This window comes from Castor canadensis, chromosome 12 (assembly GCF_047511655.1).
Source record: "Castor canadensis chromosome 12, mCasCan1.hap1v2, whole genome shotgun sequence".
Taxonomy (NCBI): Eukaryota; Metazoa; Chordata; class Mammalia; order Rodentia; family Castoridae; genus Castor; species Castor canadensis.
Genome location: NC_133397.1, coordinates 82501094 through 82622989, shown reverse-complemented (window position 1 = coordinate 82622989; position 121896 = coordinate 82501094). Strand labels below are relative to the sequence as shown.

Below are 121896 nucleotides of genomic sequence, written 5' to 3'. Positions count from 1 at the left end.
GTCACGTGCTGGATTCTGTACGGTTGAACTCACAGACAGACAGGGAAGCATCAAGCTGGGGTTCTTTCATAAATTTTTTTTTTGGGGGGGGCGTTGAGCTCAGGGCCTCATGCTTGCTAGGCAAGAACTCTACCACTAGAGCCACTCCGCCAGCCCAAGTTGGGATTCTTAACTCGGGTTTATAAACCGCCTGGGAGTGTTCGTGAACAGGGGAAAGGTGCACACGTCCACACCTGTTAACTTTTCGGAGTCCGAACTCCACAGGGTTATGGTGCACCGGCAGAGAGAGAACAATCTGCAACCTCCTTTTGCCGTCCTACCCCTCAGTCTGGAGGCACGTTCCTTCATCCGGGGTCAGTAGGCGGAAGCGAACACCGCCAAAAAGGCATCTAAATCAGAGTTAGAGAGCAGTTCGGACTCCTAGTGACAAGATCTGAATAGGATGCGAATGCCAGTAGGGTTCCATCCCTGTATGGACTCTAGCAGGCACCTACGTGGCGGCTTCCAGCATCTAGGGAGTTTGGAAGTACCCAGCAAGTTCCGGTCCGATCCGCCTTTCTACAACTGCGCAGGCGCTAAGGCCGCTGGGCCGTCGCCGGCTTCCACCACGCCCGGCCTGGCGCAAAGCAGGACGGGAAAACCAAGATGGACGCGTCCATTTGAACGTTTCGCATGCCTGCCTCTGGTTAGCAGTCCGCTGCTGCTGCCGCCGCTGCCCATTCTTCCTCCGGCATAAGGGAGGGAGAGGGGATGAGAAGCTGCAGTGACCCAGGACTCTTTGTGACCGACCTGCCGCTGCTCTCGGGCCTCCTCGGCCCCTGCGCCTCCGGGGAGCAGCCGGGGCTCGCAGCGCCTGACGCGTCCCGAGTCATCCAGGTGCGGGCCCGGGCCCGTAGCGCCGGTGGTCTGTCGCGCGCCTCTTGACGTTTGCAGTTGTCGCGAGGCGGGCTCGTGCCTGGTGACCTGGAGGGCTGAGGACCCCAGGGCAGGCCCTAAGTGCGCGCAGGGGCGAGCGAGTTTGTGGCCTGCGGGCTGGCCTCTGTCCGAGGCGCCTTCCCTCGAGCTCGCTGAGCCAAACCCTTTCCTTGGCAGCTTCAGCTTAACCCCTTGGTTTCAACGACCCCCTAAAAGAGCTTGGGGGAAGTTCTGCCTTTTTGTGGAGACTCAACTGAAGGCCCCTTCTGTATGCATTTTGAGTTTCCTCTTTTTTCGAAGAGTAGTTTTCGTTCCTGCCCACCAATGCTGACATTTTGACTTAACAGCATATCATTTTATTGCTTTTAGGTGTAGCTCTTCATGTTGCCCTTAATTAACACGTTTGCAAAAGTTTGAGGAACTGTAAAAGTGTTAATGATGGTGCCTTAGTACAAAATGGTACCTGCCGTACTGTAAAAATAATACTAAAGAAACTGCATCGTTTTTGCTCGGGTTATAAGAGAATAACATTAAAAAAAATTGCACACTGAAGTCTTTGTAAAGTCGCAAGTTCTTTAATGTTGGTATCTTGTTGAATATGGCCAGCTGAGTTTTGAATTTCTTTTAAGTTTTAGAAGGCATTTTGCTGTATTTCAAGTTCAGGTGTTCTCGATACAATAATGATTTATTTCTGGCAGGTCGAAAAACTTGGGGTCATTTTGTGATAAATTATTATGTTAGGGCTAACATTTAATTCACAGCAAAATAGCTATCGCTATAGGGGGGCAGTGTAGGAATTACAGAGGCTTCTTGAGGTGTTTGTGAAGCAAACTGATGTCAGAAGACTTCAGATGAGAAATCTAAGTCAAATTCAGTTTAAATCCTCTTAATCTTGAGTGTTGTTTCTCTCTAAGGTTGTCTGTAGTTCTGAAGTCAGATGTTTATCTTCAGGATTATATCTTAAATGTAATGCCAAGAAAACTTTTTTATTGTAGATGTAGTCTCAGAGACAGAAGTGGAAACCCATGGCATATGTCATACAGTGTCAGAATTTTACCAGCTGTCATTTACTGAATGTAGAAATGGTTGGGAGATAGAGTTGCATGTTTCTATCACAACCCATCTACATCTTACGTGGTAGTAAACTGGTTTTGACTATAGAGGCTGACCTGAGTGTGTTTGAATTTATGCAGAAATAATGTTGATATTTGGAACCCATGTCGAACTTCTATGAAGAAAGGGCAACGATGATTGCAGCCGGGGATTTGCAGGAATTTGTTCCTTTTGGTCGAGACCACTGCAAGCACCACCCTAATGCTTTGAATCTTCAGCTTCGACAGCTGCAGCCAGCTTCTGAATTATGGTCTTCTGATGGTGCTGCTGGCTTGGTGGGATCTCTTCAGGAGGTTACAATCCATGAAAAACAGAAGGTTCTATTGTTTTCCATTATATATTTGAAGTGTAGAGTGATGAAGTGTGATTGTAATTTAAGACTACCCAGATACATCTGAGAAATAAGTATGGTTCTACATCTAGGGTAAAGGTTAAAGCTTAGTAATTTCAGTCAATGTTAAAATATTGATTATTGTATTATAGTGTCTTAGCTGCCAATTTAGACATACTATAGAACTTGTGACTTTATAATGAGAGTCAAGTTCAGTACTATGATTATGGTTCATTTTATTTTATTAAAAAAATTTTTTTTTTGGCATTATTGGGGTTTGAATTCCAGGCTTTGAGCTTATTAGGCAGGCACTCTCCTGCTTGAGCCATGCTGCCAACCCTTTTTTTTGCTCTGGTTATTTTTGAGATAGGGTTTTGCTTTTTGGCCTGGACCTTGATCTTCCTATTTTATGCTTCCTCTCATAGCTGGATGATAGGCGTGCCCTGGCTGGCCTGGAACCTTGGTCTTCTCATTCTCAGCCTCCCAGGTAGCTAGGATTACAGGTTTGAGCCACTGTGTCCAGCTGATTATGGTTCATTTTAAACCTCTTCACTTCTTATGTGGAGATCAGATTTCATGTTCTTTGGTGTTTGATCAGTGAGTGGTAGAGATTAGAAATGGTCCCTGCTGCAACTCATTTCTAGAGGAAGGAAGTAAGATAGAATAGTAGTTCTTTTTTTCTTTTTCTTTTGTGAGACTGGGGATTGAAGTCAGGGCTTTGTGCTTGCAAAGCAGGCTCTCTAATGCTTGAACCACACTTTTAGTCCATTTTGCTCTGGTTATTTTGAAGATGGCATCTCACGATCTGTTTGCCTGGATTAGCCTCTAACTGTGATCCTTCTGATCTCTGTCTCCTGAGTACGTAGGATTATAGGCGTGAGCTACCGATGCCTGGCTGGTAGTTTCAGCTCAGGCTGTCCTACAACTTGCTCTGTAGCCCAGGCTGGCTTCAAACTCATGATCCTCCTGCTTTGGCATCCTGAGTGCAGGGTTTACAGGCGGTCAGTTTAGGATAGTATGTTGGAAAATTCAATTCCTCATGCCTCTTTTTTCCTCTAGTGCTGGTGATTGAACATAGGGTCTTGCTCATGGTAGACAAGCATTATAATACTGAGCTGAACCCCAGCCCCCTTCTGCCTTATCAGTTTTTATATCCCTTTATGATATCAAAATTTCATGGATGGGATGTATATAGTGAGAAATCATAACTTTTCTCTCTTCGATTCATTTTTTTTATGGATGGGAAGAAGGTCAATGTATATGCAGCTGTAAAGCAGGAAAGTCTGCATTGTGCATACATTCCCCCAGTGATTCCCATGTGTACTTCACTGTTGAGTAATATAGGAGTGTAATATAAAATATTTAATATATAGAATTCTTGTTTCTGAAACTTCTGTAAGATATGATATGTCCACATACTCTGTTAATCAGCACACCAGACCTAGGAATTGGACTTGTATTGAATCTTATTTCACGGGTAAATAAATCTTGTTCCAAACTATTGAAAAAGAAAGAAAAAGTGCTTGAATATGTCTTACACGTGTTAATTTTTAAGGAAAGCTGGCAGTTAAGGAAAGGCGTAAGTGACATTGGAGAAGAAGTGGACTATGATGAGGAACTCTATGTGGCTGGAAATATGGTGATCTGGAGCAAAGGAAGTAAAAGCCAGGCATTGGCAGTCTACAAAGCGTTTACAGTTGACAGTCCTGTTCAACAGGCAAGTTAATTTGAATTTGTTTTGTGTGGGGAGATGGTACTGGGGGTTAAACTCGGGGTCTTGTGCTTGCTAGGTAGGTCCTCTACCATGCCTTCAGCCTAGAAATTTTTTGAATAGGTCTCATGTTTATGCCTGGGCAGTCTGAGTCATGATTCTCTTGTTTATGCTTGTTGCATAGCTGGGATAACAGGGTGTGCACAAGTCTTGTTAACTTTTTGCCCAGACTGGTCTTGAATTGCAATCTTCCAAATTAGCGCCTCATGAGTAGCTGGGATTACAGCATGAGCCACTGTTCCCAGCCTATAGTTAATTTGATTTTTTATATTTGATTGACTATTTAACACATCTTTTCTGAAAAGTTTTTGTTTTAAAATTTAACAAATTATAAAAGCAGTAAAAAGATCCCAGCAACTGGTTGTACACTTTAACATGTAGTGAAGATAAGATAGGAAAATAAGATGTTCATTTTATGTATCATCATGTTCTTTACACTACCTTTGCCAGGGATCATCTTTAAACACTACCATTGGGTACTTCAATTTGTTATTGTCAGGAAAAAATTTTAAGATGTTAAGGATACAAAAATATTTTAAGGATTATTAATTGCCAGATATTGAATAAATTGTTGGACTTATTGTGACAGAAAGAAAAAGAAAAAAAACAGCTGCTAACTCATTTTAAAAATTGGTAATTAAAGGGAAGGAATTAAGCAGTTGTTGTTTTCAGTAAGACATGCAGTTCATCTAATGAAGGAAAACTTACTAATAGAAGAATGCCAGCTAATATATGTAGAAGGAATGGGATGGTAGAATTAGAAAATTACCATTTGTGACCTCCTCCATGTTACTTAAGGCAAGATTGTAAATTGTTGCTGGCACTATTGTGTGTTACTAACTTTCTCATAAAAATTAGACAAATCCAGAATTTGGGAGAATCTGCATTCTGGTCTCTAAAAATGGCAGTCATGGAGGAAGAAAAAAGGGTGAGGATTTTTAGATGAAAAGAGATTGAAGTGGTATCACCAAATAGAGTTTTTTTCAAGACTGGCCTGGAACTTGGGATCCTCCTTCCTCATCAGCCTCCCAAGTGCTGAGGTTATAGTTGTGTAGCACTATGCCCTGTCAAATGCAATATTTTTGAGTCTTGTTAAGTGAACTTTTGTTGAATCCTGGTTCTAGAAAGTTAGCTAAAAAAGACATTTTTTTGGGAAAAGTTGGAAAAGTAAAAAACAACTGGATCTTAGGTGATATTAGAAACATTATTTTCTTAGAAGGGTGATAGTTTTGAGGTTTTTGTAGAAGATCATCTTTTTTTCTTTTTTAGGAAACGTACCATGAAGTATTTAGGGATGAAGTGTCCAATTTATTTTCAATAATCAGCAGCTTCTACCCCAACCCCACAAGGACATAAAGAAGATGCTATTTGAATTGAAAATTGATGAAAGACATAAGTTCTAGGCAGAGGAATTGCAGCAAAAAGAATTAAGGAGAAACATGACTTTTGTGAAGGTTGAAATGGATACATACAAGTTAAGGGTGTAGAGATGCAGGTAGGGGTCCAGATTAAGGGCCTTGTATGTAAATCAAAGAATTTGGGGTTTAGACTGTGCAGAAGGGAGCCTACCATAGATTTAAAAATGGAGTGTAGAGAGTTTTGTAGTTTAAGAAGCAATGACTTTGGTGGCAATATTTGGGGTTGACTAAAGAGCAGGGAGACTTGTTAGGGATACTTACTTGTGGTTCCATTGAAAGAGATTGGTTCCTTGTAGAAAGAGAAGACAGGTGACAAACAAAGGCAAGGGAGGTATGAAAGGGACTGATGATCTCTTAAACATCAGGAATAAAAGAGGTGTTAAAATATTTAGTTTGAAGAGACTGAGAAGCTGGGAATGAAAGGAAGTTGAGACTGTAATTGATGTAGTATAAATTTTGGACATTCAAAATTGAAGCACAAGAGATTTTTTTTTCATGCATTCTTATTAGTAAAAATGCCATTAAAATATAATTAAACAGCAATAATGAACACCAACAACAAAAAGCCCAATTAAAAATGAGAGAAAAGATTGGAGGTGTGGCTCAAGTAGTAGAGCGCCTACTTTGCACGCATGAAGTCCTGAGCAAACAAACAGAAAACAAACCCAGAAAAATAACAAGTTTTAGTGGTATTATCCAGAAACTGGAACCTTCTGCATTACTATTAGAAATATAAAAATGCTGCTGTTGAAAATAGCTTGCAGTTTCCTTTTTCAAAAGGTTTTACATTTTGTAAAATCGTTTTACAAAAAAAAGGATTACTTTATGAACCAGCAATTCCACTTGTATGTATATATGCAAAGGAAGGCAGGGACTCAAACACATATGCGTACACAAGTGTTCAGAGAAGCGTTACTCACAGTAACCAAAAGGTAGTGTTAATGTATGCAACCCATTGACAGATGATTGGTAAGTAAAACGTGGTGTATTGCAAACAGTAGACTACTACTCAGTTTTAAAAAGGAATGAAATACTGATATATGCTGCAACATGTTAAGTAACGTAAACTAGATGCCAAAGTTCAAATGTTACACGGTTCCCCTTAGACGAGGTATCCACCACAGGCAAATTCATAGGGAGCTCCGAATAGGCCGAATAGAAGGGCTTTAGTTGAGGGCGAAATTGTCGATAATGGGGAGAGTTTCTGTTTGGGATGAGGAAAAAGTTAGGGAAATGTGTGGTTGTGAGGTTGTATAGCATTGTGATTATTTAATGCCACTGAATTGTTAAAATATTAAAAATTGTAAAAATGGTAAATTTTATGTTTATGTTTTGCCACAACCAAAAAAATATGTAAAATGCCATTAAATAATTTCAATAAAGTGATTGTAAAAAAAGGCAGTTAAAATTAAATGGCTTTTCCTACTTTGTATTTTGCATGGTGGGGTTTTAAGAAAGAAAGATGTTAGTTTTTTTAAATATTTGTCCTAAAGTGAGTCTTGAAAGAGTTTAATAAGGTCAGTTGGTGGGTAGGTCTGGAGATTATAAAATAGTTTAACAGTGTTAAACTCTTCAGACAATCTAGCTTTGTGTAGGATAATGGGGTTTAATATAGGTTGAGCCACTATTTGAATTTTTGCTGCAAGGCTTTTTTATTTTATATTCTTTTCATAAAATTTAATTGTAAATAAGTTATCTTTTCTTATGGTATTTAGTATTATTCTACTTTTTGTTATTCTTGTTTGTTCCAATGGTGTATGTGCATATGAGCTGAGGAGGAGGGAAGGTATTTTCAAGATGTCACAGTTTTATTTAGAGACCATTAGTTAATAGTTTATTATTTAGGTTCAATTTTCTTTTGATTTTAGGCATTGTGGTGTGACTTCATTATATCACAGGATAAGTCTGAAAAGACCTACAGTAAGTTTGAAATTTTATCCCCCTCCTCTTTTTTTTTGTGCTACTGGGGTTTGAACTCAGGGCTGCAGGGCTTCACGCTTGTTAGGCAGGTGCTCTATAGCTTGAGCCATGCCTCCAGCCCTTTTATGGTTCCAAATGTTTATGTCATTTTCTTCATAGTAAATAGCCACTAGCAATAGTGTTTAACCTAAGTACTTTTATATTGTACATTAAAGAATTTGTGACCTTAGTATTGAACTCTATGGAACACCCCCCCCATAAATCTCTTGTGCCTTTCCTTTCAGGTAGCCATGAAGTAGAAAAATGCATATGTATATTACAGAGCTCATGTATTAATATGCATAGCATAGAAGGAAAGGATTATATAGCTTCTTTACCATTTCAGGTAAACTTGAGCATTTTCATTTTTTTGTGTGTTTTGTTAGACAGCATTCTTAAATTGGTTTCAGGTGTATTTCTTGTTTATGTCTCTTATGTATTACAGTCAAGAATGTTTTTACTCAGGTATAATAACTAATTTTAGTAGCTTTTGTGGCCTACCATTTTTCTGTCCCTTGCACAGTTACTTAATGAAGTGAGTTATAATGTCTGAGAGGTTTTTTGTTTGTTTAAATGCTTTATAAGAAATCATTTTGGTTCCATTAAATAAGGCTTATGAACAATATTGCTCTTTTTTCAGCTGCTCAAGTTCTATTTAATGCTTACCTTTTTTTGTTTGCACTGGGGTTTGAACTCAGGGCCTCAAGCTTGCTAGGCAGGTGCTTTTACCGCTTGCTTATTGTTACTAATTTTTAAATTTTTTAATGTTAATTAATTGTTTAGCTTTTTTTTGAGATAAGGTCTTACTGTGTAGCCCAGACTGACCTTGAATTCCCAATCCTCCTGTTTTAGTCTCCTGAGAGCTGAGATTATAGTTATGCAGTACCATGCTGCATTTTTATCAGGTTGTCATTTTGATACCAGTGTTAGCCACTAGCAGGAATTTCACATTGAATGCCTCTCCTGAGAGCTGCTTATGTAAATTGTGTATATCTAAGTATTATAGTTAGTGATCATGTTACTTTGTAAAGCTCTTATTAAATTGGAAGAAAATCTAGTGTTTCATCATGTTTTCTAAAAGCATTTTACCAAGAAAGGGAAAGTTCTCTTACTCCTGTCTTTTCACACTCTTTTACTTGATAGGTTGCAAATGTTTGGGCCACTAAATATGGATTGTTGTTTGAACGAAGCAGTTCTTCACATGAGGTACCTCCAGGTCCACCCAGGTATTTATTTTGTTCAGTTCACGATATTATTTCTTAGACTTCATTAGTGGTCTGAGGTAGAATTTTTAACCTAAAAGTTAGGGATAGCAATAATTTCCATGCTACCAGGACAGAGTATGCCATTTTCTTTCATGTTAGTATTGGACACTTGTGAGGTGTATTTACTTGGCCCTTAATTATCTGTAGCTCTTCCCTGCCCCCAGGAAGTAAAATTAAATAAGCAAATAGCTTAATGATAACAAGAGTCATTCTTTACTGTGCTGTTTTCATTGTGCTCCTTTGGGCTAATCTTAGCTTTAGTTTCCTTGTATGATAGGAATGCTGTTATTTACCTCTTAGGATCTATGCAAAGATTAAACAAGCTCAATGTATATGAGCTTTGACACTGGGCATGATACATATAGGTACATAATAAATAGTAGGTGCTCATTGGCGAAGTATTTATCTTGTCTCCCTATAACTTAATTGTGAGCTCATTGAAGGGCAGGAGCTTTTAGCACCTGTTACAGTGTGGTGTAAATGGTAGTCGCTTGCCAAGTTTTAAGGAAATTGCTTAAAGATTTTAATTTCTTTCTGCTTTGATAGAAAGTGTGTTTTCCCCTCTTAAAAAAAGATTCCTTAAAAAAATGAAGACTTTTATTTACTTGAAGTATTTCTTTTTTTTAAGTACACTCCTTTATAAGCAGGTGTAGGTGCCTAAATTTCCTTTTTGGCTGTCATAGACACATTACTACTAAGAGAGGCAAATAAAAGAGACTGCCCTGTGCCCATTACTCTGTGGCTGCTGTTTGCAGGTGTTCTTGAACTATTTATCTTTCTTCTGTGTATGTGTGTATAGAATTTTTATAAGAAGAGAAGTTTCTAGGAATAAAATAGACGATGCTGTGAAAAAGAGTTATGCAAAATATTTAGAATTTGCTTTTGAGCCGGTAGGTTTCTAGTCGCTGGTTAATATAGAGAAAATTCCTTTGCAAAGAAAGTGCACGATTCATGCCCAAACATAGTCATTTTGTGTTGGTGATTGATCAATTATGTGTTTGTTTATTGCTAGAGAACCTTTGCCCACTATGTTCAGCATGCTGCACCCACTAGATGAAATAACCCCACTTGTTTGTAAATCTGGAAGTAAGTGTATTTTTATATTCTTTTACATAGCTCTTTTTTTCCCTTTGGGAGGAGGGAGGGAAATAAAAAAGGAGCTTATGAAAACTGATTTGTTTTATGAAAATAATTTAAGCATGTTACAAAAATAGCTTTCATAATGAAAGCTATTTTATTTCATATTTATTTCAAAGCAAGAACTTTTGTTTTTTGTTTTTGATGAGACTAGGGTTTGAACTCAGGTTCTCACACTTGCTAGGCAGACACTTAAGCAACTCCGCCAGTTCTCAAAGCAAGAACTTTGTAAATACCATGTTCTTAGTAAAAATAAGACATATAGATCTGTGAGAAGTACTGATGTATTTATTGACTTATCCATTTCTTTAATAATTAGTAAGTGAATGAATGATACTTGTGTGAACTTTTTTTTTTGGAGAGAAAAATGTAGGGCCTTGTTCCTTTCTGTGTAGATTTTGGTATTTCACTTGCCCTGTTTATACCATATACTGGCGCTTAGAGCTTTTAGTGTTTCCTGCAAGTCTTTATATTTGCTTATCTTTAAATTTTAAGTTTTACCAAACATGATAGGTAATTATAAATAATGAAGACCGAAAAAATATTTATATTCTTTGATATTTTTGTTTGTAGACTTTTATCCTAAGTACCTGTTCTGAAATCCACTGAGGTTTTTAATCTCTTGTGTCATGAGTTGTCAAACTAGTAGCCATGGACTAAATCTAGCTTCTACCTTGTTTTTGTAAAGCTTATGAATTAGGAATAGTTTTTTTACCTTTGTGAGGGTTGTAGAAAACAACAAAAAAGATTACATGATAGTGTCAGTGTATGGACCACAAAGTCTAATGGTTTATTCATTGACTTTTTATAGAAAAAGTTTGTTAAAAATTGGTAACATTTGCCATTATTAGTAACCTAAATAAGCATTTAGAGCCTATGATTAAATGATACGTAGCCCTTATTGATAATGTTTTTGAAAAATATTTAATGACCTTAGGAGTTGCTTATTTATACTGTGGAATATTATAAATAGTAGGATATGAAATTAAAAGTACAGTATGATTCTAATTTTGTAAGAGCTTGGGTATAGTGGCTTGTACCTGTTGTCTCAGCTACGTGGGAGGCTAAGGTAGGAGAATCATTTGAGCCCAGGAGTTTGAGGCTGGCTTGAGCAATACAGTGAGACCCTGTCTCTTAAGCAAAAAAAACCCAAAAACCTCCCTAATGTATTAGTAGGATGGTGGCATTTATGAGATATTTTTGTTTGTTTATAAAGTAATTTATATTTCTATAAAATAATCGTGTCCTTTTGTTTTGTAATATTTTGACTGAGAAGGAGGAATTTAGGAAGCTGTCAGAATATGGAAACTACTGGGAATTTAGCTTAGTAGTAGAGTACTTGTCTACCATGCACAAGGCCCTAGGGTGCATCCCCAGCACTGCAGAAATAACACAAACAAAAAACATTCCATTGTGTTTTAGAAGTAGAAGATGTACTTAGCTGGAAAAAAATTATTTTACATGTATAACCAGTAAAGTACAAATAGTATTGTTCAGCACTATTTGGTTAATTATTATAGAGTACAGATTTATACTGAAGAAAAGAACTTTTAGAAATCAAACTTTGCAAGTAGTTGATTGCAATTTATAAATAAGTTCATTAAAGGAGTCTTCGCTTCTTTACCTCTGGCTAATGCATTGACTGGAGAATCAGCTCAAATCTTTACTTCAGTGCTTTCATCTTTAGTATATTTTAAGAAAGTTCATGCTCAAAGTAAATTTAAAATTCAGGGAGAATTACATAATATTTAATTGATTTTTTGTTTTAATTGACTTGACTTTACTTGTAGGAATGTTAATTTATGAAGGTCAGTCTTGTAAATCCCGTTATTCTCTATCTGGCTGTTTATATTTCACTTTTAAGGTCTTTTTGGTTCAGCACGGGTGCAATATGTTGTAGATCAAGCAATGAAAATTGTGTTCCTTAACATCAACCCCTCCATTGTGATGACCTATGATGCTGTTCAAAATGTGCATTCTGTGTGGACTCTTAGGAGAGTCAAATCAGAGGTAAGGATAAAATCACTTCTCAGAATGAAAGATAAAGTTAATCCTGAACACTTTGACATGTTTGTGGATAAATCATTTGTGAAATGATTCAGTTTCTTAAGTAAAATCAAACATTATGTTTTTAGTAACTATATCTATCTTGTATTCTCATGAGGAAATTGCCATTTTATTCTAACTCCTGTCTTTTATTTTTCCTCTTCATTTTCACTTAAGGAAGAGAATGCTGTTTTAAAGTTCTCTGAACAGGGGGCAACCCCGCAGAACGCAGTCACGAGCAGCTCCCTCACTGCACATCTCAGAAGCCTCTCTAAGGGCGATTCCCCCGTGGCTTCCCCTTTCCAGAATTACTCCTCCATTCACAGCCAGAGTCGCTCAGCCTCATCACCCAGTCTGCACTCTCGTTCACCTTCCATTTCCAACATGGCAGCTCTAAGGTGGACGTGTCTCCTCCTTTAAAACACGATATCCCAAGCAGTGGATATTTGCTTTTCTAGCTTTCTCTTATGTGTTGAAGGATTTAAAATTTCTTTTGATACCTGTTGGGTACTTTTTAGTAGAAATAGCCATAGTCCTATTTATGCTTTTACTAAGACTTCTAAGCCTGCTCTGTCACGTTTCTTCAGTGAATCATATTTAGAAACTGTTTATGCTATTACAAGATTGCTTTATTTCTACCACTATGTGGCAGCAGTTTGAATATTAATTCTAAAACTATTTTTGTAGTTTTCTTTTGCCTTAATTTACATATTTATTATTATTACTGTATTATTATTACTGTATTACTGGGGGTACATTGTGATATTTATAAAAGTTCTTACACTGTATCTTAGTAAAATTCACTCCCTCCATCATTCTCCTTTGTCTCTCCCTTTATATTCATTTTTTGTTTTTCTTTTGTTTTTGGTAATTGATATTTTCTAACTATCTGATATATAGGTATCTGTTTTTATTGATATACATATATATGATGCTATAAGGACTTAGTTTTGCTGGTTTGTGTATGTCTGACTGTACAATAAATTAGTTTAAATAGACTTTTCTGAATAAGATAAACAGTTCATGTTTCTGAAGAAGAATATGAACTAATTTTTAGTTTTAAAAATTTGTGTTGTGGCCTGGAGGCATAGCTCAAGTGATAAAGTACCTGCTTAGCAAGCACAAGGCCCTGAGTTCAAACATCTGTTTCTTCAAAACCAAAAAAGAGTGTATTGGTTTAGTGAGAATTCTGACGTCTCAGACTTTAGTGAAGCACATGGGCATGAACCATTTAAATAGCCATTCCTTAAAAAAAAAAAAAAAAAATTCTGATTGGGCTTATGCCATGAAAGTGTTTCTGTCTATAGAATTTTGGGAATTGTATGTATTGGAACGTGTGTTGTATGAGCCTCAATTGCTAATTGTGACACCTTCCCTTCTCTGGTTATTTTGCAGTCGTGCTCACTCTCCTGCCTTGGGTGTGCACTCTTTTTCTGGGGTGCAAAGGTTCAACCTTTCAAGCCATAATCAATCTCCAAAGAGACACAGTATTTCTCATTCTCCAAATAGTAATTCTAATGGCTCCTTTCTTGCACCAGAAACAGAGCCAATTGTTCCTGAATTGTGCATTGATCACTTGTGGACTGAAACAGTTACTAACATAAGGTTTGGAGTACATAATTTTATATTTAAAGAAAAACATTGCTAAAAGTCTTAGAAAATGCTTGGTATTAAGTCTAAGGGTGCCGCTGATGGTACAGTGCTTGCCTAGTATGCATGAGGGCCTAGATTCAAGTCCCAGCATGGGGAAAAACAAAAACAAAGTAAGTTTTAACTTAGTAAAATCTCTGAGGTATGAGGTGTTTAATGTTTTAGGGAGAAACACCTAATTTCTGTAGATTAAAACTCAACTAATTTGAGTTTTAAAGCTTTTTTTTTTTTTTTTTAAAGCTTTATCTTCATGTTAGTTGAGTGTCAGCTCTACTTTTTGGGAAACATGGCTTAGAACTCTTCTGTGTGACCCTTCACTTTTTATATTTTCTTTAATAATTCATTCAGGACTGGAGTTGTGGCTCAAGTAGTAGAGCATCTTCCTGGCAAGCTCAAAGCCCTGAGTTCAAACACCAGTACATTCCTCACCCCAACCACCCCCCAAAAAAAAACAAACCTGCAAATCACTAATTCAGTCATATGGCCATATGCCAGTGTGTGTGCTCACTAACAGGCTAACACGTTGCTGTCCCTGTCCTGAAAAGAGAGATAGCTACAGTATGGTGACATAGAAGAGCCCAGTATTCTGCTGGTTAGGGCTCTGGAAAGATGAATAGGTTTTTGCTGGCTAGGAGAGTGAGGAAGGCCACAGTAGACAACTAGATTCAGAAGAAAGGTTCAGAAGTATAAGTGTGTGGCATATTCAGGGAATTACAAATATTCTCAGTTTGGTTTGTGAGGGGAAGTGAAAGAGCTGAGAAAGAACTGGCTTGAAATAGGGATTGCCCGTTAGGACTCTTCTGTTTGATAAGAGCAGTAAGGTGGCACTTACATTTGTGTTTTGTGAATGCAGAGGATAGAGCAGAGCGATGAACAGTGAAGCCACAGGGTGATAAAATGGTGGCTAGAAGCAAGAGAGGTGTATTAGGATTTAAGGAGTGTGTAGAAGTAGACTTCTGAGGCTCCTGGAGAGCCTGTGATGTGTATATTAAGAGTAAGAACATTTTATCACCTAACCACACTACTATTTTTATTTATATCCAACCAAATTAAGCCCTTTTCTTATCATCAAATATTTGGCCCATATTCTTATTTCAAGATTATTAGTATGAAAAAAAATAGGCTACTAGAACTAAATGCAGGGAAAGCATTAAAAATACGGAGAGAGGAAATGATTGATGGAACAGTAAACCTGAAAGGAGCCCAATGTGAGGGATTATCCTTGGGAAGAAAAGGATGGTTGATTAGATACACCGATCATGAAGTTCAATTCGTAGAAGTATTTTTGTGTCTTCAAAGTTATTTCTTGATCCAAGTAGTTTTTAGATTTCTTACAGAATGTTTTCAGAGATTTTCAATAGTTAATGATACAGATTTTTGGATCAATCTGACAGTTTCTTTATTATATATTCTTAATTAATTAATTAATTAATATATTCTTTATTAATATATCTATTTCAGAGAGAAAAATTCACAGGCCTCAAAGGTGTTTATTACATCTGATCTATGTGGACAAAAATTCTTGTGCTTTTTAGTTGAATCCCAGTTCCAGTTACGGTAAGTGCTTATAGTTCCCAGTATTTGTGTATAAATTCCTTTGTTTTGTTTTTTTTTCTTTAGCTTTATTGAGAAGTAATTTATATATCATTTAATTGACATACTTTAAGTGTACAATTGCATGATTTTTTAGTAAATTTACTGAGTTATGCAGCTTTTACCATAATCCACCATAATCTACTACCCAAAAACATTCTTTTGTGCCCATTTACAATCCGTCTTGCTCCTTTTGTTAATGTAAATACCCACTTTATGGACTTTCTGTCTCTCTGAATTAGTCTTTTCTGGACATGTTATATAAATAGAATTATACAGCCATATATGTAGCTTTTTGTGATCAGCCTTTTCAACTTCATATGATGGTTTTAGGATCCACCATATTTTAACATGGATGAGTACCTCATTCATATTGCTGCTAGTAGTCTATTATAGATATGCCACATTTTGCTTACCTTTTTTATTGTTAATTATGGAACTCTGAACCTTTGAGCAAAAATCTAGTCTTCTGTGAATATATATTTCATCTGTCTTGGTAGATTCCTAAGAGAGGAATTGTTGGGTTGATTGGTTTAACTTTATGAGAAATTTCCAAGTTGATTCCCAAATAGGCTGTACTATTTTATATCCCCACCACAAAGTACAAAGGTTTATTTCTTTTTATCCTGAACACTGTATATTGTTGGTATCTTTGTAGCTGTTCTAGTGGATGTGAAGTGGTTTCAGTTTGAATTTCCCTAATGATTTTTGACGTTGACCACTTCTCCTGTGGTGCCACTCATTTACCTTTTTAGGTGAAATGTCTTGCTTTGCCCATTTATTTACTTTTTCATTTTGAAATAACTATAGCTCATAGGAGGTTTCCAAATAGTTGAGAAGTCCTTTATACTCTGCAGACTTTTTCTCCCTAATGGTAACATCTTATATAATGATCGTACATTATAAAAATCAGGAAATTAATATCAGTATGATCCACACATCATCTTTCAGATTTCATAAGTTTTACATGTACTCATTTGTGTGTGCATATGTTTGTGGTTCCATGCCATTTTCTCATGTGTAAATTTGAGTAAATTCCCTCATAGTCAAGATACAAAATACCTTAATCACCTTAAAGATTGCCCTTGTGCCACTCTCATATGACTGCCTTTGTGACAGTCATATCATAGTCCCTTCTGCAACCCCTCCTACTCTCAACCCAGTGACCACAAACTTGTTCTCTATCTCTATTATTATTATTATTTTTTTGGCAGTACTGGGGTTTGAACTCAGGTCTTCATGCTTGCTATGCTTGCTAGGAAGGTGCTCTCCCAGTTGAGCCACTCTGCCAGCCCTGTTTTTGTGATAAGTTTTTTTGAGATAGGGGCTCATGAACTGTTTCCCCAGGCTGACTTTGAACTGTGATCCTCTTGATCTCTGCCTCCTGAGTAGCTAGGATTACAGGTGTGAGCCACTGGTATCTGGCTTCTGTCTCTTTAATTTTGCCTTTTGAGAATTTATGTAAATGGAATCATTTAACGATATGTAACCTTTTAAGATTGTATTCTTCCATTCAGTCTTATACACTTAAGATTTGTACAGGTTGTTCTATGTATGAATAGATAATTTCTTTTTTATTTTAATGTTTAGCTGTGTAAAGTTTCAAGAAAGTAATGACAAAACCCAGCTCATCTTTGGTTCTGTCACCAGCATACATGCAAAGGACGCAGCACCAGTGGAGGTAAATTCAGGCACATTTCTTGAGAAATTGAAAATTACTATGCTTCATCAGATTTTTCAGCTGAAAATTATGTTAATTTGCTTAGGTTGGAAAATAAATTTTTTGTCTTTTTTTTTTTAGAAGATTGACACCATGCTAGTGCTGGAAGGCAGTGGAAACCTGGTACTATACACAGGAGTGGTTCGGGTAAGTATAAAGTAGCACATCATGTTTTTAATGGGCTACAGACATTATTTAAAGTTTGTTATCCTGCCTGAACAATTTAGCAGAAGATTCTTGTTAAGTGGAAAGTGAAGTTTCCAGTGTAGGCTGCTCATAATTTGGGGTGCTGGGGCTCATTGGCATTAAATGCATTGCACGGTGAACCTGGCATAGATGGGGAACCTTAAATGAGTATAGGTAGATTATTATTAAAAAAAATTAAGTTAGTTAATTAAACTAGTTTTGAAGTTAATACATGCGCAGCTTTGGCAAGGACCGTGTTGGTGATGTTTCCTTATGTTAAAACTAGTATGTGTTTGTTGCATCTCACTTTTTCAACATTTGTAAAATTTGTATTAGAATAATATCAATTTGTAAAGTTTATATTATAAGACTTAAATATATAGACATACAGGTCCTTGTAATTATGTTCCAATCTATATTTTTCCTGGTATGGTTCCTGGTTATTACAGGGTAAGGATGAAAGCAAGGCTTCTCTCTACTTCACAGTTGCTGCATAGGATAGGAGGTAGAGAGTTGCTGTCTCCCGACAGTGAAAGTCAGTGATCTGTCCACAGTCTCTCCAATTCAGTGCCTGATGAGTATGGGACAGATGCCATTGCAGAGCAGGGATGTATGCCTGCCCAGCCCTTAGTCTCTGTGCTAGGGGTGGGACACCACCTATTCCTTGCACAGTGGGAATGAAGGACAGGGCCTCTTCAGGCCATAATTCTTGATGAGGGGTCTTTGTGTGTATTGGGGTAGTACTGTGTTGGTTGGGTAGTGCAGCTGTTTTGTAGTGGTTGCTTCAAGTAGACCAGATGTGTTGAAAGTGTTTTTGTCTTGGTTACTCTTTTGCCAACACTTTCAGTAGAAAAAGTAAGGTTTCTTGGGACTTTTTTTGTGTATGCCTAGGGCATGTTTGGGTTGCAGAATACAGGCCTGGTTATGTAAGGTGTTAAGTTAATTTAAAAAAAGCACTGGGCACCAGTGGCTTAACCTGTAATCCTAGCTGTTCAGGATGCAGAAATCAGGAGGATCGCAGTTTGAAGCCAGCGAGACCCTATCCTGAAAAAACTCGTCATGTAAAAGGACTGTGGAATGACTTAAGGTGTAGGCCCTGAGTTCACACCCCAGTACTGAAAAACAAAACAAAACAAAACTGCCAAATTTATCATTAGGTCGCTTGCATTCTTTTCTCTACCTTTTCAAAGTCTTCTGTTAGTTGTATTATAAATTTTGAGCAGTTCGTTTGTTTGTTTTTGTGTGCATGGTAAGTAGTGGGAGGAATAATGTAGAATCATTCTGAGAACTGAGGGCAGGGCTCATACAGCATTTAAAAATTTACATATGCATAGTAGTTCTCACAGCTCTTTTTGTTTTTAAGCCTAAGGATTTTATTTGGGCAACTTCTGTTATTTTATTAGCTTTTAAATGATGTATTTATGGTGGAAGACAGAGATTGTGAGCTGGAGAGCACAGTTTGAATTAGGGCAGATTTAATTTATTGAGGATCTCTCAGCATCATTTATTTAGTTCTTGGGTATTAATTGGTGTTCTTTCTTTCTGCCTTAAGACTTAGTTAAGAAGATTAATGCTGATAGTCTCTGAAAGCTTAGAGTTCCTGCTGTTTTTACCACCTTATAAAGCAGAGAAAGGTGTAGAGTATATAGAATTTTGTATAATGTCTTGACTATGTTAACATTTTTCCCTTTCCTGCAAAATAAATAAATAGATAAATAAATAAATAAAGTCCTTAATAATGAAAGGGAAATTGTACCAGCATTTTCCAGTTGAGTGGTAGAATTTGGAAGACTGTTAAAATGTTAATTGTGTTTGGGTTTTAGCTGTGTTTGGTGAGCATAAATTTTGACATATCTAAAAAACTTTGTGCTTACATGTCTTGATATTTTGTTTATGATGCTTTCATCAAAGCCATTATTTCTTTCCCCACATTTTTTTTTTGTTGTTGTTGCTCAAAGGTGGGAAAGGTTTTTATCCCTGGACTGCCAGCTCCTTCCCTGACAATGTCCAACACAATGCCTCGGCCCAGTACACCCCTTGATGGTGTTAATACTCCTAAGCCTCTTAGCAAACTACTTGGATCATTGGATGAGGTAAGAAATGGATTGGATCCTGTCAGACATTGATTAGTTCTTTCAGTGGTTCACTTAATTTTAGAAAGTATGTACTGAATAATTATTTTCTAACACAAATAAGAGTTACCATACATTGACTAGTTTTGTGTGTGGTAATCTTCAGACCTGTGGAGGGATGAATAGGACACATTGTTTTCTATCTGAGGATCTCACAATTTACTTGGGTGGCACAGGTGTGCTATCTGCATAAGAAGCTATAATTTAAGGTAGACTGTTAAAGACTTCAGAATGAGGAACAAAACGTACTATAGTAGTTTCACTGAGGGGAAGGTACATCCTGATGAAATGGCATGGCAAACCCGAACCTCATCTCTGAGAGACAATCAGACCTGGCCTAGACCTTGGGAATAAGGAAGACATTTGTAAATGTGAGAGGGAATTCTGGACAGAGAGGACTCATCCATGGAGGCAGGAGAGTGCAGAACACTTCATATGCATCTTTGTACATCCATCTCCTAACACAAGCTAAGGAGTCAACAGATCTGTGGAATGGATACTTAAAAAATATAAGTAGTATACAAAATCCATTTACAAAAGTTGGTAGCCTTTCTATATGCCAACAATAAACAGACTGAGAAAGAATGTAGGAGGTAATTATTTACTTACGATAGCTTCAAAAAATAAAATACCTGAGAATAAACAACAACGGAAGTGAAAGACCTCTACAATGAAAACTGTAAACTGTTGAAGAAAGAAAGTTTGCCTGTGTCAATGTGTAAGTGATGCAAAGGGACTCTGGGGTAGGGTTGTATGGTAGAAAGAAGGGAAGTGACTGAAAAGGTGTAAATGTCCTGTTGTCAGCTGACTGCTTTTGTGATTCTGGCTGGGAAGAGGTGCTGGAAAACAAGGCTCAGTTCTCTGAGCAACCTGGTAGCATCTGTGTTTACCAGAATAGGAAGGCTAGAGAAAAGTGTTCTGTATTTGAGTGACATTTAAGTGCAGATGTTTGGGGGCAGTTCAAGGGAAGGTTAATGCTGGCAATTGAATTGGGTAATGTCTAGGCTGTAATTTTATTTTTAAACATGTACAACATTGACCTTTTTCCTTTCAAGTCAGCACATTTGCAGAACTTCCAGAAGGGGAGCTGGAGAACTTTGAGGGTTTTGTACAGTTTGGAAGAATTCCTTTTGGGATGAAAATGGTTTACTACTTCTGTAAATAAATCCAGGAATGATTAGTGTCTTTGCTAGCTGTGAGGTTACAGGAAACCATAATCTAACATATCAGCGGACAATGTTCCCATTGTTTTGGAAGACTATGCTACTAGGCACATAGAGTTAGGACCAATGGGACTGGATTTTTCCTGGTAACTGTTGATAGAAGCTGGATTGTAGTAACTGCATTGTAGTCTTTATTAGCTCTCAGTGTTGATAAGGTTATACATTTAGAGATGTCCTATAAGTTGAATCATAGGGATACAAAAAGGGTCAGTGATCATGACTAGAAATTTAAGTTTAGAAGCACATCCAGTTAGTGACAAAATTCATTTAAATTTTTTGTTTGCATATCTGTAGTTAAGAAAATAATTTTTATTCTTTATTTTCAAATAAATATTTGTCTATAGGGGAAATGCCAGTGGTCTCATTTCTTTGCTTTTTCATTGTTCTCACTTCTCGTTAGATTCTTAGTTCCAGAAGCCGTCTGTCTGTCTGTCTGTCTGTTTTGTCTGCCTCAAATTATGGTCACTGTCTCCAAAGTGCTGCTCTCTTCCTGTTAGCCATAGTGTTTCTTGCATTGTCAGCCTATTCATATGCACCCCACCCTCCCCAGTAAAGGCAAATGTCTGGAGCTGAAAAAGCAGTTCGGGAAGGTCTGCCCCTCCCTATGGCCCCCTTTTTTTTTTTTTCTTTTTTTTGGTGCTGGGGTTTGAACTCAGGGCCTACATCTTGAGCCACTCCACCAGCCCTTTTTTGTGAAGGGTGCTTTGAGATAGGGTTTGAAGAACTATTTGCCTGGGCTGGCTTTGATCTGTGATCCTCCTGATCTCTGCCTCCTGAGTAGCTAGGATTACAGGCATGAGTGACTGGTGCCTGGCCCTGTGGTCCCTTCTCACCTGTATCTCCGTCTGTCAAGTCCCGGTTGCCTTTGGCATTCTAGGCCATTAGTGAGGTGCTTTGTTGTTTCATCCACCTTTCTTAGTTGTTTTCTGTGAAGACCTTGGTCTGCTGCAAGGTAGCTCATCATAGCTGGAGCAGAATGAGTTACATTGTCACATAGAATTTCTTAGACCATAAAAGAAATAGTTAAGTTTTTATCCTTAATTTCTCAAAAAGTACCTCATTTGTATTGTATCTATGACTTTTTATAGGTTGTTCTTTTGTCCCCGGTTCCGGAACTGAGGGATTCCTCAAAACTTCATGATTCTCTCTATAATGAGGATTGTACTTTCCAGCAGCTTGGAACTTACATTCATTCTATCAGAGATCCGGTCCATAATAGAGTAACTCTAGTAAGTATATCTGTAAATAATTAGGTAGCTTTCCAAAACTTGGGGCTCATATTTCAAATTTGTCAGGGTGCACAATTTTGTTTGAAAAATGATTTTTAGAATATGCCATAACTTTTTGCATTGTTTAATTTTTAATACTCAAGTTTTCTAATTTCACTATTAAAAATTTATTGAAAATAAGTGTCTTTTATCAGTTGAATTGCATATTGACATGATCTTTGTCTTCACTGAAAATGATTCACCTGCTTTTGATGATGGTGACTCTTAGTTTTGGTAGAAATTAAACACTTTTTTAATTAAAATAGCAATTTTTGGAATTGCTTTACAAATAAGCACATTTAGTTGGAAGTATTCATTTCTCTTTTAAAAATACCATTTTTAATTTTATCAATTATTTTGTCTCGTAAAACACCATCTTTTTTTTTTTTTTTAAAACATTAGAGACTTAGAATGCTCAAATTCTCTTCATCTTTTCTTGTTTTTTTCCACTCTTTTCTGTAGGAACTGAGCAATGGCTCCATGGTTCGGATCACTATTCCTGAAATTGCCACCTCAGAATTAGGTACAATTGAGAGTCGGATCACACTTTCATGTGTTTGCAGTTTGATTTGTAAGATTTGGAGCGGTTGCTGATTTACACCAGTAATTGGGGTTTAAAAAATTATTTTGTTCTTGAAGCCACTGGATCAGGTTTTTCACTTTGCAGAGAAGCTAAATAACTGGGGAATGGTTCCCATGACTACTTCGTGTGTGCTCCGAGGCTGCAGTACAGTTGAATATGCTAATTCTGTTTGTGTGATATTCCTTATTCTTTTTAAATTTTATTTTGGCAGAACTGGGGTTTGAAATGAGGGCCATGCACTTAGCTAGGCAAGTATTCTACAATTGGAGCCATGCCCCTAGCCCTTTTATGCTTTGGTTATTTTTCAGATCGTGTCTTGTGTTTTTGCCTAGAGCTGGTCTCAGACCAGAATTCTACCTTCACCTCCCATGTAGCTGGGACCATAGGTGTGCACCACCATGTTGAAATGGAGTCTTACTAACTTTTTGCACTGGCTGGCATGAACCATGATCCTCACAATGTTTTCCTCCTGAGTAGCTGGGATTATTATTCCCAGCAATATTCTTTTTTGTTGGAGGGGGGGGAATAATATGGAGTCTCACTATGTTGCTGAGGCTGCTGTTGGACTCAAGTTGATCCTCCTCATTCATCTTATTGAGTAGCTGGAACTACAGGTGTGTGCTACTATACATGGATTCTGTGAGAAGCATCATGTGGTAAGATCACCATATAGAGACATGCTTCTTGCAAGAAAATCTGAGAACTAGGGAGCCTAAGCAACTAAAATATTTGTTGGCATATTTAATATTTTTATTTTTATTTTTTAGTGTGACTGGGTTTGAGCTCTTAGAGTTCCTTGCTACTGCTTGAGCCACACTTGCAGTCCATTTTGCTCTGTTTATTTTGGAGATAGGGTCTCTTGAACCATTTGCCTGGGCTGTCCTCAAGCCATGATCCTTGGGCTGTCAGCCTCCCAAGCAGCTAGGATTACAGGCATGAGTCACTAGCACCTGGCTATATTTAATATTTTTAATTCTAAAGTAATTTTCTCAATATTTAAATAAATTGTGCAATTAACATAATTGCCTTGATTGGGTAAAAGTTAGTATTAGAATCAAAATATAATCAGAAGTGTTTTAATCAATGTTGGAATTTGCTTGAATTGCTAATGAAATGCAGTTTGTAAAATACTAACAGAACATTTCTGAACACAGAACATTTCTGAACACAGAATTGTAAAATGTTAAAATTGAGTTTGCTAACAAATGTAAGAAGAGAATGTCTATGATATAAGAAAGTTCATGATAGATGTTAGTTTCAAAATTTAACTGCCAAAACAAGGCATTGGTAGATTGTAGACTTAGATTTTTTTATTTTAGGAATTTTTTTTGTGGATGTGGTAAATTATACTCCAAATTTATATAGAGATTCCTTGCTTTTCTAAAAGACCCTTAGCCAATAATTGAAAGACCAAGTATCTAAAAAATAATAAGCCAAAGCAAAACAAATAAAAGCAAATAATAAGGGAGGAATAAAATAAAATAAAATTGTATACCTTTACAGCCAAATAATGCCACGTTTTCATGCACTTAAGTTTATGTACTTATAAATGGCTCCTCAGACACTCTTGCAACATCTGGTTTATACTTATTTTGGATCAACTATGACATACTTGGTCATTTAGGTTTTTTTTAAACATTATTGCCATTTGTTTCCAAGGTTTGCTGTGTATGTGTTCACATAATAAATTGATGTAGAGAATATGTTACTGAGTCTGGACTCAGTAACAGTGATCGTAGAAAAGGAAAGAAAGACTGCTGTAAAGAGAGGAAATGAGAATGCACAAATGTTAGTTTAGAGCCATTTATTACTAAAAGATCCAAGCCCTTCACAGCAGGCTGTAGCCCGCACTACTCTCATCATCTGTAACTAATGTTCATGCTAATGTCATTAAGAATGGTATAGGGTAGAGGCATGGCTCAAGCAATAGAGTGCCCTGAGTTCAAACCCCAGAACTGCCAAAAAAAAGAGGAAAAAAAAAAAGGTATAAATTATGTAGCATTTACCCTGACCCATTGATGGCAGAGTGGGTGAAGACATTTTAGAAACTGAATGAATGTTGTTAGAAATAATGAGCAGTTATAAAACTTTCATAAACAGGGTTTTCACTCTTAATAGACTTCTAATAATGCAAAACAAATCCCCCCCCCAAAAAAACCAAAGAACAAAAAGAACTGGTTGAGTGGCTCAAGTGGTAGAGTGCCTATTTAGCAAGCGTGAGGCCCTGAATTCAAACCCCATACCACCACCAAAAAAAAACTAAGCCAAACAAAACCCAAAAGACAAGTAGTAATGATATCTAATCATTGCTGTTTATGGATTCCGATGTTGAATATTATATCTTCTGAAATATGTAGGCAGTTATTTAGTGTAAATTTATTAATGTAGAAATTGTATGTTTTTCATAGTGTGACCTGTAATTGCCCAAAGTAGGATGTTTTTTGAGAGGGAAAAGGGGAGCAATTTTTGGGCATTAGATGTAAGTCAAGATTGTCTCAGATGAACTGGGCTATTTGCTCACCTTATTTCTGACCCAAAATTAATGATAAAACAGCTGCCCTCAGAGGGTTCTTGTGAGCCCTCTTGGATTTCAATAGTTGGTTTAAGTTTCAGGTGATTGGTGAGGTAATATTTGCATCTCATTGACTCTTTAATGACAGTTCTCTTAGTAGTTGACCTTTACATAGTAGTAATTTTAAAACTTCCTATTTGAAAGGAGGGAAGAAATGCATGCGTAAGTTCATGTTTAACTTAGTCTTTGCTTTTGATAGTACAAACATGTCTACAAGCAATTAAGTTTATCCTGCCAAAAGAAATAGCAGTTCAGATGCTTGTCAAGTGGTACAATGTCCACAGTGCTCCCGGAGGACCCAGTTATCACTCAGAGTGGAATTTATTTGTGATTTGTCTTCTGAACATGATGGGCTATAACACAGACCGCTTAGCATGGACCAGAAATGTAAGTAAACACATTGTCTTCTTCGTGAATTATTCTCTTACAATAATTCATGTTATGTTACTTTTGCATAATTGATAGTGTAACATTCAGAGTATAGCATAATTGGTAAGTTTAATGTAGATATACCAAAGCTTATTGTATTTATATGTTGTAAATCAAATAGTTAGTACTTAATAACATTTTGTTGGTAATTATAATTACTGAGTCTACATGTGTTAAAGCACATTTGACTTTTTTTCACTTCATCTTTGTAAAATGACTGTGACTTATGCTAGGATTGGTAATAGTCATCATTTTGTTAATAAAAAAACAATCACAGAGCACAGACTTGTGATTTGCTTACAACTGGTTCTGAAACCAGAGTTTTAGACCTCTTCTAAACTCCTGGGCTTCCAGTTAGGTCTGACTCATCCCTATACATCAAATGCAGAGACATGGTGAATGGCAGAGAAAGGAGGTTTATTAACATGGTATGGTAAACTTCAGTTCATCTTCAGCTATCCTCCCCAGCAGATATTGGCCTTAGTTTAAGTAGGAGGAGGATTTGGGGGCAGGGGAAGAGGCATGCATAATTATTAAACAGTGTTGTCATAGGTGTAGTCTTTAGGTGGATTATTATCTTAGTCCTTGTTTTGGGAGGGGTTCCAGAGAAAGTATATTTGAGGGTTCTTGTTGCTTGGCAGGTGGTCTATCCTGAGGAATCTCTATTGTTTCTTAGGGGTAGTTTTTGTTCCTTGTTAGAAAGATGTTATTAGTCCTGTCCTTCCTGGAATCCAAGATGATTGCAAAGTTAATGGCTTAGAACAAAGACAGATACAAAATGAAGGCAGGGATGCCAGGCTTTTCTCCAGTTTTTAGCTAATTCGTGGGCCCAAGTCAGTGCTTTTCGGCAAAAGCAGTTTAAGTATCTAGTACAATTACTAGACTTGTGTCTTCTGACTCATGACTCAATATTGGTTTGATCTCAGCCTCCCAGGTAGCTAGGATTACAGGTATGAGCTGCTGGTTCCTGGCTCATGGCTTAATATTCTTTTCTGAAGACAGTCTGTCTTTTTATAGGACAATTCTGGAGACATGACTGTATTGCTTGATTTGATTTGAGGGGAATATAAAGCACTTTAACTTGAGTATCTGCCCTGTTAGTGATACAAAGCTGTACCCCCTCACCCTCTTTTGCAGGCCTTTCATAGAATATTTACAAAATCTCTGTACAGTCCTTTCAGTGTTGTTGGTTTCATTTTGCTCTGGAGATCACTCCCATGATAGCCTTGCCTGGATCACTCTGAAGAAGGCACTCAAGAACACACTTACCTTTGTCCTGGTAACCCAGCTAAGCCTCTCTATGCATTTTAGCATAGTGCTAGTGAATCCATTCGAAAAAATCATTTTCTTCTTCATTTTGTTAGTATATATGCTTGCTGAGGAAGACTGGAAAATGGAAGAATAAGAAGAAAATTATTATACTGTAGTACTCAGAGATAATCTCGCCAAAACTTTTTTGGGGGAGGAGTGCTGGGAGTCAAACCCAGGGCCTTGCACATGTAAGGCAAGAGCTGTACCACTGAACTACATCCCCAGCCCTAAACATTTTTGATGTTGCCTTTTAGATGAAAATGGTATCAGTGGAAATTTCCCATATCATTAAAAGTTCTCTACAAAACCCCTTTCATTTTTATTATGATGTGTGGTTTTATCATAACTAACTAATAGCTAATAATTGGGCCTTTTTGAATTTTTAATCCTTTTTTTTGGGGGTGGGTGGTATTTGGGTTTGAACTCAGGACCTCACACTCGTAGGTACACAGTCTACCACTTTCAGCCATGCTGCCAGCCTCATTTGACTTTTGTTACTTTTCCGATAGGGTTTCATGTTTTTGTTTAGGGCTGGCCTCAGACCTTCATCCTCCTACATATGCCTACTGCATAGCTGAGATAAGAGGCATGCATCACCACTCCAGCTTATTGGTTGAGATAGGTCTTTAACTTTTTGCCTGGGTTTGGTCTTGAACTGCAGTCTTTCCAATCTCTGCCACCTGAGTAGCTGGGATTACAGGAATATACTACCATGCTGGGTCCCCCATTTTCCTTATTGTGAGTAATTTTTGAATATCCTTTTTCACATAAATCTTTAACCACCCAATAATCATTTCTCATGAAATGACTCTTAGATAGACTACCACATCAAATAACTTTTGAAAGGGTATCCAGTTGATATTCTTACTAGTATTGTTTAAAAGTACTTGTTTTACCATGTTGATTGTTTGTGGTGTAGTGAACCTTTGCCAGCTTCCTGAGAAGTTTTCTTTTTGTGTAAATAAATGGGAATTTTTTCCAGTTTCTCACTGATCATTATAGTTTGCAGTTCTTATTTGCAGTTTCTCAGCAGCCATCATCCTGTTGTATCAGTCACTGCTCTGCTTGGGGTCTTCCTGAAGCACCCCTCTCACTCAGAGTGAAAGCCGTAGGCCTGCAGCATGCTGTGTAACCCAGGCCTCTCACGCCTCTCTGCTGTCTTTCCTTGGTTGCTCCAGCTCTGTTCCATGAGCACTTGAGCACATTCCTGCCTCAAGCTTTTGCACATGCTGTTACCTGTACCAAAATATCTTACCCCAGACATGGGCATATGTGCTTAGGTCTTTGTGCAGCTGCCATCTCAGCACAGCCAGCATCGCACCCCCTTCATCTGCCTGGTTTGTTTTCTCTTTGCACTTATTTAAGTATGCTACATATTTTACCCATTAATTTTGGTTGTCTGTTTTCCTCCCTCCTCCCCACCACTGCTAGAATATAAATTCTAGAAAGATAGGATTTTTTGTTTAATTTTGTTCAGTACTCTCTCCCAGGATGTTTGGTAGTGCCTAATTTAGATGGATGCTCAGTGAACATTTGTTGAATGGATGCGTTAGATACTCTTTTTTTTTTTTGGTCCTGGGGTTTGCACCCACTAGGCAGGTGCTCTGTGACTTGAACCCCTCTGCCAGTTCCTATGTGTAAAAGCTTATGTCTGTTGTAGTATATGAAAGAATTGAAGAATTGTCCTCTGCAATTTACTTCACAAAATCTTACTGTATGAATAGGGATGATTTTATTTAAACAGTTGTAGTGAAGTTACATACCTCCTTAATTTCTCCATACTTTATTACACATGAAACGATTAAGCCTTACATAGAGGGGATTTCTACATTATGGATAAATGCACTTCAGCATTTTGTAGTTTTATGTGCTACTGACTTGTGGAACTTATTGATAAAGATAGACCATTGTACCCCAGTGTCTTTCAGAGAACGAGGCAACTAGTTCTGCCCACGTTTCCGTGTTGCAGGAAGGAATGAGCACCCTACCTTTGTTCTTTTGGAAAGAAGGACATGATTTGCTTATTGTGTGATAGTCTAAAGGAAGGAAGAAGAAACAAAAATTTTTTTTCATCTTATTATGTTCCCACATTGGTCTTAAACTTGTGAGCCTAAATGTTTCTTCTGGTTCAGCCTTCCAAGTAGTCGGGGCTATATTCTCACATCACTGCATTAGCTTTAAAAGTCAGTTTTTGACGTTGAGTTGCTTTGACACTTATTTATAGGAGTGCATAGTTGAATCCTTGCCATCTTTTTTCTTCAAAATCAAAGCTTGGGATGAAATTGTCCTCATTGGCAAATAGATTTCATTTTGCTTTGTCCAGATTTACCCTCTTTTTGTTTTCATTTACGTAATGCAGTAGAGATTGCAACATTTCTGCCGGTGACTCCTTACATGATTTTTGTATTTCTTATGGATATTCCTAAATGTTCTTATTCTGCTAAGTTCACAGAAGTGGGAGAGGGAAGGAGCTGACCATTGTAGTACCTGTGGTGAGTCCAGGCACTGTACTAGATGCTTGACATACATGATTTAATTTCATCTTCACAATGACCTAGAAGAAAAATACTTGTACCATAATTTTCCAGGTGGAAAAATGAGTTTTGATGGCTTTCCTCAGCAAAACTGATTCCTGAATCCTTTTAAGTTAATTAGTGGACAGTAATAAATTTATGATTTTGTCTTCTATTTGGGGGTTATTTTCCAGTTCGACTTTGAAGGATCACTTTCCCCAGTCATTGCACCCAAAAAAGCAAGGCCTTCTGAGACTGGATCTGATGATGTAAGCATTACTATTTCTTGCTCATAAAGTTTGTGGATACTTGTACTGTCCTCACATGCCTATGGTATTCCTATCAATTTGTCTGTAGTTCCAGTACCTTTTGCTTTATTTTTTTAAACCAAGTAAGTTATTTTGAACAACAGGATTTGTTATGTTTTCTGTGGTCATTTACTCACTGTTGTCTTTAATCATTTAAAAATTACTATGAAAGTATGTATTGCTGCATAATCTCATTGTGGGCTTATAGATTATTGATACCTAAAGTGACAACATTTACTTTTTTAATGTAATGTTTCTCTAACTTAGTCTCCTATATCATATTCTGTAGGTTTATTCTTAAGTGATCCAAATTTTTTTTTAATTGAGGCATAATATTTGTGAATGAAATCCTCATCTTAAGTTTATTTTGATCAGTTTTTTTTCTTTCTTTTGGTAATACTGGGATTTGAACTCAGGGCATCATGCTTGCTTGCTAGGCAGGTGCTCTACCACTTGAGCCATTCTGCCAGCCCTAACTATTCTTTTAGTTTGATTTTTAAAAAATATTTACTGAGCTATAGAAGTTCTTTCCATATTCTGAATATGAGTTCTTATACTATGTGTGTTGAGAGTATTTTTTAAATTTGTTTTTCTTTTCAGATACTCATACAACATTTACAATGTTATTGTTATTTTAATTGTACATTATTTGTGGGATACAGTATGATGTATAATTACATTGTGTATGAATTTGCTGCATGTATAGCTGTGATGATCAAATTAGGGTAGTTAACATTTCCTTCTCTTTAAACAATTCTGTTTAAATCTTTGGTTAATGTAGTAATGGTGCATATTTGTGAAGTATACAGTGTGATACTTCAGTACATGTATACTACGTGTACCATTCAGTGTTTTCTCTTAGTATGTGGCTTACCAGTGCGTTTGATAAGTACAGTTTTTTGTTTTGGAAACCAGTTTATCAGTTGTTTGTTTTTTTTGAGCTAGATTCTCACTCTGTTGCCTAGGCTGACTTTCAACTCACCATCTTCCTGGTGAGTGCTGAGATTATAGGTATGCACTACCATGCCTGGCAGTTTTTTAATTTTATGGTTCTTTCTATTTCTGGTCTAAAAGTTACTTTTAAGTTAGAAGAGCACACTGTCAAGCATTATAAAAACTCATAAATTCTGAGATCTGGAAATAGCATACTATACTCTGTGAACACAAGTGGGAATCAAAGTAAACCCAAGACTTGGGAAATATATTAGAATGAGTCTGAGTGTAACATTCAGTTGGTTATTGGATTATTTTACCTGCCTGGGCAGTTTATAAACCTGGAAAGATTAGTGTATCTACTGAATACACGTAGACATTCCTTCTTAGCAAAATTCAAGTTATTGAGTGTAGTGGTCGTTAAATCTGCCTGTTTAACTTTGTTTTGGCTTCATATTTTGAGATGATCTCAAAATATATTTGAACAATTAGTATGCACTAACAGAAAATGAAAAAAAAATTACAGCTTAAATAGTAGGATTCCTCTCCCTTGTTCTTTACAAGAACGTGATGGGGATTTTTTTCACATGGGTTTAAAGGTGGCTGTCTCATTATCACTAGCATCTGGAAATAGTTTGGCAATTTGGTAGTTTTGTTTGCTTTTTTTTCAACATTGTGATTTTTTTTTTTCATATTATTAGATCAATTTAAGGTGAAATGAAATTTGTATTTTTTTTTCTTTTTTAATCATGACATTTCAAGGAGATAGTACATAAATAATTAATATCCTCTTTTTTATTCTCAGGACTGGGAATATTTATTAAATTCTGACTATCACCAGAATGTTGAGTCTCATCTCTTGAACAGATCTTTATGTTTGAGTTCTTTGGAAATTTCCAAGGGGAAGGATAAAGAATTTCCACACAATCTCAGTCTAGATTCTTCTACTCTTCTTTTTACTCACATACCTGCAATTTTTTTTGTTCTTCACCTTGTCTATGAGGAGCTTAAGTTGAATACTCTCATGGGAGAAGGAATTGGTTCACTTGTTGACCTTCTTGTTCAGCTGGCAAGGTCAGTATTGTTTGTATTTTGGAAATTGCCAAGAAATTCTTAGATGAGTTATTTCCATGATATCATATAGGAACCTTGTAAATAAGCTTCTGAAATCTACTTTCTCAAATAAGCAGAGCATTTTTGGTAAATCAAAGAACTGTTTGAATATATAGCTTATGTAAGGACCTGTCAGCTGTGCTGGGGTTTTTAGTCTTTGTTCCAAGATTAGTGGAAAGTCAAGAAAAGGGGGATGACCTGCTAAGCTGAGCTTTTCATTTTGACAAGATGATTGACAACACTGTGGGGGAAGTTTTGTAATAACATCTGCTGTTTTATGGTAATACATTCATATAGTGCTTTTTGGATTACATATAAAATGTCAAACAAACTAGGTTTTAGCCCTGTTCTAGTGATGAAGAAACTGGCTTACATTTGTTTCTGAGAACATGAGTGGTGTTTGTTAGCTGTGGGCTCCTTTTGCTGTGCTTTCCTTGTTGCGTTCTGTGATCCTCCATGTCTTTCCAACACACATAGTAGAGCCACTGTACCACTCAAGACACACCCCCAGTGCTTTTGCTTTTAGTTTATTTTTCAGGTAGGATATTGAGCTTTTGCCTGGACTGGCCTCAGAGCATGATCTTAGTCCTATCTCCTCTGCCTTCTGAGTAGTTGAAATTCCAGCTATGTACCACACCTGATCCAATGTGGCAGTTATAATTGGTGTTCAAGTTTACTTATGACAAATTGTTATGAAGCTCCTTTTGTAATTAAATAATCCACACGTTAATCATGGCTTTCTAAAATAACTAACATTTGTATAATGGTTTGTATTTTAGAGTAGCTGGGTGTGGTGATACATGTCTGTAATCAAAGGTCTTTGCAACTGGGGAGGGGGGAACAGAGAGTTTGAGGCCAGCCCGAGCTACATAGTAAGACACTGTCTCTCAAACTACTCTCCCCTAGCCCCTGTAAAAACACCTACAAAAAAAATTTAAAAACTCAATACAAAACAAAAATCTTTCAGTTTGTTAGCTAATATGTCCCTATTTTCTTGAAGAAAATACTGAGGCTCATAGAGATTGCTTGCTGGAGATAACACAGTTAATAAATAGCTGAGGAAGAATGAGACCATAGTGCTCTTTCTCTAGTTTTACCATCATTTGTCTAGCAAAATGAGATTGGGTTGCATTTGTCATGCTAGACACTGTAAAATCCAGAAACACAATAAAGAAACTAGATTTGATTGTCTCTTCTTTCTCATAAGCATATTTTTTAAATTGAAAAGTACAACTGATAACTATATGAGGAGAAATGCTGTAATATCTTCTTTTTTCTATGTTCTTAATGTTTTAGGGACTTACAGTTGGGGCCTTATGTAGATCATTACTATAGAGATTACCCATCACTTGTCAGGGCTACTGGACAGATGTGCACAATTGATCAAGGTAAGAGTCTATGCCATTATAGATTTTCTGAACAGTGTAGTGACATTTGCTTATCTTTCTCAATGAGTAGCAGACGGCATCATTCTCACCATTAGGTGAGGTGTCTTTTCACCAGGTACATTTAATATTTGATCCCTAAGTTTTAGTAAACCATTACTTCAGTGTGTGGGAAAACTTTACCTGTCCCTAAGGTTCAGACTTGTAACAGCTTAGAAGGATGCTTTAATGTAGACCTGGGCTGCTCAATTTGTAGCCATTAGTCATATGTTACTTGAATTTAATTAAAATTAAAAATTTAGTTCCTCAGTGCTCTAGCCATGTTTCAGACACTCAGTTGCCACATGGGGTTCATGGTTACCATGGGGGAGAGTACAGATACAGGACATTTCTCCACCATTCTACTATTCTAGACTTTGAGCTGAAGTTGGGACCCAGTTCTTATAACAGAACTGAACTCCTGAATTCTGTGTGTCCCCTCTGGTTTTTCACTTTTAAGATTGGGTCAAAAATTTTTGGTTAGATTTTTTATATGCATGAGAATTTTCTAAATTTACATTCAGGATGGGATAAAATAGAAGTCACTTAAATTTACATTTAGTAATATGATCAGCCACTTACTATGGCAGAAAACATGAAGCATTTTGGAGAATATGGAAAAATGTTATTCTGGTTGTTTTGAAATGACCGGTACTGTTGCTCATCTTTCCTTTATAATAAAATAGTATTGTCTCATATATTTTTGTATCTGTACAAACATTTATCTAATTTTAAAGGTCAAACAGGATTTATGCATCATCCATCATTTTTTACTGCTGAGCCGCCGAGTATTTATCATTGGGTGAGCTCTTGTCTGCAGGGCGAAGGAATGCCACCCTATCCTTATCTCCCTGGGATCTGTGAAAGAAGCCGACTAGTAGTCTTGGTATGTATTCAGAGTGGTCTTGGTTAGTGTTTTTTTCTTACAAAATTTGGTAATAAAAATTAACTTTTTTTCTCTCTCCGTACAGTTCCGTGAATTTCAGCAAACATACAGATTCATAAATTGCCATGATAATAGATTAAATAGTTGCACCAACACAATCTCCCCACCCCTCTACTGATTCTTATGATTTTGAGATTCATCCAAGTTTTCACTGTATCAACAGCTTCTGGCATTCTGTTGCTGGTTTGTGATCCAGTGTATAGTGTACCATAGTTGGTTATCTGTTCAGAATGGTTATATTGGTTCCATTTGTTAGCAGTTATAAATACAGATGCTGTAGGCATTAATGTACAGGCTTTGGTGTCAAGATCAATTTACATTTCTTTAAGGGGTATCTAGGAATGGGATTGACAGGTCATTCAGTAAGTGTATAAAGAAACTCAGCTGTTTTCCAGAGTGGCTATTCATTTTACATTCCAACCAACAATATTTAAGAGAATGTTTCCTTTATTCCTTTCAGCATTTGGTATTGTTCATCTTTTTATTTGTGTCATTCTGATAGATGTGTAGTGATAGCTTATTGTGGTTTTAATTTGCATTTTCCTTAGTGATGTGTTGAGAGTTGTCAGCTGTATGGTTTGCACATATTTTCTCCTGGCTTGTAGCTGAACTTGTCTCATCATTCCCATAAGGTTTCACTGAGTGATAGTGTTTAATTAATTAATTAAACATTTTAAGTCTTTTGTCTTTTTGGTTTATTTATTTATTTATTTATTTTAAAAATTATTTTTGGTTTTTTAATGCCAAGTCTCACTACATAGCCCAGGCTGGCCTTGAATTCTCTATCCTGCTTCAACCTCCAAGTGGTGGGGTTGTAGACGTGCACCACCATGCCTGGTTAAAAGTGTTTACTATTGATGAAGCCAGTGTGTCAACTGTTGTCTTTTATGGATATTATTTTTACTGTTATGTGTAAGAATTCTTCATTTAACTTTAGGTCATGACGATTTTCTCCTTAGTTTTCTTTTTTTGGCAGTACTGGGTTTTAACTGAGGGCTTTTTTTTTTTGCTAGGTCGTCACTACACAACTTGAGTTACATTCCTAGCCTCTTTCGTGTGTTTTCTTTTGGTTGTTTTGTAGTTTCATATTTGCATTTAGATCTCTGATCCATTGTGTTAATTTTTTTTTCCTTGAAACAGTGTCATGTTATTTAGTTCAGGCTGGCCTCAAACTTACACTATCCTCCTGCTTCAGCCTCCCTTGTGCTATGACTATAGGTGTGCACCACTATACCTATAATTATGGTACTATTTTATAAGGTGTGAGATTTAAGTTGAGGTTTTTATTATTCTTTTTGGGTATCTGGTTATTCATCAACATTTGTTGAAGACTGTCCTTTGTTGTATTTGTACTTTTGTCAAAGATCATTTGTCTATTTTCATGTGGATTTGGACTTCCTCTGGCCTTTTTTTTTAGGGCTTATTCATCTGTGTGCCTATCTACATTGTCTTGATTATTGTAGTTGTATGGTAAGCCTTGTAATCGCTATTACTTTTCCCTCCATTACTCTTCTTTTTAAAATTTAGCTATTACAGTTTTTTTACCTTGCATATTAATTTTATAATCAGTTTGTTTATGGTTACAAAAATCTTGCTAAAATTTTTAAAAAAAATATCTTTATTTTTAGAACTTGGTCCATTTTGAATAGTTAATGTAAATGTCAAACTGACCAGAACAGAGGGCATTAGTGGACTTAAGTGGTAACCTGCTCACCTAGCATGTGCAAGGCCCTGGGTGAAATCCCACAAAAAAAGGAGCAAATGAACCGGTGGTAAAGTTGAGTTCCTTGCTGCACCCTCTGTTTCTTGACCCTAGAGCAGCATGCTTATGGGCCCTTCTAGACCTTTCCACAAAGGGAATCCTCCCTGTCTTACAGGAAAACCATTCTTCCAAAAGTTAGCAGACTATAAATGTTCTTGTACTTTGTTCTTTTCTTTTACTCTAATTCTGCTCTGTTTCATGTTGTTCATGTTGAGGAGGGCTTTCCCGAGTGCACCATGGGTCCAAAAAGGCATAAAGAATAGTGATTCTGCTTTTTTTTTTCCTTTTAAACCAATGGCTAAATACATGTAACATCTTTTTAACCAGTTTTGAATGTACAATTCAGTGGCATTAAATGCATTTGTATTGTTAAGTACCAACTACCATGTCTTTACCCAAAACTTTTTCATCACCCCAATGTAAATTTTGTAATTAATGAGCAATAACTTCCCATTCCCCTTTGTCTCAGTACCTGATAACCTCTTCTGTTTTCTACGAATTTGCCTATTACAGATAGGTAACTTGTATTATTGGAATCACTCAATATTTGTCTATTTTAAATATTGTCATTCAATATTTGGCTTATTTCATTTAGATAATACTTTCGAGGTTCATTCATGTTGTAGTATCTATCAAAATCACATTCCTTTTTAGGAATATTCCTAAAAAGGAATATTCCACTGTGTAGATAAGCCACATCCTGTCTTTTCCTCTGTCGATGGGTAATTGGATTGTTTCCACCTCTTGGCTGTGGATAATGCTGCACACTGGAAGTGTAGATGCATGTTTAAGTCTGCTTTCAGTTCTTTTGGCTGAATGGAATTGGAAATGGAATTGCTGAGTCATGGTAGTTTGATGTTTAACTTTTTTAGGAAAATTTTTTTACTAAACTTTTTTATACTATTAAGTTAATATTATACTATTTTAAATTCCCATCAACAGTGCAGGAGAGAGGGTTCCAATTGCTCCACATCCTTGTTGACACTTGTAACTTTGCATCTGTTTTTTTTTAAATTATACTGGTTTTAATTTGCATCTGAGTAGAGAAATTGAGCAAATTTTCATATGCTTATTGGCTATTTATATTCTCTGAAGAAACATCTATTCATGTCCTTTGTTTTTTAATTGTGCTGTTCTTTTTAAATTGTAGGGAGTTTATGTACTCCAGATACTAATCCCTTCTCATACATGTGATTTGCAGCTATTTCTCCCATTCTGTAGGTCATCTTTTCACAATGATCTCAGTGACACTGGCTCCTGTACTCTCCCAGGCTTTCTTCTTTATTTTGTTTTTATGCTCTCAGTATTGCTTTATACTTGCTAGCTAATGGATGTATTTATTAAAAAAATGTATCAACAGAGACTTTTGTGTTTTGTCATGAGTTTTTATTTGTATTTAACTTTTTTATAATTTTTTTTTTTTGGGTGGTACTGGGGTTTGAACTCAGAGCCTCACACACCTGCTAGGGAGAAGCTCTTGAGTCATTCTGCCAGCCCTGGATTTAACTTTTAAATTTGATATTTAGCTAATGAGACTCAAAGCTGTGGTGGCTCTTTCTTGTTGAGTGTTCTTTGTATACATGGAGATGGTGTTGTCTGTTTACTGTTTGTTGAAATGAGGGAAGGGAAAGTAAAGAAGTGAGCTAACGTTTATTGGCCTGTTGTGTTCAAGGAACTTATGTTTATCACTTAACAGAGAGACCTCATTTATCTCTCCTTCTTATTGTGGTATTATTAAATAATACGATTTACATCTAAAACACTGAGATTAAAAATAGACACTTTTGAGGCTTAAGGTGAGAGCACCTGCTACCAAACTGGAGGTCCCGAGTTCAAACCCCAGTACTACCAAAAAGATAACAATTAAAAAAAAAACATGGACTTTTGTATCTGTTATATGATAATTTTGAACTTTTTAGAAAGGTTTTTCTTTTGTCTTACAGATCAAAGGAAGTGTTTTTTTTTTTTTTTTAATTCCTTAAAGCAAATACCGCTACAGCTCTGTGGGATTTAGGGTGATTGCTTGGAAATGTTTTAGCTTGGTAGTTAATCCCCCCCCAACTTTCAAAATGTATTGGAGGCATTTAACATTTTAAATGTATGTATGTGGTAATGTGTAATGACTTGGCAGTGCAGTAGAACCTTTTTTTTTTTTTTTTTTTTTTTTTGGTGAGCAGAGATTTGCTATTGGAAATAATTGCCTTTCTTCTATTTTAAATAATTGTTCTGGGGCATGACTAAAGTGGTAGAGTACCTGTCTAGCAGTGCCAAACCCTGAATTCAAACCCCAGTACTACCAAGAAGTAAGTGAAGACAACAACAGGAAAATAAAACCCAATAAACAAATACCCAAACCAAATAATTACTTCCCTTTAATCTAATTAAGATATATTATAAACATACATGTAACTGTCACAATGAAATAGCCCCCCCCCATGACTAATATATGCTAATAAAAATGTAAAAGAAATTACTTCCCTCTAGTGGACGACTTTAAGTCATTTAAATTGTTTTGCAGTTTTTTTCATATCATTTATAAGTAAAAATGTTTTAAAACAAAGCCTAAATGAGATACTTCTAAGTAGTTGTTAGATACCACTAGGATTGTACTAGATACTTGTTAGGAAGACTAAAAGCAAGTTTTGGTGAGGATATGGAGCAACTGACTGAAACTCTCATACTTTGCTGGTGGGGCTGCAAAAATGATATAGAATTTTAGAAAGCTGTCAGTTTCTTATAAAGTTTGCCCTAAGGCAAAGCAATCCTACTTTTGAGTATTTACCTAACAGAAATGAAAACATATGCCTGCACAAAGATCCAAATGTGAAAGCTTTCTCATAATTGCCATAAACTAGAAACAACCCAAATGTCCATAGTTTTTGAGTATATATACTTTAGTACATTTGCATAATGGATTATGGTTTGGCCATAAGTAGGAGCAGACATCTAACATAAGCAGTAAAGTAGAGGAATCATGAAGGCATTATGTTACATTATAGAAGTAGAACATGAAAGACTATGTGTGTGATTCCATGTACACAATGTTATAGGACAGATGAAACTACAGCTCAAGAAAACAGAGGACTTTTTTCCAATGATGGTGTAGGAGAATAAGGAGCTGTATTGGTTACATGATTGTATAATGTTTGTCCAAATTCTTAGTTGCATATCTTAAATGAACAAATCTTCCTACATTACAATTTTTTCCTGATTATACTTCAGTGTAGGTTTAGTCTGGACATGGTGGCTCATGCCTATAATCCCAACACTGAGGAGACAGAGGCTGGAGGATCCCAAGTTCTAGGACAGCCTGGATCCATAGTGAGACTCTGTCTCAAAAAAATTTAAAAACAAAGTAAAAGTAATAATAAGGTCATTTTCTTCTTTTTCAGAGTATTGCCCTCTACATCCTTGGTGATGAGAGCTCTGTTTCTGATGAAGCGTCACAGTATTTATCCAAAATAACTATAAGTAAGTTGTTATAATAGTTGGCCTCCCAAAACAAATTTTTACAAATGTCAACATCATAATTAAAATAAAGCTAAAATGTTCATAAGTGCTTGCTTTAGAGGCCACGTGTTGCCTCTTTTGTACTATTCTAATCTATAGTAATCTGCAACTGATTTTCAGATGCCAGTAGCACTTAAAATCCAACAAAGTCTTATTTCACTGTGGCTGTAAGGGAATATGTTAGTTTCAAGGAAATTGTTGTAATTTCTAACTTGCCTCAGTATTGCTTATTTTATTATTTTTTAGGAGTTGTCTGTGAACTCTTATGCCAAACATCTCCTACATTGAGTTATATGTTGTGTGTATTCTTTACAGAGATGACTAATAGAGTTTCATTTTATTGTCTTTTAGCCCCCCAAAAGCTGCAAGTGGAACAAGAAGAAAAGAGGTGACTTTTATTCATTTTATTCAGGTTGAGTTTTTATATTTAAAATTTAAGATGATCCAAACACAGGTGTAGGCCCTGTGTTCAAACCCCAATACTGTAAAAAAAATTTTTAAGTTGATACTGTTTTATTCTTTTGTTTAATAATTGTTTTATTCTATATAGGTTTAGTTTCCGGCATTCTACATCTGTTTCTAGCTTGGCTGAAAGATTAGTTGTCTGGATGACTAGTGTAGGTAAGAGCTTCTTTGCTACTTCTGAGCTGGGTCCTGTATCTGCTACACTACCTGAAACTGACAGGCATGAGGAAAGAGGTGCTTTTGCTTTATGAAGAAAGCCTAAGATTGAGATTGTGTTTCATCAAGCCATACTTCCTTTTCCTGACAATTTTACAACTTCTCTGTAATAATAGCTGAGATACTAGCTTTTTATCTCTCAGTGCATAAGAAATCTGTATTTTTCATTCAGTTTGGTCTGGTTGAGGTTCTGGTTATATAAACTGGTCTTAGTCACTATATATTTGAACTTGAAGCCCTTGTGATATCCAGATAACAGAAATGGTATTTCTGACAAAATCCAAAATCAGTTGGATTTGAAGGATAAAGGCCAGGGAGTTTAGGCACCATGATAAATGAAAATTCAGCTGGGAAGAAGAAAAGGGAGGAAAAAGAATTCTGTAGTTTCTGATCCTCAAGCCTGTGTTCCTAGGTTTTAAATTAAGTAAAACACTAAAGATTTTTTTCAAAAGTAACTGAAAAAAGTAAAATTAAAGATTAGTGGCATAGATACATGATAAAGTGAGTATGTCATATAAAGTAAAAAAGATGTTAGAAAATAATGTTTAATGAATGTTATATTTCTGAGTTCTTTCCTACAGTATGTTCTAAACAAAGTTCTTCATAGTTCTATTTTGTGTGCCACTTTGAAAATGACAATAATTGTCTTATATTGTACGTATAGTATACTTACGACAAAAATATTGGATAAGTTTGGTACATTTGCATGTCATGTAATATTTAATAAAATTTTTACTCTTGCCTCAATAATTGCTCAGCTTTCTATGGTGTGAATAATGAATACTGTTATAGGAATTAACCTGAAGATTCAAAAAATTTTAAATATGAAATATATACATATGAAAGAAATGTTTATATTTAGGTTAAGAAAATATTGATGTATTGGTCACTCACCTTTAGAAACAAAATATTACCTATGTACCTTCTCCTGGAGGATACTCTTCTTCAGCACACCCCACTGCTGTACATAAACACCACCTCTGTCATGTGTTACCTTTGCCTTCCTTTTCTTCATAGTTGTACATCTTTATATTTTGCTTAGTATTGTATGTTTTTGAACTTTGGTAAATATTTAGAAATAGATGTGTTTGTCTTCCTTCAATCAACATTTTTTTAAAACTTCACTCATGTTAACTCGTGTAGCAGTTGGTCATTGAAGATAGATAGTGGGGCTTGCCTCCTCCTCACCCCTTTTTTGGCATAATGAAACACTGCTGTTGTTGAATATTTTTATACTTGTGTCTTGGTGCACATATGTACAAGTTTCTGTGTGGCTATGATAAATCAGAGGGGTGGACCTATCTGTATATACCAGCTTTCTCAAAGTGGTTGTACCAGTTTATGCTGCCATTAACTATGGATGAGAGTTACTGTTGCTCCACAGACTTGCCAAGACTTGGTATTGTCAAGTAAGTGTTAATTATATTTGCTAGGTTTTAATTTGCACTAAATATGTGTATTGGCCATTTATGTTTCTTCTTCTGGGAAATGTGTTTTTCCAACTGTATTGTTCATCTTTTTATGTAGGTTTATAGGAGTTTTAGAGATCATTTATACTAATACCTGATGTCAAACTATTAGTGTTATAGTAAGATGAATAAAATTAATTTCTCATTGTCAGGATAGATGTTTTCCAATCAGAGAACAATTGGGGAAGTGACAATTCTAAAATAAACTGTCTCCCTTGTTTTTACTACAAGGATTCACTTTAAGAGACTTGGAAACTCTTCCATTTGGAGTTGCTCTTCCCATCAGAGATGCAATCTATCACTGTCGTGAGCAGCCTGCTTCAGACTGGCCAGAAGCTGTCTGTCTCTTGATTGGACGTCAGGATCTTTCCAAGCAGGCTTGTGAAGGAAACTTACCCAGAGGGAAATCTGTGAGTAACAACCTAGGAAATTCAAAATTGAGTTTTAGCCTCAGATAAAATCAAAGTAGAAATGTTCTTCATTTTCCTTTACATCTTTATGCAAGTGTGTGTATGGGTATGTATTTTATATTATATGCCAGATGGGATTACAATTGAACACATTTTATTAGTTGTAAGTTGGACATGGGAGTAGGGGATTTGGGGATTGCTCTGTCTTTCCTGCTCTTTCTTTGCCTTGAGGCAAGACAGGCACTGAGTCAGCAGGGAAACTACCCATGACTGTTCTTGTTTGAACTCACAGTAATTAACTGTTCTGTGATTGTTACTGTATAGGAAGAGTTAAAGTACATGTATCCTGAGCTTAATGTATAACTGTTTTCTCTCTCATACTTTTTGATGTGTTGAATTTCTTGAATTTAACCTTTTACTCATTTAAAATATGTTTGTTTAGTCACATAAAACTGAAGCCCCAGGAAAATATTTTTTTTTCCTTTTAGAGTTGCTTAGAAGATGTCTTAAGTTATCTAGTGAAATACTATCCTTTATTATCTTATATCTGTTTAACACTGGGCTCCAATAAGCCTAGAAATAAAAAGTAAAATATTTTATTACTTTTTAGTTATCTCTTTCACAGTTACTTTCTTTTAAAACTTAAAAATGAAACTTGTTAGTAACTGGTTGACAACAATTAATTGAATATATCAAACTAGCTAGTAGGGAGGATTTTGAATGTTCCTAACACAAAGAAATGACAAATGTATGAGATGATGGATACATCAATTATCCTGATCTAATCATTATGCAATGTATATATGTATTAAAATACCACACTGTACCCCCAAAATATGGACTATTATATATCAGTTAAAACTCGGTTGGGGTACAGCTCTATGGTAGCACTTGCCTAGCATGTATGAGGGTTTGATCCCTAGTACTTCAAAAGTAAATAAATAGATAAACAAAAATAAAAATTAAGAAAGAAACTTTTAAAACTTCTAGAACTGTAGTTAACTTTTAAAAATAAACAGTAAATTGTCATGGTAGTGCAGGCCTGTAATCCCGACTGAGGCCAGAGGGATTGTGAGTTCAATGCCAGCCCAAGCAAAATAAAATACAAACAAAAGGGCTGGGAATCATCACATAGTAGTCAGTGCGTTGAAAATTAGGATCCTAGTGTACCTTGGGAGCCCCATCAGTCCTGCTTTGGAATTAGGTCTTAGGCTATTAATGCATCTTCAGAGCTTATATGAAATCTTACCTCTAACCTCCTAATTGCCTGACTGATTCTGTGCCAGAATCAGTTTCCAGGAAGATCTAAGATCCATGAATTTGCATCTAAAGAACAATTAACTCTTAGTTGAATTGCTATTTGTCTTGTGTGAAACAGAAAATCAATCTTTTTTGTTCTTTATTTGACCAAGAAAAGCCTGAATTTAGGTTTCTTTTTTCACTGTGAGAGAGCGGATCAACACCATTAACACTGAAACACTAATCTGTATTTAATGTCCTTTTAAGTCATTCTATCTAAATTTAACTTGTATTTGAGGGTACATTTTATAACCAAACCCATTTAAGTTCAATTTGGGTTTATATTTTCTCCAATTCATCCATTAGACCATGCAGTCATGTGTCACCTAATGATGGGATACATTTGGAGAAATGTGTCATTGAGCAGCTTCATTGTTTTGCAGATGTCACTAGGCATGAGTTTTACCTTTCGGGACCACTGTCTTGTCTGCAGCCTGTTGATGGAAATGCCACTATGGAATGCATGACTATGGTTTCTTTTAAAATTAGGTATTCTACAGGAATTAAAGTAATTTTAATGGGCAAAGTGTGATTATCTGGGCATACCTGCTGTTTTTTTTTTTTTTTTTTCAGAATGTTACTGCCTATTGAATGTTGAAAAACATTTCAGCTGGGACTTAATGTTTTATTAAAGGATTGTGAAACTCTTTTGTAGAAAATGAAGAGATTCCATTTGTGTTACAGTCAGACTGAATTATTTGGACTGTAAAACCCCATATTAAAGTGTGTGGCGAGATTATAAGGACAGGATAACAATCAAGAAGTTAATCTCCTTCTAAGAAAGCTTTAGTCTTCAGTCCTTTTCTTTCTAAGCAGTTTTTAGTTTTCAGTCCCTTTCTATGAAAATTTTATTTGAAACATACTTAATAAAAGTAAAAACTAATCATGATCCATTCTCTTAAAAGATCTAAAGTAAGAATATACTGCCTGACTTCCTTCAATCCTTGGTGTATAGCCTTACACAGTTTTTTCTTTCTGCTTATATTTAACAATAGACATTGTTTAAGTCAGTGTGGGTTCTTTAGTAATAGGGAGTGGGGTTCATATTTCACTTGGAATAATCGTTTCCTTTTTTAAATGATTAATATGTAGTTTTTACTATTTAGTCCCAATTATTGTCCTAAATTTAAACTTTTCCCCTCAGTTCAATAAAAAAATGTTTTCAAGTAGGGAATACTGCATTCTTAGAAAAGATTCGTAGGAGCTAGGTACATAGGTCCTATCAGGAGGCTAAGGCAAGAGGATCACTTGAGGCTAGGAGTTTGGGGACAGCCAGGGCAACACACGAGACTCCACTTCAAAAAAGCCAGGTTTATAGATTAGGATCCCAATGTGCCTTGGTAGCCCCACCATTCCTGCTGTGGAATTCATACTTCTCTGTAGTGGTAGAGTCGTGTTATATCAGCCTGTACGTTCTCATGTTCTGTATTATACGCAACCGCTTTTTAAGTCATTATTATAATAAAGTCTGTTACTCAGGTGCTCTCATCAGATGTTCCTTCAGGAACAGAGGCTGAAGAGGAAGATGACGGCATGAATGACATGAATCATGAGGTTATGTCATTAATCTGGAGTGAAGACTTACGGGTACAGGATGTGCGAAGGTTGCTTCAAAGTGCGCATCCGGTCCGTGTCAATGTGGTGCAGTACCCAGAACTCAGTGACCACGAGTTCATTGAAGAGAAAGAAAACAGGTAGAGGACTATGGTCTTTAGCCCCTCGGGTTTTTTGTTAGTTTGAGGCTTGTTTACATTTGTTTTTCCTTCAAGTTTTTAGCATTTAAAACAAGGCTAACAAGGTTACTTTGAAGTTAAAATCTGCCATGTATTTTAAGTTTTCATCCACACCAGTACATACTATGCATGTTTTTAAAATGCCTTTGGCTTTTGAGGACATAATTAGACAGTCCTCCTCTTGAACTACAGCAGTGTACTGCAGAAAAGATGATTCAAACTATGTTGATGATAGTCCCTTTAGAATTTACAAACAAAGCAAGACACTGCACTCATTCTTTTGTATCTTAATCAGGAATAGGTTTTGAGTTGTTTATTTATTTTTAGAGTAGTTTTAAGCTCATGTCAGGTTGTTTTTAAATGTTCTAGGTAACATTCTTTAAGTTTTCTCTGGCCTCTCTAACACATTGTAGCCCTAGATAAATTGTAAGCTTCTATAATAACCAGTGCCACAAGCTTGTTACATTCCAGAGCTATTGCCTTGGGATACTTTAACTTATATTTTTAAATTCTCTCTTACCCTTTTATCTGCCATGTCTCTATTATCTGTCCTTCCTCTGCCACTGTTTTCTAGTTCTTCTTTTTCTTACTGTACTTCAAGGGGAAAAGATGCCTACACTTAGCCATAGGCCCCTGAAGATCTGAATCAGTTATAATTTCCCTATCACTGTCTTCTCTCCATATATACCCAGGTGTTAGTCATCTATAAATAAGGAGATGAAGGGCAAAGAAGTGAGGTTAGAGGACAGGAGTTATGAGTATGGGCTCTAGAGCCTGGCTTGGCCACTATCTGCTGGGTGAGTTTGGATAAATTACTGACTCTGTTGCTTCCTCAGTTGCTTCAGCTGTAAGAATGGGCACTGTTACAGAATTTATGTCTCATAAGGTTGCTTTTGCCTCGAGGGAGTTTTTACATAGCCCTTAGAATACTGCCCAAGACATAGTAAATCCCACTACAGTCAGCCTTTATTAGTTATAGAGTACATTGATTTCTAATGTGCTTTTTTTTTTTTTTTTTGTGGTTCTGGGGTTTGAGCTCAGGATTTTGTGCTTGAGCCACTCTGCCAGTCAATTTCTTTCTTTTTAGTTATTTTTCAGGTAGGGACTTGTGCTTTTGCCTACTGGCCTTAGACTATGATGCTATTATATGTGGCTTCCTGCACTCTTAACTACATCCTTCTGTGTTGCTGGGATTATAGACGCATGTCATCATATCCAGCTGACTGATTTCATGGGGGTCTTACTAACTTTTTCCAGGGCTGGCCCTCAGATATCAAGCCTCCTCATCTCTGCCTCCTAAGGAGCTGGGATTATAGATGTGAACCATTGCACCTGGACTTTTTTTTTTCCCACCTTTTAATGTCTCTGAAATCACAATGTATCTTTTAGTCAACAGATGATTGTTTAATTGGCAGCATTTTTTCTTGATGCCTCATGCTGTCATCAAACAACAGTGATCTTAGATCATCTTGTTATCACTATTTTAATTTTGTGACTTCTGTAAGATTGAATTGGATTATATATAAGATCTCCACTAAAAAACATTCTGTGGGATGCAGCCTTTTAGAATTGAATTTCTCTAATCTCAAATTAATCCCAAGGAATTTAAGAACAGCAAAATTTTCCTCTAATTAGCTAGAAGAACAGTGTTATGTGTGCATAATTGATGAAGAATATACTTAATAATAGCTTTGTCTGCAGAGAAAAATGTTAGCCCTTTTTAAAGGGTTATTTCTGAATTTTCTTTCTTTTTTATTTTTATTTTTAGTTTTTTTATTCACATGTGCATACATTGTTTGGGCCATTTCTCCACCCTGCCCCCGCCCCCTCCCTCTCCTCCCAACCCCCCTTCGCTTCCAGGCAGAACCTGTTCTGCCCTTTTCTCCAATTTTGTTGAAGAGAAGACATAAGCAATAATAAGAAAGACAAAGCATTTTTGCTAGTTGAGATAAGGATAGCTATACAGAGAGATTCCTAGCATTGCTTCCATGCACAAGTGTATTACAACCCAAATTGATTCATCTCTACCTGACCTCTTCACCTTCCCATATTGAACTCTGTTGCTTTAAGGTTTCTGTATTAGCTCCTCTGCAGTGGGGCTATCAAACGCTTTCATGTTTTGGGTTTTCTACCTATCCCCATACCTCCCATATGCACTCTCCCCTTAGCATATGACCCAAATCCAACAACATTACTGCATTTGCCCTAGATTGAAAGTCTGCATATAAGGGAGAACATAAGATTTTTGGTCTTCTGAGCCTGACTAACCTTGTTCAAAATGATGTTCTCCAGTACCATCCATTTACTTGAGAATGATAAGATTTTATTCTTCTTCATGGCTGAGTAAAATTCCATTGTGTATAAGTACCACATTTTCTTAATCCATCCGTCAGTAGTGAGGCATCTTGGCTGTTTCCATAACTTGGCTGTTGTGAATATTGCTGCAATAAACGTGGGTGTGGAGGTGCCTCTGGAGTAACCTGAGTTACATTCTTTTGGGTATATCCCCAGGAGTGGGATTGCTGGATCATATGGCAGATCTATGTTTAGATTTTTAAGAAGCCTCCATATTTTTTTCCAGAGTGGTTGCACTAGCTTGCATTCCCATCAGCAGTGTACAAGGGTTCCTTTTTCCCCACAACACCTGTTGGTGGTGGTATTTTGGTGTTTTGATGATAGCTATTCTAACAGGGGTGAGGTGGAATCTTAGTGTGGTTTTGATTTGCATTTCTTTTATGGCTAGAGATGGTGAGCATTTTTTCATGTGTTTTTTTGGCCATTTGAATTTCTTCTGAGAAAGTTCTGTTTAGTTCAGTTGCCCATTTGTTTATTGGTTCATTGATTTTGGGAGAGTTTAGTTTTTTAAGTTCCCTGTATATTCTGGTTATCAGTCCTTTGTCTGATGTATAACTGGCAAATATTTTCTCGCCCTCTGTGGGTGGTCTCTTCAGTGTAGAGACCATTTCTTTTGTTGTGCAGAAGCTTTTTAATTTTATATAGTCCCATTTGTCCGTCCTTTCTCTTAGTTGCTGAACTGCTGGGGTTCTATTGAGGAAGTCCTTGCCTATACCTATTACTTCCAGAGTATTCCCTGCTCTTTCCTGTACTGATTTCAGAGTCTTGATCCATTTTGAGTTGATCCTAGTATAGAGTGATAAACATGGATCTAGTTTCAGTTTTTTGCAGACTGCTAACCAGTTTTCCCAGCAGTTTTTGTTGAAGAGGCTGCTATTTCTCCATCGTATATTTTTAGCTCCTTTGTCAAAGACAAGTTGGTTATAGTTGTTTGGCTTCGTATCTGGGTCCTCTATTCTGTTCCACTGGTCTTCATGTCTGTTTTTGTGCTAGTACAGTGCAATTTTTCTTGTTATTGCTTTGTAATATAGTTTGAAGTCAGGTATCGTGATACCTCCAGCATTGTTCTTTTGACTGAGTATTGCCTTGGCTATTCGTGGCCTCTTGTGTTTCCATATAAATTTCACGGTAGATTTTTCAATCTCTTTAATGAATGTCATTTCATTTTGCGATATAAATCATTCAGGTGATTAATATCCTCTTGGTTCAATTTTGGATGGTCATTAGTATCTAGAAATTTGTCCATTTCTTTAAAATTTTCAAATTTATTAAAATATAGATTCTCAAAGTAGTTTCTGATGGTTTTCTGAATTTCTGTGGTGTTTGTTGTTATCTCCCATTTTGCATTTCTGATTTTACTGATTTGGGTTTTTTTCCCTCCTTATTTTAGTCAGGTTTGCCAGGGTCCATCAATCCGTTTATTTTTTCAAAGAAACAGCTTTTTGTTTCATTGATTCTTTGTATGGCTTTTTTGGTTTCTATTTCTTTAATTTTGGCCCTTATTTTTATCATTTCTCTCCTTCTGCTTGTTTTGGGATTTGCTTGTTCTTGTTTTTGTAGGTTTTGAGATGTAGCATTAGGTCATTGATTTGAGATCTTTCTGTCCTTTTAATATATGCACTCATGGCTATAAACTTTCCAATTAGGACTGCCTTAGCTGTATCCCATAGGTTCCAGTAGGTTGTGTTTTCATTTTTATTAACTTCCAGGAACCTTTTAATTTCCTCTTTTACTTTATCAATGACCCCTTGAGCAATGTGTTCAGCTTCCAATTGGTTGCATGTTTTCTACTGTTGTTTTTGTTGTTGAGTTCTAGTTTTAATGCATTGTGATCAGGTAGAATGCATGAGATTATTTCTATTTTCTTATATTTGCTGAGGTTTGCTTTGTGGCCTAAGATATGATCAGTTTTGGAGAAGGTTCCATGGGCTGTTGAGAGGAATGTATATTGTGCAGAAGTTGGATGAAATATTCTGTAGACATCAGCTAGGTCCATTTGATCTATGGTGTGATTTAGTTCTAGAATTTCTTTATTGAGTTTTTGTTTGGATGACCTATTTATTGGTGATAGGGGGTTATTAAAGTCTCCTACTACCACTGTGTTGGAGTCAGTATATGCTTTTAGGTCCTTCAGACTATATTTGATGAAATTGGGTGCACTCACGTTGGGTGCATATAGGTTGATAGTTATAATTTCCTATTGGTGTATTTCACCTTTTATTATAATGGAGTGTCCTTTATCTCATTTGATCAATGTAGGTTTGAAGTCTACTTTGTCCAAGATAAGTGTTGTTACTCCTGCCTGTTTTGGGGGGCCATTGACTTAGGGCCTTTCACCCTAGGCAAGTGCTTGTTTCTGTTGATGAGATGGGTCTCCTGTAAACAACAGATTGTTGGATCTTCCTTTTTAATCCAGTTATTTAGTTGTTTTTGTTGTTTAAGGGGTTGTGGAGAGCTGAATCTCTCTGTTTCCTTGTCTTTTCTTGTCCTGTGGTTTGGTACTGCCTGTCCTTTCATCATTTTGTTTGCTTTCATTTTCTGTGTGCAGAATTCCTTGAAGAATCTTTTGTAGTGGTGGGTTGGTGGTCATATATTGTTTTACTTTCTGCTTATCATGGAAGACTTTTATTGCTCCATCTATTTTGAATGATAGTTTTGCTGGGTAGAGTATCCTAGGGTTGAAGTTATTTTCATTCAGTGCCTGGAAGACCTCACCCCATGCTCTTCTTGCTTTTAAGGTTTCCATTGAGATATCTGTGGTTTTGATGGTTTTACCTTTGTATGTTACTTGTTTTTTCTCTTACAGTCTTCAATATTTTCTCTATTCTCTGTGCTTGTTGTTTTTATGATAATGTGTTGTGGGGTAGTTCTATTTTGGTTAGGTCTGTTTGGTGTCCTGGAGGCTTCCTGTACTTGGATGAGCATAGGTTTCTCTAGATTTGGGAAATTTTCTGTTATTCATTTGTTGAATATATTATGAATTCCTCTTGCTTGCACCTCTTCTCCTTCTTCAATGCCATGATTCTCAGGTTTGGTCTTTTGATGGAGTTAGTGAGTTTTTTGGAGATTATTTTCACAGGTCTTGAGTTGTTTGACTAGTAGCTCTTCAGTTTTTCCTCTAATTTCCATTTCATCTTCAAGTTCTGAGATTCTGTCTTCTGCTTGTTCTAGTCTGCCAGAGTGGCCTTCCATTGTGTTTTATATTTCTGTTTCATTCTTTTTTCTGAGGCTTTCCATATCATGGGGCACTTCCTCTTCAGTATTGTCAGTTTTCATCTTTAATTCTTTTATCTCTCTATTTATAGTGTTCTCAGTTTCACTTTGGCGTTTATTTAGGGCTCCTATGAGTTCATTTATTTATTTCTGTGTCTTCTCATATTCTTTATTTTTGGTGTTTTGGAATTTCTTGAGCGCCTCTTGTATGTTTTGGTTGACCATGTCTAGTAACATCTCCATGAAATTCTCAGTGATTACTTGTAGGGTTTTTTTTTTTTTTTTTTTTTTTTCAAGGTGTCCTTGTGGGCTTCATTGGGCTCCTTGGGATAGTTTATCTTTGTTTTGTTGGAGTCTGGAACTGGGTATCTGTTTTCTTCATTTCCTTCTGAATCCTGTATTAAATTATTTTTTGGGGGAGAATGGTTTCCATCCCTTTTTCGTCTTCCCATCACTTTACTTGGTACTGTGTAACTATGTTCTTGATAGGCTTTTGGTGATTTCAGTCACCTGTTTTCTTTCCCTTGGTTTAATTTTGTTTTGTGGATATGTTGGGTTTTAGGTTAGTATATGTTTGCTGTTTCTGTCCCTGGTCTATGTGTAATTTAGTATTAGCTTACTCACAATAGTAAAGCTAACAAAACAAAATAAAACAACAACAACAAAAAGAAAACCAAAGAAATCAACAGGGAGAAGTGGACAAACACAAACAGACAAACAAACAGGAAACACATAAAAAAATTCCAGGTTCAGGAACAATAGAATTTTAGTCTTAGTAGTTCTGGTATTAATCCTTCAGCATTTAGTCCTGGTGTTGGTACTTAAGCAGAAGCTCTGTCTTAGTGTCGTCAGGTGACTTGGGGAGTCTTGCCAGTTTTTTTCTCCTGTCTTTCAGTAGCAACTGCTTAGTCATCTCCTCCCTCAGTGAGGTGTGGCAGTTTGAGTTTGTATATTGTCCTCAGGTTCCAGAAAACAGCTTTGTAGCCCACCAGCTGTCCTACTTTGGAGTTGGGTTTTCACTGTGTTGTTTTACTGCAGCCTTGTTTCTTTGCCTCACCCCTTTCTCTGGGGCAATATCAGTGAACCATTAGCCAGCCCTCTTGCTGTCAGAGTGTTGTGATGGTTTGCTGATTGTTTTTCAATTTTGTAGTGTCGTTTGGTTTTGGATGTTGCTCTCCGGATCAGGAGATGAGCTTTGTGGACTGCTATCTGCTCTGTTTCAGGCAGGCTTATCACCTGCCTGCTGTCAGCCCTTCTGCCTTTCCAGCCTTTGTTTACTGAAAGTTCCCCCAGAGATCAGCTCCTTGCCTCCTTTCCCCCTTCTCCAGTGTGCTTACAGCACCCTGCGTGTTCCTTTTCAGTTCCTTGTTTATTATTCAGTTTTTTTTTTTTTTTTTTGCAGGGTGGGAGGAGTCAGTCTGCCCAGGGGGCTATGCCAGTTTATCCCAGGGGTGGCTGTGGGAATACTGTGTGATGCTTGTTGCTTAGCTGTTTGTTTGCTGAATGTCTCCCAAGCAGGTTTGGAGCTGGCATCTGGCTCCTGTTTTCTCAATATAAGATGGTGTGGAGAAGCTTTGTATGGGCTGTGGGTTTAGGGTGTCGAAGTTTTGATTCTTCTTGGTGCTTTTTTTCTGCCAAGTGTGGCTCCAGCATCTCAGCAAGATTTTTGATTTACGGAGCTCACGCTGTCTGCTTCTGCACTCTAGTCGCCATCTTGGATCCTCTTCCTCTTTTTTTAGTACTTGGATTTTAAACTCAGGGCCTCAAGCTTGCTAGGCAGGTGCTTTACCACCTGAGCCACTCCTCTGGCCCTGTTTCTTTGTGTGTGTGTGTGTGTTGAATATTTTTCAGACAGGGTCTCACAAATAATTTGCCCAGGCTGATTTCGAACTGAGATCCTCCTAATCATTGCCTCCTGAGTAGCTAGGATTATAGGCATGAGCCACTGGCACCTGGCATATTTCTATATTTCCAATTTCAGCTTTTAAAAATGTTTGTTAAGGTGGGACATGGTGGTGCATGCGTGTAATCTCAGCTACTTGGGAGGAATAGATTGGGAGAATCATGGTTCTATGTCAGCCTAGACCAAAACTCAGCAAGATACCCCCTACCCCAATCTCAACAAACTGAGGTGGTGGCCTATAATCCCAACTATGAGGGAAACATAGGTAGAAGGATCACAGTCTGAGTCTCAGGTGAAAACTCGAGACCCTATCTGAAAAATAACTAAAGCAAAAATGGGCCTGGGGCTCAAGTGGTAGAGTGCCTGACTAGCAAGCAGGAGGGCCTGAGTTCAAACTCCATTAATGCCCCTTCCTCCTCACCCCCTCCAAAAAAAAAGAAAAGAAAAAAAAGCACTTCTTAGTTCCAAATGCCTACTTCTATAGTTATTGCAAAGTTTTGTCTTGTTTTATGGACCTATGTGGAATGCAGTTCAATGCAGAAACAAGTTAAAAGAGTGGTGCTATTTTCATCTTGAGCATGACTGTGTGTATAGTGGTATTAGTCCTGTAACTATGAGCTGTCATGTAAGCGAAACTGATTGTTTATCCCGGAGACACCATGTAACCCATTCACTTCCTTTTTTTTTAATGTATAAAACTATAGAGGTGGTAGCATTCCTGAGGAATGGAAGGAGGATTCTTCATGTACTGAGGGCAACTAGACTGACAATAACATAAAGATGAAACCACCAAAGTACTATATTTTCCTTTGAGAAGGTTAGCATCAGTCAGGGTACAATTTCTTTGAATATGTAGGGAGAGTTGGTTTGGTTTATAGGCCAGCTGGGTTTCATTCAAAGCAAATAGGAAATGAAACAAAAAGACAACATGTCTCCTTCTTCAGAGTTCTAATGAGAGCAGGAGTATTAAAATGAGAACAGGTGTGTTTGAGTGGTTCACACATGTCTCTGTGTGGGCTTACTTTGAGGTGACTTCATTGTACACATTATGCACTTTTTACCTATGGATTGCATTCCAGTTATGCTTTGCTTTAACATTTTCTATATGTTGCTTTGTATTTTAATTATAGATTGCTCCAGTTGTGTCAGCGAACTATGGCTCTTCCTGTAGGACGAGGAATGTTTACTTTGTTTTCATACCATCCTGTTCCAACAGAACCATTGCCTATTCCTAAGTTGAATCTGACTGGTATGTTAAATTCTGGTTCAGTGAGAAAGGAAAATGTGCATCATAAATTTTGAATCACTTTAGTTAAAATAAAAGAAATGCTTCCTTAAGCTGGAAATGGTGACTTATGTCTGTAATCTCTGCTACTTGGAAGGCTGAGATAAAGAGAGTTGAGGTTCGAGACCAACCTGGGCATAAAGTTAGACCCTATCTTGAAAAAGCTGTGTGTGGTGGCATATGCCTGTTATCCCAGCTGTGCAGTGAGGTAGGAGGATCATGATCCAAGGCTGTCTGTGGGCAACACTGAGACCCTATCCAAAAAATAAAGCAAAATGGCTGGAAGTGTGGTTCAAGTGGTAGAGCACCTGCCTAGCAAGTGCAGGGCTGTGAGTTTGAACCCCAGTACTGCAAAAAAAAAAAAAAAAAAAAAAAAGGAAAAAAGTGCTTCCTTTGTCCTCAGTGATTTTAAGAATTGTTAATAGCTGCTATAGTTATTAAAGCTCAAATGACAAACTAAATATCAAAGGAAGTAGAGTATAACTTATACTAATTTTTTTAATGAGATTATTTTAAAAGTTCAGAAATATGTTACTAATATTGATGAGATTAGTAAAATTGCAATAATCTTAAAGTGTAACATGGAAAAATATTTAGTCTTGGTTTGTTTTTTGAGACAATGTCTCAAAAGTTACAGGCTAGCCTGTAATTTATTTTGTAGCACAGGCTGACTTTGAACTTTCAGTCCTCTTGCTTCTGCTTTCCAAGAGTTGGAATTCCTAAAGCCATGTGCCTTTAGTGTCTCATGTTGTATTACGAGTGATCATTGTACAAAAACAAGAAAATATACTATAGAAAAAGAAAAGTGGTCACTTAAACTAGTAACACTCCCGAGTGTCACTACTGTCAATCTTGGTATATGTATTTTCCAATTTTAATTTTGACATATATGGTTTTATATTTATTTATCAGAAAGTTTAATATCATTTTAGAAATTTGAAAATTTTTATAGCAGGAATCCTTCATTAGCACATATGTGTATATAAAATAGACCATTGATATCCATGGGTATATTTTCCAAGGAGATTGCCATTGAGGAAAAGCCATGAATGCTCAGGATGCATAGAGTTCAGTGCTGTACTGTGGATGCTTGGTGTATTTTTTCCATAATACCACCCAATTTCTGCTAAAAATATGCTGCTTTTCAACAAAAATATTTACTTTAGAACTTAAAATAAGCATATTATATGCCCTTTTTTGGGTCAGCGTTTTGGGCACCATTTGTTTTTTGGGAAACATTTTCACAAAATGAAAGGGAAACATTTAGCAGATCACACAATGATTTAAACACAACTAACCAAAATGCAGGACCAACAGAGAACTTCTCTGCATCAACTGAGCTGCATAATTTAAGTGTGGGAATGTAACATTTTTGTTTTTGAAATTTCTTTTTTTTTTTTTTGGCAGCACTAGGGTTTGACCTCAGGGCTTTGCACTTGCCTGGCAGGTGTACTACCTCTTGAGAAACACCTCCAGTCATTTTTTTCTTTATTTTGCAGGTCTGGTCTCCAGTTTTTGCTTTGGGCCAGCCTAAGATGGCTCTCCTAACTATGCCTCTAGCATAGGTGGGATGTCTTGCCTGGATTCTTGTTTGAGATGGGATTTCACTAACTTTTTGTCTAGGCTGGCCTTGAGCCTTGTTCCTCTCCATCACCAACTGCCTAGTAGCCAGTATTAGAGGCATGAGCACCATGCCTAGCCTTGAAATTCTTTTGATATTTTAAAAAATTATTAAATGTTTTGAGTGTACTTGGTCAAAATTATGTTTAGTAAATCCATGAATGTGGTAGGCTGACTGTGATTATGTTCATATATGTATTATATGCACAATTTATTTCATTCAATGGATATATTTCAGTATATAAAAACAATCTAGTATTTTCTTTTTTTTTTTTGCCATTTTAAACATTGTTGAGGCATAGTCATTTTATGTAATTAGGGTAAATGTTTAAAAGTAGAATTCCTAGAACAGCAAGATGAACGATTTTAAGGTTTTGATATAACATGTTATCAAATTGCCTTTCTAGATGGTTGGTTGAATTTTCACTTCTGCTGGATATAGCTGTGTTCATTTCCCAATATTCTTGATTATGTTTTATAGTTCTTGTTCACCTAAGGCTGGTTTGAATGTACTCCAAAGATGACAAATGCATGCAGCCAAAATTATCATTGAAAATTCCTTCATGTAGGGAACCTGTGTAATAGCATACAGTAGCATCCACAGTAGTGTGCAATGTATGCAAGTATAACTACACAGTGTTTTAAGTTGCATCCTTTGAAAATGTACATTCCCACTCAGATTTGTAAAGAGCTGATTGCCTGGAGCAGCATGCAAGTAATGAGGTGGTAGCTGAGTGAAGAATGCATATCCTTCCACAATGAGATTCTGAGGCCAAATCTCATTGAGAACTGGCAGAATTACTTTCAGTGTTTAAATCTTTCTCTCAGACATAAAGCAGCTTTGGTAAAATCTAAACAGTTACTAAATCTTGATGAAAGGCATTATATAGAGAAGTTCTTTTTTTGGTCTTATAAATTGTTTACATGAAAGTTTTCTTATAAAAAGTTTGTGGAAAATTGACAAATGATAAAATGTATTTAATCTGGGTGATTTAATACCCAAGTAATGGTTAGGAGCTACCTAAAAAATGCACAAGCCATTTAATTAAATTGGCATCATTTAAATGCATTCATGACACAAACTTAATCTTCTATTCTTTTAGTTGTTTTATGAGACAAAAAAACCCCAAAGTTATCCTGTTTCTTTTTTTTTATGTTTTTTGGAGAGGGGTCTGTTTTATGACAGGGTCACATTGTGTAGCCTAGATTGCTCTGGAACTTGTTCCTGCTTCTACCTCTTGAATGCTGCTATTATACAAGTGCACTATCTTGCCTGGCCTATCGTGTTTTTTTTTTTTGCTCTGTAGTGGGGCTTGAACTCAGGGCCTACACCTTGAGCAATTCCACTTGTGTGTGTGTGTGATATTTCTGAGATAGGGTCTCATGAACAATTAATTTGCCCAGGCTGGCTTCGAACTGGGATCCTCCTTATCTCTGCCTCCTGAGTAGCTAGGAGTACAGATGTGAGCCACCAGCACTTGGCCCTATCCTGTTTTAATAATAACAGGAGAAATTACTTTCTTAGAATAGTGTCTTTTCCCATGCTGATGTGACTGTTAAACTTTTGTATTCTGTTCTTATTGAGGAAAACTTGCTTACCTCTCATGTATATGATGAATGAATGTTTTAGAAAGATTACTTCTTTTTCACTGTTGATCTGCCTTTTTTGAGAGAGAACAAGTGTAACTTATGAACCTGTTACCCATTGTGCTGTTGTCTAATACTTCAGTTGAGTTAGCTTGTAGCTACAAAAATTAAATGGTATAGACAAATATGTTTTACATTGTGCTTTGTAATCTATGTGTGTACACATATATATACTATGAATCTATTCAAGATTTGTTGTGCATGACTCCTTGCAACTCTTTTTTGAATTTGAACTCAGGGCTTTGCACTTGCAAAGCAGGTGTTCTAACCACTTGACCTGCACCTCTGGTTATTTTGGTGATGGGATCTTACAAACTATTTGCCCAGGCTGGCCCCAACCAGGTTCCCAAGTAGCTAGGATTACAGGTGTGAGCCACTTGTGCCTGACTTTGCAACTCTTTTTTTTTTGTGATACTAGGGCTTGAACTCAGGGCCTACATGTTGAGCCACTCCACCAGCCCTTTTTGGTGAAGGGTTTCTTCCTGATAGGGTCTCGCAGAATTATTTGCCCAGGCTGGCTTCGAACTGCAGTCCTCCTGATCTCTGCCTCTTGAGTAGCAAGGATTATAGGTGTGAACCACTGGTGTCTGGCTTTGCAACTCTTCTCATGCCATATTTTTAAAGCTCTAATGAACTTGATAACTTTGTGCAATACTTATAATGTTTATTTTAAATATTCGTCTCTGACTCAAGCTAATATAGACCCCTCAAAATATAAAAAGAATTCAATTTTTGCTTGTATACAATATAGATCAAAACCCAAAGAAATCAGAATTCAAGCTGAGTACATCATAGTTAATTTATATTGCTTTCAAATATATTGACTGTAAAATTAAATTTAGTGAATGCTCCTTTGTAGTTCAGTAGGTAACTTGGCTGTAAATAGATGCTTTTTATATAGCAGTCTCTAAATACAATTTGGCATATTTAACAATAGCATATAATTAGGTATCAATACATTTAATAGAGAGAGGAATAGAAATAAAACTGATTTATAAAGATCCTTTTCTCTTTTTTGTAATGTCATTTTTCCTCAATATCTAGAGAAAACTGGATAGAATATTTGAAAATAACATCAGTATCATCAGTTATCCATTGGAATTTACTGTTCATGTAATTAAGCTGAGGTATTAATCCTCATTTTAGTTTCTAATTAAATAAGCTCCTTACTATTTAAACAATCAGTCAGGTTTTTTACTTTCAATCAAGATTGACTCATGTATAACGTTTAAGTACCCATAGAGACCTGACATCATTCCAGGTTTTAAAGTATTATGTATTTTGAATGTTGTAAACATAATCTTATTCTCATATATCTAAATTTAACAAATAGGATTTTGTGAATTCTTATTCTCAATGTCAACTTTCCTTTGGTTGCATAGGGCGAGCCCCACCTCGGAACACAACAGTAGATCTTAATAGTGGGAACATTGATGTGCCTCCGAACATGACAAGCTGGGCCAGCTTCCATAATGGTGTGGCTGCTGGCCTGAAGATAGCTCCTGCCTCTCAGATCGATTCAGCTTGGATTGTTTACAATAAGCCCAAGCATGCTGAGTTAGCCAATGAGTATGCTGGCTTCCTCATGGCCCTGGGTCTCAATGGGCACCTTACCAAGCTGGCTACTCTCAATATTCATGACTACTTGACCAAGGTGAGAAGTTGTGATTCCAGTGCCTCACACTGTCCCTCACCTGCCTATTGCATTATCTCCTCATTGCTCTATTGGCTTTTCATTCTTGTCTCTTAAGTCCATTCATCTCACAGCAGGCAATATAATCTTTCTAAAGTGTCCAGCAGTGTGCATCCTCCCTGGTCAGAACCATTTACTGTGTCTCAGTGCTCTTAATGTATTTCTTGAAGCCGATGTGATCTGTTCACTTCTCCAGCCTTACTCGCAACATCTTCCATTTCTCGCCACCCTCTAGACTTGAGTATCCCCTTCCCACCATTTTTCTGGCTCGTGTGTATTCATCCTTCAGATTTTATTATAAGTATCTTCATGTAATCTCCTTTAGTGATTCCTAATAATTCTCTTTCCCCTTCTAATCTAAATTATTAGTCTCCTTTAAAATGCTCTCATAATACTTTGTATTTAAAAATTTTTTATTATACTATTTTTTAATAATGGACTTATTTGTATATTTTTAATTTTAATACTTCCTGTACTAACATGAACAGGGACCATGTGTGTGTAGATTGCCACTATACTCTCACTGCCTATCTCATAAAAGTTTGATTGAAAGTAGTGGGCCATATTTTATTTAAAACTGTCTTATTTTTTTCCTCAGTGTCTCTTAAGCTTTATTCTATTTTCCATCTTAGGGCCATGAAATGACAAGCATTGGACTACTACTTGGTGTTTCTGCTGCAAAATTAGGCACCATGGATATGTCAATTACTCGGCTTCTTAGTATTCACATTCCTGCTCTCTTACCCCCAACGTCCACAGAGCTTGATGTTCCTCACAATGTCCAAGTGGCTGCAGTGGTTGGCATTGGGCTTGTATATCAAGGGACAGCTCATAGACATACTGCAGAAGTCCTGTTGGCTGAAATAGGTAAGGGCTTAGTAGTACTGAATCTTCATAGGCATGAGTTCCCCACTCCACATGAACTCAAGTAAAATGATGTGAAGTTATAAAAATTAAGGAAAAACAATAGCTTTTATGAGCACAGACTGATCTAGTAACCAATTGAAAAAAAACTACAAGCCGTGCTTTCCAAGGCTAATGTTAACTGTACAAGGTGTATAAATGTTGATATTTAGTTTGCAAGTTTATTACGAGCTTCAGTGGTCACATATGAGCATGCCTTTTGTACTGCTGCATCATTACCAGGCAGTGTTTAGCAGTGGCCTGTACTTAAAACTAAAAAGTTGGCTGAAGACTGCTCCAGTGATAGAGTGCCTGCCTAGAAAGCATGAAGCCCTGAGTTCAAACCCCAGTGCCACCACTCCCCCCCCCAAAAAAAAAAACCCCAAATCTAAAAGATGATGGTTTTGGTCCCTAATATTACAGTTTTTATTCTGTTGGACAATAGCACTTGCAAAGGAATGGAAGTGATTGACTCCTACAACTTTTATACAACTTCCTATACACTTTAAATCATCCCTAGATTACTGATCAAGCCTAATTCAATGTAAGTGCTATGTAAATAGCTGTTACACTGTATTGTTTAGGCAATAATGACAAGAAAAAAGGCTGTTTCTGTTCAGTATACAATTTAAAATATGTTTGACCCACAGTTGGTTGAATCCTGGATGGAGAACCTACATATGGATATGAAGGGCCAAATGTACACATGTACTAATGACAGAGCTTAATTTATAAATACGTGCAGTAATGGATTAGCAACAATAACTAATAAAAGTAGAGTAATTATAGTAATGTACTACAATAAGTTATTTAAGAGGTATAAATTTTTATTTCTTGAATTTTACATTTAATTTTGAACCATGGTTGATTTCCAGTAATTTAAGCTGTAGAAAGCAAAACTTTAGATAAGGGGGAGATTGCTGTATTACATAATATGTTGCAGAAGATACATTTTTGTATAGTATGATTGTATGAGTTAGCTCTTGTCTCAATCATTCTTGCTAACAAACTACCATAAAGTTGGCCTGTGCGGCTCTCCTTCAGGCTATAGATCTGCAGGTCAGCTGCTCTTGTTTTGCCTCTCGTGCCTTATTCCAGGACCCAGGCTAGAGGATGTGGTTTTCTTGTGATGACGACAGGTGTGTGAGAGACGGTACCAAATAACGGAAGTACATTTCAGTCCTTTGCCATTATGCCAGTTAAGGTCTCAGGTCAAAGCTGGTCATGTGGTCAGGTCCACTACAAGGCTCTTTCAGGGGCTAAATGTAGATTAGCATTGTAGAGCAGTGAAGATTGGGACAGACAACTTGATCTACTGTAATGATAAAAGAAATTATTGGTAAAACTGAAACATACCTATTACCAAAATACATAACAGCTTACGTAATTGATCTGAAAAATACTCAAGAGTATCCAGCACTGGTTATTTAAAGCTTGCTCATCTACAAGGTAATTAGACATTCTCGTGCTAGATCATAGTCATAATCTAATGGTGTCATCACACTCTCATAGCCACAGTGTACTGACTTCATGTTCTGCATACAAAATTTCATCTTTGATTCACATGTGTATGTTCTTTTATGTAATTATCATCAGAATATGCATGGCACTTTTATTCTGCCTTTTAAAAATACATTATTGACACAAGTGGCCTTTAATATTAATTTTAGAGCTGGACATGGTAGGGCCTTCCTGTAATCCCAGCACTTGGGAGGCTGAGTCAGGAAGATTGCAAGTTTAAGGCCAGCCTGGACTACATAGCCCTGTCTTAAATTTTTTTTAAAAAGTTAATTTTATATTGAAAAGTAGGTGTTTTTTTTTTTTGTTGTTGTTTTGTTTTTTTTAAATACCTAGTTGTCTTGTGATTTTCAGAACTTTTCTAGGTTGTGCCTAATTTGCTATTATGCATAAGTACTATACTGATTACCTTTATGTAATTTTTTTTTTTTGTTTTTAATAGCATGTTTCCCCTGAGGATAAAATTCTAGTATTGTGAGCTTTTTTTATTGTTGTTGTTGTTACTGGGGTTTGAACTCAGGGCCTTGTGCTTGCTAGGCCAGTACTTTAGGGAAGGGGATCTTTATACATAATAATTTTGCTTCCCTGAAGGATAGAGTTAGAATTATGGAATGCTCTTAAAAGTTTTGTGTCTAGCCAAACTTTTAGGATCAGTACACAGAAATTTTACCTTAGGAGGGCCAAGTAGTATATAGATTTAAAATGAAAGTCTGAAATCAACTTAAAAGCACAAATTAAGTGTTCTTTTTACCCATAATTAGTATTTGGAAATTTTTTTTTTATCACATCTGGTGAATGAATTTGAAAATAACATAACAAAATTCAAGACATTAGAAATTATATTTTTAGTAAAAAATGCAAATTTTTAAAGTACTTGTCACTTTAAAAATATATGCCTACTTCTTGGTAATTTTTTTTGGTAAAATCCAAATTTTCATAGTATCTGAAAGTCACTGCTGATAAGTGCTTAAACTGATAAATTAAAGACCCATTCGGGAGCTTTTCTTGTAGTAAACAGTTCAGATACCATAATTTGTGAAGGTGGCATAACTTTTGAGTGTGGTCGTATTGAGTCCAGATGTCTTATGTATCCTGAACATTGACTAAAAAGTTTTACAAGTTGGGATCTAAAGAGGCTGGCTTGACCTGCATTGCTTTCTCCTCCACAGGGCGGCCCCCTGGTCCTGAAATGGAGTATTGTACTGACAGAGAGTCATACTCGTTAGCTGCTGGCCTGGCCCTGGGCATGGTTTGCTTGGGGGTAAGCAAGAGTCTGTGCCCTCATGCTTCACTTAGGACATTTGTATGTTGAGATGAATAACCTTGATACTTAACTAAGAATGCCACTCTGCCCGATTGTGATTTAACGTGATGCCCAGCCCTGCTTCTTCTGGATATTTTTCAAACTAACAAATTTGTGAATGGAAAGAAATTATAGTGATGAGTGTGGCTTTAAAATTTGTTTCATGTGGCTTCAGTGTAAGTGTTCATGAATGCATAATGGAATGAAGTTTCTTGAAGAAAGTTCAAAGTCTAAGATGAAGAAGGGATCACTCACTCCAGTAGAATACAGAAAATAGTGAAAACACACATGATGTGGAGCTTTAAAGTTTGCAGTGATTGTTACAAATAAACTATAACCCTCTTTTTCCATCTGGATGTTTGCTACATATCCCAGAATGTTGCCACAGTAGCATTTGCTTTGTGACTATGTGCAGTATCAGGTTGGCCAAACCTTAATTCTCTTGTAGAGATGTGTACAGAATTATCAAAAACATTTTGTTAAATGATAATTTCACTTGAAATGTAGTTCCCTAGAAGAACCACCAGTACAGTGTTATGGTCAAGCTAAATAGTATAAAGAAAGATACAATGGAATGAATTTTTTTCTTATGTGCATTCTGGAAATCTACCCCATGTTTGGCTATCCATTGGGTTTTGATTTCACATCTGTCATATGAGCAAGAGGCAGGTGGTAAAATGGAAAGGCATCATATTGGAAATTAGGACTTGTTCTGGTCCTGATGAATAAGTAGGTCATTTAACTACGTTATTTTCTATTAGCCCCATAAACTATTGTGTAGAACTTGTTTTTACATCTCACCCTGCGTATCATAATTAGGTTAATTTGAGCTTAATCCTTTTGCGCCTCGCAGTCCTCATCTGTAAAATGACATTCATGCTAGTAGCTATTTGAGGGGTTTGTTGAATAAAGTCAGTTCACACCATTAGTGTCTGGCACCCAGCAAGCATTCATTGATCATTATGTTATTGTCATTATTATAGTCGCTGTTGGTTGAAAGTTTACAGGCGCAGTACAGAAAGTACCAGGTGTTCACAGTTCAGGTTTCAGTCACACAGTTGGACTTTTCCTTTACTGTAGTTTAATTATCTGTTTTTTTTTTTAAAGCTTTCATCTGTTTTATGAAGTGAAAGTACTTAAACTTCACCATACATATAACTTTTATTAGAATTATCATTAATAGTTGAATATTAACTTGTGACCATTTTAATTGGAAAGAAAATAAATCAAAAACTAAAATACCCTGTGCTGAAGTTAGTTCATTCCTTTATTTGTTATGGGTATGTGTCAAGGTTTTCTTCCAGAAGATTTCTTCTCATGTCTGTTATTTTGTTTTCTAGCATGGTAGTAATTTGATAGGCATGTCTGATCTCAATGTGCCTGAGCAGCTGTATCAGTACATGGTTGGAGGTCATAGGCGCTTTCAAGCTGGAATGCACAGGGAGAAACATAAATCCCCAAGTTATCAAATCAAAGTAAGTCCAAATCAGAGTAACACAGAGAAAGTACGAAAAGCTAAGAAGTTATTTTGAAAATAGTAGCTTTCAATACAGACATGTGAATATGCTAATTTTAAGCCTAGGCTAGTATTTAGAAAAATTTTGTGATAATTCAGAACTCTTTTACATGAACACCTTTTCTTTTAATAGGAAGGAGATACCATAAATGTGGATGTGACTTGTCCAGGTGCTACTCTAGCTTTGGCTATGATCTACTTAAAAACCAACAACAGGTATTAGCACCCTCACCATGACTGTGTGATATTCTTTCTGACCTGAGTAGTGAAATTGTCTTATATGTTTATCTGCCCTTGCTGGAGCAACCTAGTATCCATTCTCCCAAATGTTGTAAGTTCTACAGGTTTTATCTAGATAGAATACATTTGTTATATTAGTGACATTTAACAGTTTACAGTTGTCCATCTGTATCTACAAGGGGATTGGTTCCTGGACCTCCATAGACAGCAAAATCCACAAATACACAGATCCCTTATATAAGATGGCATGATATTTGCATAGGACATACGCACATCTTTGCGTGTACTCTGGCCATCCCTAGATGACTTAAGATATATAATGCGATGTAAATGCTGTGTAAATGGCTGTTTTACTGCATTGCTTAGGGAATAATAAGAAAAAAAGACTGCATATGTTCAATACAGATGTTGTTTCCCCACTCAATCTCAGTGAGATGGAGCCTAAGGATGTGGAGGGTAACAGTAATAGCCAATTTCTATATCTGTTTTGTAGATGATGTCACTGACAGCTAAACAGTGCCCACATTCTTTTTCATTCATTTTGGGTATCTGTGAGAATTTGGTCAAACCAGAAATGCTTACTATTATTTTATTCTTGGTTAACACTTTAAAAGTGGTTTCTGCTTAGTTCAAAAGCTTTCCTGATGACCAAACCTTCTACATTCTACTTTCCTGTAATTATCAAAAGTAGGCCTTTGGCATTTATTATTACACTTGGCCCAGAAGGATAAATTGTGTAGAAGAATTATATCATGTTTTAAGTCTGTTAACTTAAAGAAAAGAACTCTTTTTAAGATTTTTGAAATTTTGAGTGTTCTAAATTCCTGTCTTTGAAAAATGGAATATGTACTGAATTAGCAGAGTAGTAAAAAACATTTACTCGTCTATTATTTAGATGAATGTATACATCAGTGCCTCTTGCCACTTGTGGGTAATTCATTGACCAAAACAAAACTAGAATTACCTGCTCTCATGGAGCCTATGAGACATAAAATATACATAATAAATACTATGTTACTGTAAAGCATTATGGAGTAAAGTAGATCATTTGTGGAGTGGGGAGAAATGATTTGAAACCAGTCTTGAGATTCTTGATTTACTTGCCCTCTCCTGAGCAGTAACCCTCACTGACACCTCCACTCACAGATCCATTGCAGATTGGCTCCGAGCTCCTGATACCATGTATTTGTTGGACTTCGTGAAACCAGAATTTCTCTTGCTTAGGGTATGTGCTTTGCTATTGTTTGTTTCTGTTAGCATGAGGGGAGTCTTTTTGTAGTTCTCAGATTTAACTTGCAAGTATATATGCCTAGAGAAAATTTTACTTTTTATTCATCATGTGTATCTGATTGGTCGTATTCTTTTGAAATTTGCCAAATGTAACTTTAGGAATCTTTGAAAAAGTGACCACATTATCATCTTAAACTTCCTAAAAAACAGCACATGACCAAAACTTTATTAACTGTTCTATGTTACTTTTTTCATTATAGTTAAGGATGTTAGTAATGCTTATATGGATGTAATGATAATAATAATTTGACAATTACCTAAACTTTTTCCTTTGACCTTTTTTTGGTGCTTAAACTTACCACATGGAAATCTTTAAATTATGATGTGCGGACAGAGCTATTATTCTTTCCTTTGTGATTTTTCTTTTTGTATTTATTTGTTTTTGTGGTGGGGGGTGTTTTCTTTTATAGAACAAGTTGAAAGCCTTCTCCAGTTCTAAAGTTTGATGATCAACTCAGTTTTAGGGTTTTTTTGTTGTTGTTGTTGTTAAGGTCTTTATTTTAATGAGTAGCTTAGGTTGATACTTACATATTTTTCAGAATTGTCGTCAGTTGAGAACTGACTCCTAAATTGTTCTGTAGTGCTACAAAATCCATGAATTTGTCTACTCTAATTAATTTTCTCTGTAATGTATTTTTAAGACACTTGCTCGATGCCTAATTCTTTGGGACGATATTTTACCAAATTCCAAGTGGGTTGACAGCAATGTTCCTCAAGTAAGTACAAATAATAGATATTATATGTTTAATAGCATAATATTTTGATTTCTTGCAGGATTTTCCAAAATTCTACAGACTTTTTTTTTCTTGTAAAGGCAGTATAGATCTATCTAGCTGTCTCTTGAAGACAGATAATTTCATTTTAAAATTATGTACTGATTACACACTCAGCCTTCCCTTTTGGCTTCACATCCCTAGAACATTACAGTTTTTAAAAATTAAGTGTACCAAAGTACTCTAAATGTTTTTTAAAAAAATATTTTTGTTGTAATTAAACATTTATCTATGATGCTGTTTTAATCTGTGTTGATTTTAGGTCATCTATACAATAATTTGTTTTAATTACTTAAAAGAATATTTATTAAATGAGTCAAATACATTAGTTAAGAATAAGCAAACTCCTTAGTACCAGGCGTGGTTGTGCACAGATGTGAACACTAGAACATATGAGTATTACAGTCAGGTTAAATGTGTATGTATTAATCACCCACTTTGAAGTATATGAGTTCTTCAGAATGTCACTAAATTTCTGAGTAAATAACAGTCAATTAAGAATAAAGTCTGGAAAGGAAAGAAAGAAGATGAGTGGAGTTATCAGCCTTTATTGTACAGTCAACATAATTGCTAGTCTCACTGAGATCATCAAAGAGAAAAGACATTGCAAGTTTTCTGTTTGTATATATTCAGTACATAAGAAGATTAGAATTAGAGACTTCTAGATACTTGGTGCTTTCTTGGAGAAAGCATCCTTTACTATTCTTAAAGGAATTAAAAGAAGAAATCATCAATGTTTCACTTCCATGTATTTACATATATACATTTAGAAAATAGATAGCTTTTCTTTTTTCTTTTATTTTACTGTTTTTGATGGGACGAGGATTTGAATTCAGGGCTTCATACTTGCAAAGCAGGAGCTCAACCCCTTGAGTCATGCCTCCAGTCCATTTTGCTCTGGAGATGGGGGTCTCCTGAATTGTTTGCCAGGGCTGGTCTCAAATTGTGATCTTCCTGATCTCAACCTCCCAGATAGTTAGGATTACAGGCATGAGCCACTCGTATGGGCTATTATTATTATCGTTCTTTTAAGAGAAAAGGATCAAATCTGTTCTTGGATGTTAAAGCTAGATACTCTGCACACAGTTTTGATGAATTGTTTGTTCACTACCTTACTAAAAGGAAAAGGATGTCTTTTCTAAGCAGTAGTTACAGATTAGCATATTGATTGCTTAGTTTTGTTCAAGTAATTAGCCTCAGAACTAAACTCACCTCTGTAGGTCAGTAGGCTTAATCCACACAAATCTCATGAAGAAGCTAGTGTCTTTGATTAGTCTTCCAGTTGCTGCTTTTCCCCCTTTCCCTACTTCTCCTCACCCCTGTCTCAGTTCTTTAGCCACCATCTTTATATTTCAGTTAACTAGTATGAAATGTTATTATTATATTCAGAGTATTCTTAAGTCCTTTTGTTCGTATTTGTTCTGGCTTATTCAGTTATTCTTTTTCATTTTATTATTTTTGGTACTGGGGATCAAACTCATGGTATTACTTATGCTATGCAAGTGTTTACCACTGAGCTACATCTCCAGCTTTACTTAGTCACTCTTTATTTACCCCTTTTTAGATTTGAATGATGATCACTTAATGCCATTAAAATATAGGTCTTTGAACAAAATGGTTTGCCTAAGCTTATTTTATGTAAACATAACTTGCACACAGTATGTTATTTTTCACACTTTTATATTTATACCTAGAATGTTGATGTTCAAGTATTCTTGCTTTTTGTCTTACAGATTATAAGGGAAAATAGTATTTCTCTGAGTGAAATTGAATTGCCTTGCTCAGAGGATTTGAATTTGGAAACTTTGTCGTAAGTAATGTAATATATGACACAAATTAGCTATCCTAGTATCTGTTGTAAAAATAAATGGAAATACAGTATACAGATGTATGTTGTCCTTGACTTGCATCATTCTGAATCCCCCTCTTTTCTGATAATTTTTTGTCAGATGCTCACAAGGTTGACATGTTTTGTTTGCTTATTATAAAGCTGAGCGTAGAGTTCTTTCCCTCCAAAAGCAATACTAAATGCCTAACTTGTACATGGTTCTTTGTTTTCCTTTCCTTTGAAAACATTGTTAACAATTCTTTAAAATTGTCCCTTTTTTGCACTGTTTGAAACAAAAGGCAGACTTCATCAGTAAGGATCATGGAAATCTTTAGATTGGTTGAGGCATAGTTAAATGTTCCCAGAAGGATATGAACTAGTTTAGAGAACAGGGACATCTACTATTTTTATTCCAAGATAATAGATAATAATGATTTTTAAAGGAAAATAATGACAGTATTAAATGTCTTCTGATCTGTTTTCAGGCAAGCACATGTCTACATAATTGCAGGAGCCTGTTTGTCTCTGGGTTTTCGATTTGCTGGCTCAGAAAACTTATCAGCATTTAACTGTTTGGTAAGAAGTATCTTGGTTTAGTTGTTCCTTTTAATTTGTTTATTTAGTTATTTATTTAATCAAAGCCTTAAGATGCTTCTTTTAACTTTGAATTTTTTCTTTTTTTTCTAGCATAAATTTGCAAAAGATTTTATGACTTACTTGTCTGCTCCTAATGCTTCTGTAGTAAGTCTTTTTGTGATTATTTTTGGGAATAAAATAAAAGTCAAAATTCAATGATGAATCCACTTACTTATGTGTTGTCACATGCTGTTTGAATTTAAATGGGAGATTTGGAGCATTGGCTCGTCTTTATATTTTTATTGTGGGATATTAATTAGATAGGAATGTGATTACAGGTACCTGATTCTGTGCTAAGAGTAAGTAGTCTGTGACATTTATGGATGGTCATACTTTATTTTCTGCTTCAGAACTGAATGATGGGCATTTCTCCTTGAAAAAGAATTAGTACTCAATAAAGATTCCGTTGCTCTTGAGTCATTGCTGCTCTGATGACAGAAAGATGGCAATATTTTATTTCCTGGTAAAAACCACACAGACTTTTGCAATATTATTTATAATATAGAAAACTTAAAAACATCAGAAATTCTCAAAGTAGTTAAGTAAATTTATTATGGCATATCCATACATTCTTATGTATTGGAGCTGGGAAACCATATTGTACAAAATTTTTTTGTGTGAAGATTGCTTGTAATATACTAAGTTATTAGAAAGGTTAAGAATACTATATATAGTAATATCTGAATTTTGTTTGAAAAAAATAAGTACAGGAAATATTCAGAGAAAAGAAATCCAAAATGTTAAATGCCAGTTCTCTTCTACCAGTGGCCACTTTAGTTTTGGTATTAAAATGTGACAATGGTTGCAGTGATATCATTTTCCATGTTACCAGACAGGTCCTTATAACCTGGAAACTTGCTTGAGTGTGGTGCTGCTGTCTCTTGCCATGGTGATGGCTGGCTCTGGGAACTTAAAGGTGTTGCAGCTTTGTCGCTTCCTACACATGAAAACAGGTGGTGAAATGAACTATGGTTTTCACTTAGCCCACCACATGGCCCTTGGACTTCTGTTTTTGGGAGGAGGAAGGTAAATGGATCTGTATTTTTTTCTCAGTAAAAAGATCTCATGAATGAGAGCTATAAAAGTGACCTGGGTTTTCTTCTTTGAAAGAATGTTTTTCTGTCTTGGCTTTCTGCATTTTCATATAGCTTGGAATTTGTCAGTTTCCATACTAACTAACCTGATAAAATATTGATTGGAATTACATTGATTCTATACATCAGTTTGAGAGGAATTGAAGTGTGTTAACACTATTAAGTCTTACAGTCTGTGACTGTAGAAAATACTTTTACTTATTTAGCTTTGGTCTATGTGACTGACCAACTGCTACATTTTCAATAAGACTTTTAGGCTTATTTTCCCTTTTTCTTTAAGATTGAGCTAATCATTGGAAATTAACCTTTCTAGAAGTATAGAAATGAAGATTATAAGGAAATGGTGCATTTTTTTCTTAAGGTGTTTTGTGAAGTTTTCTCCTTCCAAAATAAGCCTGTATATTTTCTTTATGCTCTTAATCCCATCTTTCATCATTCCATACTGTGATTCTACTTACTTTTTTTTCATATGGAATAGCTTTTTCTCTGGTACTGCTTTTTTAGTGATTTTGGTTTTTAATAGTTACAAGTACTCTGTAATGACATTTGAACTTGGATAGCCTACATCACTATGCCTAAACCCTGAGTTTCTAACATTATTATCTTACTTCAGATTTGAATTTTGGCTTACCAAAATATTATGGAGAAAATGGGCTATGGGCATGCTAGAGTAAATATATTTCTTTGCTGAAATTTTGAAATCTCTTCTTAATTCATTAACTATATGAGTATGTATATCAATGCTAAGTTCTTATTTAATGTTCTATTTATTTGAAAAGGCAGGGAAGGAGAGTTGGGTATATGTGTGTGTATATATGTGTGTGTAAAAAAAGTGTATTTATGCTTAATAGCTACAAAGGTGGTTTTATGTGATGTCTTGTACCATCTTTATTTCAAAATATTTGTAAGAAAAACTTCAGTGTGATTTAACTGTTTGCTATACTAAAAGATCCTTACTAAGAAAATATGACCGCCATAGAAAAAGTTTATCAGATAAGAAAAATTATTTCTATTTGAAGAATAGTTTTGTACATTCACTGTAATTTTTTAAATGATAACTTTGGCCTTTTCTTTTAGTCCATCATTTTAAAGGAATATTCATGCTTTACAGAAACAAAAAAAGTTTGATACCCAGAAAAAAAAAAATCCCTGTATTTTCAAAAGGAACTAGAAGAAGAAGGTGGTATACTTCATGTATAACTTTCACTAGTTATAATTTCTAGGATTGCTTCATGATCCTCACTACTATTCTGTTTTAAGTTAAAATCTTGCTTATTCAGGTTCGAATTTTACCATTTGTAGGGTGTTGCTTCTGCTGTTGTAGATGATCTCATAATGGCTTCTGAATTAACTGAAAAGTAAAACATTCACACCATTGGCACACTTGTATTTAATCAAGGCATCTTACCAGTATGCCCTGCCACGAATGCTACTTTCCTGACTGTGAAGAATGCCTTAAATATATGCACAGGAAACTTAATAACAGCTGTCCCTACCAAATTTATTCTGCAGGTACTCTTTGAGCACATCAAACTCTTCCATTGCTGCTCTTCTCTGTGCCCTTTATCCACACTTCCCAGCTCACAGCACTGATAATAGGTGAGTCTAGTGATTCTGTCTTCCATGTGGCATTTCCTCAGGTCTGCAAGGGAATAATTTGCTTGTGTTTTGGTTTTGCAGACCTCTTTCCAAATTAGCATTGTTTTGTTCTTGAATTTAGTTTTCTTCCTGGCTAAATCTTTTAAGAAGTTTCTCAGGCTGAAGGCATGGCTCAAGTGGTAGAATACCTGCCTAGCAAGCACAAGGCCCTGAGTTCAAACAACCCGCCCCTCCCAAAAAAAAAAAAAAAAGTTTCTCTTACAAAGTAGTAGATCAGAAAAAAACTTCAGCCATCTGATGCTGATCAGTCTCTACCATTCTCAGGTCTGTAGACCTGCTCTGAACCTTGAAGTAGGTCAGTGAACTTTAGGGATAAATCTACCTAGCAGAATTAAATAACCAAGGGAAGAACAAGATACTTTTTCTCCTAGAAACATTTAATTCCAACAGAAAAATTAATCTTGATTTAATGGCAACATCTATATGAGTTTATTCTTTTACATGAATCCTGAAATTTGTATAAGTGATATAGAAGAGATAAGAAAAACAAAGTATAGCAAAAAATTAAGGACAATTTAAGAGTGGCAGTGAGCAAGACCCTCATATCATAGAGAGGCAGTCAAGCAATAGAAAAGCTCTGTGTTTGAGAGCACAAAGAATGACTAGTACTTTCTTTTCCCTAGAAGTTTGTGATAGAGCAGATCTTTTTCATATATAGAGTGAAGGAAGAAAACAGTTTCTTATAAGTGACATCTCAGATGATCACTGTGCTTAACTGATGGTACCCCTGTTGTCTGCCAGAGAAGGGTCAGGAGCATGCACTGTGTAGTGGAGAAGAATCACGAGCACTTGTAGTCACCTAAGTCTTGATTTTAAACTGTAGTGTCATATATAATGATAACAGAAGAAAGATGGCTGTTTTATAAAGTAGCCTGATCTGAAATCCAAACTGATGATAGGCACATAAGGACATTGTTGTTAATTTATACAAATCTGGCTGTGGCTTTGCCTTTATTAGTTAGAAAGACTTTTTGAATTGTTAGAGTCAGTCATTGGGAGTGATGAGTGGAGTGCTACCCCCATGTTACTCCTGGTTATGGTATTAGTTGGTTTAGCAATTTAGTGGTAAGCATCAAGAAACTTTATGTAATTTATGGGATTGGCAGAGTGGCCCAAGTAGTAGAGCAACTGCCTAGCAAGTGCAAGGCTCTGAGTTCAAACTTTAGTAATGCCAAAAAAAAAAAAAAGGATCTTTATACAATTTATAAAGTCAGGTTTTTTTTTTAAACCTTTATTAATTCTTTTTTGGTGGTGGTGGTACTAGAGTTTGAACTCAGGGCTGCACACTTGGTAGGCAGATGTTCTACCACTTGAGCCACTCTACCACCCCTTTTTAATGTAGGGTATTTTCGAGGTAGGGTCTTGAGAACTATTTGCCCGGGCTGGCCTGATCTTTGCCTCCCGAGCAGCTAGGATTATAAACGTGAGCCACTAGCATCTGGCAGGTTTTTTTTGTTTTTTTTTTTTTGACAAGACTTGGATTTAAACTCAGGGTGTCACTCTTGCAAAGCAGGCACTCTACCACTTGAGCCACACCTCCATATTGATTTTTATTATTAATAGATTTATGAAAGTGAGTAGATTTAGGTGGGAACAGGGAAGGCTATTTTTCATAACTGCAGTTTTTTTAAATTGAAGTCTTATTTCATCCTTTTGTAGGATATAAAAATTTTTGTTTACATTCTAAAATATAAATTTTAAAGTTTAAAGGAAATTTTTTGAAAGCTCAAAAGTATACATACGTATTATCATTATCTTACCCCTCAATTTTTGTGTTTTTTTGATTTTTGGTGGAACTGGGGTTTGAACTTGTCTTCATGTTTGCAAAGCAGGCACTCTACTTCTTGAGCCCCACCTCCAATCCATTTTGCTCTGGTTGTTTTGGAGATGGGGGTCTCCCAAACTATTTTCCTGGACTGGCCTTTCAAATGGTAATCCTCCTGATCTCAGTCTCCCAAGTAACTAGGAGGTGTGAACCCACCAGCACCTAGTTGTATACTACATATTTAAAGTGCATGTGCTTATTTATGTGCATGTTTTAATATGTAGAAGAGCTTTGCTATCCGAAGAAAGCTGGCATCCTGCTTTCTTTCCTGCCATTCTTTAAGAAAGGGAAAACAAAACGAGAAATAAATCCCTGAGAAAGTAAAAAGAGATGCCTGTGTTGAGCAGAAAGGATATTTGAGAGGGAATGATTTTATTAGTGGTCAATTCATTAGAAATTGTTTTCATGTTAAGATAATTTTTACTTTCTTATAAAACCCTTAAACTCTGAAAATTCAGGTAAAAAAAATTCTTGGGTCAAGGATTATATGATTTTCATATGAAGATCCTACTCTAGCTTCTTTCTTTTTGTAAACCTGTAGGCAGCAACAAGTTATGGAGCATATGCTCTTATTACCTGTTGTTACCTGCTCTTTGTGTTTTCTGTGTACAGGTATCATCTCCAGGCTCTCCGACACCTTTATGTACTGGCTGCAGAACCAAGGCTTTTAGTGCCTGTGGATGTGGATACAAACACGCCCTGTTATGCCCTCTTAGAAGTTACCTACAAGGTAACTCTTTCTCCCTGTCATTTGTTAGTTATTTTATTACCATTCATTCATCTTTGCAGGCCCAAACGTTTCAAAAGTTCCTGTAGTAAAAAAAAGTATAGTGAGTTGAACATTCAGAAAAATTGAAGCTCTCCAAGTTCTCATACATCCTGCCAGGCATTCAGGCTTATTTATAGTCTTTGGATGTAATGTTTTAGCATCACTAGCTGTTCTCTTTTCTTAGCTTAAAGATTTTCTGGTAACTTTACATGGCTAATAGTACTATTATAAAAACTAGTTGAGTTAGAACTGTTTCTTTTTTTGGCTGAGTACTTGAGAATCCCAAATTGTACATATGATGAGAGATCTGTCATTTAGATGTGCAAATAGATCACATCTAAATTGATCACAAGTCATGTAGCCTTTCTTCAGCAAATTTTTATGTACCTTGTGTTTATCAAAACTGTTCTGGCCTCTGGGATATAAAGATGAGATGGCATTGTCGTACTCCATAAGGAACTTCTCTTTATTGGGGAGCCAGGCCTGGATTCTGTGTGAATAGAGTGTGGTAATTGGAGGGAAGTGTGGAAAACAGAGGAGTGCCTTTGTCTGGCTGTGGTATTGATGCATCTGTCACCATGGATACTGTTTTGGCTGAGATTTGTCAACTGAGTGGGACTTGTTTTCAGTACAGAAAACATATGCATAAGCCCATAGCCTATGGAAATACATCTGTTCTGTACTGCTGGCTGGTGAAGGGCAAGGATTCAAGTGGTAGGAGGTGATGCATGCCTTGTAAAGAAATTTAGTCTTGAGACCTTTAAGATCTGAGTATCAGAAGGGACTTTATGCCCTTTAATATCTTTTTGCAAACTTCAAGGAAGGGGGAGGGAGAGGTGAAGAGTGAAGATGTTCCTTTTTTGTAGTTCCCACTGCTTACCTAGTGAACTGTGGCTGTACTTTTACCTTTGTAAAGGGCACTCAGTGGTATGAACAAACCAAAGAAGAATTGATGGCTCCTACCCTTCTTCCAGAACTCCACCTTTTAAAGCAGGTAAGTTGGGTGTGACTTGGCAAATTTTATCCAAGGAATGCTTTGAAACAGAGCAGCATAGCATTAAAGGTAACTTATTACACAAAAGCCTCTGCTTTCCCTATGCTTGAAACAGGAAAGCAAAAGCAGGAGGAACAGTCATGAAATGTAGAGAAGGTCTTATCTTGGAGTTCTTTTAGGTTTGGTGTCCTCAGAACACGAGTTACCTGCCTTTTTCTCAGGAAATGGATCTCGTTTTCCTCTTGATGTCTCTTTCAGCTGGGTTATTATTTACTCTGAGAAGCATGAGTTTCAGTTTCAGACCAGTACTTTTTTATCTTTGAGTTGACTATGTTTGCATTTTTCTCGGCAGATTAAAGTTAAAGGCCCAAGATACTGGGAACTGCTCATAGATTTAAGCAAGGGAACACAGCACTTGAAGTAAGTATATTGAATTTCTCAAGCCTACCTTATAGGAATTGAGTAGAGAGGCACATGGAGAGGTATAAATTATAGATTATTATCTAGAATGCTGCTTATCATCCAAGACAGTGTGGAGGCTATATTTAATAAAGTGGTCTATATTTTTGACACAGGGTTTGTAATTGAATGTGAAAGTTTCAATTTGGAAATCAGGCCCTGAATGTTTACATTTTTTATTGAGAAACTTGACTGACTTAGCTTGAGACAGTAATGGAATTGCTTTTTGGTACAGTAATGTTAGATTTAGTTTAAGAAAGTAGGGCTGATGTGTCTGTCCACAGAAGACACAGTCATTATAATAAAGTTTGTGTTTGTCAAACACATGCGTTACACCTCTATACAATTTTCTTGTTAGAATGTTCTTACTAATTTAAGATTGTGGTAGATTGCTTTGGAGAAGAAATAGTCATATGTAAGAAATTGCTTTAGTCTGTTAGTAATTTTATGCCTTAAGTAGTATATAAATTAAATTTCCAGAAAGTTTAACAAGCGTGTAAAAATTTTTACAGTTAGGTCACAATTTGTATTTTTCTGCTCTCTAATGGCTGATTTCTGTGTTGTTCTGACTTTAGATTTGCATTATGTTTTTTCTACTGCAAAGCAATTAGTAGATCTTTAGTGACTCCAGTGTTCCATGCATAGTGCTAGGGGACATAGGGCATATAAGGAGTGTTAGATAAAATATTACCTTTGAAGCTTGCACTTGAGCAAATAGCCAGAATTCCTTCTTAATTAACAAGTGTCATGTTTAGACACCAGGCTAAAGCAGAAGTTTATTTTTTAGCTTTCTTTTTTATTTAATTTATTTTTTATTTTAGACTTTCTTGTATAGACTGATTTAATTTTAGACACAGTAAATAATCAATGGACAATGGTAGACTTTATATCCTATAAACATAGCTTGGGAAAACATTAAGTTTCTAGCGAAGAATGGTCAATGGACATCTCATATTAAGTTGATTCTTTTTTATTTCAGGTCCATTCTCTCCAAGGATGGGGTTTTATATGTCAAACTCAGGGCTGGCCAACTCTCTTACAAAGAAGATCCAATGGGGTGGCAAAGTTTGTTGGCCCAGACTGTTGCCAATAGGAACTCTGAAGCGCGGGCTTTCAAGGTAGTATTGATTGGTAAAAACTGAAGGAAAAGAGGAAATAGTCCAAATCCCACTAGCTTCCTTTGCTTCAAATTATAAATAAAGCCTGAATGACCTTGGGTCCCTTTGTTGTTTTATGTGACAGCCATAATAAAATAGGACAATCTGCCAATACTGTAAGTACGATTTACATTTAATGGCAAGGACACTCACAGTATTTTCATGCTATAAAAAGTTTTTGGTTTAATAGTTTTACCTATTCTCAAATCAGTCAATATTTAATTCGTATCAAAATAGAGATTTTTGCAAGTTAGCTCTTAGTAATTACTTTCTTTCTTTTTGAGACATAACTGTCAATCCTCTTGCTTCCCCCTTCCAAGTGCAGGGATTACAGGCATGTGCCACCACTACCAGCTTTATTAATTTTATTTTTAAGCTACTATTTGTTTCTTAAATTATACTGATGATAGAATGATGGCATATTTAGTTTTCTTTATTAGTTTGCCTTATTATTGGCACAGTACTTGACTGCCAATACAATAGTATTTGAAATGAAGAAATAGTTAAAATAAAATAGTGGATTAAACAGCCTCACTCCTGTGAGGAGTTAGTACATATCTTTTTCTACATTATAGAACTCAAGTTTCCAACACTAGAACTATATTACATAATGTAGCAGTAATAGTTTTTAATTTAACACCAGATTTTAGGAATTTCGGGAGCAATTGTGTCTCTGCTGAAGATACCGAGTCTAAAGTAGTCAGGACCCTAAGTACATACAGCAGAGGTGTGGCAGATAGACCTGCTAAGTGACAGCCTGAGGACTGACTTGCATTCTCTATTCTTCAAGTAAGGAGATAACAGTTTATTTTAATTCAACTCACATTTCACTTTAGATAAGTAACTTAACATTGAGCCTTTATAATAGTTACCAGGATTTAAATCCTGGTGATTCCCGGGATTGATCTCAGCGAATTTTGTTTAGCAGCCTTACAAAGTTGTGTATGAAATATTTTTTTCTTTTTTTTTTTAAAAGAACTGGCTATTGTTCTTTCTGTCTATCATTTGTCTGTCTGTCTGTCTGTCTATTAGTTTTGCAATGCTAGGATTCAACCCAGTCCTTTTTATTTAGTTTGTTTTTCAGATAGGGCCTCTAACTAACTCTGTGTGGGCTGGTTTGAGCTTGTGATCTTGCTACCTCTGCCTCCTGAATTCTGGACTTATAGGTATGGACCACCATACCTGATTTGGTTTTTTGAGATAAGGTCTTACTAACTTTTGCCCTGGCTGGACTTAAAACAATGATCCTCTTATGTCCACCTCTGGAGTAGCTGGGATTGTAATATGCACCACCATGCCCTGCCCACATTTTCTTTTTATGCAAAATAATGGGTTTTATGATGATATTTTCATGCATGTATATAATGTACTTTGATCATATCCATGCCCAGATTATATTCTTTTGCTGCCCCCATCTCTCTTTCTGGTTCTTTCCTTGTCCCAAATAGACCCCCTTCCACATTTTCTTTCTTTTTAAAAAATATAGATTTCATATCCCAGAGGAAATGTGGTATTTTGTCTTTCTGGGTCTTATTTTGCTTAACATGTGATCTCCAGTTCCATTCATTTTCCTGGAAATGACAATTTTTTGCTTCATGTCTGAATAATTATATGTACCATATTTCTTCTTTTTACCATATACATGTGTATATATGTATATATATATATATACACACATACACACACTATAACTTCTTCTTTTTTTAGTAACTTTTCAGATAGGGTCTCATGTTTTTTTGTCTGGGCCAACCTAGACCACTATCATCCTACATATTGGGATGACAGCTGCGTGTCGCCATACCCAGCTTTTTGTGGAACTTTTTGTCCAGGTTGGTCTTGAACCTTAATCTTCTGAGTAATGGGATTACAGGTGTGAGCCACTGCCTTTGGCCTACTACATCTTCTTTGTCCATTCATCTGTTGATGGACATTTAGGCTAATTTCTATAACTATTGTGAATAGTGCTATAGTAAACATGCTGGTGTGTCTATTATTGTGTGCTGACTTAGACTCCTTTGGGTATATATTCAGGAGTGGCATAGCAGGATCATATGGTAGTTTCATTTTACTGTTTTTGGGGAACTCCACGCTGATTTCCATAGTGGCTTACTAATTTGTATTTCTACCAATAGTAAGAAGAGTACTTTCCTCCCCATCTTTGCCAGTGTTTGTTGTGCTTTATATTCTTGATGATAGCTATTCTGACTGGGGTAAGATGGAATCTCAGTGTAGTTTTAATATGTATTTCCCTGATGGCTAAGGATATTGAACATTTTTTTAAGTATTTATTGGTCATTTATACTTCTTTTAAGAACTGTCCAGTTCATTTGCCCATTCATTGATTGGATTATTTGTTCTTTGGGGTTTTAATTTTTGAGTTTCTTTATATATTCTGGATATTGGTCCTCTGTCAGATAAATAGCTGGTAAAGATTTTCTCCCATTCTGTGGGCTGTCTCTTCACTCTGGTAATTGTTTTCTTTGTTGTGCAGAAGCCTTTTGAGAGAATCCCATTTGTCAATTCTTACTGTTTTTTTTCCTGGGATATTATAGTCCTATTCAGGAAGTCCTTGTCTACGCCTATACTTCAAGTGTTCCCCCTAGTAGTTCATCTAGTAGTTTCAAGTGTTACATTAAGGTCTTTCATCCATTTTGATTTGATTTTGTACAGGGTGAGAGATAGGGTTGTAGTTTTAGTCTTCTACGTGTGGATATCCAGTTTTCCCAGCACTATTTGTTGAAGAGGCTGTCTTTTCTTCCCAACAGCTGACTACAGATGTGGGTTTATTTCTGGGTCCTTTATTCTATTCCATTACGGTTTGCATCTGTTTTTGTGCCAATACCATGCTGTTTTTTGTTACTATTCCTCTGTAGTATAATTTGAAATCTGGAATTGTGATACCTTCATCAGCATTGCTGTTCTTTATGCTCAGGATTGTTTGGCTATTCATGGTCTTTTATTCTTCCATATGAACTTTAGGTCTGATCCTTTTATTTCTGTGTAGAATGTCATTGGAATAGTGATGGCAACTGCATTGAATCTGTAGTAGGCTTTTGGTAATACAGCCATTTTCACAAAATTAATTTTGTCAGTCCATGAGTTTGGGAGGTCTTTCCATCTCCTAGTGTCTTCTTTAATTTCTTTCTTTAGTGTTTTAATAGTTTTCATTGTAGAGGTCTTTGGCTTTCTTAGTTTATTCCTAGGTTTAGTGTGGGTTTTTTTTAGTCTCTTGTGAATGGGATTGTTTCCTTCATTTCTTTCTCGCAAGTTTGTTTCTGGTATATAGAAAATCTACTGATTTTTTTGTATGTTAATTTGTATCCTGCTACTTTGCCAAACATGTTTATCAGGTATAAGAGTTTTCTGGTAGAGTTGTTAGGGTCTTTTAAGTATAGGATCATAATCTTCTGCATTAGAGATAATTTAACTTCTTCCCTTCCTATTTGTATCCCTTTTGTTTTTTCTTTTTTCCCTTATTGCTCTTGCTAAGGATTAAAGCACTGTATTGTGTAAAAGTGGAGAGTGTGGACACCCTTTGTGTTATTCCTGGTTTTAGAACAAATGATTTCAATTTCAGTTTTTCCTCATTTAGTATAATGTTGGCTTTAGTTTTGTCATATATAGCCTTTATTATGTTGAGGTATGACTGTTTTATTCCAAGTTTCTTCAGGGCTTTTATCATGAAGGAAATGTTGGATTTTGTTACATTTACTGCATGCATTAAAACAATGATGTGATTTTTGTCCTTGATTCTGTTAATGTGCTATATTTACTTACTGATTTATGTATGTTGAACCTTCCTTCATCCTTGCAGTCAAACCAATGTGGTCACAATGTATGATCTTCTTATTGAGTTGTTGATTTCAGTTTGCAAGTATTTTATTGAGGATTTTTATGTCTATGTTCATCATGGAAAGTAATCTATAGTTTTCTCTTTTTTTTTTTTTTTTGGTGTATCCTTATCTGGTTTTGGTATCAGGGTAGTACTGGCTTCATAGAATGAGTCTGAAAGCATTTCATCTCTTTCTGTTTTATGAAATGGTTTGAGGAACCTTGATTTTAGTTCTTCTTTAAAGGTCTTATAGAATTTAGCAGTTAATCTGTTTGGTCCTGGGCTTTTCTTTCTTAGGAGATTCTTTACTTCACACTTACTGTTTGTTGTAGATCTGTTTAGTTTTTTAATATACTTTTGGTTCAGTTTTGGTAGGTCATATGTATCTAGCAGTGTGTCCATTTCTTCTAGATTTTCAAGTTTATTTTAATACAAGTTTTTAAGACATTCCATAATGATCCTCTGAATTTCAGTGGCATCTATTGTGATATTCCCTTTTTCATCTCTAATTTTATTAATCTCTTTCTCTCTCTCTCTCTCTCTCTCTCTCTCTCTCTCTGTTTGTTAGTTTGGCTCAGGATTTGTCATTCTGCTTATCTTACCAAGGATCCAAGTCTTTGTTTTATTGATCCTTTGTATTGTTCTTTGAGTCTCCATTTTTAAATTTCCTCCTTGATTTTTTCAATGATCCACTGTTCAAAAGTATATTTTTCAGTCTCCATGTTTTAGTATATTTTCCGTTGCTGTTTTGTTGCTTTCTAATTTTATTCCACTGTGATCTGATAATACGCATTTTTTTTCTTAAGACTTGCTTTATGGCCTAAAATGTGATCTGTTTTGGAGAAGGTTTTATGGGCTGCTGAGAAACAAGAGCGGTTTTTTGCAGCTCTTGAGTGGAATATTCATTTACTGTTATTATATCATTTACTGTTATTATATCTGAACTAATCTGTCTTCATCTCTGATAGTGTTTAATTTAGAAAATTGGATATAACAACATTTGTTACATATATGCTTACAATTATTTTGACTTCTTGATGGACTGTTCCCATGTTATTAATATATAGTGACCTTCTTTATCTTTTCTCATTAATTTCTGTTATGTCATATATGATTGTAGCTACTCTTGCTTGCTTTTGGATTCTGTTTGCTTAGAATGTCATTATCTATCCTTCTAATTTCAGTCTGTGTCTTTGCCAGTAAGGTGAATTTTTTCTTGTTTTTTTTTAATCCATTCAGGCAGTCTCTTTTAAGTGAAAAGTTACGACATTTACTTTTAGGATTATTACTGAGAGATACTTATTAACTTTCCCTTCTTCATCTTAGAGGTTTGCTGGTTTACTGAGTTAATATTGCTTGATTCTTTCCTACTTCTCATTTGTTTTTTCTTTCAGTGAAATTCAGTCTTTTCTGAGCTCTCATGCTTGACTATAACTTCTTTTTTTCTTGTGTGTGTAGTATTTTCCGTATCGTCTTCAATTCTAGCTTAGTTGTCATGAATTAATTCAGTTCATATTAATCATGGAAAGTTTGTATTTCTCCTTCAGTATTAAAGGATAACTTTGCTAGGTACAGTAATGTTGATTGGCAGTTCTTGTTTCAGGGCTTGAAACACATTAGTCCATGCGCTCCTGGTCTTTAGGGTTTCTGCTGAGAGATCTATTGTTACCCTAATTAGTTTTTCCATGTCAGTAATTTTCTACTTCTTTCTCACAGCTTTCAGTATTTGTGTTGTTTTTTTTTTTTTCTATACTCTAGGCATTTTAATTGTAGTATGATGTGGAGAGGCTCTTTCTGGTCATTTCTATTTGGTATTCTAAATGCCTCTGTACTTAGATATCTGTTTCCTTAGAAATGGGAAATTTTCTGCTGTGATTTCATTAAATAAGTTTTCTGTGCCTTTAGTATGTGTCTCTTCTTCTATACCACACATTTGTAGGTTTGGCCTCTTAACTATGTCCTAGTGGTCTTCAATGTTATTGTCATGATTGCTTTTTTCTTTTATCTTTTTGTCTATTGCTATCTGATTGATTGTATTCAATCCCCAGTATTTTTTCTTCCTTGTGGTCTAGTCTGTTGGTCATGCTTTTCATTGACTTATTTGACTTATTGCCCTTTTCATTTTTAGGATTCTGTTTAGGTTTTTTATGTTGTTTGTTTTCTTTTCAGAATCTCTTATCTCTGCTGTATTTCTCATTCAAGTTGTTGAATTTCTCATCCAAGTTGTTGACTTTTTAAAATTCAGCTCTTCAATTGATTTCTTTATTTCATTCCTTTATTTGAATCTTCTTTGAGGTCATTGGTCATTTTAAAAACTAGATTCTTGAATTGTTTGTCTATTTCAACCATCTCAGTGTCTTGTATTCAGTTATTAAATAGTTGTGAACTTTGGGAGGAGTCATTGTTTTGCTTTTTTTATATTTCTTGTGTTTCTTAGTTGCGATTTGTACATCTGTTGGAATGGATATCTATTCTGGTTTTATTTGGGGTGTTTTCTCTTCTCTTAGTGAGCAGCCTTCTTTGAGGACTTAGTCACCAGTACCACTCAGAGAGGAGAAAATAAACAGACCTAACAGCATCAGTACTCTTCATGCTGGTGCTGTATCTGATCTCTCAGATCAGATACTGGGCCAGTGAGGGGTCAGTTGTCAGCATCAGGGCTTTGTTCACTTTAGAGGCTTCCCTTTACATACCTGGGGTTGCTGTTGGCCCCAACAAGCTTTGCAGCCTGTGGGCTGGGCAGGTTCTCAGTTGCTCCAGAGCCTCTCCCACCTCCAGGGATGGCAAATGTCTAAGTGTAGGGGAATCCTTGGAGAGTGAGAGAGTGGAAGAAGTAAACAGAGCACTGAGATCTGCACTAGATTGGGAGAACCAAGGGAACCTGGCATTCTGCCTAACTCAGCCCTTTCAGATCCAATTATAAACGACTCTGTGGGAGGGAGGACACTAGGAAAATTGAGTTATCTGCTGGAAGTGAGCTCAGAGATCTCTGTCCTGCCCAGCACCAAACCACCTGCAGTTGGAAGGCAATTTTGGAGGCCAAGTAATCTGGCTCAGGTAAGAACTCTTAGTTTCTACAATTATCCACAGGTATTGGACTCGCTATTCATCACAGAGGGTAGGGCCACTGATCACAACCCCCTCCACAGCCAAGGTCCCTGATGCCTAAACTTCTCAGCAGGCCCATGTCTGTCCCATCTCCATTACTGCTTCTCTTGACTGTCCCTCACCCAGATGCTGGGAAGGTGTCCCCCAGGCTTCCTAGCTTGAGGTTATTCCTTATTTTCAGGTGCCTATAGTAGCTCAATCTTATAGTATAGGCCCCTCTCAAGATGGTGCCTGACTATAGTTCTCCGTGATACAGGGAGCTGCAAAATGATTTCTCCAGTGTTGGCCTGCCACACAGAGAGTCATTGTCATAGTGAATCCCTACACTGGATTTTAGGTTTGTATACTGCAGGCTTATCCTATGGCTAGGACTGCCAGTCTGCTGCCAGTAAGCCTACTATGGCCATGGCTATGGCTTTGGCCCAGAGTTGGGGGGACAAGTTAGTGCTGTAGTCTGTTTCCTACTTTCTCTGTATAATCTTTTGGTTTCTCTGTGCTTTTCAGCTGTCATTTCATGTTTTTCCTGATTCTTGATGCTTTTCTTCTCTTTCTATCTTCCAAATAAAGTCTGTTCTTTGTTACCCTCATCTTCTCATTCATAATCTTACTCATAGGACACTTCTTATCTACCATCTTTCCCTGATGTTTGTGAAATACTTATTATTTTTTTTATGTGGTATTAGTACAAGGGCCTGTTTGCTAGGCAGACATTCTACCACTTGAGCCATTCTACCAGCCCTTTTTTGTGTTGTTGTTTCTTTATTGGCCATACTGGGACTTGAACTCAGCCCCTCATGCCTGCTAGGCAGGTGCTCTACCACTTAAGCCATTCCACCAGCCCTGTGCTAGGTATTTTTTATACAGAGTCTTGCTTTTGTTGCCTGGACTGGCTTTGAACCACCATCTCCCTGATCTCTGTCTCCTGAGTAACTAGGATTGCAAGTGTGAGCCACAAGTGCCCAGCTTGTGAAACACTTTTGAGGGATTTTTTGTAGAGTTAGCGTCTTCTTAAAATTAGAGCTTCTTTGAAAGACTAATTTGTGAGGAAAATAAATAAGTTTACATTTGAGTTTGAAGAGGAAAATGTATAAAAATTAAAAGATATCTCAATTTCCTACATGCTGGTATTTTAGAAATAAAATGTGAACTTTAATAGGAAATAGTAATAACCTTCATGTTCCATTTTCAGTCTTGAACCTTGAGTGATACCTGGTTTTTTCCCCAATTTTTTATTGTGACACAATACATATGACATAAAATTTAGTCTTAGCCATCTTTAAGTGGTAAGACACTTCAGTTCAGTGATCTAAAGTACATTGATATTGCTGTGTACCCATCTCCATCATCCATCTCTAGAACAATTTCAACTTGTAAACCTAAAACTGTACCAATTAGACCATAACTTCCCATGTCCTCTCTCCTAGCTTCCCAGTAACTGGAATTCTGCTTTCTGCTTCTATGATTTTGCTTACTCTAAACACCTATGTATTTGGAGTCTATGGTATTTGTCCTTTTGTGACTTGCTTATTTGAGTGATACTTTTTTTCCCTTAACTTTTCCAGTAACAATTACATTTTCTAGCAGACTTTTTAGTTAGACATTGAAGGAGAAGGGAAAGGAAAGCCTTATTTGGTTGAGTCATATCAGAAAGAAGACCTGTTTATTATTGGAAGTTTGGTAAATAAATAGGTCATATTAGCTAGCACAAAAAGTTTTTTGTAAGTTATTAGCAGAACAGGGTGATGAAGCTCTAGCAAGTTTGTACCATCTTGAGTTTTTGTGGGAACATTGTGTGAAAAGGGAGTTCTTATAACTGTGTGTATTACAGTTTGAGCAGAAAGGAAGTAGTCTTTGATTATCTCACTTATATTGGTTTGCTTTTCTTTTTTAGCCAGAAACAATTTCAGCATTCACTTCTGATCCAGCACTTCTGTCATTTGCCGAATATTTTTGCAAACCAACTGTGAATATGGGCCAGGTAAGTATTATATGGGTTGCTAGCCCCAAGACTAGAATTTATTATTTCTGTGAACCACACAAACTCTTCAGCACTCTTTTCTGTCTTTGATGACATTCCTCAGGTATATTAGATGATTTTTGCTTGGCAAATACAGATTGCCACAATATAAACTATTAAACTCAGTAACTTCCTACCTTAATAGGAGAAACAACATATAATTTTTGAGACATTAGTTTTGATGGGTGATAGCTTCTTGTGTCCATTCTTGAATTGATTTATGTTTTTAGTGTTTACCACTTTTCTTGTTTTTATATAATTTTATTAGTTTTATTCCTCTATATATTACACCCCTTCTTCTGTTGATGATATGACTATTCTCTTCAGAACACTGAGGGTACCTAGTGGGCCTTGTTTTAATCTGCTGTGCAGACAGAGTATGTATAGGAATTAGGTGATTCAGGATTGAAGCCTGATATCTACAAGTGTGTGTCGCCTTGTGAAAGTTTCTCAGCCTCCCTAAGATACAGTTTTCTTTGTTTCTAAAAATGGGGTTATAATGAGCCTACTGTATCCCCCTATTTTGAGGTTTGGGTGTAATAATCTTCCCTTCTCTTATTTGCTTAGTCTTCACTATGTGCTGCACATGCTGCTGAGTGCTTGATACAATTTTTTCATTTAATTCTGACCCTGAGGGAAGGTACTTTATTATGCTGGGTTTACAGATGAGGAAACTGCCACTCAGAGATGTCACATGCCCAGGGTCACATGACTAGTGAGGGCTAAGGTGTGCACTTGAGGCCAGATGTCTGGTAAAACATGTGCCTGCCCTTCCCCATAGTTGGACTTCAATCTGCTCCCACCCCAAACTTGTATTTGGCATCGTTCTCTCCTGCATCTTTGTTGATGCTGTGTTGCTTTTCTGAATCCGGCTCTTCCCAGGCTGACTCAAGACTTACCTCTGTGATGTCCTGTCACTTAATTTTGATTATTTTTTATTGATGTGTAATGTGTGTGTGTGTGTGTGTGTGTGTGTGTGTGTGTGTGTGTGTGTGTGTGTGTGTGTTTTGGAGACAGGGTCTCATTGTGTAGCTAAAGCTGGCCTTGACCTGCCTCAGCCTCCTGAGTGCTAGGATTGCAAGTGTGTGCTACATGATGAGTTCTGTGCTATGATTGTTTAGAAAGATTACAAAATTCACTGTAGAGAATGGGCCATAGTAGTTGTTATGCAGTTCTTTCTTTTTTTCATCTATTTATTATTTTTTTATTGTGCTGGGTGTACATTGTGCCATTACAAAAGTTCTTACAGTATATCAAATATGCCATAGTTGAATTCAGCCCCTCCATCATTCTCCTCTGTCCACCTCCCTACAATTGTTTCTTGATGTTTTTGTTTGTTTGATTTTTTTGGTGGTACTAGGGTTTGAATTCAGGTCCTGTGCTTACAAGGCAGGTATTCTAGTACTAGAGCCATGCTTCTGGCTGCAATTGTTTTTTTGAGTTAATTTTGGAATATACTTTGTGCTGCAAAACACTTCTGGTTTTCCACAGAAACAGGAAATTCTGGATCTCTTTTCTTCAGTACTCTATGAATGTGTCACTCAGGAGACCCCGGAGATGTTGCCTGCATATATAGCAATGGATCAGGTATGGTTCCAAAAACCAAGATCTCACTAATTCTGATGAAATTTACTCTGTATTTCAGGTTACCTACTGAACAGTATAGTAAGGTTCCCATGTGTCCTTACTTTCGATTCATTTGGTTTTAGAAGTTTTAAAAGGGAAACCCCATCCCAGTTGAAAGCTTGGGCTTGGTGCTGGTAGAAGTGCCCTTTATGGGCTGCCTTCCTCTAAGGTTTCCCACTCTCCTCTCTGCCCTCCTCCCTTTTCTAAGGGAGAAAGAGCACTCCCTTCCTCATGCCTAACTTCCTTATAGCTACTTTCTTCCTGGCAAAGCCCCTTCATGGAAAAGACTGCAAATGAGCATCAGGTGAGCACTTTTGGTGGCGGGAACATGAAGTCATATGTTCCTGAATAAGCCTGTAGAAAGTGACAGCATCAGTATGTAGTGAATTAGAGAGTTGGAGTTCATTTTAAAGTTTTCTTGTTACTGCTGTTTTAGGAGCCTGACTGGGGTAAGGTAGAAAATAGTGCTTAATGGCTTTTCTAAAGGATCTGACTGACTTACTCACTTCAGGTTGTTAGAATATTTATACTTTTTAACAGTGTTCTATCTGTCAGACTCAGATTGGCAGTTAAGCTAAGCCAGTTGTTTTCTGACCTGACTGAAGTGACTTGGGAAATACTGAAAATACAGATCCTCATAACCCATACCACATCTGCTGAATCAAAATTTCTGGAATAAGATCCAGAATCAGTAGTTTTAAACAACTCTTCAAGTGAGTATGATATAAAGAGTTCACAGATTGGCATTTGGCACTGTCTGAAGCACAAAAGTGATCTCTAATACTAAAAATAATCTCCTAAGAAGCCTAGTTGGGAAATACATTTAGGCAGGAGCTAACTCCTCCCAAACCTGAAAGTTACAGTGTGCTGAGTAGTCATGTTCCAGTAGAAACAAGTAGGCCCAAAATGTTGCTGTTGTCTGGAATCCACCCTTTCTCAGCTGGAAAGTATGAATCTGTGGTATTCATGCTGGCACTGCTCACAGTCCTCTTGGCACAACAGCCAAGTCACTGCTTTTTTGGTGGTGGCTGAGACTGTTCCCTTCTTTTCCTCTGGGAATCTTCATCCATCCATAGTCTCTGGCAGTCTCCATGGAGAAACATCCTCTTTGGTTGCAGCCATGGTGACTTTGCAGGTAGATCTTGAGCAATATGATCAGTAGTATTGTGTTTGCCTTCTCCCTTGGGATTCCTGGCCTGAGCTCTGCTGTGTCATTGTACCTGACCTGCGTTTCCCTGAGGTAACTGACTATACATTCACTGGATTTTCATTATTTGGAGCTGTTGAGCTGAAAATGAGCTCATTGGTCTTCCTTACTTTCACTTAGAAGCTGTGTGCCCACACCAGTGGGGCAGATGGTGTCATAGCAGACTAGATCTTCCACTACCCTTTATGCATCTTATGAGCCACACTTAAAAAATACTCTGCTGTACAACACTGGGCAAGAGGTGATTAGAATACCTCACCCTTTTATTAAATGAAGTGCTCTTCTTTTTCCCCGTTATAGGCTATAAGAAGACTTGGAAAAAGAGAAATGTCTGAGACATCTGAACTTTGGCAAATAAAGTTGGTGTTAGAGTTTTTCAGCTCCCGAAGCCATCAGGAGCGAGTGCAGAACCACCCTAAGCGAGGGCTGTTTATGAACTCCGAGTTCCTGCCAGTGGTGAAGTGCACTATTGATAATACTCTGGACCAGTGGCTGCGAGGTGATGTTGATAGCACTGTGCTTAAACTTTTATGATCACTTGACTTACTGGGCATGGTAGCTTATAGCTATAATCCCAGCTACTCAGGAAGTAGAGATAGGAAGATTGTGGTTGGAGGCCAGCCTGGGCAAAAGTTCATGAGACCCCATCTCAAAAGCAAGCTAGGCTTGGTAGCAAATGCTTGTGGTCCCAGCTACTTGGGATGTGGAGATAGGAGGGTCATGGTTTGAGACTACCCAAGGCAAAAATGAGAGACCTTATCTGAAAAACAAACTAAAAATGTACAAGGACTGGGGGCATGGCTCAAGTGGTAGTCCTGAGTCCAATCCCCTGAACTGAGTTAGACATTAGACGCTGATTATCTCCTTCAGCTTCTTTAGAAAACACATTTACCTTGCTTGCTAAACCTTGCAGAGAATAGAGAAAGCATTTTAAATACCACTTGACACTAGGGCCTTGTCTTATCCACCCCTCATTGAACCATGTCATCTTTCCAGTGTCTTCTGTTTCTCAGGCATGTGATCTGTCATCTATCTGAGGCCAGCATCCATTTTATTCCCTATTTTGAGCCTGCCTCCTTCACATACAGTAAGAATCTGATAGGTGCTTATCAAGTGAGTGCTTGTTTTACTAACTCTGAGCAGTCAGCAAGAACCTGTAACAGTGACTTTCTGCCAGTGAAAGTACTGACTTGTGATTACAAGGAAATTGTAAAGTTATTCATAACTTGTTGAAGTGATTCTGACTGATTGCCTCATGTGAAGCAAACAATGGGGCCTTCTTTATATGTGAAATTGATTTTCAGTAGTCAGCTCCTTGATCTTTTCAGTTCACTCAAATGCAACCTGCTTTAAATACAACCCCAGTAATCTCGGTAGTAACTATTCTTTTTTTCTTTTTTGGGCAGTACTGGGGTTTGAACTCAGTGCCTCATGCTTACTAAGTAGGTTCTCTACTACCTGAGCCTCTCCTTCAGCCCAGTAGTAACAGTTCTTGCTTGAATAATTGAACCTGTATATATGATAGCTAAAAGCTATCTAGCTGTATTACTAGGAAATAAGTTTTGAAAACTAGTAAATTATAAATCAGATAGTGAAGAATATATGAGGGAAGCAGCAATTTCATACTCTCAATGTTAATATTTAGTAGTTACATCCAATCTATCCTTTCCTCTTATTAGTAATTATTTTATTCTCATTTGAGGGAAATATATGTTATTTCTTAGGTAGTGATGTTTTCTTTTTATTCAGTGTAGCATTTGAACACTTAAGTGGACCTGTGCTATAGATGAGAAGTGTCTTTAAATCTTAGCAGACTGATTTGCAAATGTCATAAAGTGTGTTGAAACTTTGCCAGTGACAGGAGCTTTCCCTAGAACTGCATTTTAGGGCATTTGATGGGTTCCATCATTATTCTGAGCTTCCCTCAGATTTAACTTTCCACTCTGATTTACCAAAACTGGGTGTTTCATTTCTTTTGAAGCACTATCGCCTTTTAAAAACTTAAATATATGGTCACCACTTTCACAGCACTAGCAGCCAGCTTTGGGTGGAAGCTGGAAAGTCTGCATATCTGCGTCAGAAAATGCTGTTCACATTGCCTCAGTACAAACCACAAAGGCAAAGGTGGGCCTTAGCCACTGCTCATGCCCTGTTGCATCCACCACATTTGAAAATTCATCAGGTGTATCATACTGTGTAGATGGTTTTTGTGTATCTCCTCAGTGGGGTGAGGTAGCAATTGAAGTTCATTTTTCAAAATTTAGATACACAGTTGTTCCAGGGTCATTGGTGGGAGATACTTGTTTCTTACTGAATTGCTTTAGGACCTTTGTTGACTGTTAGCTGACTGTAGAAGTGTGAGTCTGTTTCTGAAGTCAGTTCTGTTCCTTTGATCTATTTGTCCTTGTCACAGTGCCACACTGTCTTAATTGCTGTATATTTGAAGTCCATTTTTAAAATCAGGTAGTGTAAGTCTTCTTGCTAAATCACCATTGAGAAGGAAATTTACAGCACTGATTGCTTGCAATAATAAAAGAGGAAATGTCTCCAATTAATAGTGTAAGTGCTTACCTTAAGAAACTAGAAAGACAAAAACAAAATAAACCTGAAGCAGGCAAATAAATCAAAAACAGTGGAGAAAATTAGTGAATTACAAAAACTGGTAGGCATGAGAAAGTCACTGAAGAGACAGTACAGACCAGTCACAATCAAAGAAGTCTCCTTTGCCTCCTTTAATCTCTCGTCCTCTGCTGCCTCCCCAAACCCAACAATCCTACCTCCCAATGAGGACTGACATCCTCATTGCTGTGTTCAGTGGCATCCTTACAGTTTCATCTCATTTGATCTCTACAATACAAGGTTTTTTGTGTGTGTGTTGCGGGGAGGGTACTGGAGTTTGAACACAGGGCCTTGGAGCTTACCAGGAGCAGGCACTCTACTATTTGAGCCACACCTCCAACCTTTTTTGCTTTATGTGTTCTTAAATAGGGTCTCATGTTTATGCCTAGGTTGGTCTGATTCATTAATCCTCCTATTTATGCTTCCTGTGTAGCTGGGATGACAGATGTGCATCACCATGTACATATAGCTTTTATTGGTTGAAATGGGACCTTGAGAGTTTTTTGCCTTGGCTGGTTTTGAACTGTGTTCCTCCTGATCTCTGCCTACCGAGTTGCTTGAATTACAGGTGGGAACCACTGCACCCAGCATACTACAAGGCTCTAACTGCTTCTTTGTTTTTTTTTTTTTTTTTTTGTTGTTGTTGTTGTTGTTGTTTTTAAGTGTAAAGCAAGAGAGTTCATTGAGATAGAAAAGTATAAAGTAGAGCCCCCAGAGTTGGGGGTGGTGTCCTAAGAGAAGGTGCTTCTTTGTTCTTGAAATGGGCCCCTTCATCTTCGATGACAGCACACTTTCCCAGCTCTTTTCCTTTCTAAACTTCTCTGACATTCTTCCTTGATATTCGTTACTATTTCACTGTCATTCCTTCCTGTACCCATCTGGGATTCATTTTTCCTTCATCCTTCTCCTCTCCTGCAGGAGCCAATCCGTTGCTAGTCTTTCAGTCTACCTCCTGAATATCTCTTGAATCCATCCACATATTACTAGTTCTATCTAGAGAAAAACTATTATGACCTCCCTATACCACTGTTAGAGCCTCCTAAATAGTTTTCTTTTTTCCTTTTGATATTCGTTTGATTGTTTTCTTTTTAGACATTATCTCCCTATGTAACCCAGGCTGACCTCAAACTCACAATCCTCCAGCCTCAGCCTCCTGAGTGCTGGGATTAGAGATGTGTACCACCATACCTGGCTACTAAGTAGTTTTCTTGCTTTTTATTCTTTTTCATCACCTTTCTAACGTCTCTAGATAATTGAAAGAACCATCCCTTACCCCCCCTCTTTGATATTACTAGCATTTATGTTATTCTTTATTATTATTGTCATGCTGGGGGTACATTGAGACATTTATGAAAGTTCTTACAATATATCATAATTGAATTCACCCCTTCCATTCTCCTTTATCTTCTCTTACCCCATTCCTGGAGTAGTTTCAACAGGTCTCCATAAATGAGTATATAATATTTCTTCCATGCTCACCTTCCTACATCCTTTCCTTATATCCTCCCTCCTTCCACTGGTGTCAGCCTCCTAGACAGGACCTGTTTTACCTTCCTGTTCTCCTATTTTAAAAAGAGGTCGTTTGTTTGTTTAAGATGGCTATACAAGGAATTTCATTGTGATATTTCCATGTATATATGTATTATAACCCAGTTTTTTTTTTCTAGTACTGGAGTTTGAACTCAAGGTATTGTGCTTGCTAGGCAGGCTCTTAACCACTGAGCCACACCCTCAAACCTTTTTTGCTTTAGTTATTTTTGATAGGTTCTTGCTATTTTGCCCTCCACTTTAGCTGGGGTTGTAGGTGTGAACCATCATATGCCTGGCTTGTTTATTAAGATGTGATCTTGATAACTTTTTGCCCCAGCTGTCTTTGAACCTAATTTTCCTGTTGTCTGCCTCCTGAGTACCTGTGATTACAGTCATGAGCTACTGTGCCTGGCCTCTTCCTTACCATCTTGATCTCTCTTGCTCTCTCTCTCTCTCTCTGATTTTTTGTTCCAAATGTCTGTGTCTACAAGTGACAGAAGGCCTGATTTAACCTGGCTTAAACAGTAGCAACAGAAATAAACTCACAATGTTAAGTACACTGGCATGGCAGCTTAAAGAACCCCCTACTGCAGTGGCTTTGACTCCTGTTTCTGAGGTTCCAGTCTGTGCCGTGGCTTTATTCTCTTAGTGCTCCTTCCCCCCTTCATGTTAATAAAATGGCTGTAATAGTTCCTTACCTCAATCTTCACATGATGGTCAGAGGAAGAACAAGCTGTTCTAGAAGCGTTATCATAAGATTGTGGAAATTGCCTTTCCAGAAGCAAACACAGCATTGTGTATCTCTTTTCTTTGGCCTGAGCTGCATCTCATTCCCCTCCTCCCCCATTGTGGCAGAGAATGAATTGCACTCACTCACAACCTAGGTCCACCCATCCTGAGCTGACTCTGGTTGGGGATGACGGGATTGCTGGGATTGCCCTAGACCAGTGCTTCTCAGTGTGGTTCCTGAAGCTGCAACAGTACCTGGAACTTGGTAGAAATGTAGTTTTCTGGCCTCACCCCATACATACAAATCAGGAACTCTGGGATGGGGCCTCCTGGCTGTGTTTTAACAAGCACCCCAGGGAAGTCTAAGAACCTCTGGCTGAAACTCTCCATAATCTGGTCCTGGAGCTGAAGGCAGTCCCTTCAGATGTTGTATAATGGAGGGAAGATGGGATCACAGGTGTTTGGGGGAACCACCCAATGACCTTAATACACATACCCCCCAATTTGTTTTTATGTACTCATTTGTGTCATTCTGCAAAGCCTCTCCCCTGTGGCCCTTTGAACTCTGTGATGACAAGCTTGAGTACCCAGGAAAGTGCTACTTATTTATGTCAAGTGCTCAGTATACTCTTGAAGGCATTTCTGTGCTTCTCAGTTTTGTTGCTGTTGACTCACCTCCTCTTGTGCTTCTCTTACCTTACAGCTGGGGGTGGCGTGTGTGTGCGTGCTTATCTCAGTGGGCAGCCTGTTGAGGAGTCGCAGCTGACCATGCTGGCCTGCTTCCTTGCCTACCACTCCGTCCCAGCTCCACGGCACCTGCCGCCTATGGGGCTAGAAGGTAATTGCCTATGTTAGTCCTATTTAGCATCTCTATTACCATCCCAGTTTGATTCCTTGGCACGAAGAATTTCTAGTGAGTTTCTTTAGTTTGACTTTCACCTTCATTCATGCTTCATCGTTATTTTTTTTTTTCTTCTGGCATTGGGATTTGAATTTAGGGCCTTCACCTTGAGCTACTCCACCAACCCAGTTTTTTGTGATAGGGTTTTTCAAGATAAGATCTCGAGAACTATTTGCTTGGGCTGGCTTGGAACTGTGATCCTCCTGATCTCTGCCTTCTGAGTAGCAAGGCCATTGTTATTGCTGAGAACTATTTCTGGAGAACAAAACCATCTTTACATATGCCATGCTCCTATTTATATTTACAAGAGGATGAATTCTTTTACAGAGCAGCCAATACCAGACTATAAACTAAATGTTCAAATTATTCCTTTCTAGTAATTGATTTTTTTGTTGAAAATTTTAAAATTTCCTAATCATTTTAATCATTATCTTAATTTTTATTATAAAGCCTTAAACTTAATAAGTACCTAATTTTATATGTGTTTACATTTTCCAGTATATGGAATATTAAAAATCGTGTTAGCTCCTGACTGTATTTTGCAGAATATGGAAACAAAGTTTATCTAATAAAATGAATAATAAAATATCATAAATTCTAAGTAGCCTTACTTATTTATAAAATATCACTTTCAAATTGCTCTCCCTTAATTGAGGGTGAAAAACTATTCTTGAGAAGGGTGTAAATTGTCCCACTGATCACTTAAAGTTGAATGTCATTACTAACTTACCGCTATTTTGAAAACGTCAGATAAAATGATATTGTAAAGAGACATCTAGTTATGGCCATGGTAGCATTGCTTATATTGGACATACTCTCCCACAAAAGCAAATATGACAGCTAGACAAAATACACATAATAGCTGTTTAAAGGGATCGGTGGCAGCCATGCTGGCAGGACTTGCTTGAGGGCAGCACCCCTGAGAGATGGGAGCACTAAGGAGAACTCTGCATTCACCCTTACTCCCTGCAAGACTTTGCCAGTCCACAGCACAGCAAGCAAAACGCAGTGCTGCTCTTAGACTGAGGAGCCAGAGCTTGGGTGTGTGATTGCCCAGGGACCTACACCTTAGGAGCAAAATCCCAGGTAGGAGGAAACAATAGGAATTGTAGCTCAAAATCCTGGATGTGCTCTTCTCTTGAGACATTTGCCACATCTCACCTGTGTATACACAGGAGAAGACTTCAGCAGATTTAACAGAAACTCAAAGTTTAAAAATGTGAACACACATTGTTGCAGCAGCCAAATTAGTGCCAAAGAGACAAAGGGTGGAGTTTAAGGCTTGGCAGAACAAAGTGGCTGAAGCATCCTAGTCATTCAGGTGACTTAACAGCAGACCAAGCCCTATGTGTAGAGGCAAAATGAAGCAGACCAGACCTTCAGTTAGCCCAGAGCAGAACTGAGAAGTTCTGCTTACATTTTACCTGCCTGATAGAAGAAGAAAAGTTAACCTCTTTAGGATAAAGAACTCATATTTGGAGCCTCTGTGATTTTAAGCAGTGTTTAGTTTTGAATCAAAAAGTGTGAGACAGTGTGTTGTCTGTGACAACAGAAATAGGCCTATATGTGATCCAGATATTGGAGTTATCAGACTGGGACTTAAAATAACTATGACTAATATCCCTAAGAAAATAAATATTGGGAGAGAAAGAATTTCACCAGAAACTCAGGATCAATAAAAAAGAGTTAAATGGAAATCCTAGAACTGAAAAATATAAAAACTGAAATTATAGATTCAGTACATGGATTAATTAGTTTATTAGCCAGCAGGGAAGTTAACTAGAAGACAGGTGAGTAGAAAGAAACCAAACAAACTGAAGCTCAGAGAGAAAAAGGGGTGGAACACAGTGAAAAAAAAAATCAAATACTCATGTACTTGTGGTCACAGAATAAGAGGAGACAAAATTGAAGTGATTTGAAATGACAGGCTAGTAATTTTGAAAAAAATGGTTGGTGGCTGTCAACCCACAGTGATCCCTAAGAATAAATACAAAGAAAACTACACCTGGTCTCATAAGAGTTAAACTACTAAAAATCAACGTTAAAAATTTCCCTTTTCAAGCCAGGATGAAATAGCAGGGGCCTAATTTCCTCTACTTCCTAAAACCAAAAATACTGGACAATACATAGGAACCAGTGGGTTTTGTGATACTGTACATCAGGCACTGAAGAACAGTGGACTCTGAGAGGTGAGAAACAGATGGTATGAGCCCTGTGATTGTGGCCACAGATGCTTCCCTGAGAGAGGAAGAGAGAATCTAGGCTGTGAGCACAGGGAGACCTGTAGAGCTGGAGCTTACAAGATGGGTACCAGAATAAAGAGTTAGGTACAGAGAGTGGCAGCCCTCTGCAGAGGGTCCTCCTCAAGTATCAGGAGAATACTTACTGGTCAACAGTCCAGTAAGGAATTACCTAGGGGAAGAGCTGCCCAAATGGTTTAGAGAGCACAGAGTCCATTGTTTGCACGCAGCTGGGAATAGTGCCTATTTCCACAGCTTCATAGTTCAAGGGGCCTTAGATGGAGTCTTTAGCAGGGTCTTCCCTCAGTCGTGGGAAATAGAATCTTAAAAGCACAAATTGGTTTTCATGTAATTTAACTATGTCCCAGAATGAAGCTCAGTAATACCAAAGTACAAAAATATCCAGCACTCAAGAAGGTAAAACTTGACCAGGTGTGGTGCACAGTTGTAATGCCAGCATTTAGAAGGCTGAGGCAGGAGGATCGTAAGTTTAAGGCCTGCTTGGGCTACCTAGCAAGACCGTCTCAAAAAAAAGGAAACTCACCATTTGTCATATAATAAAAAATTATTAGGCATACAGAGAAACAGGAAAGTATGACCTATGATATTATAGGGACTGGTAGGATGGAGGCAAAAAGGAAGTTTAGGTAATACTTGCATGCTTCCCTTTGGTGCTGTGGCTGTAGACCATGACTGTACAACAGAATCATCTGGGCAACTTCCAAAACCTCAGATGTGCGGGCTGCACTCCCTATGAATTGATTACATTCAATTTCTATGGGACCAAGGGTGAGAATCTTTATTTCTTAGAGGGCAAATTATTAGATAACTTCTTTTATTCATACTCAGCCTTTGTTCTTTTGTCAGATTAAAATTGTGTTCATAGATTAGGGATTGAAGTATTAGGGCTAATTAAAAAATCACTTAAATAGGAGTTGAGGATAGACACATTTACTAAGTATACTTAATATGTTAATTAAACAATATTACTAGCTTCACGCACAGCTATAGACTGCTTTCTGCAGTATAAAATGGGTAAATCTAAATTTTTAAAGTGCATTTGGAAGTACATGGTTTAGGTACTCTGGTTGTTCTAAGAGAAGGATGCCTCCTTTAAACATGGTCTGTCTGAAGCTTCCTGAGTTTATTTAGAGACCTAACCTTTCCCCATCTCGGTTTCTACAGGGAGCACAAGCTTTGCTGAGCTCCTCTTCAGATTTAAACAGCTCAAGATGCCAGTGCGAGCTCTGCTGAGACTGGCGCCCCTGCTCCTTGGAAATCCGCAGCCAATGGTTATGTGACCACGTCAGATGGTGAGCCTGCCCCGAAACCTGACTTCTGCACAGAATCATGACCAAACATCAGAGCTAAAGAAATGTTCCTGAGTTTTATAAATAACTAGGAGAAACTAACTTTACACACGTCACTGTATTTTAAAATCTATGTTTTAAATATTCCATAGAACTGTTGCTGTCAGCGTTAACATTATAGGATATATAAAAGTGAATTATGATTTACTTTTGTAAATAAACTTTTTTGGTTTGTTTTCAAAGTCTTGATGATTGCTTTAGTTCTGAACTTCAGAAACTAGTGATGAGGGCTGATTTTTAAGTCTCTGAACTATAGTGGTTTAGACAAAGTGCTCAAAAGGCAAAGTTTTAAAAAAGAATCTGTGTTACAAAGACTACCTTTCTGCTGCTGCCACAAAAGAGCATTTAGCATTTCCTAATATGTCACAGTTCTGTGTAAGATAAGTTTGCTTGTACTTCCTGTGGCAGTCAACGGTAATGGTGTGATCACTTCAAACTGAAGATTTATATCCTAGCGAAGAACTGCCCGGCATGAAGTGCCGTGGACTATGTCCTCCTAAAATTACATGTTAAGCTTTAACCCCAATGTGCCTATATTATTTGGAGGTAGGGCTTCTAAGAGATAATTAAGGTTACATGAGGTCATGGGGTGGGGCCCTAATTTGATAGAATTGGTGACCTTATAAGATGAGGAAGGGAGATTTTTCTCTGTCAAGTGAGATCATCGTGAGAGGGCAACAGTATGTAAGCTAGGAGGAGGTCCTCACCAGAAACCGAGTTAGCTGGCACCTTGACAACTTAAGCATCCGTAACTATAAGAAATAAACTTCTGGTGTTTAAGCCACCTAGTCTGTAGTATTTTGTTTGGGCATTCATTTGTGAAGGAAGCACATTTCACCCTCACAAGCCAGGTACATCTTTCCTGTGCTTCCATCTAGGGGTGAGCCCAGGGGCAGGTGGGCAAGCAGGGGATGCTGAGCATCCAGAGCACACACTGCCCCTAGGTGCTCACCTGCTAAGTGTAGTCCCTTCTGGAGAGGCAAGTGCCACATGGGTTTTGGCCAAAATCTCAGTGGAGACATTTGACTTCAGTTTTGATTTTTAGACGTAAACATCACAATTCAGGATGTGGAAGAAATGTGAAATCAGTGGATGAAGATCCTGCAGGTTCATAAGTAGCTTTCTTCTAATTAAAAATTAAAGAAAAAATTTAAATGCTACATGATGAAAATTTCATTTGAACCAAGAGTTAAAGAGCCCAGTATCCAGACAGTTGTTGCTATCTTCACTCAGTTGTTGATTGTATGCATGCCCTGAATGCAGGATGGCCTGACAGTTCGTTTTTGGATACCTATTAAGTCATAAAGGAAGGAGAACAGTCCTTAAAGTGTTGTCAACAAAAGCAATTACTAAGATTTAAAAGGGGGAGAGAATGCAGTATGGAAATGGCCTTGTTGGCCTATTGATTATCTGGTAAGAGCAAAGAGGAGATTCTGTTAAGTCTGCCTTTGAGGAGGCATGCTAGGATCATCAAGTTAGCTCTTTGTGCCCCTCAGAAAATCTTAGGGTGTAGCTCTTGCCATCTGGAACATTCAGACTCTGCAGAGCCTTGGCCAAGGGGAGAGCTGAGAAACGCATCTGGCAGTGAAGTATTTTGGTTCAGAAACAGCACACATTGCTTCCAGTTTGGGCCCATTAACCAGGCACAGTGAAATCGATCCATCTCACGTGCCTATGAAGACAGGTGCTATATGAATAATGTTTGCTACACAGGTAAGAAAACATAACTTTGCATCCATAGACAGACATAATTCAAGAAATAGTACAATTACACAGGCCCATGCACCCAAAGAGATTATTCTTCCCCCAATGACCAATTACATTTGTGTGCCAATGTTGAGGGTCTGCTAAAGGAGTGAAGGCAACTTCAGGCAGAGATGCAGGCCTTGGCTGTACCACCTCAGCACAACACTTACAGTTCCCAACCCACACTGCTACATCCCCACTGTGAGCCCAGCCTTAACTTTCTTTTGTTGTGCATCTTTTTTTTTTTTTTCTTTCTTTCTTCGTGGTGCTAGGGCCTGAAACCAGGGCCTGTCACATGCTAGACAAGTGCTCTAGTGCTAAGCTACACCCCCAGTGCCTCTGTGCATCTCTGTGCATGCAAAGACCTTTGTGTAGTTTCTTGGAATTAGGCTTACTGAATTAGGCTGTGTCATTTTCTTTGTTGGTCACATTATAATACTCATTTTAAAACTTTATCTAAAAATACTTTAGTACACTCTAAATGTGATATTGGAATTTTAAAATAAGAACTTACACTAAATAAAATCTACACACAATTGCCAAGTCTTAATTCCCACAGCTTTTACTGTAGTACTTGGTGAGAAGTGTGTTGGCTTATCTCTGTAATAAATGGATCTAAGGCCTCTGACTTCTGAAGTTGGTAGACCACGTGCTTTAAGAATTCAAGCTTGTTAGATCACGATGTGGATGTTCTTGTCATTAGGGGGCCTAACGTAGGTACAGAGCCGGGAAGCTAGTTAGTGCCACCTGCGTTTCTTTCATTTGTCCTGTGTTCATTTCTGTTTATATGCTTCACTTTCAAGCATATTTTAGGGCTGGAGGCCTAGGTCTGTTGTAGAGCACTTGTCTACTACATGTAAAGCTCTGGGTTCTATCTCCAGCACCACAAAAGCATAGTAATCATTGCTTATTTCAGAAATTAAGAAGATTGGTTCAGTGGTTGGGAACATGGGTGTATTTCTACCATCATAAAGTTCAGAGTTATTAGCAGATCTATTGCAAGTGACCTGTTGGGCTGCACCCTCACTGTTCCTCCAGATCTAGATGACATGGGAAACCCTCAGTCTACATCCTGTGCAAAAGGTTTCTAAAACAGCTGTGCACATAAAACCTAAACAGTGATCAAATCAAGCCTAGGCTTCTTGATCACCTGTAATACCTGGCCATCTCCCACCTCCCAGGGGCCTGGATGCTCAGAACCTCTCAACCCCTTTGGTGTATCCTTCCTTGTCTCTAAAAATGAGGTATTCAGATCACAATTTGTACTCTGATTTTGGGGATGTTTGTTTGATGTACCTTTCCTTTTCCAATCCTTGTATTTAGCTTCTCTTAATTTCTCACAAACACAGTGCAGAGCTGGCTTATGCTTTGAGTCAATCAGATCTTTTTCACTAGTGAGTTCACATCGATTAATACAAATAATATAATTCATCTCAGCTGTGTCTCTTTATTTACATCGAATTTCTCCATTTTAGTCTTGTGCATTTAAAAATTTTTAAATTTTAAAATGTTTCTTCATCTTAGTCTTTGCTCTTTTAAAGTCTGTTGTGCATTTTTTTTGGCATTTAGGATGCTTGTATTTGTGTTCTCTTTAATTCCCTTTTTCTGTTCCTCACCTTCTATTGTTTTGTTTCCAGCCTTGATGGTACCCTGGAACCCTTACCCCACTCCCCCACCACCTTTCCTCCTCATGAGTTGATCCCATCTCTCCTTCCTCTCATTTTTTAAAGCTGGGTTATTTCTGTACTCTTGAAGTTTGTGCTTGCATAAGCACTGTCTCCTCATTCTTGTTTTGGTTTCAGTCTTGGGTCTACACACCAGTATACTCAGGGCCTCCCACCAGTTCCCTGGCTGGGATTTCCCCATCTCTCCTCATGGGATAGGGCTTCATCAGATGCATCAGATGATCTAATAGATTGTACAGGATGGACTCTGAGTACAGCTTTCCTGAGACCTTGTCTACAAGGGGACTCTTCCCTGTCCTCATTTGTGTCCCCCCTTCCTATCTCCTCTTCACCTTGTCATCTTCCAGTGGTTGATTTGGCTTCTTTCAAATTCTTCTTCTTTAGTGGCCCAGGGCCATTGCTAAACATTGTGTCCTGTCTCACTGTATCTCAGTCTCTGTTGAGACTGAGACTCTGGAGGTCCTCTAGTTAACCTTGGGCACCCCCTCTAAGTTACTTCCCCAGGATATTCAGGGGTTAGGGGCCTTTGTTGTCTGACACCCACTTGAAAATGGGTAAGTGATTCATTTGGCTGGTTTGGCTTCCCAGTGTCCGGCTGCTATGGTCCACACTCTCCCTAGCCCTTCTATCTTGAAGGTCTGAGGAAAGCAGGGGGCTGGATGCTGCTGCTTGGCAGCTGCCTGGAGCCTAGGGAAAGGCAGCCACTTCTTTGTGGGGAATGGGGCGACAGGGGTGGGCAGGAGCTACAGGAAAAGAAAAAAAGTGTGGTCAGAGCTGAGTAGAAGACAAACTCCTGTGCACCACGGCATGGAGTGCATTGTATAAAGGAGCACAGTGCTACAAGTGCAATGAAACCCAAGAGGGACCTTGTTCACTGCTTTTGTCTTGGAATTGTGAGGTTTTTGGCCCTCTAATTAAAAAAACCTGTGTATGAATTAAACTTTTTACCAAACTTGGGTAACCTGCTTTCCTCTCTTCCCCTTTTTCCCATGGTCAAGATAGGTTCTGCCACATCCTAGTGTGGCAGGACATTCGCAGGAGTATTCTAGTGTGGCTGTCTGCCCAGGCAGAGCTGCTTAGGCATTTCACCAGAGAGCTCCCTTAACTTCAAGTAAATTCAAATACAAAATGAAATTTAACCCAAGGAAAGCATGTCTTCGAGCATGATGTTTGTTGGGTGGTTGTTTTCTATGAATTTGCCAACTTTTATGTCCTTCCTCAGTTCTACATGTTCAGTTGTTCCCCTTGTTCCCAGGAATCTCTCTCTCTCTCTCTCTCTCCTTTTCTTTTCAGAGACCAAAGAGCTTTGGGCTCCCTTCTTTCCATGAAAGACAAGACCCTGAACACATCCTTTCAAAGCTCAGCTCTGTGGCACTTCTTTTCAGGAGCAAAACACACAAAACCTTGGAGCAAATGACAGAATCTTATCTTTTTCCCTCCCAAAGCCACATGGTTAACAGTTCCTTTTCCAGAAGGATGACCTCAATGTTTTTCATATATTTATACTTAAAATTTTCAATTTAGATCAAAACCCTGGAGAAGTTATCTAGAAAAGCTTTTTTTTTTTTTTAAATTTAGGACAGGGGCATCTCTTGAAAATTCCATATATACATACAGTATATTTTGAGCAAGTTCACCCACCCTCTCTATTATATTCTCAGTTCTCCCCCCTCCCTTTAAAAATATCTGATGGATTGATGAGTTTTCTTTTCTTTATTTGGTAGTATTGAGGTTTGAACTTAGTGTCTCATGCTTGTTAGGCAGGTGCTCTACCACTTGAGCCATTCCGCCAGCTCAAGGGTCTCTTTTTTTAAAAAATTTTTTTTTTAAAAAACAATCTTTGGTGGTACTGGGGTACCTGGCAAGGGCCTCATGCTTGCTAGGCAGGCCCTACCATTTGAGCCACACTGCCAGCCCTTATGGATTTCTTTGTGCTATCTTCATACAAATATATGTAACAAACTTGGATCCTCTTTACCTCCCTGGTACCCTCTCCATTTCCTCCCCCCACCCCCTTCATGTTAAAACTCCCTCCTCCTCAGCACTCCTTTAGAAAAGCATTTCCAAAAGTTTCCCTTGGGAGAAAAAAGTGACCTGCATGTTGTGATCTTGTATGATCATATAATCAGAGAATTGTGATAGAAATACTTCCTTTACCATGGAAGTGCTCAGAGCCCTCACTATACTCATGTGCATGGAGAAATTTCAAGACCGGATACAGCAGATCTTTTTTCCATATCCCCTAGCCCAGGAGGTGGCTTCTGGAACACACAGGATGGAACTATTGGGGGCCTACAGAGCCTCCACCAAGACCTACACTCACCTGAGCACCTGCAGCCCCCACTCCATGCCCCCACTGGTTGTTCCCAGGCCCTGGGAACCTAGGGGGCACACTGGCGCACCCGGCTCCAGACCCAGTGGTGTGGATTCTGGGCCTGGATCTGAAAAAGAAATGCAGAGGTGAGCCCTGGAGAATAGGACTCACCCTACTACCCATCTTTGGGTATTCCCTTATCTCCCCTCTGCCCCCCAGCCCCGCTTCCCTGGCTGTCTTCCCCTACAGACCTCCTCACATAACTCTGGAGTGACCCAGGCTCGGTGCCCCATAGCATGAAAGAACTCGACCTTCAGCTTCAGGAACTCCTTATAGAGCTCTGGCCAGTGCTCCTTGCCCAACAGGAACTGGAAGATGCTTCTCTTGGATGTGGGGTTGTCCTCTTCCATGTCGGAAGCAATGTAGCTGTCACAGGGAAAGGGGGAAGCCTGCATGTCCCTAATCATAAATCCCAGCCTCAGAAGAGAAAGGTCGCAATGGAGGAGCTGTGTCTCCTATCTAGAGGCAGGGTCTGGGGAAGCCGTCTCTGCAGGATCTACAGGGTCCCAGAACATCCTTGATATAGCCTGGAGAACCTGTGCTGGGCCCAGCCCAAGTCAAGGGAATTCCTGTTATTTCCTGGGGACTTCCTCCCTCAGGTAGCTTGGTTGCTGGGTGGCTCACAGTGTTTTCTGGCTACTTTCATTATTTCAAGACCTTATCCTTTCTCCTACTACCACATGGTTCCTGGTGTCATCTCCACTATAGCCAAGGAGGACAACCTCTCAGCATATGGGCATGGCCAGTTTCCCTGATGAGGGTGATAGAAGCTTGGGATTTGGGGGCTTGTGTGGATTGAAAGCTGGTCCCTGGGAAAGTGCTCACAGGGCCAGGAAGAAGTGGATCCTGTTGTAGAGGTGTCCAGGCAGCCCGACGCGGCCAAAGTACTCCACCACCATGGACAGCAGGTACTGTGAGGATACAAAGGGTGGATGAGGGGTTTCGAATGGTGGATGGAGGGAGTGATCCAAATGGGCCATAGGACTTTTCCCTGTTCAAGGGCCATGACAGCAAAGATGCTGAGGGTGAGACTTGCTCCCCTTTGTCATGTGGACATGAGCTGGTGGGTAGGCCATGGAGGCATTACCAGGGACAAAGAAAGGATGGGCAATGTGGCCTTCTTTCCTCTGGCCTTGAGAGCAGATCCTTCCAGGGCTTCTGGAAGTCTCAAGCTCTCTGCCTGTACCCAGGGGAGCCATGATGATGTGGACCCCTTGACTGTGACTCCTTGGCTTCCCCCTCTAGTGCTTCAGGTACCTTATCAGACACCTTCAGGAAAATGTCTGCTTCCAAGAAGCTCTGGATAACAGGATCCTCTGCAAAGGAAAGAAGAACAGTGAGGGCCCAGAGTTCCCTTCTGGGAAACTGAGTATGTGGCCATGGGCTCCCCTCCTGGGGAAGCTTCAGAGGGAAAGAACTGTGCCCAAACTTCTCCACATGAACTGTCCATGGAAGGGAAGCAGCTACATCCCCTAGGAAAGTCTGAGCCTTAATATCAGGAACAACAGCTGTTCTTTCTATTGACAGACACACCTTGACTTTTAGCTGTGGTACCTGAATTTTGCTGTTATTGTCCAATCCTCAACATGGTCACGATGGGATGTGATAAGTTTGCTCACTGAAGAGATTTGACCTGGTTCTCAAAGTTTAGCAAATTTGCCTCAACTCAAAAACTTGACTGTGGCCTCAGGTCTTTGTGACATCACAGCCTGTCACTTCATCATGTTGTGACTGTGCCAAGCTCCCCTGCCCCATATGATGACTGGACAGAGATGGAGAGTTCATGGCACATGACCACTGGTATCCCTCCCTTGCTGTCCTGCATCTCCTCACTCCCTGCTATCATGACCCCTCCACAGGAGCTCATCTGTGACTAGAGTTGTTCCCGGGAAGTGCTATTTTCCAGTAAAGACCTGAGAATGCCATTCCTGTGTGTCCTTCACTCCTTGCCTAGGACAAAGACTCTTGTATAGCAGGTGTCTTTTCCAGTCTACTGGTCCCCAGAAGATAGACTTTCTGTGATGAAGAAAATGTTCTATACTTACACTGTCACATGTGGCTATTGAATACTGGAAAGGTGGCTAGCAAGACTGACGAAATGAATTTTAAAAGTTTATTTAATTCTTTTAAAATTAAATAGCTGCATGTGTCTAATGAATGCTGTATTGGACAGTGTGTCCTTGGTGTTGTCCCCAACCTGGGGACAACATACTCAGTCCTACCTCTGGGCCTGACATCACCTCAGGCAGCATTTCCTAAAGCTCTCATACCACCTCTAGGTACCATGACCAGAAATGCTCCTCCTATAAAGTTATTGTTAGCTGAGATCCACTAATTTCTGTATGTTTGGGTTTTTTTTTTCTCTTGGAATGTCAAGACAGCAAGGTCTCATTTGTTCTTTTATCACCAGATTTTTTTTTTTTTTTAGAGAGGGCAGTATGGGGTTTGAACTCAGGGCCTTTGCTTGCTAGGCAGGGACTCTACTACTTGAACCACACTCCATTCCACATCACCAGTTTTTAACATCATGACTTGTAGAAGTCAATGACTGGGTCTGTGGGCTGGGAAACAGCCCATTGTTCTTTAGCTGTGAGCCTCTTTTCCTTCCTTCCAAGAACTTAGCTCAGAAAGGAAACACTCCTCATACTACCATAGAACCAGGGGCATGCTGCATCTGTACCCTCTGGACGATTCTCAGCTCTGGAGAGAGGTTTGTGCCACTGTGCCTCCCCTCCCCCCTTTTCTCAGTTTTGAAGGGTCCCAGGACTTCCCCAGCTCAGAGAACCCACCCAAAAGTCGGTAGAAGGCTTCTTGGTCCTCAGGACGGTAACTGGGTCTTCTTCTCTTGTTCATCCTGAGTTTTGTTCCCTCAACATGATCCACAGTCCATATGTTCCTCTTCTGTCCCTTTCTCCTCCAGAACTTCAGCTCTGAGACAGCTTCTGAGAAGGCTGAAGTGGAGGTGAGAGGGCTGCTCTCCTGGGTAGCTGTGGGAACAGCCTCAGGTGAGCATGTGCCCCACCTGGGAACTTCTGGCCCTTCCTGGCAGCTGACTGAATATTAGACCCTGCTTGAAAGGACAAAGTGACAAGTGGTAACTCAGCAGTGACTCAACAGGGTCCTCAGCCCTTCCTGCAGGAACGAGGAGGCTGAGAGATGGCTGAGGACACACACCTGCCTTTTCATCTACCAATTTCCTTGTCTTCCTTGTCTTCTGACCCCTCTTCCTCCTGGTTGTCTGCTCAGGGGCAGCTTCAGAAGAGGCGGAAGTGGAGACCAGGCTGCTGTTCTTTGGAGCTGCAGGGAGAGAAGATCCCGTGTGATCAAGGGAGGGACACACCTGGACACTGCTAGGCTTCTCCTTTCTCACTCAACTTGTGGAATTTGCACGTGACATCTGAGGGCAAAAAAGAGGTCCGTATCCCCTTTGCATTTACCTTCAAAGGAGGATAGAAATTGGTTACTTATTTACCTTTCCTTGCTAGGCAAAGACTGCTCTCTGGATCATTCTTTCTGGAGGATGACCCCTCTATGGAGACAAATGAATTCTCCAGTCTTCTGTCTCCCATAGCTATAAAAGTGAACAAGGGAGTGACCTCCTGGCTCACCTGACACCCCTTGTGGTGCCCCTGAAGAACCTGACTCAGGCGTGTTGAGGGAGGAGAGAGAGACAGGGTTGGGGCCATGGTGTTCTGTCATTCTTCATTTATCTGGAGACCAGGGGTAAAGAGGCCACTGGCCACACACACCTGCCTTCCCTTCCACAGGCACCCTTTTCTTCTGACCCTTCTTTGCTGAGTTCTGATGGTTTGGAGAAGTCTCTGAGGCAGCTAATGTGATCTCAAAGGAATCTTTTCTTCTCTAGGTCCCAAACGATGTGAAAGACCCAACCTGATTCCAACCAGGCTATTTCTTCCTGCTTAACCTGCTTTTTGTGATGTAATAATTAAAATTGCAATAATAGTAGCTAACAGTTATTGATGACTTATTAAACTTTAGGGGTTGATCTGTGCACTAAGAATTACCTCACTTAGAATTTATAATCTATGAGGTAAGGATTATAATTCGCCCAATTTACAGATGGGAAAACAATGACTAAATTTATTGAAAAAGTGTGTCCCTTGGTTTGGGATGAGAACTTGTGTCCAATGAATACTAATGGGAAAAATGGCTATGAGCTTCAGTCATGTTTCCAGTAGGGTCAAGCTGGATGATTTTAGATGCTTATTTTCTTTGTTATCAGCTCAATCTATATCTCTCTATGAACTACTGTAAATTCATAGGCAATCAAGACCAGGGTGGTCCATCACACTCTCCCCAGGGCCCCCTGAGACCCTCAGGGCAGCCACTGATGACCATTTCCTCTTGACCTGCCTTCCTTCTGCTCTCACTTCATTCTCCTTTTGTTCACTTTCCCTCCTGTTGAAGAAGTCTTCCCTCCACCTGAAGACAGGGTTGATCCCTTCCACATGCCCTAGACTCCCTGGAGGAACTCAGTTCAGGCTCTGAGACTCAGTCTAGTGCAGGAGTGGGTGATGCCCACTCTGTGTCAACGCCTGTGTGGCTCTTTTGAGGTCTAGACCTTCAAAGGTCTTTCACACTTACCCAGTGCACAGATTCACAACGCTAGGAAAAGAGCACTGGTTGTAGCCAAGTGCTGGGAATCAAAAGGCTTACAAGATTCCAGAGCCCTTGTTCTGACTCACTGATGACATCATACCATTCCATCAGGAACTGCTATCTAGTTTATATAAGTCACCCAAGGAAAAGGCCATGGCTGTCAAAGGGACAGGGCTGCTGTCCCAGTCTGAACAGTAGAGTGACCTCCTCTTATCCCAACATTACCTCCATTTGGACACTTCCTGTGTGGTTAATCCATTCCCATGAATGATTCCAAGTGAAAATGATACATCCACACATCAGAAAACTGAGAAAATACAAAATTAAGAGTTGATCAATCCCTCATCCATAATGAAATGTTACTAATACAGCTTATTTTACTGTCTTCATATTGGTATTCAGAGTTTTAATTTTAATTTAAAAAATTTAAACTTTTTTTTGGAGGTACTGGGGTTTGAACTCAGGACCTCACACTTGCTAGGCAGGTGAGCTGCCTGCTGAGTCATTCCAACAGTCCTTTTGTGTGTTGGGTATTTTTCAAGATAGGGTCTCTTGAACTATTTGCCCAGGGCTGGCTTTGAACCAAGATCCTCCTGATCTCTGCCTACTGAGTATCTGGGATTATAGGCATGAGCCATTGGCACCAGCTAAAAATTTAAACTCATGATACAAAGATTTACATGCAACTATAAGAAACAATATAGAGAGGTCTTAAAGCCCCCTTCATCAAATTTTCCCTAATGGCAATAACCTGCATAACTAGAGTACAAAATCACCACAGGAGACTAAGATTGTTATAATCCATTGACTGTACTCCGATTTCACTAGATTTATGCCTAGGTTTATGTATGTAGATTTAGTTCTGCACAATTTTATCTCATGTATTCTTGTGTGATTACCAACAAGATATGCACAATTCTATTCTATATTCTATTCTATTATGTGAGGAGCCCTCATGTTTCTCCTTTAATCACATCCTATCACTAATCTCTTCTCCAACTCTATAATTTTGTTTTTTTTAAGACTCTTATGTAATTGGAACCAGGCAGTATATAATCTTCTGACATCGACATTTTCCATTCGGCAGAGTTCCCTGAGATCCATTTAAGCTATTGCATGAATCAATAATTAATTCCTTTTTATTGCTTAGTAGTACTACAAGGTCATATGGCAAGTACATGTGTTAGTCAGCTTTCTGTTACTGTAACAAAACAGCTGAGATAATTTTAAAAGAACAAATGGAGCTGGGAGTGTAGCTTAATTGTAGAGTTCTTGCCTTTTGTGCAGGAGGTCCTGGGGAAGGTTTATTTTGGCTCACAGTTTTAGAGATTTCAGTCCATGGTTGACTTTGTTGTTATGACAGAGCAATACATTATGGCAGCAGTGTACAGAGGAGCAAGCTGTTCACCTTTATGGTTGTGGGCAAGCAAAAAAAGAGTAGAGATCGCAATTCCTTTCAGAATTCCCTTTAATGGCACACCCCAATGACCAAACACCTCCCACTAGGCCTTACCTCTTAGAGGTTCCACTCCCTTCCAGTAACACCTTGGACACCTGGGGGATAATGCAGATCCAAGCTATAGAAATGCATATTTGTTTTTGAAGAACTTGCCACATTCTGCTCTCAAGTGGTCCTGCCACCATTGTGTATTCCCACCAGCAGTATATGAGTGACCTGTTTTCTCTCTTGTCTAGTGTTTGACCCATATTTGCTACCTGACCCATATTTCATGGTGATTTTAATTGGTATTTTCCTAATAGCTAATGCTATTGAGTATTTTTTCCATGTGTTCATTTACCATCCTTTTGGGTGAAATGTCTGTTCATGTTTTCTTCTTTACTGTTGTTTTGAGAGGTTTTGATATATTCTACATACAAATCCTTTGTCAGATATGTGATTCATAAGTATTTTCTCTTAGTCTGTAACTTGTCTTTTCATCTTCCTAATAAGATCTTTCACAAAACCAAAGTTTAAAATTTTCATAAGATACAGTTTATAACTTTTTTCCTTTTTTGAGACAGGATCTCTTTATGTAGCCCAGGCTAGATCCCAGGCAGGATCCTCCTGCTTTAGCCTCCCAAGTGCTGAGATTACAGACATGTACCTAACATGGGTGGCTCATTGTTTCCTTTTTTAAAATGTGTTTTGGATGCCAAAACTCTTTGCCTAGCCTAAGGTTCCCAAGATTTCTTCTATGTGTGTTTTCTAAAAGTTTTAGTTTTCAATTTACATTTAAGGCCATGATTTACATTGAGTTAATTGTGTGAGGTTTGTGTGAGGTATGAAGTTTAGGTAGAGTTTCTTTTTTTGTGCCAGCACAATTTGTTCAAAAGGCTATCCTTACTTGATTGAGATTTTTTTTGCACTTTTCTCAAAAGTCTTTTTTTTCTGAGTTCTGCATTATGTCTCATTCATCTGTGTGTCTGCCCTTCTACCACACCACATGGTCATGGTATGATAAGCTGAGTATTGGGTAGAGCTAATTCCTCTCACTTTCTTAATTTTCACACTTGTTTAAATTGTTATAGGCCATGTGTCTGCCTATATTATTTGTTTATTTGCTCACTTTTTTTTTTATTGTGGTGCTAGGGATTGAACCCAGGGCCTTATACCTGTTAGCCAAACATTGTACCACTGAGATACAACCCTAGCCCAATATAAATTTAAGAATAAACTTATTTATGCCTATAAAAACTCTTTGCTTGGATTTTGACAGGCAATGTATTCAGTACATAGATCAGTTTGGAGATAACTAACATCTTTACTATGTTGACTATTCCAATTCATCTATATGGTATGTCTCTTTAGGACTTTGATTTCTTTTTTCAATATTCTTTAGTTTTCAGTTTTGAGATCCTGTATATGTTTTGTTTGATTTTTGCCTGTTTTTCATTTTCTTTGGGGTGATTTTAAGTAGTATTGTTCAGTCTCTATATGTTCATTGTTAGTATATAAAAGTGCTATTGATTTTTGTGTTGTAAAGTTGGTGAATTCACTTTTAGTTCTAGGAGTTTTTATACAGATTACTGGAAAATTTCTTATATAGACAATTATTTATATATAGGGTCAACTTTATTTCTTCCTTTCCACACTGTATGCCTTTTATTTACTTTTCTTGCTTTATTGTGCTGGCTAGAATTCCATCGCTTTGTTTAATAAATGTGTTAAGAGTGAATATCTTTGCCAGTTCTCAATCTTAAGAGGAAAAAATTCAGTCTTCCAACATTAAGTATATTAGTTGTGGGGTTTTTATAAATGATTTTCTTTGGTGGGGTTTGAACTCAGGGCTTCACATTTGCTAGGAACTTCTGTACCACCTGAGCCATGCCCCCCAGTCAAGAAATCTTATTTAATGAACTGAATCTTAGCTGAGAAGATATCAGCAGAAAAGCAGTCCTTCCTCCCTCCTAACCTCCCTCCCTCCCTCCCTTCCTCCCTTCCTTTCTTCCTTCCTTCCTTCCTTCTCTTTTTCTTTCTCTCATTCTCTCTCTCCTCTCTTTCTCTTTTCTCTTTTCCTCTTTCTCCTCTCTCCTCTCTCATCTCTTCCTCATCTCTCCTGTCTCTTCTCTTTCTCTCTCCCTCTGCCACGCTCTCAGTCCTGTAAATGCTTTTTGTGATGTTGACAAAATTCTCTAGTCTTCATTTTCAGAGAGGGTTATTTGTATATATCATGGATGAATATCAGGTTTTGTCAAATGCTTTTCTCTGTATCAGTTGATGTGAGCACATGATATTTCTTCTTCAGCCTATTGATATGGTGGATTGCATATATTAATTTTTGAATGTTGAATCAGATTTTCCAGATAGCACAGAAGTCCCAGTTCCTCACTTGGCTCTGTTGGCACCTAGCCTGTGAAGGGACGACCATTACTGCTAGGTGGGGGGTGAGAGCCCAGGATCTCCATGTAGTTTTCACCAACACTGCAGGGAAAGGGGTATGCTTCATTATTGCTGAATGTGGATGGGGTCCTGGGTCTCTCTTGGCCTTGGCTAACACCACGCAGGTTAGGGTGGCGGGTCAGGTGGCCTTGTTACCACCAAGAGAAGGTTGAAGTCTCAATTCTCCACTCAGACTTTGCTAACAAGTGTGGAGCTGGATGGTATTTCTACTTCATGTTGTTTGACTAGTTTAGAGATGATTACTTGAAAAAGTTACAGGCAAAATAAAAAATGTTTGATTATAGACAAAAGCTTTCTGCTTGTTTCACTGGCTTTTCCTGCTCCTTTGGATAGAGAGGCTTTTCTTGAGGTTTTTTTAGTCTGTGCCTGTTGATATTTCTGGGTTGCCAGCTTTTCCAGCACCAGTGTGCCACAAAAGAAACCAAAACCCAGAGAGCTTATGACCTCATTATTCCTACGTCCTAGGTCCTTATTTCAGGCTGCCTTCTCCTCTCCACATTTCAGTCTTTTATGTTTCATATATTATATCCGAGGGTTTTCACAGTAAGTAGGAGGAAGAACTGATGGAGAAGTTTATCTACTCCATAACCAGAAGGGTTGTTAAAAAAAACTTTGAGTTTTTAGTTAACCATGATTAACTAAATTCTTAACATGATTCTTCAGCAGAGGAAGAAGTTGTCTTGAAAGCTACATTATATATATATATATATATATATATATAAACAAGTGCCAGAAAATTAGTTAGAAAAATGCAAGCTGCGAGAATGTGTTCACTGGATGCTGGCTTCTTTGCCTTTTCATTTGTTCATTATTATATCTAACATTGATAAGAATGGAGTTGACATTAATAATGTCAACCAATTTCTGGAATTAGAAGTAAATGATGCCTCTATTTTTTTTTTAAAGAAAGCATGGAATATTGCTCAGCAATAAAAGCAAACAACTTGGGTGGATCCCGAGGGAATTATGCTGAGTAAACATGTCAATCTCAACCTGTTATATACTGTATGACTCCATTTATATAACGTTATTGACGTGACAAACTATGAAGGCAGAGAATATCTTGCCAGTTTGGCGGGGAGGTTGTGAAGATAATGGTTGTGGCTATAAAATTGCATGACTACTTCTGATAGAAATGTTGTATAGTCTGGACATGAATAAACTATAGAACTACACATGCATATGCCTACACAACTGAGTGCATGCAAACGTGAGGTAAAATCAACGAGTGGTTCAATGGCAACATTGGGGTGTAATCCTAGCACTCCCCAGGGACTTGATGCATGTCTGTCAGGCTGGCGATATTGTGCGATAGTTATGCAAGCACACAGGATCTCTATCATTTCTTACAACTATATCTCAATCAACAATTGTTTCAAAGTAAAAAATAAAATGGAAAACCAAGAATTGTACCATCTTGTTCTTTGTTCTTCTGCAGACTTCCTTACTTTCTTCCCTGGTGCAAGCCCAGAGGAAATGGAAGCCCTATTTGGTTTCTGCTTAATGGTCTCTTGTGTGTGCAGCGCATCTGTCTTTGTCAATTGTATGGGAGCTGGCTGGGTTTTTCTTGGTGAACTATTGTTTGGGTTTTGATTGAGTGAAGGACAATTTGAAGGACAATTCTGAGGTTAGGTTTGGAGATCTGACTTCTATAGGCACAGTTGTGTCCTCTGTGGTCCTTAATGCCTGTCTGAATAGCTCAAGTTATTTCCACGGCATATTTCTGAGGATGCATCCATTGATCCCTGTGTTGTACAGAGATGCTAAAGGTCAGCCACTCCTCACATCCCTCTGCGCCCCTTTCCTCAGGTGGAGAGTGGGAGATGCTTTTCATGCTGACTGGTCTTGAGGGCTCTGTGTACACCAATGCTGAGAGAACGTTCTATGAACCAGAAGTTTTTGTGGCTACGTGGAGATCAAAATGACACCTAGATTTGTAAGTTGCTTTGTGTTGTGCTGGGTTCTTTAGAATCTCTGAAGGTGAACTATAAGATCCACCTGCTGGGTCAGGAAGATGAGATAACCCTGTATTACTGAACCATGTCATCTCACTTTAATAGAAAATGGCTTTATGTATAGAAACTGAGATACAAATAAATGAATAAGCTTATCAAAACTTTGCCATGAGTTGCAAAATATCTGGCTAGAAAGCAGAGAAATTACCCTCATGTATATATCTTACTGAGTAGACATGATTGTTAGGTAAAATGCAGTTTCTCAATTTTCACTGAGTATAGGAGTCTCACCTCAAAAGTCAATAAGGGCTACAGGAAGTTTCAATATGTGAATTCAGTGGATAATAATAATGGAAGCATAGAGCATTGCCAACAAAGCAGAGATCTTGGACTTAGTATGAATGCTTTCAAAGTCAACTTTATTTTTTGCTTGTTCATTTTGTTTTGCTTTTGTGGGTCTGGGGTTTGAACTCAGGGCTTCATGCTTACAAAGCAGGTGCTCTACCTCTTGAATCACACTTCCAGTCCTCAAACTCAATTTAAAAAACCTGTGCTGAGCAAGACACCAGTGGTTCATGCCTGTAATCCAGTTACTTGGGAGGCTGAGATCAGAAGAGTCACTATTGGAGGCCAGCCTGGACAAATAGCTCATGGGATCCTATCTCAAACACAACCAGAGCAAAATGGACTGGAGGTGTGGCTCAACTGGTAGAGCACCTGCTTTGCAAGCTTGAAGTCCTGAGTTTAAACCCCTGTCCCACCAAAAAGCAAAAACAAAAAATCTCACCTGCGCTGGCCAGATAATTGCATCTGACAGCAGCGGCCCACGGTTGCTTCAGTACACGTTGTGCTTGAGATTCCTGTGTCAGAAACCCAGACATTCTTGGCTGTGTATAAGAAAAGCAAAAGTATGGATGGCTTCAAAGGCCAAAGGCTTGGCTACTTCTGGTTAGAATGTAGGAAGATGTGAACACTTTACCCCACAATGATAATGAGAATGAACTCTATCAAATACAATAATAATATCCATTTCCTGGTCTTTCAAAGATGGGAAGAGAGGACGCTCCAATGAACTGAGTAGGACAGGTCATGCCCTCCCCAGACAAGCAGAGGTCTCTGAGCTCTTTGGGGCAGGTGTCTGAACAGGCCCAGGGAGGAAGAGCAGCAGGCCACCCACAGAGAGGAGGCTATATGCAGACTGGGAGATCAGATTGTATCTGGAAGTTCCAAATGCAAAACCTCATCTCGCAGCCCCACAACTCTCTCCCTTCCCTGGATTTTGCTGGGAAAGTGATATAGAGAAAGTGATATAGAGAGGGTCTGAATACAGCACCCTCACACGTTCCTGTGGTCTGGAGTCCTGTGAGAGGTGAACCTAAAGTCTCTGAAACAATGCTCCCCACCCTCCCCGCACAGGACATAATCAGAAGATGACAGCAGTTCCAAGGGAGAGTTGTGCTGCCAAGCTTCTCACATTTAAGGTAGATTGCCAGACTGCATAAAAAGCAAGATTCAGCGTTTTTTACAGAAGACACACTTTAAATATTAAGACACGGGTCAGTTAAAAGTAAGTGGGTGGAAAGGAAAAATATGGCCATATCTAGAATGGTTGCAGGAGGGGACTCACACAGAAGCCTTGGTCGTTGGTACTGAGCGGGGAGGACCATTGGCACAAGGAGGTGCATCTCATTGGGCTTCATGTGGCTTTTGAGGGGTCATTACAGGCCAGAGTGGGGAAAGAGAAAAGGCTTGGGGAGCTTCTGGAAATGGCTGCTTGTTCTTTTCTATGGAAGGCTGAGAAATGTGTCAAGCGGCTGCCTGAGGATCCCTAGACCACGAAGACTATTCTCTTCTGTGACCCTTCTGCGGTTCTGGCTGGATGTTCTGTCTGGAAGCGTCCTGACTGTGGTATAACTGGACCTTCTTTATCGCTCATAGATATACAGGGGAAGAAAACAAAGTCGTTCCTTCCTTTGGAATTGGAGAATGCACAGGGAGAAAGTGTTGCTCACCATGCACTGTCACTGAATATTAATTCATGAATCCTTGGTTCCTGGCATACACAGCTAAATTCCATTTCCTCTCCATAAAGTGGGAGTAGCAACCTTCCTTCCTGGGGTTGTTGGGAGGACTGGCTGATACACAATTATTTTGTTTCCTGCCCAGGCACTGCCAACTGGCAACAAGACATGTTTACATTTGCTTCTAGTGCCCTCTAATGGCAGTATGCTGAACAGCAATACATGAGTATCCTTATTACTGTGCAGAAATTGTCCCATCACACGTCATAGGGTGAAAGTGCTTAGGGGATTTGTACTTTAAAATTGCTGTGAAATGCCACCATCTTAAACGGTAAATAGATGGGAATTTTATTTAAGTCGACTGTAAATAAGCCAGTTGCTAGGCTAATTCATATGAGTTTTGAAGTTTTACCACCATCAGATAAGGTGAGAAATGTATAATGTTTTCATTAGAAATGAGGCGTTGCATTTGTAGGGCAATTAATTAAGATGCTAAAACATATTAATGGATGTTGATTAATGTAAGGGCCATTTCTCTTTCAGAGAAGTTGGTAAGAATTTTTAATTCTTGTCAGTGAAGACTAGGTCTGCGGTAACATTTCTCCTCAGTGGGCTTATTGGGTGTATGATGGCCAAGGTTAGGAGGGCTGAGCTCGTGTGGGTACAGGAGCACTCAATTCCCTAAGGAGAGGGAATGGAATAGATGAAGGTAGCCCAGGGTGCGGTAGGGTCTGTGAGGGGACCAGAGGAGGAGGGGACCATATCTCTCCCTGGGAGGACCCAGGATCAGGTCACGAGAGCCTCCAGGCAGTCAGAACCAGTCAGGTTGGGGTGTGGGGAAGCTGTCCTCATTCTCCCTGACCTGGCCATGGGCCAATTAGCAACATGAAAGTAGGAAAGTGGGTTCAGAATGGTGAGGTGACAGCAGCCCCCATCTGCCTTTCTGTCTCTCCTTCTCCTCCAGATGTGAGAACCCCACGCTATCCCTGCCCCAGGCAGGGTCTGTGCAGCCTCACCCTGGGTCCATGTGGCTGAGTGAGTGGGTGAGGAAGCTGGTGACTGCACTGGGAAGGAAGTGAGAAATTGTAGGGGTTCTCCTGGGTTTTAGGACATCAACCCAACAAAAGGATGACATCAATCATAGCCTCATCTTAGACTTCATTGAATGTCTCTCCCTGCCCCAACCAGAAGCCCATTCCTATCCAGGTCCATCCCTGGGAAGAGGCTGGCTTCTCATGGGGTCTTCATTTCCAAGGCTGCATGTTTGTCTCAGGCTTGGTTATTTTCCCTCTGTGTCTTCAGTATGTTTGGAGAGACAATTTGTGTCTTACTAGGAATTAAAGTGCTGCTGTGGTCAACATGGCCAGACCAATGTGGCACTATTTTAAACTTTTTTTCCTTGACTCAGTGCATTTAAGAGTAAGTCACACTCATGCTCTGAACCCAAAACGTTCTGAATGACATTGTCTGATACCCACAGAATCTCCTCTGGGGTGGAGAGGCGCAGTACCAGGGAGACATTCCTGGCTCCTGAGGGCTTTGTGCTTCCAGCACCTGCTGGGAGGTGCACTGTAAGACACTGTTTTGGCAAGCAGTAAGTCACAAGATGGTCCATGAGCAGCAGCCCCTTCCATGCTGGGTCAGTTCTGTGGGGTGGCACTGGCTGGTCCTATTCTCTAGTCCTCAATGATTTAGTGTGCTATTTTGATCCTGTAATCAATTGTTTTCTTCTTAAACACTGTTATCTATGAGTAGGACTCCTGACCAATGCATTTGCTTTTTAGGTGTTAGGAAGGCAAACTCCCAGTTCACTAGGCCTGCAGATGACACAAGGCCTAGAGGAGGGGGCCCAGGTAGAAGATGAGCAGATGATTCACATCTGGAAGAAGTCAGTTCCTTCCATCTCTCTACTTTACACCCCTTCTCCTGGCAATCTTGCACTGTATTTCCCTATCCCTAGTCTTCCAGCATTTCTTCTCTTCCCCATGGTACGAGTCAGAACATTCAGGACAGCTCTGATACTGGCCAGGAATGGAACTGACATGGTTGGAGACAGAACTCCATTCAGAGGAGTTGACTTATCCTTGGAAGTGAAATCTCCCTTCTCATATCTGCAAGAAACAGCCAAAAAAGAGAATGAGAATGAGGTTTGGGGAAGGAAGGAGCTCTTCTTTTCTATCACACACCTACATACCCATTTAGTCATGAGAAGCACCTTCTTCTTCCTTCATCATTATGCTTGGATGTGGTTCAGAGGTTGATTTTGCTATTATCTTTTTTGTCTGCTTTGTGGGTTTCTGCCATTTGGGGCTTAGAACCATTGTAAAGTGTTTTTACTTGGTCATACATTGTGTTTTTCACTTGGGGTAAGGCTACTCACAACCCTGACCTGCAGAGACTTGCTGTGTGTGTTCAGTTGCAAAGTCAGGCTCACCTCTTGGAGCGCTTTCTGGTCACCCTTCCTGAGTTGTGTGCTCAGTTCTGTTGATGAGTTCACTGTAAATCTTGTGGATGGGATCTTCCTTCTGCTCCTGGGCTTTTCTGCTCTGCTTTGCCTCTGCAAGGAGGGAGGAGAGCTCCAGTCATTACATGAGTCCTGGCTTCATTGAATGTTTCTATCTCAGTGATACCAACCCTGACCTCTCTGTGTGATATTTGATGGACATTCTCTCCCCTTCCTGACTGGCACTTCTAAGCCTCATTCTATTTCTTCTTTCTCTGTGGCACCCATCACCCTCACTATGTTATCTAGCCTATTTATTGTTTATGGTCTGTCTGTTCTTCTAGGATATAAAATCTTCAGTGGCAGGTACCTTTGTCTTTTGTTCACTGAGATATTCTAGCTGCTTAGAACAGTACTTGGCACACAGTAGGTACCCGATAAATAGTTTGTAAATCAATGATTCATAACAGTATAAAGTCACCAGAAAATAGCTGCTTTAATTTATTCAGAAGGTATAGGAATCTTGGGTAGGAATAATTCCTCATGAGCCTGGGGAGGTTTGGGGGTTTGTTTTTGTGTTTTTATTGTTCTGAAACACACATACCGGGAAGTGCACATATCCTGAGGGCACAGGTCACTATTCAGCTAGACTTTCACTGCCTTGGTCTTTTCAGATGTGTTTAACCATTGTGGACCTGGGTGGGATGGCCAGGGAAGAGACGTCTGAAGCCATTCTGTGAAATCCTCCTGGACATTTATTAGTTTCTACCATTGCGACACCCAGCACCAGCATCCTTGGCCTTGGTGACTTGCTATAGCAACAGAAAAGAGACAAAGACATTACCCCTTTTTAGTCTCTCTCCACCTCCCGCCCCAGGCACGGAACAACCCTATGACCAGCAGGGATGTGCTCTTTCTACTCCATTTCATTGTCCCCCATATCTCTGTTTTCCATGTATTATCCACAGGCCGAGGACACCCAAGTTCATGGCCCTGGCTGCTCCTTAGTGGCCTCGCCTGTCACATCGAATGTACCTCCGACTGTGCTCGTGCCTGCCAGCTTAAACCTTTTCTGGTGTTCCCTGTCTCAGAGCGCGCCCCCACCTCCTTCCACTAGGGTGACCAAAGTAGAGTTTCTATTTGTCTCGCTCGTTCTCTCATGCATGCTCCAAATCTCTTCTCTCTCCTGCAGCTGGAGTGGTTTTGAAATGCTCAAATCTGATCCCACCTTCAGTGAGTTTCCACTGTTTGAGGTCAGTGTGCCAGCCCCCTTCCCCTTCTCTCCCTGACTGACTCTCCGGTGAGCTGAGTCCCTTGTACTCAGGGTTTTTCTGGGGATTTTCCCTTTGCTTGAGACACTTCTTACCTTATGCCACCTGACTACCATCCACATATACAGTAAGTTCCTCTTAAATGTCACCTCCCCCAGAAAGCCTCCCCAGGTCCCTTTTCCATGTGCCTTGCTCTGTCAGAGCACTCCTTCATGCTTCCTTTCCAGAACCTTCTACCCTAGTTACTAAATAGCTGTATGTTTAAAGTCTGCAGCCTTCATTTCACTCTGAGCTCCAAGAGCACAGATCCTAGGCTGACTTGGATAGTATGTTGCTCAGTCTTTAAGGCACTCAACAAACATTTAGTGGATGAATTGATGTTGCCCTGAGGGTGGAGCTGGAGTTTCTTTTTGGTCCTTAGTGGTCCAAATGCCTGTATTGTTGGGTGTTATTTCTGAATCTCCAACTCTCCCTTTGACTGGTTTGCTCAACTCCACTCCCGCTATCCTCCTTAGCCTCACCTTCTCTCCATACCCCTCTCTCTTTCTCGCTGCCAGGCAGGTTGGTGTTTGACGGAGAACTTCTGCTCTCTGCTTTTCCCCTCACCTGCAGGTTGTTCCTTCTCTCACCTGTTCTTCTCATTTCCTTGCCTTATTGCTCTCTGCAGCACCAGCAAAGTGCTGGTTTTTACCTAACTTCAGGGAGAAGCCATTCATTGATGTTGACAGAAACACATAGAATAGAAGGGGCCAAGGAGATAATCCACATCTGGTCTGCGCGGTGACCCGCCTTCCTACTTTTCCATCAGTTCTGGGACTTAGGTCTTTAATGTGCTTTACAGAGTTGAGCTGACTTTGGGAAAACGACCTAACTGCTCTGAGCTTCATTTACCGCACAAAGAACACCAGGGGATGGGATTGGATTAGTTTCCATCAACCACCATTTCCAGCTCTGACGTCTCCACAGTTTATCTCGGAATCATAGACGGGACTTTGTTCTGAAAGGGCATCTTCAGCTTTGCAAATTAAAAAGAAAGTCCTCGTGCTGGTGAGCCAGGCCTCAGCCCCAAGCACATTGCTCTCTGCTCTCCTCCTCCTGTCCCCACAAAGCCACTCCTTGCTCCAACTCCTAGCCCCTCTGTCCATATACAGATTTCTTTAAAAATCAAAAAGAAAGGAAATTGCCAGGAGAGAGAGTACATCTAAGGCCTTGTTATTAGGCCCATCTTCCTGTTGCCTGTGGGCTGGAGCGTCTTTCCTTCATGTGGAACTCAGTGCCCTGTGGTACATATGAGAATGGTGCCAGGAAATGGAATTTCCATCCTCATTCTTCCTTGAACCTCGAACAGCCCAAACCCTTTACCGTGCTCTCTTTGTGAGAGCAGCAATACTGTCCTACAGACTTCAGGGCTTGGCTATAGACCTCTAATCTGACAATGGCCACCGACAGCTCTGATGGATATAAATGCTGCATAAATAGATGTGGATATTGTTTTGAAATTGCTACTATGGAAGGTTGTGGCCCCCGAGCTAACTCTGATTAAAGGAACCCAGACGCAAACAGCACAATACTCTGAAATGTGTATTTTTTTTTTTTGGAGGTACTGGGAATTGAACTCAGGACCTTGTACTTGCTAGGCAGGCACTCTACAACTTGAGCTCTACAACTAAACAAACTTTAGTTTGTTTTTCAGATAGGAGCTCTTGCTTTTGCCTCACCTTGAACTTTAATCCTCATTCCTCCTAACTCCCCCTCTTGAGTAGCTGGGATTGCAGATGTGTACCCCTGTGCCCAACCTCTTGATATCTTTATGATAGTGTCTTTGTTTTGACAAAATGGAAGGAAAAGATATCAATTATGTTATTGTTCTTCCCAACAAATATCCAATGATGCTTCAGCTCTCTTTGTGTAGCAGAAAAATACCCAATCCAGTGAGTGAACCTGTCTGTGCCTCAGTTTTCTCACCTCTATACTAGGATTGCTAGAACCTACCTTAGGCAGTGGTCACCAAGGGACAAAAGGGATAATATTTGCTAAATGCTACAAATACATTGCAAACCAGGGCGTGATACATTCACTCATCCTCAAGTCTGAGCACTCCATACTTGAGGAATGCCCTAACACATGATCCCTATGTACTGAAGCCCTTTTTCTGGACCTTTATAGACCGAGATCCAGAGCTGTTTCTGTAGATGACAGCACAGGTGGTTAGAGCCATGGGCTCCGCAGCACAGGTCTGGAGATCTGTCCAGTGCGGGGCGATTGGTTGGTTATATTTCCAGCCAGTTCCCGCACGCG

General features: G+C 38.1%; 2 protein-coding genes and 1 long non-coding RNA gene across 6 annotated transcripts; 1 reads left to right on the top strand and 2 right to left on the bottom strand.

The window, feature by feature from the left end:
• Positions 1-615: 615 nt before the first annotated feature.
• On the top strand, positions 616-97764 carry Anapc1 (anaphase promoting complex subunit 1). 3 transcript variants are annotated; one of them, XM_020167197.2, is made up of 48 exons: positions 616-876; positions 2109-2345; positions 3915-4076; positions 7417-7468; positions 7753-7853; positions 8651-8733; positions 9785-9858; positions 11774-11919; positions 12133-12353; positions 13351-13560; positions 15067-15162; positions 16789-16879; positions 17000-17065; positions 19063-19197; positions 21548-21688; positions 22190-22250; positions 25082-25269; positions 29330-29404; positions 31182-31450; positions 32786-32877; positions 33651-33799; positions 39014-39092; positions 39483-39519; positions 39682-39752; positions 41513-41691; positions 44470-44684; positions 53325-53443; positions 58129-58400; positions 59072-59306; positions 62030-62121; positions 63504-63638; positions 63813-63895; positions 65066-65144; positions 65851-65925; positions 67716-67792; positions 68296-68386; positions 68498-68551; positions 69279-69472; positions 71053-71139; positions 73637-73754; positions 74710-74787; positions 75140-75207; positions 76226-76364; positions 85235-85321; positions 86852-86947; positions 88494-88692; positions 93775-93909; positions 97398-97764. In XM_020167197.2, the coding sequence occupies exons 2-48, from the start codon at positions 2133-2135 to the stop codon at positions 97511-97513; spliced, it is 5835 nt and encodes a 1944-aa protein (XP_020022786.2). In that variant the 5' UTR covers positions 616-876; positions 2109-2132; the 3' UTR covers positions 97514-97764. The 3 variants fall into 3 exon arrangements, with proteins under 3 accessions (XP_020022786.2, XP_073906357.1, XP_073906358.1); XM_074050256.1 differs by having other exon boundaries at positions 44458-44684; XM_074050257.1 differs by lacking the exons at positions 616-876; positions 2109-2345; positions 7417-7468 and having other exon boundaries at positions 3946-4076; positions 44458-44684.
• Positions 25665-41012, bottom strand: LOC109688691 (uncharacterized). 2 transcript variants are annotated; one of them, XR_002212636.2, is made up of 3 exons: positions 40707-41012; positions 26581-26697; positions 25665-26035 (listed from the first exon to the last, which is right to left on the bottom strand). It is a non-coding gene; the product is annotated as an uncharacterized lncRNA (long non-coding RNA). The 2 variants fall into 2 exon arrangements; XR_012439816.1 differs by having other exon boundaries at positions 40735-41011.
• Positions 97765-103394: 5630 nt separating the features above from the next.
• Positions 103395-106956, bottom strand: LOC109688689 (putative speedy protein E7). The gene is made up of 7 exons (XM_020167196.2): positions 106860-106956; positions 106562-106684; positions 106177-106374; positions 104645-104703; positions 104213-104298; positions 103579-103753; positions 103395-103454 (listed from the first exon to the last, which is right to left on the bottom strand). Exons 1-7 carry the CDS (start codon positions 106954-106956, stop codon positions 103395-103397), a joined length of 798 nt encoding a protein of 265 aa, XP_020022785.1.
• Between the last annotated feature and the right edge of the window lie 14940 nt (positions 106957-121896).

What these genes read in the sequence shown, in the direction of transcription:
- Anapc1 (XM_074050256.1), top strand. Translation starts at nt 2,133, where the DNA reads ATGTCGAACTTCTATGAAGAAAGGGCAACGATGATTGCAGCCGGGGAT. An exon ending in GCTTAGCATGGACCAGAAAT is followed by an intron (nt 25,270 to 29,329) that starts GTAAGTAAACAC and finishes GTTATTTTCCAG; the next exon opens with TTCGACTTTGAAGGATCACT. An exon ending in TTGAATTTGGAAACTTTGTC is followed by an intron (nt 67,793 to 68,295) that starts GTAAGTAATGTA and finishes ATCTGTTTTCAG; the next exon opens with GCAAGCACATGTCTACATAA.
- LOC109688689 (XM_020167196.2), bottom strand. Translation starts at nt 106,956, where the DNA reads ATGGGAGACAGAAGACTGGAGAATTCATTTGTCTCCATAGAGGGGTCA. An exon ending in ATTGGTAGATGAAAAGGCAG is followed by an intron (nt 106,375 to 106,561) that starts GTGTGTGTCCTC and finishes CTGTTCCCACAG; the next exon opens with CTACCCAGGAGAGCAGCCCT. An exon ending in CTCCAGAGTTATGTGAGGAG is followed by an intron (nt 103,455 to 103,578) that starts GTCTGTAGGGGA and finishes TTTCTTTTTCAG; the next exon opens with ATCCAGGCCCAGAATCCACA.